This window comes from Mustela erminea, chromosome 5 (genome assembly GCF_009829155.1).
Source record: "Mustela erminea isolate mMusErm1 chromosome 5, mMusErm1.Pri, whole genome shotgun sequence".
Taxonomy (NCBI): Eukaryota; Metazoa; Chordata; class Mammalia; order Carnivora; family Mustelidae; genus Mustela; species Mustela erminea.
The window spans coordinates 49,703,010-49,845,713 of NC_045618.1; the positions used below are offsets into that span (position 1 = coordinate 49,703,010).

General features: G+C 48.2%; 1 protein-coding gene and 2 long non-coding RNA genes across 7 annotated transcripts; 2 read left to right on the plus strand and 1 right to left on the minus strand.

The window, feature by feature from the left end:
• Positions 1 to 19,582: 19,582 nt before the first annotated feature.
• Positions 19,583 to 50,041, plus strand: NOX5 (NADPH oxidase 5). Of its 2 annotated transcripts, none has more exons than XM_032343017.1 (17): positions 19,583 to 19,917; positions 23,859 to 23,982; positions 25,765 to 25,915; positions 28,198 to 28,408; positions 29,256 to 29,490; positions 30,643 to 30,796; positions 31,030 to 31,208; positions 32,204 to 32,386; positions 33,232 to 33,364; positions 35,282 to 35,424; positions 37,268 to 37,459; positions 39,645 to 39,689; positions 40,007 to 40,131; positions 40,411 to 40,495; positions 41,194 to 41,293; positions 46,490 to 46,656; positions 47,654 to 50,041. In XM_032343017.1, the coding sequence occupies exons 2-17, from the start codon at positions 23,863 to 23,865 to the stop codon at positions 47,783 to 47,785; spliced, it is 2,355 nt and encodes a 784-aa protein (XP_032198908.1). In that variant the 5' UTR covers positions 19,583 to 19,917; positions 23,859 to 23,862; the 3' UTR covers positions 47,786 to 50,041. The 2 variants fall into 2 exon arrangements, with proteins under 2 accessions (XP_032198908.1, XP_032198909.1); XM_032343018.1 differs by having other exon boundaries at positions 19,585 to 19,917; positions 37,268 to 37,396.
• Positions 50,042 to 50,917: 876 nt separating this feature from the next.
• On the minus strand, positions 50,918 to 67,619 carry LOC116590764. The gene is made up of 3 exons (XR_004285731.1): positions 67,436 to 67,619; positions 53,528 to 53,592; positions 50,918 to 51,246 (listed from the first exon to the last, which is right to left on the minus strand). It is a non-coding gene; the product is annotated as an uncharacterized LOC116590764 (long non-coding RNA).
• Positions 67,620 to 74,522: 6,903 nt separating this feature from the next.
• Positions 74,523 to 80,238, plus strand: LOC116589916. Of its 4 annotated transcripts, XR_004285447.1 has the most exons (6): positions 74,556 to 74,743; positions 75,012 to 75,075; positions 76,849 to 76,941; positions 77,615 to 77,725; positions 78,203 to 78,271; positions 79,208 to 80,238. It is a non-coding gene; the product is annotated as an uncharacterized LOC116589916 (long non-coding RNA). The 4 variants fall into 4 exon arrangements; XR_004285446.1 differs by having other exon boundaries at positions 74,523 to 74,577; positions 78,203 to 80,238; XR_004285445.1 differs by having other exon boundaries at positions 78,203 to 80,238.
• The last annotated feature ends 62,466 nt before the right edge of the window (positions 80,239 to 142,704 follow it).

Consider the following 142,704-nt stretch of genomic DNA (forward strand, 5'->3'; position numbering starts at 1 on the left):
TGCTGCCCAGCCAGTCACCCACTGGGAGAAGAGGAAGGTGTTGGTTCCCAAGCAAGCCCAGCATTCTCGGCTTTAGCAGTGCTCCCAGAAGAGGTGAGGGTGTCAGCTGTGGCATGGGGACAGGGGCACAGAAATGTTGACAAGCAGTGTGCATGGAGCACCAACACCGTCCACTATAAGCCATTATCTCCTCAAATCCTAGCAAGCCCAGGGCTTGGTTGATAGAGACAATGGAAAGGCAACTTCATTTGGAGGCAAGTTGGGGCTTGGAGTCCAGAGACCGCAGCTTCACTGTTACATGGTTCTTCCACTTGGCCATGTACTTCCCATCCACAGAGTAAAACAGGCCTGCCTAACATATAGGACAAACTCTTTTGTTCTTCACATCAGAGACTTTCAGAAAGATCCTTTTTCAAGAAGTGCCACGACTTCCATTTTAATTTGGCTAGTGATTTCATCACACTCCTACTATATTCTGCTGGAAACGTGGGGGGTATCTGCCTGTGCGTTCTGCGGGTGAGAGGGTCGGGGGAGTGTGCGGGGAGATCAGTACTTAGGAGGAGACTCAGCTGACTGGTTCCGCAGGAGGAGCCTGGTCTGTCCGGACAGAACGGAGTGTGGGGCCTGGAAATGTGTGGGATGTAGATCATTCAGTCCACGACCTCATTTTACAGATGGGAAACTGAGGCCCAGAAACGTGAGACCCTTTGCTTCTTCTGCTTACATTTACTGAGCGAATACATCTCTGTGCCAGGACTTGAGCTAGAGCTAGGAAAAGAGGACAAGGGGACAGGAGACTCCAACCTTATCATTATCGCTTTTTTCCTTTAAATAATTCTAGATTCCTAGGAAGTTGCCAAAAGTCCCATGGATCCTTCACCCAGTTTTCCCCAGTAGTAACATCATAAGTAAAAGCACAGCGTAATATCAAAACCGAGAAGCTGTTATTGGCAAAACCCTACAAACATTGTCCAGATCTCACCTGTGTTAATGTGGACTATTCATCTGTGTGTGTGTATGTGTGTGTGTGTGTGTGTGTGTGTGTGTGTGTCTCTGTGTACTGTCATCACATGGATAGATTTGCTGGTCACCACAATCGAGGTGCAGAGCTTTTCCATCACCACAGAGGAGCTCCCTGGGCATCCCCTTCACTTTTGTGTCCTACCTACCATTCCTAACCCTTGGCCACTGCTAAACTGCTTTCTCTTTCAGACCTTTGTGGTGTGGGGGCAGCCCAGGTGGGCAGGAGATACAGATTACAAATCTTGGTAGTACGTGGACTATTATATACAAATATATGTAAATATAATTGCCTATATAAATACAGAAATGAAATGATACCATGACATATTTGGGGTATAGTTAATATAACATTTCTGGGGGTGTCTAAATCCAAGTAAATCCATTGGAATGGGACTGGAAATGGGATGCTTTCAGTCCTTTGAAGGAATGAGGTGGTGCACGCAGGCAACTCTGGGCTCCTTTGTCTTGTGTAAATACACAAGCAAAACCCCAGAATGCTCTCGGCCCTGGAAAGTGAGAACGGGGCTGAGGAGGGAGGGGGATTCCTTTTTCCCATCCACTCTCTTGGGCGGTTCTAGTTTTCACCATGCACATGTCCTGCTTTTTTTTTTTTTTTTTTTAAGATTTTATTTATTCATTTGAGAGAGAGACAGAGCACAGCAGGGGGAGGGGCAGGGGGAGAGGGAGAAGCAGCCTCCCTGCTGAGCCCGGAGCCTGACCCAGGAGGTTGGGGGGTGCTTGATCCCAGGACCCTGAGATCAGGACCTGAGCTGAAGGCAGACTCTTAACCATCTGAGCCACCCAGGCGTCCCCCCCTTTTTTTATATTAACATATAATGATGCCTTGCTTTTATCAAAAGGAATTAAATCCTGTTTGGATGCTCCTTAAACAAGGTCGAAGAGAAACTCTGTATCATCAGCTCCTTGCTTTCTCCTCTCCCCTGGGTTTTCCAAAGGTTCCCTCGGGAATTAGAAAGCTGAAAAGGGGGGTCTGCAGCCTTCAGTTGTCATGGCAGCGACGGCTTCTGGAGATAAAATATCCAGGCCTGGCCTTCTCAGCCCTGCACGCAAGGGGCTGGAACAGCCCCCACCCCGCCGGAACAGCAGCATCCTCGCACCAACCTGGGTCCCGAGGGTTTCCAAGATGCCTTTAGTAGTACTGGTATGTAAGCCAGTCAGCAGCGTTATTTCAGAAGGACGTTGTGTTCCGCACACAAGCGATTTGCAGTCTGAGACATGTTCTGCTGATGCTAAAAACACGTCTAGCTTCTGGCTTGGAGCACCAAGTCCCCCTTCTCCTCCCCTGCAGTAATCTGGTTTACCTGCCTCCATTGCTTTCTAAACACCAACCCTTTTCAGAGGCTGTCTTTGGGCAGCCCATTCTCTGCCCAGTTCTCAGCCCATTCTCACCCAGTGGGTGACGGGAGAGCACCCACTCAGCTTCCTTGCTCACACCCAGAAACAGGAAGGATTATTTATGGTTTCTAAGGACAGCCCTTGTTGACTGGAAGACGAAAATCAGACTGTCCTCCAAGGGAGTGGCTCCTAATGGCTTGTATTCTTTCCTGATGAAGTCAACAAAAACAAATGACATAAATGAATTTCTCAAAGAATTAATTGTGATACTGAATTCTCAGTAAGTTCTTCTACTTTAATTCAGGTTAAGTCCTGATAGAGTAAAAGGGCAGTGGGAATTGGAGGAGGAAAATAAATTAGCTTTCCTGAGGAGGAGTGGCATATTTCCTGAGGGGAGGGGAATATTTGTGGTGGCCCTCGAAGGCTGAAGAGGAGTTTACCAGGTTAAAGACAGGAGGAAGAGAGCTATTATATGCTTGGTGCTTACACCAAGGGCCTGACTCTCTCTAGAGATTTCCTGAATGATCTCATGTTGCCATGACCCCAACACTTCTGCATCCCCAGGATTTAAGAAGCAATTTCAGGGGAGCTCAGAGTATAAAGAAATGGAGAGAGGAGAGGCCTAAGACACATGTGGTCCACACGGAGCCTGTAATCCCAGATGCTCTCTTGTTCTCTTGTAGAACCAGGATTCTAGGCCCTATCCCCAGCCTAGAGGAAGGCTTGGCCATTGATGCTGTGATTCCTGCAGGTACAAATGAAACGGTTAAAGGAACACAAAGGAAGGGACAAAAAGAAGGACAAGGCAAGGTAGAGTGAGCAGGGGAAGTCAAGGTAAGCCTGTTTTGATGAAGATCTCAGGCCACGATTCACAGTGGGAACAAGGGACAGATCTTCTCCAAGGTCTAACATTTGAGCTCACATTTCCTTCCTCTGGGATTTCCAAAGCCCAATGGCTCTTAACAAAACCTCATTAACAAGAGAAGGCAAGAATAATATTTTTATTTCGTCCAACAAAAAGTCCGAGTTTATAGCTCCTAGACGTATTCCAAGAACCAATTCTTAGGAAACTGGATGAAGATATAAATCTTCACAGTTCCTGGATCAGCCCAAGATTCTTTTCCACATAAGTAAACTGCAAGGACTCCACCCTCCCTGCCTCTTTCCTCCCTTTCTCTGTGCTGAGCCGGGCCTTACTTTGGCATGCTACCTCCTCAGTGTAGAGGCTGCTGGAAAAAAAGCCATGTTAGGGGACCAGGGCTCTTGTCCCACCCCTGGAAACTTCCAAGTTACTCCTTCAGGAAGCTGCAACCAGTCCCAGGAGCTGGGCCTCAACTTCCCCATCTAGAAAGGAGAGGTTGTATTAGATCTTTCATAGAAAAAACAACTGTATACATATTTTTAGTGGAGTCAGCTAAAATATTACCCAAGGAACTAAAAATGAATTGTAAGGCTGTAGGCAGACATAATTTCTGTAAGTCTCTGTACTGCCCCAAGCTTAAAAGTGGAGAAAGAGCAGGGAGGAGGGGGGTGGACTTCTGCAGCGGGGTCCCCACAGCACCCCCTTCCCGCCCATCGTCGGCTTTCAGCAAAGGGAGTGTGCCTCACCCTGTCGCCTGTCTCCTGAACTGAACGGTGGCACCAGTCAGTGCCTCCAATGCTAAGGAGGCAAAAGAGGGGTGGGGGGTGAGGAGGGGGGGGTGGCCAAGGAGGAGAGGTCCTTGCCCGGCTTTGGAACCCTGCCCCACTCTCTCTGGAGGACAGACCCCTCCAGGAGGAGACATGAAGGAGGACAGCAGCCAGCATGTGTCCAGTGCGACTTGCCATGAGGAGGATTGCTGGTGTCCCCGGGGAGCCCAACAACCTCACGTGGGTAGGTCTGAGCAGCCCCTTTTTACACGTGAGGAAAACAAGGAACAGGAAAAGTGGCCCGAGGCACAAGAGGTGGACACCAAGCGTTGGTTTCATGGGTGGTGGTGATGAGGGAGCAGGAGGCTGGCTGAGGACAAAGCAAAAGCTGGCGCCTTGCACCCCCTCTTCACCCACTCCCCTCCATATGTGTAGCATTCCTCAGGCACCCCTGACTGCCATAAAACGATAAATGGTTAACTTTCAGGGATCGCAATCCTGCAGAACAGGAATCTCCCTTGCTCTACAGATGTCCTAGAGACCTAAACAGGGAGATTACCTTATCAATAGCACAAATTTCCAGAAGCAAATAACTCTTGGTTCCTGAAGCCCTAATGTCTCCCTCCTCACCATAAACTGGAGGAGGCTGAGGTAGAAGGGAATGTAAATGATAGCAGGATCATAATACCCCACCAAGAATCTCCCAACAATCTTTATGTTAATACCTGACCTAAGGACGACATTGATCAAGCCATAAGGGCAAGGACTCCCCCCCGCACCTTGTAGGCCCTCGCTAACATGTGAGAACTCTGTTGAAATCTCCCATCCCTTCACCACCTCCCCCAACCGTGGGGTATAAAACATGCCTACCCTCACAACCCGGGGCAGCAGCTCTTCCTGCCCATGGGTCCTGTCCCCGTGCTTTAATAAACCACCATTTTGCACCAACAATGTCTTAAGAATTCTTTCTTTAGTCGTCGGCTCCGAACCTCCTCACCCCACCGAACCTGACTTAGGTTCTGGGACTTCATCAGTGGGGTGAGCTGAAGCATGAGGACCGTTACCCCTGGGCTGGCAGTCCAAGTCACGTGCCCGCAGCCCTTTCTACTTCAAGAAGGCTAACTGCGGTTCTTTTTGACTGCAAATAATCAAAACGGCCTTCTGAATGACGAAAATGAACCAATGTCTGTTCTGGGTCAGGTATTTCATCTAATCCTCCCAAGCACATGGAAGGGTGGGCAGAGCAGACAGAGCCCCACTACTGAGAGCGCTGCTCAGAGAGGTCCCCGAGGCTTGCCCCGCAGAACATAAGCAGTTCCTGCAAGGGCTCCGTGTTGCAAGCAAACAAGGCAGGCTCAAGCTCTCCAGCCGAGGGGGCATCTCTGCCACAGAGGGAAGGGGCCTGGGCAGGGCTGGTGGGGCTCAGAGCATCCTGGTCTAGGCTTTGCTCCCTCAGAATGTCTGCCGCACAGGGTCTTATTGGGACCTCCTGTTTGTACAAGCATTTTGCAGTCGGAGATGTGTTCTGCTGATGCTAACTGTCCCCATGATCCCAGGGCTGCCTGTGAAAGCGGACACTCCCAGCAGGAGCCCTATCTGCTCTCCCTACATTTTCCTGAAGCCGTGGGACAGCACATCAAGGCCCAGCAGACTGACAGGGACCAGATCACACCCACCGGTGGAACCGCTGCAGGGATTCAAGAGGAGGAAGAGGCGCCCCAGCCTTCCAGGGCTGAAACCAGAGATAAGAATAGCAGATGAAAATGTAATAGCTTCTGAAATTTTATATATCAGTCAAAGTGATAACAGAACTTGCTGAAATGTTGTTAGTGACCTTAACAGCCCTGATTTCTTTGGAAAGTTCATTTCAGCTTTAGAGGGGCGTGGTTGGGGAGGATACACCAGATTTCTTGTTGTAGTAGAATTAAACCTACTTGCTTCAGCAGGCCAGGAGCTCCTGCATATATATATATATATATATATATATATATATATATATATATATTCCTCCTGGGGGCCTGACCCCCAGCTGGGCACCCCTGGGGTAAAAATATATATATCTTCCCTAGAAATGTGGGATCAGGACAAGCATGTTCTATGTGATCTCAACCTGAGGCCACAGATCCAGAGGCCCAGCCAAGGGCACGGGCAGGGTCCCTCCCTGTCCCTAGCCTGTGGCCTCCTTGTTTCTCCAGACTTCCTTGTCTTTCATGAGACATCCTATCCCTCCCATGTCCTATATATATAAATAATATATATATATATTATATAATATATATATATATATATTTTTTTTTACCCCCAGGGTTGCCCAGCTGGGGTCAGGCCCCCAGGAGGACAATTATCCTTAGCAAATAGCCTGAAAAACAAGTCCTTGCAATCCTGTCTCCCAGGTGTGAGTTGCATAACATGAACGAGGGCAACTTTTTTTGGCTTTGAAATATACACTCCTGTATGTACCCTTACATTATGCCCCAAGGTGGGGAGCACAGGAAAAAAGCCTCCATGGAGCACACGAGAGACTGAGTCCTGGAGAGGTGACTTTTCCAGGCCATGCGGTGAGTTAGCAGGCTGGACGGAGGTGGTGGAGCCCCTTCTCTTGACAGATGCCTGGAGCTGACTAAACCTCAAACCCTGCAGATCGTCCTTAGAACCGGAGTGGGGCGCTGTCCGTGGTTGACTGGAGCGGGGAGATGGCTCTGTGGGATGCTCGTGTAGCCAGGCCGCTTCAGTCATTCACTAAATATTGACCCAAGTGACCATCACAGCCCAGCTAACTGTTCAGGTTTTGAGATTCATTTGCTACTAAAACAGACATAAGTCCTCACCTTCCTGGAGCTCACATTCTAGTCCAGGGGGGAGGTAGACCAAAAAAGACAAAACCAAAAGCAAACGTCCTAAGGGAGCTCATCATATAGTGTATTGGAAGGTGATGCATGCTGTAGAAAGAAGAGAGTAGAACAGGGTAACGGGAATTAGTAGTTTGGGGTAAGGTGAGATCCATTTTTAAAAATAGGGTGCTCCGGGTAGACTTCTGTTGAGAAGGTGTGAGACAAACAAAAGCTTGAAGGATGTGAGGCAGTTAGCCAGGTAGAGATGTCTGGGAGAAGAGTATTGCAGAGGGAATAGTCAGTGCAAATGCCCTGGGACAGAAATGTGCCTGGCATGATCAAGAAATACTGAGGAGGTCAGTATGGCTGGGGCTGAGTGAGGGAGGAGGAGAGCCGGAGCTGAGGGCAGCCACGTCATGGGGCCATGTCATGAAAGGACTGTGGGGGCCATGTCCCTGGTAGTTATGCTAAGCAGGGTGAGGAACCATGTGGAGATTTTAAACAACGGAGTGACTTCATCTAACTTACATTTGAACAGAATCTCCAGGGCAGCTGAGTAGAAAACAGACTACAGGGGGTGAGGGTGGGACAGGAAGGTGAGTTGGGCTATCAGAGTAGTCCAGGTGAGTGGCAATGGTGGCTTTGGCTGCGGAGAGGCAATCAGATTCTGGATCAATTTCTAGTGTAGATGTAATAGGGATTTGCTGATGGGATGGATGTCAGGTAGGCAGGAAAGAAAGAAACAAGGCATCACTCCATTGTTTATAGTCTGAAAAGCTAGGTAAATGGAGGGGGGTCATTCACTGAGATGGGAACGCCAAGTGGCTCAGACTTAGGGATAGTTTGAGATGCATGTTGACATTTAAGTGGAGGTGTGAAGTAGGCAGTTGGATCTCCAAGCCCACAGTTCCAGGCGTGTCTCGAACTTGCCCACGCACTTGAAAACCATGGAGCTAGATAGACTTAACAGGAAGTTCATCTGTAGAGAAAAGAAAAGATGTCTGAGGACTGAGCCCAACTTTCAAAGGTCAGAACAGCACGGATCAATAAGGCAGGATCCTGAGAAGGAGACAATGAGTTAGAGAGGAGAGGAGGACAGGACAAGATCCTGGAAATCAAACGAAAACAGAGGTTCAAAAAGGAAGGAATGCCCTCAACTTCGATGCATGCTGCTGAAGACTGAGAATGACCCCTCTGTTTAACAGGTTATTGTTAATCTCAGTAAGAAAGGCTTCTTTGAGGGATAGAAGTCTGATCGGAGTGGGTTGCCCCACTCTACACTCCCCAGAAAGTGGAATGAGGAAGTGGAGACTGAATAGAGGGCACTCATTCTGGAAGTTTTGCTCTTAAGGAGAAATTGGGCAATCGCCTGAGGCCTCGAGTGGGTAAGGGGGTAGGGCTCCAGGCACAGGTGGCGGCCTGGCCGCCCAGAAGAGCAGAGGTAGGTGACCCACGGTCTTCTCCAGGGTTCGTCCACATCTTTGTGGATTTTTCTGACCTTTCCTGGCAGAGGAAAGTAGCCTCAGCATTGTCTCCATTCTCCAGCAAAAAGGGAAAATCCAGGGGCTACAACTCAGGAGTTAAAATCAGAGCCAAGAAACAATAAACAATCTGCTTATTGTGATAAGGGATAGAGTGAAAACATGTCATACCTTCGATTGAAAGAATGTAGAAAAAAAGGACTTTATTCCAAAAAAACCCAACCAGTTGGGAGCATGACTATATAAAAGAAGCCCAGTGTCCCCTCTATAGGAAAATACACCCAATTCATTCAAGAAGTGAGGGAAAGAGGAGTTCAGGATTTTCCTTCTGTGATGTTTTGCTTCTCCACTGATCAGGCAAAAGCAAATAAAAGCAGCAATTTTGCCTGATGGACAAGTATTTTGAAGAATAATCCCTATTACTCACAAGTGTTTGGTGCAAGAGGCATTTTCTGAAAACACAAGTGGGAGGGAACACTGCTTCAAGATTCGGGGAAAACAATTTGGCTTTATTAAAGGGCTTCAGAAAGTTTATATATTTTACCCCTAGCAACTCCTCTTTCGGGAATCGAAAGAAACCACTGGAGGTTTGGACAAAGATTGAATCACAAGATTTCTCAGGTACTTGTTTACAGTAATGGATTAAACATAGGAAAATCAAATGTCCAGACATAGTGCACGAATTTACAACATTTGGACACATTCATATTTAAAAATGTGAGAAATGCGTAGACTATGTTGGTAAGTGGAAAAAAGCCATAGAATTATTTCACGCGAGTGATTCCATGCTATCTTAGGGATTGTGCATTCACTCTCCAACTCTGTCTAGTTTAAAAATTATCCTATTGATTGAATTATTTTAAAATTATAAACACTATATTATTCTCAATATTTCTAACTGGGTTTTCTTTTCTTTTTTTTTTTTTAAGATTTTATTTATTTATTTGATAGAGATCACAAGTAAGCAGAGAGGCAGGCAGAGAGAGAGGGGGAACCAGGCTCCCTGCCGAGCAGAGAGCCCGATGCGGGGCTCGATCCCAGGACCGTGAGATCCTGACCCGAGCTGAAGGCAGAGGCTTTAACCCACTGAGCCACCCAGGCGCCCCATAACTGGGTTTTCTTCATACCAGCTGAAACTAGTTTCCTTTCTCCCCATTTTTATTCCTGAATTTCTTTTTTTTAAGTGGGTGTTTTTCTTTCTTTTCTCTCTTTAAAGACTCTACGTATGCTTACAGAATGGATTCTCCCTATTATTGGTTTGATTGGCTATCTTCTTAGCATTCATTGTTTTTGGACTTTGGGCATACCCACTTGCTGGCTCACCTTGAATGGTGTGTGTGTGTGTGTGTGTGTGTGTGTGTGTGTGTGTGTGTGTTCGTGCTCTTTCTCTAAAAGTTTGATCGTTGTTTCCATCCATGGAATTTGGGCTCCCAAATTCAGTTCTGGTCTTAGTGGCCTGGAGCTCCCATCCATCGAGATCTGAGGACAGAGGACATTGTGAGGGCAATCACCAAACAGCAGTTGGCCTGGTCCATGTCTAGGTGAGTCAACTCTTCTTTTTCTCCTAAGTACAAAATATGTCAGTCCAGGCAATGGCTGGTCACAGCTTTTTTCAGCCCTGTCCCATAATCAGGGCTCCCTCAGCCCAAGGCTCACGTCCTTTCCTAGGAGCACAGTTCTTAGAAGCCTCTGCACCAGGAGCTGAGCAGGACTAGAGTTTCCATTCAACAGCCTTGTGTGTTTCTGTTTCATCGCTGGTCAACAGAGATGTTTATCTTGTTTTATATAACAGCTGATATTTTAAATTTTTATCTTCATGTATTTACTTTTTAAAAAAATTTTATTTAAATTACAGTTAGTTAACACACAGTGCAATATTGGTTTCAGGAGTAAAATCCAGTGGTTCATCACTGACATACAACACCCAGTGCTCATCATTGCAAGTGCCCTCCTTAATGGCCATCACCCACCTAGCCAGTCCACCACCCACCTCCTTCTGTCAACCCTCAGTTTGTTCTCTACCATCAAGAGACTTTTACGGTTTGTTCCCCCCACTTTTTTCCCCTTCCCATTTGTTTATCTGTTTTGTTTCTTAAATTCTACACGTGAGTGAAATCATATGGTAATTTTCTTTCTCTGACTGACTTACTTGGCTTAGCATAGTACACTCTAGCTCCAACCACATCATTGCAAATGGCAAGATTTCATCCTCTTTAATGGCTGAGTAATATTCCATTGTATATATATATACGACCTCTTTTTTATCTATTCATCTCTTGTTGGATTTGAGCTCTTCCCATACTTTGGCTATTGTTGATAATGCTACTATAAACATTGGGGTGCATGTACCCCTTCAAATTTGTATTTTTGTCCTTTGGGTAAATAAATACCTACTAGTGCAATTGCTGGATTGTAGAGTAGTTCTATTTGTAACTTTTTGAGAAACCTCCATACTGTTTTCCACAGTGGCTGCCCCAGTTTGCATTCCCACCAACAGTGCATGGGATTCTCCTTCCTCTGCACCCTCACCAACACCTGTTGTTTCCTGTGTTGTCAAGTTTAGCCATTCTGACAGGTGTGCAGTGGTGTCTCATTAAGGTTTTGATTTGCATTTTCCTGATGTTAAGTGATGTTGAGCATCTTTTCATGTGTCTGTTGGCCATCTGGATGTCTTCTTTGGAAAAATGTCTATTCCTGTTTTCTGCCCATCTCTTAACTGGATTATTTGTCTTTTGAGTGTTGAGTAGGATAACTTCTTTTTTTTTTTTTTTAAAGATTTTATTTATTTATTTGCCAGAGAGAGAGAGAGAGAGAGAGAGAGAGCGCACAGGCAGGCAGAGTGGCAGCAGAGGCAGAGGGAGAAGCAGGCTCCCTGCCGAGCAAGGAGCCCAATGTGGGACTCGATCCCAGGACCCTGGGATCATGACCTGAGCCGAAGGCAGCCGCTTAACCAACTGAGCCACCCAGGCATCCCTAGGATAAGTTCTTTATAAATTTTGAATACCAATCCTTTATCAGCTATATCATTTGCAAATATCTTCTCCCATTCCATAGGCTGCCTTTTAGTTTTGTTGATTCTTTCCTTCACTTTGCAGAAGCTTTTTATCTTGACGAAGTCCCCATAGTTCATTTTGCTTTTGTTTCCCTTGCCTCCAGTGTTGTGTCCAGTAAGAAGATGCTGTGGCTGAAGTCAAAGAGGTTACTGCCTGTGTTCTCCTCTAGGATCCTTTTTTTTTTTTTTTTTAAGATTTTATTTATTTATTTGGCACAGAGAGAGATAGATCACAAGTAGGCAGAGCAGCACACAGTGGGGGTGAGGGGTGGGGGGTGGGAAGCAGACTCCCTGCTGAGCAGAGAGCCAGATTCAGTTCTCAATCCCAGGACCCTGAGATCATGACCTGAGCCAAAGGCAGAGGCTTAACCCACTGAGTCACCCAAGTGCCCCACTTCTCTAGGATCTTGATGGCTTCCTGTCTCACATTTAGGTCCTTCATGTATTTTGAATTTATTTATGTGTATGGTGTAAGAAAGTGGTCCAGTTTCATTCTTCTGCTTGTGGCTGTCCTGTTTTCCCAACACCATTTGTTGAAGAGACTGTCTTTTTTCCATTGGATATTCTTTCCTGCTTCATCAAAAATTACTTGACAATATACTTGTGGATCCATTTCTGGATTTCATTCTGTTCTACTGATCTATACGTCTGTTTTTGTGCCAATACCATACTGCCTTGATCACTACAGCTTTGTAATTTAGCTTGAAGTCCAGAAATGCGATGCCTCCAGCTTTGCTTTTCTTTTTCAGAATTACTTAGGCTATTCAGGATCTTTTGTAGTTCCATACAAATTTGAGGATTATTTTTTTTAGCTCTGTGAAAAATGCTATTGGTATTTTGGTAGGGATTACTTTAAATCTGCAGATTGCTTTGGGTTGTACAGACATTTTAACAATATTTATTCTTCCAATTCGTGAGCATAGAATGTCTTTCCATTTCTTTGTGTCCTCTTCAATTTCTTTCATCAGTGTTTTTTAGTTTTTAGAGTACAGACCTTTTACCTCTTTGGTTAGGTTTATTCCTAGGTATTTTATGGGTTTTGGTGCAATTGTAAATGAAATCGATTCCTTGATATCTTTTTTTGCTGCTTCCTGAGAATTTTGCTGAATTCATGTATCAGTGCTAACAATTTTTTGGTGGAGTCTTGTGGGTTTTCTATATATAATATCATGTTGTCTGCAAATAGTGAAAGTTTGACTTCTTCCTTGCTGATCTGGATGCCTTTTATTTTTTTCATTGCCTGACTGCTGAGGCTAGGACTTTCAGTACTATGTTAAATAACAGTAGTGAGAGTGGACATCCCTGTCTTGTTCCTGACCATTGGAGGAAAAGCTCTCAGTTTTTCCCCATTGAGGATGATATTAACTTGGGTCTTTTCAGGTGCCTGGGTGGCTCAGTCAATTAAGCATCTGCTTATTTTCATAATATTCTCTTATAATCGTTTTTATTTCTGTGGGTGTTGTGATTTCCCCTCTCTCATTTGTGATTTTATTTTTTGGGGCCCTTTCTCTTTTCTTTTTGGTAAGCCTAGCTAGGGGTTTATCAATCTTATTAATCCTTTCAAAGAACCAGCTCTTAATTTCATTGATCTGTTCTACTGTTTGTTTGTTTCTATATCATTTATTTCTGCTTTGATATTTATTATTTCCCTTCTTCTGCTGGCTTTAGGCTTTATTTGCTGTTCCTTTTCCAGCTCCCATAGGTGTAAGGTTAGTTTGTGTATTTGAGACTTTTCTTGCTTTTTGAGGTAGGCCTGTATTGCTATATACTTCCCTCTTAGGACTACCTTTGCTGCATCCTGAAGGCTCTGGACTGTCATGTTTTCACATTCATTTTCTCCCATGTAATTTTTTATTTCTTCTTTAATTTCTTGGTTAACCCAATCATTCTTTAGTAGGACATTCTTTAACCTCCATGGATTTGTGGTCTTTCCAATTTTTTTCTTGTGGTTAATTTCAAGTGTCATAGTATTGTGGTCAGAAATATGCATGATATGATCAGTCTTTTTGTACTTGTTGAGGCCTGGTTTGTGACCTAGTATGTGATCTATCCTGGAGAATGTTCCATGGGCACTCAAAAGAATGTATATTCTGCTTTACAATGAAATATTCGGAATATATCTGTTAAGTCCATCTGGTCCAGTGTGTCATTCAAAGCCATTGTTTCCTTGCTAATTTTCTGCTTAGATGATCAACCCATTGCTGTAAGTAGAGGTTAATGTCCCCTACTGTTATCATATTATCAATGAGTTTCTATATGTTTATTAATTGATTCATGTATTTCAGTGCTCCCAAGTTGGGGACATAAATATTTATAATTGTGAGATCTTCTTGATGGATAGACCCCTTAATTATGATATAATATCTTTCTGCCTCTCTTGTTACAGTCTTTGGTTTAAAATCTAATTTGCCTGATATAAGTATGGCTACTCTGGCTTTCTTTGGACATCCATTAGCATGATAGATGGTTATTCATCGCCTCACTTTAAATCTACAGGTGTTTTTAGGTCTAAAATGAGTCTCTGCAGGCATATAGATGGGTCTTGTTTGTTTGTTTGTTTGTTTTATCCATCTGACACCCTATGTTTTGTGATTGGAGCATTTAGTCCATTTACATTCAGAGTGATTAAGGAAAGATATGAATTGAGTGCCATTGTGTTATCTGTAGGGTTGGTATTTCTGGTGGTGTTCTCTGTTCCTTTCTAGTCTTTGTTGCTTTTGGCCTTTTTCCCCCACTCAGAGTCACCTTTAATATTTCTTGCAGGGCTGGTCTAGTGGTTATGAACACCTTTAATTTTTGTTTGTCTGGGAAACTCTTTATTTCTCCTTCTATTCTCAATGACAGTCTTGCTGAACGAAGTATTCTTGGCTGCATATTTTTCCCATTCAGCACATTGAATATACCAATATATACCAATATATACCAATATACCAAAACTCTTCCAGTTTGCCAAGATTCTGTGGACAGATCTTCTGTGAACCTGATCTGTCTTTCCTTATAGGTTAAGGACTTTTTTCCCTTGCTGCTTTCAGTATTCTTTCCTTGTCTTTGCATTTTGTGAATTTGGCTACAATATGTCTTGGTGATGGTTGGCTTTTGTTTAATTTAATGGGACTTCTCTGTGCTTCTTGGATTTCAATGCCTGTTTCCTTCCCCAAATTAGGGAAGTTTCTAGCTATAATTTGCTCAAATAAACCATCTGCCCCTTTTTCTCTCTCTTCATTTTCTGGGACTCCTACCATATGAATGTTAATATGCTTTAAGTAGTCACTGAGTCCCCTAAGTCTACATTCATAATCCAGTATTTTTCTTTCCCTCTTCTTCTCAGCTTTATCATTTTCCATAATTTTATCTTCTATATCAGTAATATGTTCCTCTGCTTCATCCATCCTCATTGTCATGGAATCCATCTGGATTTGCATCTCAGTTATAGCATTTTAAATTTTAGATCAACTAGATTGGATAGTGTCTTCTGTGCTTTTTTCAAGGCAAGCTAGTATCCTTATAATTGTTTTAAATTCTAATGGAGACATCTTACTTGTATCTGCATTGATTAAACCCCTAGCCATTACTTCTTCCTGTTCTTTCTTTTGGACTGAATTCCTCCATCTTGTCATTATGTCCAGGAGAAAGAAAGAAAGAAAAAAGAAAGGAAGGAAGGAAGGAATAAAGAAGGAAAGAGGAAGTAAATTGTGTATATGTTTTGGTCTGCTTGTTAAAAGAAGCTAGATCTGAAAAATAAAAAATTTAAAAAAATTTTTTAAATAAAAAAATATTCTTTTTTAAAAAGAAAGAAAGCTAGATCATAGGTGGTGTTTTAGTCTGCTTGCTAAAAAAAAAAAAGCTAGGTCCAAAAAATATAAAAAACAATACAAACAATAAAAAAATAAAATACAAACTAAATTAATTTAATTAAATTTAAAATAATAATAAAAATAAAAAGGAAGCCTGATCTTATTTCCTCTAGAGCTGAAGTTTTTTGTTTTTCTTTCTTCCCTTTTTTTTTTTTTTTTTTTTAGAGCTGAAGTTTTGTAGCTCTCTGCGTTTGGTAGACTTGGTGTGGACTAGGAGTTGTGCTGGTCTTCTGGGAGAGCCGCCTGTTACCCTGAAGGCCAGGTAGACTTGCACTAGTGGAGATGTGCCTGCAGGGTGCAGGAGGGCTTGGCTTGGTGTAAGTGGCTCCAGGCTCCACTGGGTGGTGCTGTGTTGTTCCCTGAATTCCATCAGTGCTGAGGGGCAGGATAAATGTGGTGGTGCCCAGACTCTCTTCTCCCAAAGTGAGGAGTTTACACCCACCACCCTTCTCAAGCACCCATAGAAGAGCACACAATCACGTCTTCTGTGTCACAAGCCTCCATCAGATCCCTGCTTTCACCCTGCCTGTGTCTGGGCTATCTGCCTGCCAGGTGGCCCTGCACTCCTGTGTTTTATCTCAGGTATGAGTGGGTTCCCAAACTCCAAATTTTAGAGATCCGTGCAAGCACCGATCCCTTGGGGGAGAATCTTGCTGCACTGCTTTGTCCAGAAATTGGCCTTGAGTTCTGTGCTAGTGAATGGGGCAGCTCAATGGCCCCACCAGGTCCCTCACCCATGGAGAGGTCATGCCCCCCTCTCCCAAATGAACTCCAAGCAGGGGAACTGCCTCTCTCCATGCAACCCAGAGGATCCTCAGACCACGCTCTCTACTCCCAAGTCTCCACCTTCCTTGCCCACCAGAGCACTGCCTTAAATTTTTAGAAGTATTTTCTCTCTCATTGTTTTGTGTATAGTACAGGTGAGGGGGTCCTCAAAGAGTGAACTTCAGGCCATCTTAACCAGAAACCCCAAACTGCAGCTTCTTACTTTTCTGACTCTGGTCTGTGAGTGTGAATGAAGTAATATTAGCATTCATACCCACCTTTTTCTGATTGTGAACTTTGGCCTCCCTACTCCACTTTCAATTTTCCCCAGGAATTTCTCCCAGTGGGCATTTGGTATCACATGTGCTCAGAGGCCAGCCTGCTCAAATCTAGCCACTGGAGATGTTTACCATGTGACAGCCATTTAAAGACACCTCCTCCCACTGCTCAGCAGCTGATGTCCTCCAAAAACTCAAGACCCCTGAGCCCAAACGGTATCAGAGCCACCTGAATTCTCTGCAAAAGTGGAGAGAACATCGCCTCTCTTTTCAGAGAGCTCCAACCAGAGTTCAAGGGTAGAGCTGTAGAACATTCCCATGATTTTCTCCTCTTTCCAGGTGCCATCCCAAGCGTGTCCTGCAAGGCTGTTGACCCAGAAAAGAGGCTAAGCTAAAATAAAGAGAAAAGCATTTATTCATGTTCTCAGAATTGTGATTCAGGGAAAACAGATATAGGCGGCAACCAAAATGGTGCCCTCCCAGGGAACAAAAGTCAAGGAATTTTAAAGACAAAAGGGAACACTTGCATATGTTGTTTCCAAAGAATTTTTATTGATTTTGGGGGCAGAAAATGGGCCTTGGTTGAGTATAATTGCTTGCTAAGGCTCTCACTCAGCAAAGTCTCTTACTGTAGCAAGTTGCAGGTGTTCAGGTGGACTCCTTAAAATATTTGTGGTTTGGTCAGGTTCAGAAGTTCATGGTTCTACCTGGTGAAATGTGCAGGATGCTCACCTCCTTCATGGCCTCCCAGCTCCATGGGAGGAGACAGAAGTGAAAGCCCTTGACATAACCGAAACCATTCCATTTCACCTTTCAAAAGGCAAACCAGCTCATGCAAACAGGTTCATCAGAAACTACTCCACTCCGAATCCCATGCTGGGTCACCTCCGGCATGTGCCTAGAAAGGAACATTTAATTATAGCAGAGATTTTATCTGTTGGGTGGGTTGCGGTGATTTTTAAAATCTTTTTTTGTGCTTTTATATGCTTTCTTATAATTAATGTTTTTAAGTTTTGCAGTCATACAAAAATGTTATTGGGGGAAAAGTCTATCCTTCCCAAATATTGGTTAGAAGAAAGGTATGCTCAAAAAATGAATATTCACAGTGTTTATCAATCTCCTTTTAAAAATGTGCATTTTTTTCCAGATACTAGGCGAAAAACTGGACTTTCATCTGTCAGAACATTGGCAAGTACCTCGTTGCTCTGTTGTTTGATATAGTAAATATAAACTCTGCAGTGTTACTGGGCTCCCCAGCAACCAGGACAGGGGCCTTGCTCCTTAGCTCGCTTCGTACAAGACCCTTTGTGATCTGACTCCTGCTCTCTGCTCCAGGCCTGCTTTCAAGCTTGTCCTTCCCCATGCCATTGTTTAGTTAGACCTGAACTGTTATAGCTTCCTGAACACAGAATGTATTCCCATCACCATGCCTTTGTGTTTGATCTTTGAGTTGCTCCGAATATGTCCTTTTGGCTTTCCGCCTGGCAAACTCCTATCCACACTCTGAAACCCATCTCAGATCAATCACTTCCACTGGGAAGCCCTCCTAATGCTCTCTTCTTAGCATTTCAGTCTCTGCCTTGATCATGCTGGGTTATTTCACCCATCTCTGTAGACTCAGACAGTGCATGGCACATGGTGTTTCATAAATACTTGTCGAATGGAGATAGGTTTGTTCATTCCACAAATGTGTATGGCGTGCCCACTGTGTACTCAGCACTGTGTTAATTTCCTTGGACTAAAAACAAATAACCAGAGACCTTGCCTTTTGGAGCTCACAGTCCAGTGGGATAGAAAGAGAATCATGCACAGATAATCACTATTACAATAGGGCACAGGCAATTCTACCTCACCTCTTCTTCTTCCTCCTCTTCCTTAACCAGTCACAACTTGAAAGTGTGATTCCTACTTACCACTTTGCTTATTTCTTCTGAAGAATTTTTCATTTCCTATATGTAGTTTCTGAAGCCACTTAATGGAAGTTTCTATTTCTCTCTTCCCTCTAGTATGAGGAACACTTATCTGATGGTCAAAGCAGCCCCCAAATTGCTGCTTCCCAAGCAAGTGAGCACCCCGTGACAGGAGGTGTGCAAGTCAAGATTACAGACCACCAGGTCTGGTTGGGGTAGGGCAAAGGAGAGACTTAAGCTATAAAAAAAGGTTGGTTGAATTCTATGATCTTGCAGGTCTGGAATTCTATGATCTTGCAGGTCTGGTTCTAAGGAAAACACGTCAACCCTAAACCAAGATCATGGGGCTGAATTTCTCAAATGCTATCATCACAGCACAGGCTCTGGGATTGTTACTCCCAAGAGAGACACAGAAGTTCTTCATCATCTTTGACACTGTGTTAAATCATCTGGACCAGGGAATGATGTCTTTTGCCAAGTCAGAATGGAGAATTTTCAGAGATCCCCAGATCACCCCAGTTCTGCAGATCATACATGGCCTTGGGACTAGCCCAGGAAGAACTGGCTGAACCTGTGGGCAGAGGAGCATGAGTGACTGCAAAACAGCATCAAGTGGACCCGTGATGACACTGGAGTCCAGACAGGACTGCATTCAAGGAGCCCTTTAAAGCATCCCACCAGCGGCCACATGATCAGAGAAATTTCTTCTGCCAACTTGTCTGCTTTAAGATAAAAACAAAACAGTTATCATTTCCCTCATTTTGGAAAGTAGCAAGAGACATCTTAAATCACCTGTTGAGGGTCCAAATCCCCACCAGACATCCAAGGTTATCTGCTCATGTCTTGCCAGACAGGACAAAATGTAAAAAGCACTTCAAATTTTAGTCACAGTGTGACCTTATCCAACTATTTGTATAATTTCTCTTAGATTTTTGGCCAGTAGGATTCTCCGACCTCCCTCCCTCCCTCCCCAGGTCCCTTGAACTGGGAACCTCTTCCCAGGACCGTTCCGATGTATTTTACCCAATTCATTGGGACTGAGCTTTGCTTCTGTGAGTTAAATGCACAGTCTCCAGAGTCCGTCCAACACGGCTGAACGCCTGCCCAGCCATCTGGACATGTCACTCACCTTTCAGAGTGCCACTCTCCCCTTTGGTGTAGTGACAGTAATAACCATACCAAACAGGGCCGTGTTTTGTATTTAATTGAACACTACGTGTAAAGTCCTTAGCACAACGCATGGTTCAGGGTAAGTGCTTCAACCTTTCTGTTGGTAATCTACATTATTGGGATTGATGAATTGCACTTGGCTCATTAAGGGCTGAGCAGAGCCTACTCTGACTTGATGGTGATTTTGGTTTTTTCCCCAGTGTATTTCTAGATTTCCTACCTGCTGGTCTCCTTGAAGGAGGGGAAATGGAAGCTATCCAGCCAGATGGAAGACTGCCAACATCTTTCCAGTGAAATGCTTGCCCCACCCTTGCACCAGGCTGTTTGTCGGGATTTCTCTGGACCAAGTCAGCCTCTGGCCAGTATGTGGATGCCTGAGGGGCAGTGGGTGTGAGCAGCTCTTTAGAAGAGTCAGGAAGAGGAGGAGCTGGGGAGAGGTCAACTGTGGGCTTCACCCACAAGCTGCTGTACAGACCATAGCCTCTTTGGGACCTGTGGTCTAGAAGATAGGAGAAAGGGTGAGCAGGCCAGAAGACCCAGCCTAGCCAGACTTTGAAAGCCACAGAGGGTGAGTGACTCTTTCTCTAGCTTTCCATGCCAGTGACAAGGGAAAGGCAAGGGTTCTTTGCCTTCAGTGGGGGAGCTACAGAGGATGACTGTCTGTCTGGGACAGAGGTCAGGAGACCTGAGCCTGCTCAGGTCTGCTCTTGCCTGGTTACCAGCAAGCTGTGCAATCTTGAGCATGTCACCAGACCTCTCTGGACCCGTTTTCACATCTGTAAGAGGAGGAATTGGCCTAGTCAGAGTAATGATATGTAGCATTTGTACAGTGCTTGTCAGTTGCACTTTCCCAAATAGCATCTCATTTGGTCATCATAGCAGCCCTTGCTGGAATGATGTTTGTCGCATGCTACAGATAAGCTCACCACAGGGCAGTGGGGCCAGTGATCAGGTAGGGCCGAGCAAACCTGTACTAAACTCCTGGTCTCCCGGGAAAATTCTGGCCTCTGCTGAGCACATTGCTCCCCTAGAGCTCTGAAATCTGAACATTCCTCGCTCCTCCTCGAGGACGTCTCTCTCCTTCGGTGCTACCTTCTTTTTCCCCTGCATCCCCTTCCTCCGTTCTTCCCACCAGCTGTACCAGCCTCTTCTCCACCAGCTTCCTAGAATTTCTTCTCCTTCTGCAGGCCTGAAACACTAACATTGCCAAGAAGAGGGACGTGCACACCAGCACACACGAGATAGCCCATCCCCACCCTCCCTGGGTTAGCACCTGCACACAGCCTCTTTCCCAGAGTTCTCTCTGCTTTGTGGAATGCCTTCCTGTGGGTCCCCAGGGGTAAAGTAAGTGGGGCTGCTGAACCTCCAGATGAGAGCCTGGACCTGCCGGCATGGGTCGCCAACATCCAGGGTTCTGGTTAAATGTGCTGATTCTGGGGCTTCACCCCAAAGTTGGTGAGCCAGAGTGGACACTGTAGCAAGCTCTTCCTGTCTCTGACAGGCAGATGTCATAACTCGGGCACCGCTAGTCTTCCAACTACTGCGTTTGGACAGCAGCGGGGGTTGGCAGATAATATTTAGAGTGAATTATCCTTGTGTATCTGGAAAAAGTCCTTCCTGATAAAGGTGGGTTATTATTTTTTGAAGGAAATTCCAGGATTTAACTTAGTTATGTTCTAGTTTGAGTGTTGCATCTCTACCAGTTACATATGTCTAGAATTTTCCTTTTCTTGTATGCTATCTACATCAGGATTGAGGAATGCTAGCTTTGTAAAATAAATTGGGAGTCTTACCATTATTATTACTTTTATTTTTTTTTTTGCCATCAGAGCTAGTTTGATATTGGACTTATTCTTTGAAGATTGGGTAGAACTCAGCTACAAAAACAAGCTGGGGCTGACACGGTCATAAGCGGTTGACATTCCACCGCCTTTCTTATTTCTGAAATGAATGTTAGTCCGTTTGCATTGTAATGTCTTCTTGAAATCAACTCATTTCCCTGAGTTCACCAAACGAGTACACTGGATACTGATGTGTCTGTAGTCTCTCCCTTTTTATTGCCTTTCTCAATATTAATGTTGTATTTTTCCCACTTGTTTTCTTTTTTTTTTTTTAATTTTATTTACTTATTTGACAGACAGAGATCACAAGTAGGCAGAGAGGCAGGCAGAGGGAGAGGGAGAAGCAGGCTCCCTACTGAGCAGAGCGCCTGATGCAGGGCTCAATCCTAGGACCCTGAGATCATGACCTGAGCTAAAGGCAGAGGCTTTAACCCACTGAGCCACCCAAGCACCCCCCCCAACTTGTTTTCTTTAATTGTGCTTTTCTACTTAGACTTTTTGAAGACCCAACTTCATTTTTACTGCACTGAAGCATTATTAATAAACAATAAACTGGACACTTAACATGAAGAATTTGATGAGTTTTTAACATATGGCTACATCTGCAAAACCATCATCATAATAAAAAATAAATGCATTGTTTTGATCATTTTTAGTTTTCTAGTTCCTGAATTTCAGATTTTCTATTTAATAGTCTATCCTTCTATTTGTGCATGTGGATACTATATTGTTTTTTTTCCTGGTTCCTTAAGTGGAAGTGAGCTTGTTTATTTTTAATTTTTATGTAGAGATAGTTAATTCTCATTATTCATGGCAATTATGTCCTCTAAATTCATTGCAAACAATGAATTAGGGAATTCTGGGCCATTGCTCCTTGGGAAAATGCAGGGTTAGATTCTTGCCAACATTTGGGCACAAAACTTTGGTTTTTTTAATCAAACAATCAGTATAAAATCTCGTTTTATGTGTGCTTCTGTTTAAAGACACCTTTAGGGGCACCTGGGAGCTCAGTTGGTTAAGCATCTGCCTTTGGCTCAGGTCATGATCCCAGAGTCCTGGGATCCAGCCTTACATCTGGCTACCCGGTCAGCAGGGGGTCTGCTTCTCCCTCTGACCCTCCCCCTCTCGTGCTCGCTCTCGCTCTCTCTCTCTCTTTCTCTCTGTCTTTCAAATAAATAAATAAAATCTTTTTTAAAAAGACTCCTTTAAAAATATAAATAGTTGATTTGTTAACATAGAACTCATGGTCAACAGTGCTAGGACTCATGTCTGAATAGAGTTTACCTAATACATGTATTTTTCCCCTTAAGGCATATCACAGCCTTTTTGTGCTTAGGAACCCTAACCAGCATCTCAACATCACTCTTGGGGCCATTTTAAACAGCAAAGTCACTGGCACAGCATAGGGACTATAATCAATAATATCGTAACAGTGTTGCCTGGTAACAGACAGTAGCTACACTTATCTTAAGCAAAACATAACTAGACATACACCTGAAACTGACGTAACATTGTGTGTCAACCACCCTTAAAAAACTTTTGTTAAGAATGAAAAAAAAAAAGAAAAAGAAAAAGAAAATCACCAACAAAAAGCACAAAAATTTAAAACTTGCAGCACTCACTAGATCATTCAAAGGACACTCGTTCTCAGTATGAGAGCTGAAATAGGAAGGCAGAGGGACCCTGTTTCAGCCTCAGCTGGGAACGTGTACATCAGGCAGCTGAAATTGATCACGACTTTGCTCATGCCTGCAATGTCTGGGAAAATGCTGCAAGTATCAGTTTGGGGGCTACTAATAAGTTTCAACAAACAGGTGAATTTACGAATATGGAATCTGCAAATAATGAGGATCGATTGTAGCTAAATCATTTAAGGTTACATTGAACTCACGGGATACAGACAAAGCCATTCTCTCAGAGAAAAGTTTATGGCAACAGAAGCTATAAATCCTCACAGCTTCATTTTTGGTTTGTTGGGTTCTGATAACACAGAAAGTGTCCTCATTTACCAGTAACCTTTGTTCAGGTCATTGTTTACTTAGCTCATCTGGGAGGCTGTCAGTTTGCTGATACCCTTAGAGCATCATACAATGTGCTCTGGACATTGAGGTCTGAGTCCTGGTGATGCTTGTACTAGAAGTGTTCAAGCAGAGGATGGGGCATGATGGAAAACATACTGGCCAATTTGAACTTTCTCTCTCTCTCATTGGCTGAGTAAATTTCTCTGAAAGACTCATCTGCTCTAAATCTATTTCCTCCCTATAAAACGTCACGATCCACCAAGCTGTGACAGAGACCAAATGAAGTTTGGAAAACAGTGAAGAGCTGTGTAAATGTGAGGCAGGAAATATTGTCATGTTAACATGATGTGTTAACATGAGTGTGCCACTCTCTGACCTCAAGCCCACAGCCTAGGCTCCATCTCACTGGGACCCTATCATTCCAGAACATAAAGAGACACAAGTCCAGGCTGGCTGATGCCAGATGGAAGAAAGAGACAGGGACTTAGAGAAGTAAAGAAGCAGTCTTGGGGAGGCTCCTTTCTCCTGGGCAAAGCGGGTCCAACCCATGGAAGGCCCAAGGACCTAGATAGAAGCAGGCACACGTCTTGGAACCACCAGAAGCCCTTGACACCCCAAACCCACAAACCTGTCTCCTCTTCTTCCAGCACCATGAGTACCGAGGAGGACACCAAATGGCTTCAGTGGGTGACGCACCAGTTTGAGACCATTGCGGGGGAAGACCGGGAAATCGATCTGCAAGAATTCAAAGCAGCCCTCAATGTGAAAGAGGCAAGTGTCCACTCCAGAAGTGGACCCTGTGCTCATAGCAGAGGAGCAGTCTGGTTCTCAGGGACACAGTACCTCGCAAGGAGGGAAAGATTGCCCCCTAGGCATCCTCAGGGCTTCTAGCCTCACCCCTAAGCAGGATCCAAGCATTTTAGTCTCTGCTCCTGATGCCCTCCCATCCCTCTGGTAGCCGTGCCTCCTGGGGGCTTCGAGACAACATATAAATTTGGGTGTCAGGAGCTCGCCAGATCTTAGGAAGTAGTTTTGGCCTCATGTTTTCCACCAGCTTCATGGGCAGAGTTGAGGCTATGGTGTCCATAAGCCTCCTTCCAAGAAATAAGATTCTCAATGATTTGTATCCATGAAACTCCCACCCCCTCCCCAAAACCTCTCTTATTTCATAGGTTCTCTGCCCATTCCTGGAGAAGCCTGCGTACCCCACAAACAGGGGAGACATCCATAGAGATACAGGGGGAGTGAGCCTGCAAATGTTAACTTCTCCCCACACGTTTCATGGGCTAGCATCTGGTGGTGGCCTGTGTCCTTGATAGGGGCGAGCCAATGAGCATCTGCATGTCTCTGTGTACCCCTCACTTGCTGGTAGCAGGGATACTGCTAAGAACTCTAAATGTCATGCCTCCTTCTGTAGTAAACATGGGGAGGGGAAAAAAGACATTCTGCCTAATAATACATTACACTCTTTTTTTTTTTTTTAAAGATTTTATTTATTTATTTATTTATTTGAGTGGGAGAGCACAAACAGGGGAGGGGGAGGGAGAAGCAAACTCCCCAGGACCCCAGGATTATGACCCCAGCCGAAGGCAGATGCTTAACTGACTGAGCCACCCAGGCGCCCCAATACATTACAAGGATGCTGGAGATTATCTTAAGCTAAAGACCACTTGGGATGGTAGAGACTGATAAAGGCATTAACCAGGGATCCAGGAAAGAAAGAGGAGAGCCCAGGCAGGGGTGACTGTCTACAACAGACTTCAGCCCCCACTTCCTGCTTATGAACCCTCATGGTTTCTTTAGGTCAAACACGAAGCCCTGCAGGCCCTCTCCCTGCCTCCAGGCAAGCCTCCCGCGGGGCGTACCTGGGGCACTGACCCCGCCTGTCTTAATTTCTGTGTTGGGTGTCTAACACCAGGCCTGGCAAGTGACGGCTGTGCAGGACATGATTGCTGAATGAATGAATGAATGAATGGGTGAATAACTGAATGCGTGAATAGAGTGAGTGAATAGGAGCTTAATAACGAGCCTTAAGTATAAGCTCAGGCAGCCTAAAGCAATAAGTATAGGGAACATCCAGGTGTTCAAGGGCCATCTACCCTCTAAACCCTCCTGGTTCACCCCAAGGGGGATGAGACAGGACCCTGGAGGAGCCTGCAGGGGGAGACCTCGGTCTGACCCTTTTTTTGCATGTTGATGGATCTGGACTGCAAGGCTGATGGGGGTGACGGGCACTAGGGGACAGAGAGCCTGTACAAATGACCAAGCGTGAGGGGCCAGCAGGGGGCTTGAGCCCCAGACACAAGCCCTTCCTCACTGCTGGGATCTGAACAGTGCTTCCACGGGTGTCTAAACTTGCTCTGCGCCAGTGGGAGGGGCCGTGGACACCGCCCCCTGGTGTGGTCAAGCGGGCCGTTCCCACCCCACGCGCAAGCACCGGGGACCCGCCTGAAGCCCACCACCCCACAACGCATGCGCGCAAAGCCCGCCGCACTTCAAAGCCGGGCCCCCTCGGCCACCCAGTGCCCATCTCCCGCCCTTCTCTGGCCACAGTCCTTCTTTGCCGAGAGGTTCTTCACTCTGTTTGACTCGGATGGAAGTGGCACCATCACCCTCCAGGAGCTGCTGGAGGCGCTGACCCTGCTCATCCACGGCAACCCCATGGACAAACTCAAATTCCTCTTCCAGGTGTACGACGTCGATGGTAAGGGCTCCGGAGGGGCGGGGATGGTCTCAGTGGGAGGAGCAAAGGGAATCCACCCCCTTCAGTGACTTTTCTCCAGCCCAGGCTGATGGTTCTCTCTCTCTGTGTGTCCATCCCCTACTCCTCCCAGCCTCAACCCCTTTCTCCGGCTGACCACTGCCTCGCTTCTTGGAGAGGTGGCAAGAAGGGGCCACTCTGGCCCAGGAGACAAATGTCCTTAATTCGATCACCAGAAGCCTGAACTTATTTTGAAAGTTTGAAAAAAGAAATTGCTTTATTACTTTTTCCTTATTATGATAAGTCCACTGTGAACATTTTAGATCTACAGTTCTTTTTTCTTTAAAGAAGAAAGCAAAAACCACCCATAACATTTTTCTGTACTGCTTTGTAATTGATCTCTCTGTCTCTCTCTACACACACCTCCCCCCCGCATATTTTTAATAGGATTACGCTCTACTGACTGCCTTTTCTTACTAAACAACATGCACATTTGTTCGTGTAAGACTATATTGCTTTCTAACATAATTTTTACTGTAGCAAAATATACCTAACATTAAATTTACCACTTTCACCAATTTTTTTAAAGCTTTAACCATTTTTTAAGTGTCAGTGTAACAGCGTTCAGTGCATTCACATTGTTGGGCAACCCACCACCATCCACCCACAGAACTTTTTCATCTTTCCAAACTGAAACTCTATTCCCACTCAGGTTTGGAGTCTCAGTACAATTAGCCACGGGGAGCCACTAAAGAGTGTTGAGCAGGGAAGTCCCTGGGCTGGATTTGCTAGTTAAACCTAGCTGCAGGCCTACTCCTGGGCATGGCCCTCTGGCCTATGGGGTTTCTTAACTCCCAGTCCCACCTGACTCAGTCTAGCCAGACCTCATTCCTGGAACCCATTCCCCAAATTGGCCCCCTTCCCCTAGTACATAGGGAGTTGACCACACCAAGTCTCCATGGGACAGTCCTCCTTGACTGCTTTCTGACCACCAAGCTTTGCTCACTCCTGAGAGGTTGATTTTTGATGGGAGAAGCAACACACTCACCTTTTCCTTGCAGACTTTTGGTTGGGGGTGGAGGGAGAGGCAGTACAGGGCAGGTGAAAAGCAGGAACTAGAGAGCATTCCCTTCCAGTGGCTTCTGTTTTCTCTGAGAGTCAGGCAGGGATTGGATGCACATGGAGGAGAGAAGTGATCCTGTAGGCAGTAGGAGAATGACCTTACCAGAGAATCAGGATAAGGTTTCTGGGCAAGTTGAAGGCCTTGCTGTGGCTGAGGATCAAAGCTTCCTGCTCTCTTGAGTGCTTTTCTCCAAGAATGTTCTATCAGCTGCCCTGGTGCAGGAAGGGAAAGGATAGGTGGCTAGATTCACTCAGGAATGGGATATGTTTAGGTCACTAGAATAGGACAGCGGGATGAGAAAGAGGAATGTGTGTATGAGAGTAATAAAGAAGGGGGACCCTGGATTTGAAACTAGCCAAGGAGTGAATAAAGTTGAATGGACCAGAGGGTGTGAAGGCACAGGGGAGGGACTCCGGATGCAGTTAGAGACCTGCGGCATAGTGGCTCTTGGCTAGCAAACCTGAAGTACGGGAGGCGTGCTGGAGAGCAATACATGAGACTGCACTGTCATGTGATTACAGACTTTGGCTTGGGCCTTTATGATGATTAAAATACCAATAAGACTTTCCATTTGTATGCAACTACCTTCTTCCAGACACTACAGTAAGTACTTTATAATGATCTGTTATCCTTGAACCAGTTCTGAGAGGGAAGGAATATTATCCCCATTCTAGTAAGTAAGGTTCACTACTCGAAAGGACTTAATAGCCCACCATCACAGTAAGGGGCAGAAACATGAAGCCACCTCATGTGTATGTGCATCCAAATCGGGCCAAGAATTCATTAATCATGGGCCCTGCTGTTCATGCGGAGTGGGAAAATACACAGAAAAAAAGGCTAAGCTCACTACTTAGAGAGGAGGCTGTAGATTCTGGAGAAAGGCATGCACTGAAGGTAAGATTCTCCATGCTTGGGGAGGAGTTTCTCTCCACGGAGCTGGGCAGTGGGGAGCCATGAAAGGTTTCTGAACTGAGGATGACATTATGTACTTTGATTGCCTGATCTACACCCAGAAAGGGACTTGGTTGGGAGAAAACTGGAGGTGGGCGAACAGGGAAAGCTCATCTCTCCATGCAATAGTTGGGCAGGCAGGGGGAATCTGCAGGTAGAGAGTAGGGTCCGGGGCAAGCTCCCACTCGGCTTCGATCCCCACTTGACACAGGCAGCGGGTCCATCGACGTGGACGAGCTGCGCACCGTGCTGCAGTCATGCATGCGCGAGAGCGCCATCTCGCTGCCGGACGAGAAGCTGGACCAGCTGACGCTGGCGCTCTTCGAGTCCGCCGACAAGGACTGCAACGGCGCCATCACCTTCGACGAGCTCCGGGACGAGCTGCAGCGCTTCCCCGGGGTCATGGAGAACCTGACCATCAGGTGCGGTGAGGCTAGATTCCAGGCGCGCAGAGAGGGGACCCTCGGTCCCGCCCCACCCAGTTTTTTATAGAGGACAAAGGCCTGTTCTGCTGGGGGCTCATATCGGGTCTCCGATTTACAGTGTCTTTTCAGAATCTTCACAGTATTAAGCCCCTGCAGTGGGCTGGGCATTTTTACAAATATGCCAGTGCGTTTTATAGTAATGGAAAGGAAATTAGCGAGCGCACCAGAACTGATTTCCAAAAGGAAATTAGTTACCTCACCTGAAGTAACTTACCGAGGATCACACCTATAATTAGCAGACATTTATTCAACTTGGTCAAGCAGGCACTGTTAATTTATACGTAATTTATGCCAGTAAACAAATGCATCAACTAGAGAAGTGCTAAGTAGGAAAGAGCTGCGGAGGAGAATAAAGTAGCCGGGGTGTTCCAGGCTCCAAAGAGTGCCACTTTTATGGTTCATTCTTTTTGTGTATTAGGTTACTTGTGGGTTATTTACCACAACATATCTCAGAATTTTCCATTCTTTTCGATTGCCTCCCCCCACCCACCCACAGTTGGTAGGTAAGTGAAGTAATAGAAGCAGACGTGATTGTGGCATCAGGCAGATGGGAGTTCCATCCCGGCTTTGCCTGCTGTGTGACTCTGAGCAAGTCGCTCGACCTCTCTGTGTCCTGGTATAAAGGGAAGCCGGCCGCTGGCCAGGAGGATCCAGAGAGTTGGTCGGTTACAGCGGACGTGGGGTCTTTAGGTTGCTGCTGGGGGGCTGCCCGCCACACCCTGTGAGGATTCCCCCTCCGCCCCACGCCGGGCTGGTCCCTCTGAGCAGAGCCCCTCTCTCGCAGCGCCGCCCACTGGCTGACGCCCCCAGCCGCCCAGCCGCGCCGGAGGCGTCCCCGCCTTCTGACCTCAGCCTACTGGCACAACCACCGCAGCCACCTGCTCTGCCTGACCGCCTACGCGGTCCTCCACGTGCTGCTCTTCGCGCTGGCGGCCAGCGCGCACCGGGCCCGCGGCCCCAGCGTCATGGTGGCCAAGGGCTGCGGCCAGTGCCTCAACTTCGACTGCAGCTTCATCGCGGTAGGACTGCGGGGGCACAATGCCCGGGGAAGCAGGGTGAAGGGGTGAGGTTGCTGGGGGATGCTGATATAAGTTCCTCATAGCCCAAGGAACCCACAGGTGGAGTCCTGGTGCCAGGGCAGGAGGGCTCCTCAGAAGTCAGCTGGATCAATCAATATTCATTGGACATTGGGACACAGAGAGGGGCAGTGACTTGTCCATAGTTACACAGCCTGTAAAACACAGCTAGCATTTTTGTGCACTTACCATGTACAGTCAGGGTGCTAGGCCCTCTCCTTTTGATGTTCACAACAACCTAAGTGGCCCCAGGGCAGGTGGACAGTAGACAGAGAACGAAAAACCCTTTCACTGACCCAATATCTGCTCATTTACTTATAATTACATGCATGCCCTATTATCATTAGCCAGTAAACTTACAGAACACGATAAAGCAAGAGTCATCTTAACGATCAGGAATGTACATCTTTAGTTCAGATACTCTTCTTAATAATGTCAGCATCTTAGGTGGGTTTTATTTTTATCCTTGTAACTGGCCACATACCAAGAGTTGGAGTCCCATGACTCATCTGCTTGGCCACTCACATTAGTAACACTGCTTTCAGTCAGTACCCTCTCCGCAGGGAATCTTGTCTTTCCTGTGAGAGGTAGTTTAACTTGGTTAAAACCAGACAACATCATCTGCAAGTCCCTATATCTGGGCATACATATATTGAAAGCAAATGAGCAGGAAAGGAACCCTGGTCTCAAGCCCCTTTGGAGAACCCGGTCTTCCTCCAGGACACCTTGAGAACTAGACATAACACGTGCCTGTCTGACACACAGACTAAATGAGGGCACCATGTCGACACGGGTATTAAATGTTAGCAAAAGCTTCTGTGCTTCTCGTGTGTTTAGGTGAAAGTAATAACAGCAGCCATTCTGTAACATTTGCTCTCCCTGCCCTGACTCCGGAGACCGGGCTTTGGACACCTCAGCTGCCGACCTAGGGGAGCAGCAAAGGCTTGGGGGCAGGGGAGATGGTGAAGGCCTTCCCCACCTCCCAGCCTGCTCAGGAGGCACAGCCAGCTCAGAGGAGATGGGGAGATGGCTGCTGGGGAAGGGAGAATGGGGCGGAGGGAGAGCCAGGCGGGCGCTCTCTGCTGCTCTGTCCAGGTGCTGATGCTGAGAAGGTGCCTGACGTGGCTGCGGGCTACCTGGCTGGCGCAGGTCCTGCCACTGGACCGAAACATCCAGTTCCACCAGCTCATGGGCTACGTGGTGGTTGTGCTCTCCCTGGTACACACTGTGGCCCACGTTGTGAACTTCGGTGAGTGGCCTGGGGCTGGGGGAGAGGATGTGGGTGGGCCTTTCTCCAGCCCCTAGCCCAGGACATGGGGCTCAGCCCCTGTGTGTCCTGCAGGCCCAGTGGGTGGGGAGGGGGTGTCCTGTACCAGCCAGTGGTCTGGCTGGAAGTCTCTACCCATGTGGGTGTCTGATGGGGGGGGGAGTCTCCAAAAAGAAAGGTGGAGAGGGAAGAGGTTGTCTTGTGATCATCTCCAGCGCTTCAGGCTCAGTCCGAGGACAGCCCCTTCCGGTTCTGGGAACTGCTGCTCACCACCAGGCCTGGCATCGGCTGGGTCTATGGCTCGGCCTCCCCGACTGGTGTGGCTCTGCTGCTGCTGCTGGTCCTCATGTTTGCCTGCTCCAGCTCCTGCATCCGGAGGAGTGGCCACTTTGAGGTGTCCAGCCCTTCCCCTTGGCTCTCCCCAGCTGGATCCCCTCTTCGTTCCATGCCGTGTCCCCTCGCATTGACTCCAGAGCCCAGGCAGTGCCCAGGCTGGTCTGCATATTATGTGCATGTGCTCTGGGGTCTGTCACTGGGCTGTAGTATATGTCTGCCAAGTGGAAGACTTTTGGCTCTGGAAGATTCTGCCTTTTTGCCAGCCTGCCCAAATTGGATTAGACCAGGCTCAGGGAGAGGAAGGAGCACAAGCTTGCTCAGCTTCCTCATCTATAAAGTGGACTTACCGTTCTCTACCTATGAAGTTATTTTAGGAATTAAGTGAGATGACATATGGGAAGCCCCTACTATTCACAGGGCACACAGATGCTCCCAACACGTTAGTTCCATTTTCATTCCCCTCTGGGTAGTGTCCTCAAGATGCAGGAGGTCACAGATTTGGTTTGGAGCCCCCTGGACTAATCTGCTCACATCAGATTGACACATACAGAGCCCCAGCAGCAATCCTTTGACGTGGGACTCCGCATCCTCATTTGGCCAATGAGGAGTCTGACACTCACACAAGGAATCTCACAGCCCACAATAGCAGGTGTTCAAACTCAGCGCTCCATTCTTCCTTCTCCACACCCAGGAAATTACTTTCTTTTCTTCCCCCTGAAAATGGGTCAATGTCATGGGGACATTGATGCTGATAAACGCTTTGAGGGCACTCCACTCTGGCTAGGCTATCGCTAGGCAGATGTTTCAGATGTTTGCTGCAAGCGCTAGGAGCCCTTATATTAAGATCCCTGGGCCAAGCCCCCAGAATAAAGAAACCCCAAAGCTTCCCATCCCCAGCCCCCTACACAGCCCTGTCTCCAGGACAGGGTATATTCAACCAAGGCTCTGGGTCTGCCCAGGCTTTGAGGTTGGCTCTGAGCTCTGGTGCTGTTGCACCCCAGCCAGGTCTCGAACTCTGGAAGCTTACCACCCCCTCCCTCCTCACCCTCACAGGTGTTCTACTGGACCCATCTGTCTTACTTCCCCATGTGGATTCTGCTCATTTTGCATGGGCCCAACTTCTGGAAGTGGCTGCTGGTCCCTGGCATCCTGTTCTTCCTGGAGAAGATCATTGGGCTAGCAATATCCCGCATGGGAGCCTTTTGCATCGTGGAAGTCAATCTCCTTCCCTCTAAGGTGCGAAGGGGAGTTGCAGGTGGAGGGCACAGCAGCTGGATACCCTGTTAGACTCACAAGGAGATAGGGACCAGCATAGCTACAGCCCCTGCCCAGCAGAGGAGACAAGCAAAGTCTGGGATCCAGTCTGGCCTTCAGGAGTGACACCTGAGGCAGAGGAATGACAGGTAGTCAGGACACTGCTCCAGACCAGCTCTGCCACATCGGGGTTCTGAGAGACGAGCAAGAGTATGCTGCACAGACATGGAAGGGTACTCCCGGAGAAGGAACAGCACCAGCAAAGGCACTGGGTTGTGGGTGGGTATACTGTCCTTGGGGACTGTGAGTAATGTAATTTGGCACAGCTGGAGCCAAGATGCCTGGAAGAAGAGGTGGGTGGGGCCTGATGGGCCATGAGGACCAGAGATCATACTTTCCCTGCTTCAGTGAATGCTCAGTGAGCCAAAGGTGTGGTCCAGGAGGGTGTCATTCTCCCAGAGGAGATGCCCATGAGTGGCTGGAATCCCAGCCAAATGCTACAGAAGTTCCTAGCAAACGGCTAGAGCTGTCAGGAGGTTACAGAGAAGGGGCCACTAAAAGCTGTGTTTATACCCTCAGAAGTGGGATCAAGCCATGAGCCTCACTTCAGACACATCTCAGCTCTCCCACTCTCTGATCACAGCCCGCCCCTCGCCTGGCAGAGGGGTGCAGGGTGAGCCCCACTCACAGGCATGGGAGGGTCTCATGTCCGGGTCTGCCTGGGTAGTGGTAGAGGAGGATGGCCCGGCTTTTGCCCTCTTGCCGGAGGGGGGGGGGCTGGCAACTTTGGACCCACACGGATCACCCTGACCTTCTTCTCTCCCCAGGTCACCCATCTCCTCATTGAGAGGCCCCCTCTCTTCCACTACAGGCCAGGCGACTACTTATACCTGAATGTCCCCAGCATCGCACGCTACGAGTGGCACCCTTTCACCATTAGCAGTGCTCCAGAGCAGAAAGGTATGGGGTTCTGCAGGGCAACAGGTGCAGGCTGGGAACCAGGAAAACGGGAGTGAACAAGACCAGAGACCCCCAGTCTCGCCTTCCAAAACCTCCCTCCAAAACCAGGAAGCAGATGCCCAAACACTTACTGACTGGGGAGGCCAGGGCTGGACCAGCTGCCGTAAAGATCACATGAGGGCTAGTCATCTTCCCCCATCCCTATGGAGCCTCAGGGCAGCAGAATCCCTCGAATCCTTCTTCCCCATCCCTGGACCACTCCCATTTCTCTCTGGCTCCCCAGCACCCACAGAACTGCTCAGCTCACCCTTCCTCCGCCCAGTGGACTTCTGGACCCCAGCCATGTGTGTGCCTGCTTCCAGCCTTGGGCTGTCATCAGAGCTAGCTCGTGGATCTCTGCCCTCTTCCTAGGCCAGAGATCGGCCTTTCTGCCTTAAGTGGCACCTCTGGCAGGGAACGCCTTGCATGACCTATGACAGCGAGACCCTTGCTCAACGCCATGAAGGGTAAAGAGTGCTGGTTGCCTGTTTTCTCTGGCCCATCCATATTAAAAGCTTTAGTTCTACTCAGGATGCCTCCCAGGGAAACCTAGTGCCCACAGTTCAGGGTGTAACCCCAGGTTAAGTGTTCCCCAGGTTAAGACTGCCCACCACCTGCCCTGAGTGGTGGCTCACATGTACCACGAGGCAGAGGTGGGGGTGCTGGCAGGAGAGGGAAGGTTGTTTTCTTCCAAGTTTTCTTTCCTGTTCTGTTTCTCAAGAAGATGCCTGCTCTCAGAAAAGTCAGACAGTATAGAAATATGTACAGAAGAAAATTTAAATTCCTCAAATAATTCCATCCAAAGAAAGCCATTGTCAGTCTTTTGGTGATCTGTCTTAATGTTTCTTTCTTTCTTTCTTTTTTTTTTTTTTTTAAGATTTTATTTATTTGAGAGAGAGAGCACAAGCAGGGGGAGAGTGGCAGGCAGAGGGAAAGGGAGAAGCAGGTTCTCTGCTGAGAAGGGAGCCTGATGCAGGGCTCCATCCCAGGAACCCAGTATCATGACTGAACCAAAGGCAAATGCTTAACCAACTGAGCCACCCAGGCGGCCCTGTATTACTATTTCTATGTGGCTCTATTGGTGCAGAGAGAATTTTACCTACATGGATCTCACTGTTCACACTTTTTGCAGTCCACTTTTTCTCCATGCACAGAATGTCTTTGAAGGTCTTTGCATATCTGTTCTTTTAAAACAAGAGCTTTCCTCTGCGGCTGCGTGGTATTCCAGTATACTGATACTAGTGTGATTACAAGGACTGTGTGCACTATATGGAGGCGTCATTGATGGGACCCCTTCTCCAAGGGCTTTCTTCAGGGTTTCAGCTTGGAATCTGCCATCTCCTGGGTCCCAAGTCACCTTGCTCTAATGTTGTGGATTCTCTCTTGTGCCCTTCAGCGGAGGAGAAGCTGCCCCACGCTGCCTTATACCAGTCATCCACTCTGCAGAGCACCTGAATAAGCCCCTGTTCCATCCCAGGCACTGGACACAATGAAAGCCATTGGTCCCACCACAGCCTGAACACCTCCAGTGTGCAGAGTCATTGATGGGTCCCTGGTTGAATATAGGAGGGAGTGGTCCTTGCCATGGGGAGACCCTGGACTGATAGAGGAGGCAGGGCCCGCACCTCCAGGGAGCTCCCCTGTCTTGGCAGAGGAAACTGAACCCTTGCTTTGTAGGCTTACATTGACTCCATGGATCTCACGCTGGGGAGATCAGATTTCCAAGTCCCGGGGCTGTGACTCTGGTTGGGACCCAAGGAAGGACATTCCGTCTGGGACTTGAGCACTTAATGCCCAGCTCCAGTCCCTGGGGTGGGACATGTCTGCTCCCTGCTGGAGGAGCCAGTGTTGAGCCCCCTTCCCTCCCCCCTTGCTCAGACACCATCTGGCTACATGTGCGGTCCGAAGGCCAGTGGACAAACAGGCTATATGAATCGTTCAAGATGTTGTGCCCCATGGACTGTGGCTCCGGACAGCTGTCAAGGAGTCTGAAGAGGAGAAGGAGCCAGAGGAGGCCCCAGGTAGGTGGCTTTGGGGGAGGAAGGGTCCACCATGGAGACAAACCCCACAGGGACCATGTTGCTATCTCCTTGGCTGGTGAGTATCCATTACTGGGCAGCTGCTGTATACACCCGCTGAACAGCCACACAGGGTGAACCAGCTGTGAACTAACTATGTGATCCAAGAGCCCGATGTCCTCCCCCAGGACCCCAGGTCCTCCCCAGGCCTCCTTCAGAAGCCGGGGGGCAATGGAAAGGGAGAGGAAATTGATACTAAGCTAGTAGATCAGAAAAACCTGCCTCCGTGTCTCTGCTCCAGCATGTTCTAACTGTACGGCCTTGCACACCCTTTGACCTCACCAAGCTTTATCGTATTCATCGTATTCAACTGGAGGAGGCCCCCATCCTTGGCCTCCTTGCTCAAACGATTCTTTTAAAGGACCGAGGATGGAATGGATGCAGGTAAAGTACTGAGCTGACCGGACAGCAGGGTCCCCATGGACCGCCCCCCCCCCCCATTGTCCCCGTCCGCAGCAGCAGTGGCGCCATTGTTATCTTCTGAGCCCTGATGAAACTCACAAAGCCGGCAAGTTGCCAGTGTCTGGAATGAATGCAGGCTCTGGGAGGTTTTGGAGGAATACAGCGAGATCACAGTAAAAAACAGACAAAGGAGGCTGAAGGTGTCTGGACACAAAGCTAGTAGACAATACCACTCAGCTGGGAGACGTGTTAATACGGGGAAACCCTGCCCAGGGTCAAAGGAAAAGAAGTCCCGGGCCTGGCTCAGCCCTGCCATGCCCTTGTGGAATTTGAAGTCCAAGTGAGAAAATGAAGCAGAATTCTGCCAGTCCAGACCAGAGGCAGGCATCCCTCCCGAAAGATGCAAAGCTTTGGGAAATGAAGGGGTAGGTGGAAACAAGCAGGATGTTCTCTGGACAGAGGAAGCTGGCTTTCCAAACCAGGTGACTCCTGCACCTCAGGAAACAGTGAATAGATTCATTAAAGGCTGTGTTTCTTTGGGACCTCAGGCACCACCACTGAAGAATAAATTGGCACAATCTTTCTGGCATGTGGTCTGGCCACATGTGTCAGCCTCTTAAATATGTGGACCCACTGGCCCCGCATTTCCATTTTTAGGACTAGTTAATTGGAGAGTTGCACAAGAAGTGCATTAATCACCGTTTTCATTCATTCATTGAGCAACTATTTATCGAGCACAGCACCTACGGTTTTCTGAGGACTGTTCTAAGGTGCTGAGGATCTGTCAGTAGGCAAAACTGACACAGTCTCTGCTTACCTTCTGGCAGGAGAGACAGACAATAAACAAACAAAATACATGCATAATGTGTCAAGTGAAACTAAATGCTATGAAGAAAAATAAATCGGGGGAGAGGGATAGAGACGGGAAAGGTGCTATTTTATACATGGTGGTTGTTAACAAAAATGAGAAAATAGGAATATTTGAAATGCCCAACAATAGGGGTGTAGCTAAATAAATTACTGGTTACCTTGTTCAGGGAATGGTATGTTCCTTAAAAAAGATTATGTAACTGCATATGCATTAGCATGGAAAACTAGTAAAGATGTACTAAGTGGAAAAGGCAGGTTAGAAAGTGGTATGTTTCATTTATGTAAGACTGTGTGCGTGCAACTGTGTGCGTGTGTGTGTGTGTGTGTGTGTGTTTAAATAAGTAAAAGTCTGGAAGGACCTAGAAAAATGTTTAGAGGAGCGCTATTCTGCTTTATTCAGGGTACATTTTTACTTTATTCTTGCACGTACTATAACATGGGAATCTCTACAAACTAGCATGTATTGATTTCATGTTTTAAATAACAAAGCAGTTTCCACTTTGAAACAAAACAGAGCTTGCCCAGCCAGCCCATGCATTCAGGAACCTCGGCACAGGGAACAGTGGCCTTCAGCAGGGACATCACCGTGGAGCTGACCTCCTACAGGCCCAAGGGAACTCCACAGCAGGGAGACCAAGGCGTGGTAGGCACGGGGACCGAGGAAGGGGCTCCAGCCCAGCGGGGAGCCCCAGCCCATCTGGGCCCAGTAAGGCTGCGGAAACTGGGGCTGGAAGCGGGAAGCTGGGGTGTTTTTCTCCCAGGGGTGGTGAGTCCTTGGAACTTGGGAGAGAGGTCCTTAAGGGCAAGCCACACACACGAAACGCACAGGACATGGTGTTCCCATAACCAGGCATTGGCGCACCCCCTTCAGAACTTTTGCCAGTCTCTCCCCACTGAGAATCTTTCCAACCTAGCATCTCTCTTTACTCCCCAACAACACTTTTGTTGGGTCCGTTATCAAAGGAACGAGACTGAGACAAGGTGAAAGTTATGCAAAGCCTTATTCTATGCCAAGCATTAGAAGTTAGACTGACCAGCCAGGGGAATGAGGCTGAGACAAAGGGAAAGTTAAGTAAAGCTTTATTCTATGCCAAGCATTAGAAGTCAGACTGACCGGCCAGGGCTGCCTCCAAAGAGAGCGACGCCCCTTGGTCTTACAGGCTAGTTTTTATAGGGCACAATCGCAGACATTTACATATGTGGCTTTGGCTGACTGGATGTCTCCTATCTGTGTGTTTTAGTAACGGTTACCTGGAACTGATAGTAGTAACTGCTGAGGTATTTATTAAACACACAAAATGGCTTTGTTTTAGGTATGTGTTTTAGCAACAGTTACCCGGAACCAGTATCAGTAACTGCTGAGGCATTTATTAAACAACAAAGTGGCTATCTAGGCAACATGGCAGCGAAATGGCTACCCAGGCAACAAAATGGCTATCTAGGCAACATGGAGTCACTCTGGCTAAGCAGGCCCCGCAGGCCCTAGGGCTTTAACAGGTTTTAACGTGGAATCGGCCCCAACAACTTTCAACTTCATTGTATCTAAAAGGCTGCTTGAGATGGCTGCTTTAATGGCAAACTAGTAGCATGTGCCATCATTGGAAGATAACTCTAGAAGTAAAAATCAATAAAAACCCATGTGACTCCATTCTTGTCCAATGTTCCTGCCTGGTCGTGCTCCGAGCCTGAAGCTGAGATCCACTCCTCCTCTTTCTCTCTTGGACTCTCTCTCATACTCTTTCTCACTTTGTAAAAAAAAAAAAGGTGGGACTGGTGAGTGTTGCATGTCAAAGATCACTAACCATGATGTAGGGTTTCTCCTTACAATCGGGAGTCTTGAAGGACAGTAGCATTTGTCCAGAGCACCTCTGACACCAGTAGTTCAAGTCTGACACTGTGGGGGATGCAGCATGCAGGGGACCCCCCACAAAGAAGCAATGTGCCGTCATGGGATGAGCCCTGGACAGTCAGTGGGAGACCCAGATCTACCCTGAGCTCTTTGGGAACTGCGGCAGGTCATCCCCATGCTCTGAGACCACGTTCCTCCTCAGTGAAATGAGGATTTTCTCTGGATGATTATTAAGGTTGCTCCTAACTCTGCCTTCCAGCACCAGACAAAGAACTATCCAGGCTCCTGAGGACTGTTTGGGGTGGGGGTGGGGGGGATCTGCTTGCTTCACCTTTGGGAAGGAAATCCCCTAACCTCCCAGATCCAGTCTGCTTTGTGCTCATGCCTGGAGCAGTCAGGCAGAGCAGACAGAGGAGGCCTGCTCCTTGCCCTCAGTGGCTCCCATCAGCAGGCCCAGGGTGGAGCTGAGAGCCAGGCCAGCCCAGGCTTTTCTGGCTGGTGCATCTGGATAGAGCTTCAAGGGGCAGCAGCTGCTTCAAGTGAACTGAACTCTGAAGGCTGCACAGGAACTTGCCTGCTGGGGAAGAGGAGAGGGTGTTCTAGGTCAAGGGAAGAGAATGTACAAAGCCAGCGGTGTATCAGAGACACGAAAGTTATAAGAGTGGCTGGAGACTGGGGGTGAGTGAGTGTTCTCTGGACACTCCCAAGGCTGCCTTGTATTGGACCACAAGAGCCCATCCTTAAGTTTTCAGGAGCTTTAAGAGCCAGTCATGAGACACAGTTATTACATTGGAAGCCACGATGGCAGCATTTATACCAGAAATCTCCAGACACTACCAATCAGTGATTTGGTGATGTTTTCTTTTTTGGAAGAGTCAGTTTACCAGCACATCACTGACATTCTCCCTTAGAAGAGCTCCCTGGAATGCCTAGGGCAGAAAAAAAAAATACAGTTCCCTTTCTGTAAAGTTGTTTAGACCAACAGGGGCTGGGTTGCCTCTGAGAATTGCCTGATCCGCCCACAGCTCTCTGCTCCCTGCAGGTCTCTGAGATGTCCTCTGAGAACCACCTGCTTTGTAACATCAAGGTAAGAGGGTCCAGTGGGTGGACGTGCCCCCTGCCGCAACCAGAGGAAAAGAAGCCCCAGGTACTCCAGTTCTCCAAGTCCCCAGGCATCCAGAGAAGGGGACCAAACCCATCCCTTCGCAGCTCTGCCTTCTCATATCCCTCACCAGCTCTGCCTTCTCACATCACAGGGCTCTCCCAGACTTGTGCTCTGAGCACTCCATTGGGGGCCACTTAGGCCCAGGTGACTGCCTGCATGTAACGGGGGGTGCTGAAGCCTTGGGTTCCAGCTCTCCAGGCACCCAGCCCTCTCGTTCTGAAACACCCTCCCGTTCACAGTGCTACATCAGCGGCCCCTACGGAACCCCCACCCGCAGGATCTTTGCCTCTGAGCACGCAGTACTCATCGGGGCGGGCATTGGCATCACCCCCTTTGCCTCTATCCTGCAGAGCATCATGTACCGGTGGGTGGACAGGCTGCCACCCCTGCCTGCCTCCTGGGGCAGCGTCCCAAGAAGCACCCCACTTCTTCCCTCCCCCTTGCTCCTCCCTTCTCTCCTTGCACCCTGTTTTCTCTTTCCTCCCCGGTCCCTCCTCTCTCTCTCTTTTGGCTCTCAATCCTCCCCTTCCTCATAGGGTGGGCCCTGCCACCTCACCCTTTTCCCCCATCCCCTGTACTGTTCTTTGGTCTGAGAAGTCTCATATCCGCCCCAAATCTAAAATCACTCATTGACTCTCCTCAGGCACCAGAAGAGGAAGCACATTTGCCCCAGCTGCCAGCACTTCTGGATGGATAGCATCCAGGATGAGGACATGAAGCTCCGCAAGGTAAGCACTGCCTCCTCCAGGCAGGCCTCTGGGCCCTCTCCCCTGGAAACCTCCCTGACCAGAGTGAGCTCTCCTGTGCAGATGCAGGGGAGAGACAGATGACTCTCCCTCCTGCTTGGAATGGCTGGTCCCTGTGCTTCCCTCAACACCCCATGTCCTCCTCGTGCCTCCCATGTGTCCAGGCCTCCACCTATCACCTCTGAGAGGCATTCTGGGCCCTGAAGGTAGAGTTCCCCTAAAGACCTTGGAACCTAAAAGTCAGGCAGCTGGGATCCAGTTATAACCTTGACGTGTGCTAGCCATCACCTGGTGGTGGTTTTAAAAATGAAAATGTTTGCCTTTTGAAAATGCATTATTTCCTATAGGTCACTTAAAAGAGCTTGTAGGGGGAAAATAAGTAATGTCCTTCTGCCTTCTTCCTAAGCTTAATATTTCAGCACACTGCTTGCTATTAACAAGAGGTTATTATAGAAAGCCCTGACCTGCCAGTCAGGGACTTGGGTCCTGATTCCATGCTGCTCTGTGACCTGGGCAAGGTTCCTACCCCTGCAAGCCTCCATTTTCCCCTCCATTAAATGGGGATGATAGTGTGTGCCCTGACCTCACGGAAGTGGTCATCTAGGCGCTGGGGATCACAGATGTGCGCATGCCCTGAATGAGGCAGGGCCAGCCCTGAACAGAAAGACCCCTCTCCCCAGGTGGACTTCATCTGGATCAACCGAGACCAGCGGTCTTTTGAGTGGTTTGTGAGCCTGCTGACCAAGTTGGAGATGGACCAGGCCGAGATGACCCAAGAGGGTAGGAGAGGGACAGGGCCTGAGGAGGATGGCAGCAGGGTGGGGGTTCGGGCTCAGGGTGGGGGTGGGGGTTTAAGACAGTGTTTAAATGTATTCTATTTCTATCAAAAATGTGGGGGAGAGAGGAATGGTTTTTCTTCCACCACTAAAATGTAACATTTACAAAACCAAAAAAAGAGGAGAAGAAGTTATTCATAATCCCATCTAGCTATGCAAACTATTCCAGGCATTTTAAAGGATCTCCTGATGTTTTTTTCTTATTTACATTTACAAAAATATATATCCTTTTTTTCTAATTTCCCTCTTTTGTGGTATTTCTTTTAATTCACAATGAGCACTTGAAAATTTATCTTTTTTTTTTTTTAAGATTTTATTTGACAGAGATCACAAGTAGGCAGAGAGGCAGGCAGAGAGAGAGGAGGAAGCAGGCTCCCTGCTGAGCAGAGAGCCCAATGTGGGGCTCGATCCCAGGACCCTGGGATCATGACCTGAGCCAAAGGCAGCTGCTGAACTGACTGAGCCACCCACGGGCCCCTCCCCAGGAATGTACATCAGATGACTCTTATTCACACGTTCTTTTTTTTTTTTTTAGCTTTTTTTAAGGGATAATTTACATATGATAACATTCACCAATTCAAGTTTACCGTAAATACAATGACATTACGACACATATGTACAACTGTGTAACCACCACCACATTCAAAACATGGAGCATTTCTATCCACACCCCCAAATTTTGCTCATCCTCCTTTGCATCAACGCCCTGTCCTCTTTTGCAGCGCCCTGCAACATCTGATCTGCTTTCAATCACTATAGTTTTGTCTTTTCTAGAATCTCCAGTAAGTGGAATCATATGACAGTCACAGTTTTCTAACTTCTTTCACTTAACATAATATCTTTGAGACTTACCCATGTTGCTGCAGGTATTAGAAAATAGTTAATTCCTTTGCTGTTTTGTGGATATACCACAATCTGCTTTGCCATTCACTTGTGAATAGATGTTATTTCCACTTTTATTTCCACTTTTTGGCCATTCAAAATAAAGCTGCTCTGCATATGTGCACATAAGTCTTTGTGTGGATGTATTTGCTGGGTAGTGTGGTATGTGTTGTTTAATTGTATAAGACGCTGCCAAACCAGTTTTCTAATTTCTGTGTTTCCATCAGTAGTGGATGCAAGTTCCAGTAGCTTTTCAACCTTGCCAACACTTGATCTCGGCAGTGTCTTTCATTTTAGCCATTCTAGTGGGTATGTAACAGTATCGCAGTGTGCTCTTAATTTGCATTTCCCTAACAACTAATGACAAAGATAGAAGTGCTCCCTCAGACTTCCCGCTCAGCATGGAGCCTGACGCAGGGCTCGATCTCACGACCCTGAGATCACAACCTGAGCTGAAACCAAGAGTCGGATGCTCAACTGACTGAGCCATGCAGGTGCCCCTCCAACATCAGTTTTTAATGTACATAATCTGCCAGTAGAGATGAACAGGTGAAGAGGCATAGGTAGTGATTAGGGCTGCATGCTTGGTATTTTTCCTAATGAGATGGCCACCCATAAGTGTAGAGAATGGTCTAAGGTACAGGTTAAACAGCTTAGCATGTACGAATTACTTTCCTGTTTGGTCCCTTCTTTCATACTTCATCATACTTGTGAATGTCCTCCTCCAGCCCCACAATCGTCCCTTCCCTGTCCCCGAGTGTTGCTGCCTATGCTTTGTGCTAAGCCAAGTCTTAGTCTGTACAATGGCGTGTTTCTCTGTGTTCGTCATAGTCTTCACAGGACATCTTCATGGAACACTGAGGTTTTGTTCTGTGTTTTAAAGTGAATCTGTCAGAATCGTTGTTGTGTTTTACTTACAGAATAATTAATATGAGGAGGGATATTTTTAGGTATGTTTCTAACTTTAGAGAATTGGCAGGGGGTGGGGTATTATGCTGGTTGAGTTCAGTGGAACCAGATCTTGTTTGGCTGTTTAATTATCCTAAGGCTGCCATGAATGAATTAAAATTCCATGATAAATAGTTTATAAGTTCAAGTAATCAAACGTGGTTTTTTTTAATAAGAAACATTCAAACAGATGTAGTTTAGAATAACAGACGTTCAAAGCCCTAAAGCGCAAGTCAACATGTCTGACACAGAATTGGTAAACTCTAGAATGTCGCAATGAAGCTCTTCGCCTTTTCTTGTAAATAACAATTTTAGCAAATATTTATAGAGCTTCAAATTCATTCTAAATGCTTTTATGTATATTAATTTATTAGAAACTCAATTTTATGAGGACTAGCTAGGGGGGAAGTTTATATTTCATTTAAATTTCCTGGTTACTGGTATATAAATATTTGCTATTTGCTTCTTCGTAATCTGTGTAAACAAAGGATAACAGCAAACCTGGTGCTTTGTAGTCTCAAAGTCACTTGAGTCAACAACTTTATTACTTCAAATTTCTTCCCGGGTTTTTCATTAACTACAACAGAAACCTGTGACTTCTGATTTCAACTCTAATTATTTACCAAGGTTTGAGTTCAAGAATCTGTGGCTTATTGCTTTTAATTTCTACAGCTTAAGCTTCAAATATTCTGTTTGAATTTGAATCTTTATTCTATCCCATAGTAACTCTCAAAACTTGGGGACATTATTTGACTGCTTTGCTTTGACTGACTAATGACTAATGTGGGGACATTATTTGACTGCTTTCATTTCCTCATGCGAAAAATATGAATGGAACTAGTACCCCCCTCACAGGGTTGTCATGAGGAGTCAACGAGATCATCTGTGCAGCACATGGAACTGGAGCTTAATAACTGCTCAGTAAAATGAGCAGCAGCAGAAGTAATTGTAATAGTAGCAGTAGTAGCAACAGTAGCAGTGGTAGCAATAGGAGTAGCAGTAGGAGTAGTAGCAATAGTAGCAGCAGCAATAGTAGTTGTAGCAGTAGCTGTAGTAGAGGTAGTAGCAATTGAAGTAGCAGCAGCTGTAGTAGTAATAGTAGTAGTGGCAGTACTAGCAATGGTAGTAGTAGCAATAGTAGTAGTGGCAGTACTAGCAATAATAGTAGCAGTAGTAATATAAGTAGTAATGGTAGTAGTAGCAGTAGTACCAATAGTAGTAGCAGTAGTGGCAATAGTAATAGCTGTAGTAGCTATAGTAGTAGTAGCTGTAGTAGTAATAGTCATAGTAGAGTAGCTATAGTAGAAATAGTAGCAATAGTAGCATTAGCAGCAGTAGTAGTAATAATTGTAGTAGCAATAGCTATAGTAACAATAGTAGCAGCAGCAGTTATAATGGTAGTTGTAGTAGCAGTAGTAGTAATGGTGGTAGTAGGTGTAGTAGCACTAGTCATAGTAGCAGTAGTCATAGTCATCAAAGTAGCTATAGTAGCAGTAGCATTAACATTAGTAGCAGCAGTAGTAATAGTAGCAGTAGCAGTAGTAGTAATTAAAATCGTAGTAGTGGTAGCTATAGTAGCAATGGTAGTAGTAGCAGTATTTAGTAGTAGTAGTATTGAAGTAGTAGTAGTATCAGCAGTATTTAATGTAGTAGTAGTAGTAGTAGTAGTAGTATTTAAGTAGTAGTGGTATTTAATGGCTCTACAATGAATGGTATGTCAGTGGTCCACCATGCTCCTGCTATTGGACAATGTATTTGTTCTGATTCTCCACTATCATATATAAAGCTGCAATTAATATATTTGTGTACATAGTTTATTTCCTTCTTTTGGATGATTCCTTTAAGAGAGTGTCCCAGAGATAGAATGACTATCTCAAACACAACAGTTCTGGCAGGGGTGGAAACCGTGTCGGGCCATTCTCCAGAGCTCCTTCTTCTCCCTCTTACCACAGGGTCGTTCTCCCTGGCCCCCTCTCCGGGGGTTAAGGACTCTAAGGGAGGGGAAGAAGGGTCAGGGCTCTCTCAAGTTAAGTGGTATGTGAAACGAAATTTATTCTCCCTCCTAGGGCCATTTGCATTTTAACAGTGACTGAGACCTCAAGCCAAAGGAAAAGGAAGCTAATGGCAACATATGAAACAATAGAGAGCCAGTCGGGATGGCAGGGATCCTTTAGTCCTGGGAGAGGAGAAAGATGGAGAGTGATCATCCACTCACAGCCCCAACGTCCCAGATCAGGCCCCATCATCTCTGGCTTGGACCAGTGCCCAAGTGGAGGATGGTATCGCCAGCCTCTTCTCTGTCGTGGCCCGCATGGAAAATGATACATTAGTCTGCCAGATCAGGGAAAATGGAGTAAACTGCCTGAGCACAGAGGTGCCTACCAGGGAGCTCAAATTGCCCTGCAAGCCGAAGGGATCAAGATCTTAGCAAACCCATCCCACTACAGGCGTCCCACTGTGTCCAGGCCTGTGTCCAGGCAGAGCCAGGCCAGCCTCTGCCCTGTCCCCCCTGCCCTCTGGCTGCCCTTCTGGGATGCTGTTCTCACCCTGCCACACCCGACTCTGATACCCGCTACCTGCCCCCCATTTGCCAGCTGGGCATTCAAGGCCCTTTCCCTGCCAGCCTCAGTGTGCGTCCGGTCTCCTCTCTCTAATCTCCTGTTGCTCCCGTTCAAGGCTCCTGTATTCTAGGTGGGCAGTCATGTCACTCCCCACGAACATCACATCTCTTCTAGCCTCTCACTCTTGGCTCATCTGCCCCCCTCCTCAGGATGCCCTCCTTTCCCGCATCCCACCCTAGCTTTGAATCGTGCCCCTCTTCCGAGACCTGTCCCAATCCCCACGGTCCCAGAACGCCCCTCGTCTGCTGCAGCCATTCTCTGTAGCTCGGTACCCTTTGCCACCTGACCCCTTCATTCAACCCTTGACCCTTTGGTCTCAGCTTTTCGGCCGTGCCTGGCCTGTGTCCCCAACCAAATGGAACAGACACCCTGAGGTGTGACAGGGCATGAGCTTCAGAACCCAAGGACTGCCATGCTCTCCTGGAATGGGTTTCATTCCACCTTCGAGTCCTGAGGTGGCCGTGGGGTGCAGGCCGGACTGTGGATACAGTCACACTGTGCGCCTGGCTCAGAGCAGGCCCCACTCCAGCAGTGGGCCAGCTTTCCTTCTAAAGCGCTGGTGGACCGAAGGCGTGAGCCTGGAGCTCTCATGGTCTCACTCCAAGCCCCAGGGCCAGGGGCTGACATCGTGCCTGGTCCCCATTATGGGCGTGAGCCCCTCAGTGCCGCCTTTGCTTCCCACCACCCAGACCCCTTCCTGGAGCTGCACATGTATATGACCTCTGCACTGGGCAAGAATGACATGAAGGCCATTGGCCTGCAGATGGCTCTCGACCTCCTGGCCAAGAAGGAGAAGAAGGACTCCATCACGGGCCTCCAGACACGCACCCAGCCTGGGCGGCCCGACTGGAACAAGGTAAAGGCCAGCGACAGCCCCACCGCCTGCAGGGACCACTGGGGCAGAGAGCCAAAGGCAGTCGCTGGGAGACTGAGGACGAGCAGCTAGGGACCAAGCATGAGGCCAGGGGCCAGGATCCAACCAGGATCACTGGCAGCATGACTGGATCTCTTTGTTCCATCATTGGACTCAGTTTCCCCATCTGTTCTGCGAAGAAGTTAGTCAGTTTGACCTCCTAGGCCTCCCCCAGCCCTGACTCCCTGGGAATTGGGGTCAGAAGTCCTGAGTAGACGGGATCTTGGGGAAGCACCAAGTCCAATCCTTCTCAGTACAAATGGAAATACTGAGGCCCAAAAGTTGGCAGTCTTTATTTTGTTTCTTAGATTGGTTTTTAGATTCTCTCCCCCGCTGAGTACTTGCCAGTCAGAGGACCATTTGTGTAAGGTATCAGAAGTTACTGCTTTTCAATCCATGGGCAATGATCATGCCCAGAGAGTGAGGGAAGAGGACACCACTGGTGCCTGGGCACCAAGGAGGGCTTTTGGCAATGGCCTCCGTAAGCAGAATTTGGGGTGGGAAAGGGTCTTCACTGAGGGAACGGCTGGAGTTTAGGAAAAGAGACATTTCAGTGGAGGCACGTGACCGAGGGAGGACTAGCAGGATGTCCGGACAGCCAGAGTTCAGTGTGCCCACGGGGCCCTGTCGCTGTCCCCCAACAGCACAGTCTCCCTGCAGATATGCTCCGGGAATGGAGGGCCTGGGTCTTCTGGTCCAGCCCCTTCCTGGGGTCTGGGTCAGGTTAGGGGTAGAGTAAGTGCCCCCCCCAAAAGAATGCATGTTGGACCCTGCACTCCGAAGCCACACAGCTGTACCTTGTAGTTCCTCATGGGGATGGAGGGACATCGCTGCCAACCCATTATGTTGTCATAATGTCACACCCAGCTGGGTGTGTCCCTGAGCGGGTCCGCAGGCTCACTCCCCTCCCTCTGCTCTCTCCTACCCCGTGTGGGCTCAGGTGTTCCAGAAGGTGGCTGCTGAGAAGAAGGGCAAGGTGCAGGTCTTCTTCTGTGGCTCCCCAGCCCTGGCCAAGGTGCTCAAGGGCCACTGTGAGCAGTTCAGCTTCAAATTCTTCCAGGAGAACTTTTAGCCTCATCTCTCCCAGTGCTGCCCAACCCACACTACCGGCCAGCTTCTCCATATGCTCCCATGCCCCACAGAGACCGGCCTCAGAGGACCCACCTTGTCCCACTCCACCCCCAGAGAAGGAACGGCCAGGGGCAGGTGGACTTCCTTCAATACCCCGGGAAAAGTGGGGTGCATTCTGGGTTTTGCTGAGAAACTGACCAGGCCAGAGGCCAGCGGCTCCAGAAGGAAGTGCAGAGGGGGCTTCCCAGGCCACTGCCCCTCCAAAAGTCCTCTGAGGGAGGCTTCCCCTACAACAGTGGTCCCACACCTGCTTAATCACCACAGTCATTCGGGATTTTATCCCGACATTTTCTTATGAAAATTTTCAAACATAAAGATAACTAAAAGAATTGTACAGTGGATGGTTACCCAGTTGCTGGATTCCTCTGTTAGCGTTTTGCTATATTTGCTTTTCTGCGTATTTTCCATCTATCCCTCTCTCTATCTATCAGTGCCCCTTGTTTTTCTGATGCATTTTAGAGCATGTTTGTCACTCCCTGCAGTGGAGAAGTTAGCTAAGAGGGTGTCCTGACTTAGGGCTGGGGTATGCATTGGGAATGCGCCAAAGTCATTTGGAAAGTTGGCAGAGCAGAGTCCGTTTAGCATAGGACTTCTCTGTCTCTCTGTCTGTCTGTCTCTCTCTCTGTTCACCTAGAATTTTGTATCACGCAGACAGTGGGAGCCGATAGAGGAACTTGAATACAGATTCTAAAATCCATTAAGGGTCCACATGTTTGACTTAGGATCACACGAGTCCTAAGGCTTTCTCGCCAGACATACCCCAGGTAGCCACTGGGGGGCGCTGCGGAACCAGAGATCTTGGAGGTTTTGCTTGCTGGGAGGGAGGGGTTCCTGAGCTGCAGTGAATCCAAGACCCGTCAGAGCAGACTGTGCCCCACCCTGAAGCCCTGGCTCTAGGCAACACCTCGAGGCCCAGACGTGGGTGGATCTGTGAAGTCAAGAGAATTCGTTTTCAAGATCGGAGTCCTCTAGCTGCCGTTCCCTAACAGCCCCTCACAGATGCACATACAGACCCTCTCCCTACCATACCCACCCCCCCATCCCTCCCCTTCTGGGGCTTTCCAAGTTTCCATCTGTAAGGTCAGCATAGGCCTGGCTGAGCATAGGTCCAGGCTCTGCCCTGGGGCTCTGCCACCTCTTATCATTGGAGGTGCAGGATCAAATGTGGGGTCTGTCCATCTGGATATTGCCTGGATGTCCAGATGGGGGCCCTGCCACCATCAGCAAGAGAAACAAATGCATCCGTATGGCTGACTGACTTTCCTCCTTAGACATTTGTGGGTCTAAGAGGGCTAAGGAGGGCACACAGAAAAGGAACAGAAGGAACACAGGCTAACTACAGATAAAAGGTGCATTATGTGAATGTGAGCTCCCCACACTGTCAGCTCCCCACAGCCAGGCCTGCAGCCCCAGAATCTAGCACATAGGGAGCGGCAGTAGGCCTACCCCGCATGTCAACTCCCACAAGGCACAGGTCCTACATAACTGGAATGATCCTTGGGAAGGAAAGGTCCTCTGCACATAGCCGTCATTTTAATCTGGGAAACCAAGGCGTGAACTCGAGCCCACTGAAGGAATCCCTTGGCCAGGCTCCACGAGGCTGCTCTGCTCTGAGGACAGCTCTGACAGAGGCAGCAGGTGCTCCTGAAACCCTGAGTCAGGCCCACCCAGACCAACAACACGCCAAGAGCCCACAAGCGTTTTCGGGTAGGGAGGGTGACAACCAGTGGCAATGGTGCGAGGTGTCACAGCCTGGCAGAGTCAAGATTAGGGAGGGATTAGAGACAAGACTGGCAGTGGGCGAACGAACGCCTTGGAGACGTGTGAAGAAAGGACCTTTGCTCTCTGAAATCAGGGCACTGGCTGCCAAGTTTGCCTCTGTCCCAGTCAGCTGTGTGACCTTGGGTCTGCCCTGGGACCTCTCTGAGCTGTCGCTTCCTCACCGGTAGGATGAACAGATTAAGGATGAATATTTTTAAGTGCTGGTATATGCGTAATCCTTTCTTAAGAAATACGCAAAAAATATGTTTCTCCTCTGTTTGCTTTGGGGAGTGGGAATGGAGGGACAGGGAAAGGGTATTGTTTGAGGGTGGTTTTATTTTGTTTTTCTTTTTATCTTCTACCCCTCTGTAAAGTTTGAAGTTTTTAATGATAAATGGCTGTAGATTTTATAGTTTTTTTTTTTAAATGATGTTAAGTAAAAGGAAAAAGAAAAAAACCTCACATAACCCAAAATAAGCAACACGTGTGTATAGAGCAAGGGAAAAATTGGTAGAAATACATTGGAAGACAGGAAACACACCAAATGTTCCCAGTGGTCAACGGTGGAGAAGATAAAGGAGGACTTTCACATGTTCCTCTTTTATTTTGCACATTCGTGTATTACCTTGTAATGTTTCACCTTATGGTATAGGAATTTTACCCCTGGCTCTTCAGGAATTGCTTGAATTTTTTCTCCTAATCTATGTCCTTAGGTTAAGGCCTATATAGTTTTGTGTTTGTTTGTTTTTTCGAGAATAAACAAAATAGATTTGAAGTTACCATTAAGATCCTGAATACTGGGGCGCCTGGGTGGCTCAGTGGGTTAAAGCCTCTGCTTTCGGCTCGGGTCATGATCCCAGGGTCCTGGAATCGAGCCCCACGTCGGGCTCTCTGCTCAGCAGGGAGCCTGCTTCCTCCTCTCTCTCTGCCTGCCTACTTGTGATCTCTGTCTGTCAAATAAATAAATAAAAATCTTTAAAAAAAAAAAAAAAGATCCTGAATACTGATGAGCTCCCAAATGAAAGTGTCTGGGACATGGCTGGGCAGCGGGACTGGCCTTTCCAGCTGGGGGCGATGCTGGGCCTCTGCTGAAAAGGGAGGTAGCTGTGTGCAGGGATTCAGTGTGCCAGCCCGGGGGCCCCAACCCGTCTAAGGAGTAAAGCTGGGCTGCACAGACTGCAGGGGCCCCAGGCATGCAGGAGAAGCTGCCTGCACGGGGCTGGGCACAGCAACAGCCCAGCCTCACAGGCCAGATGCTGGGGACTGGTGAGCTGGGGGCTGGGAGGCTGGGGGTCGGAGAGTCAGGGGGAGGGGGGCACTGTTTCTGCTAAACAAACACTCATCGTAACCAGCCTTCTGACAGATTGATGCATCTTTTTATGATCTGTCTTTACAATATGATGACTCTCTCCTTTTAAAAATAAGATTAATTCAGACAAGACATTTATTTTACGGGGAAATCCATCCCAGGGGGGAAAATACTCAAGCTGACTGGCGGAGATGGCTTGAAGGAGACTTGACTCTGCAGCTTCCAGCTTCCCAGCCCGAGCTGTGTGGAATCGGCCCCAAGTGGGCTCCCTGCTCCAGCCCACGGACCAAGGGGGTCATCTTGAATCATCCCACTTGGGTGAGTGTAGCCTGCTGGAGAAAACAAAATAAAGAAAAATACGTAGTGAGTTTCTGTGTGGCTGGCGAGAAAAGGGTACATTTTTTGCTAAAGAAGTTCTGAGATGCACGCAAATGTGGAGGGATCCGAGTTTTGTATATAAATGAAGCTGTCTTTAAATGCCCCTGACGAGCGTTCAGGAGACATGAATGATTTGTCTCTGTGTCTCTGGGACTGGAAAAACGCTATCACCTGGCAGGCTCTTGGCCATGTGTCATGAATGTTTCTGCTGCTATGGTCCCTGTTTCAGCTGGTGGCACGGCTAGGTAGCATTGCCTCTTCTATGACCCCCAGCCAATCACCAAGCCCAGTCCACAGGACATTCGATGGGTTTTTCACATCCATTCCCTTCCCCGCTGGCCCTGCCCAGGTTCAGTCCTCCAACAGCCTTTTGCCTAAACTCTTGCAGCAGCGTCCTGGCTGGTGTCCCTGCCTCCAGCCTCTCCCAGCCACTCCACCACCCCTCTCCCCCGCCCCCAACTGTTGCAGATCTAACCCCACATCTTTCTGTTGGATAACTGTCCTTTTGCGGTAATCCAAGCCCTGTAACAGGCACACAGGCTTCTCCCATAAGCTAGGCACTCGGTTAAGATCTGCAGCCCCGTTCTCATTGGCTCTTCCCTGCCTCTTGCGTCTTGCCAATGGCCATCTCTCTCTCTGCGCTCTGAAAATACCATGTAGCAGAACTCCTTCCAGACAGACCACCTTCACACCTTGGCCTCTGTAGACATGCAGAGCACCCTTCTCCACCTTCAGACTGAAGTTCCAGAACATTTCCTCACCAGCCCATCTGTGAAGCCGGCCTTGCCTGGTCCCTCTCGTCACAGAATGAACAGCCTCCTCTGTATGATGACTTGGGACCTACTTCTGCTCGGGCATCTTCTGCAGGTACTTACCTATTTACTAGCCTGGAGACCCCCTCGAGGGCAGGAACAGAGTCTGTCTGTCTGTCTTTTGGCACCTGGTACGTAGCAGGTGATCAGCGAAGGCGTTGGTAAGCTGACAGGACCCCCATCTCTCACACCCCCATCTCTCCTTCCTTTCCCTGCCCTTGTTCCCACTCCCCCTCGAGGCTGGGAAAACTCTGACATCCTTGCAGGCAGGCAGGATCTCTCCCATGAGTAGAGCCGGCCTCCCCCACCTCCCCTACCTGCCATGCTGGCTGTCCTCTTGTGGGCGGAGGTCAGGTGCAATAGAGACATCCTAGAGGCAGAGAGGCCCATGTGTCCAGCCCCTCCATGAGACAGGGAGGTGGGGCTCGTGGTCCCTGCACCTGTGACCCCTCCCTCCTCTTCTTCCTCTTTTCTTCCTGTAACTCAAAAGAGATGAATGACTTAGAAAGAGCAAATGAATCAGAAATAGGATGAGCAAAAAAAAAAAAAAAAGAGGGTAATTTTGCCAAGTTATTATTCAAAGGCGCTCTTGGGGACCCAGAACAGGAGCAGCCCCATCCATCACCCCGCAGAGCCAGAGCCACGCAGGCCAGTGGGAGGAGTGGCCTAGCTGTCTGCAGCAGGATCTGTGTGAGGGAGCAGGTGCCTGAGCGTGTGCAGCCAGGCCAGGAGCCTGGGGCCCTCTGCCAGCCATCACAGGGCGGAGGAAAGGAGGCCAGAGGGACACTGAAAGGGGTCAGCCAACCATAAGACCCAGGACAAGGTCCACTGGCCTGCTTTTCTCCGCAGAGACCCGAGCCCCGCAGGCTGCACTCTGGAGGCAGCTCTGGCAAAAGTACCCATAGGGCAGAGGGGACAGTTGGGGGATGGGGACAAGACTCTGGCCTGGGGCCTGCTCTTCTTGGTGTCTCCACCCAGGTCTTTGCTACCCTGGAGGGGGCAGCCACTGCCTCCTCCCACCAGAAGTGGGGGGGGGGCTACGACCCTCTTATCCCTGCATCCCAGGGCTAGGCCTGATGAATGCTCTTTGAGGGAGTGAATGGATGAATGAGAAAATTATTACAGCCCATTGTTTGCTTCTCTTTGTAATTCTTATTATTTTGCCATGATTTTTACCCATAGGTTATCTCTGCATATTAAACTGTCATTATGATCTACTTGGGGGCAAAACCTAAATCTGATTTCTCTCTATGCGAAAGTGCTGCACTTTGCTGGCCTTGGAAAATAAGCATGGATGGAAGGAGGGCGGGGGTGGGGGGTATGAGAGTCTCAGTCCGTGTCCCCAGGGAGGCTGCTGGCCCCCAGGCTCCATATCAGAGTGCATTTTGGTGCCATGAAGTAAACGAGTTTGTTGAATTCCTACCGTTCTGGGTGCTGGAGTTCAACCATGGTCAGAAGGGTCAGGGTCTCCGCTCTCAGTGTCCTCATCTGTAGAATGGGGACAAAATAATAATAGTACCTATTAGATACGACGATGGCAAGGATTCAAGGAGTTAATGTGAGCAAGGTGCTTTAAACCGTGCTTGGCATGTGGTTATGTTTCAATAAATGTTGGTTATTTCTGGCTTAATCTGTTGGGCAGCTATGACAAGATAGTGCAGATTGAATGGTTTATAAATGACACAACTTTTTGCTCACAGTTCTGGAGGCTGGGGGTCCAAGATCAGGGTGTCAGCATGGTTGGGCTCTGCTGGGGACCCCCTTCCGGGTTCTGCCTGCCATCAGGAGACACCTGTTGTCCCTTGTCTTTAGGTCCTTCATGACCAGCTGTATATGGAGGCCTAGTAAACACCCTCCCATCCCACAGAGGACCACCATGCTCCCAGGGGGACAGCAAACACCACCGCCCTACCCCACTTCCCCCACATCCCAGGGGAAGCCCTGGCCAGGCCGTGTGGACACAGCTGCGGCGCCCCTCCCTGCTTCCTGTCCCAAACCTGCTGGTCCTGGGCTGTAGGAGGCAGGACAAGATCAAATCATAGTTCCTCCAGCTCATTAGTGCTGCATTGTGGATTCCGGGAATAATGTATGTTCTTTTCTCCCCTGATTGCTTCTGAAATCTCCTGCCTGTTTATCAAATCTGAGCCACGCTGTACAGCCTCTGCTCCTTGGCTCTGTGCTCCTCTTCTCCAGAAGAGGAAAACGGCAAAATTCTCCCAGGGTTTTCAATTCAGAGTTAAGGACAAGAAGGCCAGTTTCCAATAGCCCGGCCCCCTGCCCCCAGGGGAGAAGGGAGATGGAGTGGGCTTTAGGGAGGTAGGAGGGCCTCAGAAAGAACCTGGCTCCCCTTACCTGGGCTGGACTGAGGCTAATGTCCCAGGAAGGAAAGCCCCTTCCTCGTGCCCTACTCCCCCCAACAAAACCCTGTGGAATCAGCTGAGGCCTACTAGTCTGCCATTTGAAAATCACTCATTCATTCATTCATTCATTTACGTCAGAAGCGTTTGTTGAATGGCTGCCTTGTGCCAGGTGCAGTGCCAGGTGACAAGGTGCCAGGTGACAAGGACAATGAAGCAGATGACAGCGGAGAGCCTCATGAAGTGTTATGATGGCCAAAGGAGGAGGGAACCCAGGTCAGGGTGGAGTGAAATGACCAACCTGGGGCTGGCCTGGGCTGGAGCATCCAGGATGGGTCACTCCCATGGCTGGAGCCTCACAGGGGTGGCTGGAAAGCTGGGCTCGGAGATACAGGGATGGTTGCCCTTCTCTCTCTCTCTCTCTCTCTCTCTCTCTCATCTCCATACATTCTAAGGGTATCTTCTTTTCCACGTGTTCTCTTTCTCTGTTATCTCCAGCACAGAGAGGACAAATTTCTTCCATATTGGCTCAAGATCCCACCAAAGCACAAAACTGTTAGTTTCTAGGGCTTCTTAAGGTGTAGGCCCAGAACTGTCTCAGAGCCCACCACATTTTATGGGTTAGAACAAATCACAGACCAGCCCAGATCAGCTGTGGAAGGAGGTCACCCAGAATGAGACCATAGGGAGGACCAATTCACTGGGGGACATCTGTGATACCCACCACCCCCTGACGTAATGTCCAGGAGTATTTTACAGGGGCGGGGGCGGGGGTCTGGTTTTCTGAAGTTCCAGGATTTCCACAAAGACTCAGTTCTTCATCCTCCACATTGTTCTCATCAACACACACACACACACACACACACACACAGAAACACTGCCACCCCAACCTGTAAAATTAATCAGCTCTCTAAGATGCTGAAGTACGTTATGTGTGTTATGAAGGAGAGATTAAACACCATCCTTTTTTAGCTGCCTATTTATAAGGTGTCTTAAATACATTATCTCATTCGATCCTGATTGCCGTTGCATTTTAGAGATGAAGAAACAGGCTAAGCAATCTGCCCACAATGGTGAACTAGGTCTGTCTAATCCCCAGGCCCTTCCATCATAGCCAAAGGAATGACTAGAGAATGAGGTAATGTTTCTAGTCTGAACAAACAAGGCCCTGAAAGGTAGAATTACCCAGGGTCCCACCACCAGGATCCCGATGCCCCCTAGAAGGGAACAGACATGAAAGAGAGTCCAGGGCCTTGCACAAAGCAGGTGTCAGGGAACTTGAGCCTGCCTCTCCTCCCCAAACCTGGTTTCACGCTCAGCTCACTGTTACCAGCCCCAAGAACGCAGCCTGTGCTGCGTGGTGGGCCTAACTGTGGGCATGGCCCGTTCTCTGTCTGACCGGGCGGGAAGCCGGAGGGCGAGCCGGAAGGGCTCAGTCCATCCCCATCCCACCTCGTCCTTCGCTGCTCACCTTCCCCAGCAGTCACTTGGCGCTTGGAGCAACCCATTCCTGGAAAGCAGAGGAGAGCAACAGATTGAGGCATTGGCTGTGTGCGGCCAAGTGATTTATTTTTAATGTGACTAAACAAGACACACACCTGCCTGTGGAAACGTAATCACATGGAATCATCAGGGACTCAGACAGCCGTTGAGGCCAGGAGAAGACAGGGAACAGGAGAGAGAGAAGAGGGGGGAGAAGACATAAGGGGGGAAGCAGAGAGGAGGCCGGGGGCCCACTCCCTAAAAGTTATGATTCCAACCACATCCGTGAAGCACCTCCAAGTGGGCCAAGGGCCCCCACTTAGCTTCGCTGGTACCTGAAATTTCACAGTTGGACTTTTCCTTCCCGTGGTCTAGTCAAACACAGTATGTCCCCCACTGAAGGGTCCGTGTGACAGCGGAAGGGTATAAAATGACACTAATCAATTTTATTTGGTGAGAAAGAATTTAGAAGATCTTTTACACAAGCAGGGTTCCCCGTGCCCCCCCCCCCGGGAAGATGGGTATTAAAGTCTATGGACTATATTAAAGTCTATGGACCAGAGAGGAAATGGGGGGTTAGCTCTGGAGACTTTTCTTTTATAACTTTCTTAATTATCCCAGCAGCCCATCCTGAGGCTCTGTGGTGTTCAGGAGCTATGGGTACAATCCAATACACATGTAACTTCATTCAGTCTTGGCAGTGGCCCTGGGAGTTGTCCCTGCTCTCCAGGTGAGGGCTGCGCAGCCCAGTCTGGACTGTTGTCTCTCTCAGCCCTCTGAAGTTGAGATCTGGACGCAACAGTTTCTCACCGGATTGCCAGTGGCTCCTGGTGGCCACTCAGGATGGTCATGTCGACAGACTCAAGTGGCAGAGATGGGACATGAATGTCCCATCTCCATTGTCTAACTCCATTTCTCTCTCCAAATATCTAACTCCATTTCTCTCTCACACAGAAATCTAAGCTGGTAAGAAGTCCTGGGAAGAAGGGTGGCTCCATGAGGTGGCCCAGGGATGGGGTCTTTCTGTGTATCTCCTGACCATCTCTTCACAGGGAAGGAAGGAAGTAGGCCAGCAGTTCCTGTAAGGGCATGACCCAGCTCCACACGATCCCTGTCATGGGCCAGCACTTAGGGACACGGCTCCACGTAGCTGCAAGGGATGCTGGGAAATACGTTCCCGAACCAAGCCAGCTCAGAGGAGGTCTGGTGAAGCTGAGAAAGACAATGGATAATAGGGGACGATAAAACAGTTTCTGGCACAAACAGGAATGATCAAAATTAAAAGGGCATACACCACTTGATCCTGTAATTGTAGTTCCAGAAATCTACTCTAAGGGTATAATTCACATAGATACGCAAAGATTATGTATAAGGGCAGTACTGATGGTTTTAAAATATGTTCACAAATCCTTTGCACTCCTGCCTCCAAAAATGCTGGATTTAGTGACTTGTTTCTGAGGAACAGAATGTGGCCCAAGTGACAAGTTGTGACGTGTGAGCTTAGGTTGTAAGAGGCATCGTTGCTTCTGCTTTGTTCCCTCTTGAATAACTCCTGCGGGGGGATTCCAGCCACCATGTGGTGAGGACACCCAGTCAGCCTTATGGAGAGGCCCACATGGGGAGAAACTGAGGCTCACCACCAATGGCCAACACCCACTAGCCAACCCTGTGAGTGAGTGTCCCCTCCAGCCCCAGTCAACACCCCGTGACTACAGCCTCAAGAAGAATCCTGAGCCAGAAGCCACTCAGCCAAGCTTCTCCCAGCTTCCTGACAGACAAGAACTGGGATAGATAATAAATATTCATTATGGTTTTAAGCCACCAAGTTTTGGGGTAATGTGCTAGGTAGCAATAAATAACTAATAAAGTAGTCGTCACTTCCTTATTTGTAATAGCAAAATCAAAATTAGAAATGCCAGAAATGTCAATAATGAGAGGTAATGAGAGGTTAAAAAACCATGAGAAATCCACAGATTGGAACAGGCAGCTGCTGGGATGAGATAGGGCTCATGTAGACTGGGGTGCTCTGTGATTGACAGCTCCCCAGACACCTTACATGAAAATAACAATTTGCAGAACACTTATGGTATGATCCCAATTATATTAAAAACAAACAAACAAACAACAAAAACAGAACAACCAGGGGTGCCTGGGGGGCCCAGCCGGTTAACATCTGCCTTTGGCTCAGGTCATGATCTGAGGGTCCTGAGATTGAGCCTTGCATCAGGCTCTCTGCTCGGTGGGGAGTCTGCTTCTTCCTTTCCCTCTCCCCACTCCCCCACTTGTGCTCTCTCGCTCACTCTCTTTCTTTCTCAAATAAAAAAATAAAATCTTAAAAAAATGATATGTACGTGTACACATAGACATAGATGTAATGAAGTCATATCTGTGTGAGCTCAGGCATGTGTATTCATATCTGTGTGATTGCAGGAACTTCCCCGAGGAACAGGGTTGAGATGCTGCATCCCAAACCCAAGCTGTGAGTCCGCCTGGGAGGAGGGAAGGGGAACGAGCAGGGGCGGGGGGCGACGAGGATGGGGGTATGCTGTGATATTGACGTTTTGCCAAGTGATCTCCATCATGTATTATTTCAGCATCTTCCATGAAAAAAAGTTTGTGTATTCCCTGGGTGATGCAACAAGGAAAATCATGACAAGAGACACAGAGTCAGGGAGAAGGAGGACTTGGAAGGAAGCAGACGAGAGGGAGAGGCGTTTCTCAGCTTGTGGGTCTTCACTACAGGCATCTGGGTCAGAAAGGGGAGGAAGCCTCCCTGTGTCCTTGCCCTCGCTGGGTGAAGGCTGCCAGCCGTGGTGCTCAGGGTGGTCTGGTGAGGAGGAAGAGGACAGGGACTACCTGATTTGGTCCCTCCTTTCCCCTTGTGGGCTTTGAGGTACGGAGGGCAGGCAGGGGTGGGGAGGGGGTCTACACCCAGAAGGGCAGGGCTCAGGCCATGTCAAGTGGCTGAGGGACATCAGGGGAGAAGGGGGAAAACGGGTGCCGTGGTGAGCCTGAAGCAGGGAGGGGTATGGGGCACTCTCGCTCCCCCGGGTATTCTGTTCTGCTTGCCCTACGGGGACAGTGGCTGCCCTGGTGTCCCCAGGCTCAGGAAGTCCATGAAGATTCTGCATGAAGTCCTAGGGAAGAATCAGTCCAGGCCTTGGGCACAAAACAGAGATGGGAGGAGGGGGCTCCGAGAGGCCCAAGACGATTTGCAGCCCTAGGAGGTCGTGGCTTCAGCGAACAAGGAAGCCAAGGAAGCTGGCTTCCAGCTCTGGGATCTGGGCTCTGGGTCACCGCCCTGGTCCAGCCCCCCAACCCAACAACCCGCCTAGGCCTCCACAGGAGAAGGGGCCTGGGGCACCTGGGCTTGACAGACAAACCCCTGTATTCTTCCTCGACCTCCCTGTAGGCTGGGTCCCCCATCCCGGCAGCCTCACTGAACCCTCTTCCCTGCACCCCTGAGATGAAACAAAGAGAAAGCTGGTTCTTTTCTACTCCCCCCTCTCCCGGAGAAACCCTTCCAGAGCTCCTGTTGGCCCTCAGGAGCTCACCATCAGAGCCCCATTAAAAACCCACAGAAGCCTGAAACATTACAACCCCCACAGAAGGAGGCCACCATGTCCACCTCCAGAATTGAAAGGAAAAAACAACACACAAATGACACTGTACAAAGACCTGATTTTCTTTTCCCATGAAATTATTTCCACAACAATGACATATTTCGCCCTTTCCCTTCAGCACACTCGCGTGGGCCCTGGACAAAACTGTGAATGACACAAGACCCATTGGAGTCTCTACCACCTCTCTCTGCCTTCTTGCTTCCTCTCCATTCCCTGCACCGCGCCCCCCGTACCCCCCTCCCCAGTCAGTTTCCAGTTCCTCAGAGGCTCATTCCCTGCCCCCTCACCTCCAGGCCTCCAGGCCTTTCTGGAGAAGTTCCCAGAGCCTGGCAGGCTCAGCCCCTCTGTCCACTTACCTAACTCGGACTCCACCTTCCCAGCCAGCCCACAATTCCACTCTTCCAGCAGCCTCTGGCCGTCTCCCCATTACCCCAGCTGCCCATCTGCAGATGGGGTCTCCAGGGTTCCTCACTCACTTACTGCCCTGGAGGGTCACACTTGGACCCGCATGTGCTTCCCCTCCCGAGACCACCGCCCCTCCCGCCCCCACAGTTCATATGTTGCAGCCCTAACCCTCTGGCTCTATTTGGAATAAGGAGGTAATAAGGTAAAATGAGACCACCAGGTGGGTTCCTGATCCAACAGGACTGGTGTCCTTCTAGGAAGAGTCTCTGGAGAGCTTTCTCTTTCTGACTGCCCCAAGGGAAGACCATAGGAGAACACAGAGAGAAGGTGGCCATTTTGTGCTCCCACAAATGCATCAATATCGGAAATCGTCCATTTGTTCATAGCAAAATTAAGAGTGCCCAATAAATATGCACAGTTCATCCCGGCCCACGCAATTAATTAATCACTCCTTCACATTATTCAGCTTGTCAGCCTGGATTGAGCTCCTCCTATGTGCCAGACAGGTAACGCTCAATACAAGTTCACTTCCTTTGTGGGAAAATGGACATGGTGTCCGCCTAACCAGGCGATAACCCTAAAGGAAACCAATTAACCTGCCCTTTCCCGGGGTGTCTGATGGAACTCTGCGTGCCCGTCAGAGCCACAGGAATATCACTAACAGGCAATGCCAGCAGGATTAGCTCTGCAAAGTGTTTAAAGTTTAGCAAGAATGCTTTCTGCAAATGTCAACACTCCAGCTTGTTCCCTGCAAACCAGCCTTCTAATCAGCAGGGCCGCCGTTTCCAGCTCATTGAGCAATGACATAAAGAAGTCCCGACACAATCAGTTCTCGAGAAGAAAAACACCAGAAGGGGGAGGGAGGGAGGAACAGTCAGAACTGCCTACTAAGTGCAAAAGACAGTACCCGCTGCCCCAGTTACGGGCCCCTCCGGTTCTCAGAGCAACGCCTACAGGGTCCCTGAGGCTCCAGATGTCACCCAGCTCCAACCAAGGCCGGGGGGGATCTGCCCTTGCATTTCGTGTCAGAGAGGGAGTGTCTACGGAGGCTAGTCACAGGAAAAGAGAATTGCGAGGTGCCTCTTGCCTGGATGTCCCGGCACCCCGATCTTCTCCTCTCCCTCTCCAATTCCCCTCAGAGGCCTGGTGTAGGGATGTAATGGTTTGGGAAATTTTGAGCTAAAAAAGGAAATAATTGGGACGCTTGGGCAGCTCAGTTGGTTAGGCAACTGCCTTTGGCTCCAGTCATGATCCTGGAGTCCCGGAATCGAGTCCCGCATTGGGATCCCTGCTCGGCAGGGAGTCTGCTTCTCTCTCTGACTCTCCCCCTTCTCATGCTCTCTCTCTCTCTCAATCTCTCTCTCTCAAATAAATAAATAAAATCTTTTTTAAAAAAAGGAAATAATTTCTTTCTTTCTTTCTTTCCTTCCTTCCTCCCTCCCTCCCTTCCTCTCTCTCTTTCTCTCTCTCTTTCCTTCTTTCTTTCTATCTTTAAGACTAGTTGGGATTTCAAAACAAAGTTACTAATGGAAATGATACACTGGGGACTTTCCAAGAAATTGCTAGTGGGGAGCAGCCTGTGCTCGGTGACTGTAGATGTGAAGACATTTAGCCTTGGACACAGGCGGGCAGCTGGGTCAAGGAACCTAATGCCTGCCTCCCGGGCAGCACAGGCAGTGGACAGCCCGAGGGCAGCAAGTTCCTGATTCTGATCTCCAACCATCCCCGAGACAGCCTGGTCCTCCGTTCTCCACCCTGGCAGCTCACTAGCATCCCAAGGTGAGCTTTCAAATAAATACAAAAGTCAGGACTCACCCAGAGAAAATCATAATCTTCAGGGGAAGGACCTGGGTGTCATACACTTCAACTCCCCCTGTGATTCTATCTTATAGCCAAAGTTCGAAACCTCTGCTACAGCCTAGGCATCCGGGGATCACAAGAAGCAACTGGAGCATTCCTCCCGAAAATTTTGCCAGGTCTCTCCCCTGGAGATCGCAAATCAGTGGGCCTGGCAATGGGCCCACGAATCTGTTTTTAATGAGCTTCCAGGCGTTCATTATGATAAGATAAGCTTGGGGAACCCCAAATGTAGCAAAATGCAGTACGCTCATATTATCATCATTATAATCACTTCTGACATATTATATTTTTATTTGCGTGTATGTTCCTGTTTCACATCCATCAGTAGGCTGTAAGCTCAGGGTGGGGGTAGAGGGCACTTTGCCTTATTTGCTGTGGTGTTTTCAGTTTGGAACAAAGTGCAGGCAAATCATTATGGGGACCCTAATGGATGTGTGTCGAATGAATGACTATGTTCTTCTGCACTTTGTCACTTCTACCTTGTGAACCAAGGCAAGGATAAGGTGGAAACGCTGAAAGAAAAAAGAATATACATATTTTCACTTTTATTTCACTTTCCTGTATAGATCTAGAGTCCTGGTGTTAGAACATAAAGATGTATTTTATATAGAATTTTATTTTCTTCATTCCATCATCAAGTTTTGGGTATTTGGAGATCTGAAGACCCCAAGAAAATCAGAAATGTTCAGGGGGAAGAAAAAAAAACTTTCTAAGGTTTTTAAGAGAAAATCCCCTATTCCTACCCATTTTTTTTTTCCCTGAAAATTTCTGGTTCACTGCTGAATTTATTTACTGTGTCACCACTGTTCCCAGTAAGTGCCACTGGGGAATTCAGGGAAAAATCACCCACGGGACTGCCCTCAAAGATGTCCCAGTTAGTGGGAAGCCAGCCCTGGAACTAGTCAGTTACAGTCCAGAGGGATAACATGTGACGTCAAATCTAAGATACTTTCTGTTGTAAGATGTGCCATTAATTTACGATCCCCCAGGAAAAATGCTGCCGATGAAACTGGGATGTGCCCTGCATGGTAAGACCTATGCTAGTTTCAGATGTGCATGGGTAGAGGGGAAAACGTGCATTTTAGAAGTGGTAAAATGTGTAAGTGTTGAAAGGTACATTCAGACCCAAAGGGTGTTGGGCAGAATAAGTTGGGCCAGGGGGAGGGGCAGTGATGCATGGGGAGGAAAAAGTGGGCGGGGGGGGGGGGGGGGGGAGTGGGGAAGGAGGGAGAATACAGGGCAGCCAGTGTGGAGAGGTCTGGAGCATGGCTAGGTTTAGGGATCCCCACTCCCGCCCGGGGCTGGGGGCACTGAAGGGCGAGGCGGGAGAGGGCAGCAAAGGTCAGGTCATGACTGCCACATAGGTGGGTGACCTTAGCCTCAGGTTACACATGTAGCATTCCCCGTCAAATTCAAAACTGCTCTGTGGGGCAATAAATTCTATAATTGCCCCATTACTAAACCATCTAGAGATAGTCACTCTTTATCCTACAGGCAAGGAGAGCCATTCAAGGGTTTTAAGGCATAAAAAGTAAATACCATAATCAGATTGGTGAATATGCCTGCCTGCTGGGTGCTTGTGGGGATTGCCTAATTAGAATGCTTTTTGAAGAGCTAATATGTTCATGCAAGCCAACATTTTATTTTATTTATTTTTAAATTTTAAAATTTCTTTTCAGTGTACCAGAATTCATTGTTTATGCACCACACCCAGTGCTCCATGCAATACGTGCCCTCCCTAATACCCACCACCAGGCTCACCCAACTTTTTTAAAAAAGATTTTTATTTATTTATATGACGGGGAGAGAGATCACAAGTAGGCAGAGAGGCAGGCAGAAGGGGAGGTGGGGGAGAAGGTTCCCTGCTGATCAGAGCCGAGGGATGCAGGGCTCTATTCCAGGACCCTGAGATCATGACTTGAGCCAAAGGCAGAGGCTCAACCCACTGAGCCACCCAGGCGCCCCACAAGTCAACATTTTAAAAGATAGCAAAGAGAAAACTCTTCTTTCCAGTTCTACCCTCCTCCCTTGGGGCAAAGAACATGATCAGTTTCCTCGGTGCCCTTTTAGAAGGATCTAATGCACCTGCAAACAGATAGTCTTCGTCCTTCAGGTCTAGTTTCCCCGCTGACCCTTTCTTTATTTCCCTGTAATCTGCAGACCTCCCCTCAGGTCTAGTTTCCCCGCTGACCCTTTCTTTATTTCCCTGTAATCTGCAGACCTCCCCTCAGGTCTAGTTTCCCCGCTGACCCTTTCTTTATTTCCCTGTAATCTGCAGACCTCCCCTCTTCCTCTTGCTGTCTCTCGCTGAGTTTTCAGCAGAATTTATTGTCCCTTTAACTCCTTCCGATTTTAGACTTTAAGAATGACGTTTGGGTGGCTGTCTTTTTTCTAAGCAATCTGACTCAGGATTCATTTCTTCCTACTGTTTCATGACCTCTCTCGTGATCTCTCCTGTCAGTACTTTCTTCATGGAGACAACTGCTTCACTCTGTTCTCTTACTTTCTGGTTAGATTGTTCATCTGCTCCATGGCAACATTCCTTGGTGTGTCTTCTTCACCGGCTGTGTGTTTCTTCTCCCCACCCCCACTGCCTTTATTTCTTGTCATTGCTTTGTGTAAATGGCTCATCATGGAAGCAGGTGTTTTTCCCCCCTTCCCTTGGGTCTCCTGCAGGAGAGCCACCAAGGTTGTCTACCAGGTGAGCTCAATTTTCCTGATGACCCGGGTCAATATAAGGGCTCTTAGCCTTGAATGCTCTTCACCATCGGTGAGGCTTTTCCCAGTGCCAAGCTTCTCCTCCCCTGTTGCCACAGAGACAGACTGCTTCTTACAAATACACTTAGTTCTAGTCTAGTGGGACCCACACCCACAAACTGCACACCTGCTTCCCACTGTTGCAAATGAAGGCTTTCTCTGTTGCTCCCCCACCTTCTGGATGAATGCTTTGCAAGCTATCCTGGAGACTCTACACCCCAGGGCCCCCAACTCCACTTCCTCCTACGAGCACCTCTGCAGAAGAGCCAGTGTTCTGGGGCACCTCCTTCACCCGTTTTGTCTTCACGTTGGCCCTGGCCTGTGGAACAGACTGGAAGCAGAAGGATCAGAGGCTGGTAGACCAGGTTGGTGATGGTTCCCACATCAGGGAGCTGGTGTTGGAGAGGAAGAGAACTGGATCTAATACAGACTTAGGAGTTAGTGTGGATGGCTCTTACTAGCTGATGGGACATTTGAGTGGGGGCGGGGGACATGGCTCAGGCAGAGAGGGATGATTTCAGGGCTGGCTGCCAGAAGCTGATAGAACATGACTTCCTTTTCCACAGCTTTTCTGCCCAGTTCTGGGCTGCATCTACTGGGGCAGGGAAGGCCATGGAGGAGTCCTAATGGGCCGGTGAGCAACCTGCCACTTCTCTGGAAGGTCCCCTGCAGATACCTGGATGAAACTCAGGTCTGCCAGAAATGTCTAAGACTCTAAGGAAGTCAGAAGCCAAGTTCCTTGTCCTCCCCCAATTCCTGTCCTACCAACAACATCTTCTTAATGATGAGACCTGAAAATGGGATTTACAAAACTAAAACATGTGGGCACAAAAGGCTCTGTAAAATTGTTGCTAATCCAGCGTTTCCTGCCAAGTCTTCGTGGCGGTGGATGGGCCACCTACTGGAGGTCATGTAGACCACCACCAACCTTCCGAAAGGCCTTCTAGAGTATCCAGCGTTGCACAAATGGAAGAGAGAACTTTGTCTTTCCCTAGGGATCCACAGAGAAAAAGAAAATAAAATCTACCTAGTCCCAGAGATGGTCAGAGCTCAAAATTAGGATTTGCTGGCTGCAGTCTTGTTCATTCCCATTCAGGAATACAGCTGCCTCCCTGTGTCCAAGATGAAATGTCATTGTGTCATTGCTTCTGCTCCCTGAGGACAGATTGATGGCTACTGACACAATCACCCAGGTAAGGTGCCTTTTGTATCTGGTTTTTGTTTTTTTGTCTTTGGTCTTTTATAATACTTTTACCTTGGCTCCTCCTAGAATATATTTCTTGACCCAGCTCACATGGTTCCAGCTGGTCTGGCCTCAATGCTTTAAGCACACAGCTTTGATATCCTAGAACAACATATCCAATTTAACGTAAGCTGTTCCCTATTAGTGATTTCTTTGGAAACTCTCCAGCAATTCCCCAGCTAGTTATTAGGGCTCTTAAGGATTTACTTTAGCAAGAATAATCCTGGGACGTTGACTTTCTAACCCTAAAAGTCCCAGGCTGTGTTCTGCAATGGAATGTTACACAATCATTTAAAATGGTGCTTATATAAGATAGGGTTTTTAGGGAATTTTTTAAAACTTGGGAGAATGTTTATCATATTGTGAAGGAAGCAGGATAGAAAATTGTATAATTTCAACTATGTTAAAAATATGTGTGTGATAGGCTGAAAAGAGGCTTTCACCCTAGCCCTCCCCACCACCTTATAACCACCCCAATTTCCTTTCCAAGCAATTAAAGCAATATGCTTTTTTTTGTCAAGTTAATGAAGGCTATCTTGTCATCTAACCTTGACAGAGAGGAGGTAAATGTTCTCTCAGGCTAATAAGGTCAGCGTGTTTGCTCACAGGAAATAGAGTTATGAGTAGAGTAATGGGAAGAATATTAATTTCTCATGTGTGTCAAATATTATTTGTATGGTTGTGGAATTTTTTTTCCTGGAAGAAAGTAGTGTTGGGGTAGTGAGATACCTTATATTGTAGATGCGCCGTTGGGCAAAGCAGCTAAGGTTTGGGTAAAAGACCCCTCCACCCCGTACCCTCCATCCCTGTGCTCCAGAACAGGCCTCCTGCAGGGACCTACTTGTCTTCTAGAGCAGGAACAGATGGAGGCACTAGAGACAAGCCAGTCAATCAGAGCCAGAGGATGGGAATGTGGGAGGCTCGAGAGTGGATTCAAGAGTTCCTTGTTTGTTTCAATAGTGAGGGGCTGAGTAGGAAGAGGTGAGAAGCCCGAGGGGCGACAGGAAGAGAGGAGAGGGGAGAAAGACATCCAAGCGGGACAGGGCATGAACAGCCTCCCCCAACTGGGGACACCTGGAGGGAGAAAGTTAATCTCCAGACAGCCACCTCCCCTGAAGACTCTAGAAAGAACCTTTCACAGGAATTGCAAATATATATGCCCAGCAAGGAGATTGGAAAGAAACAGCTAAAATGTTAACCATGGTTCCTTCCGGATATCTGGATTATGGGTATAAGATTTTGCGGCTTCTTTGTTTTTCTGAAATTGTCCATTTTTTTTTTTAAATAATAAGAGATATGTGCTATTTTTAAAATCAGGAGGGGAAACAAAATTCCATGACCATTTGTACAGGGAGGTCTCAAGTCCCCAGGTCTCAGAGGAGGCCCAGGCAGGTTTGGAGGAGTGGGAATGCAGCAGTGAGGGGTGTGTCAGGCTGGTAGCGACCCCTAGAGGCCAGTCAGGCCATTCCCCTGCCTCTGAGAGGAAGTTCCTGAACAAGACACAGTATTTGTGCTCCTTCCCAGGGCCAGAAACTGCCGCTTGCCCTCTTCACTCTCCACGGAGAGCCCCACAGCAGAACCCCAAAAGAATTTCAACTTCATACCAAGTATCCCTGTGGCTCTTGCGGTGGCCCCAGTGTTCTGCTGGAGAGAAAACAGGGCGCTGATGGCTGGATGGAAAGTAAGGAATGGTCTCCCGCCGCAGTCTTGGCTCCCAGGTGGCTCCTGGAAAATTCTGGGTTGGGCTCCTGGATGGCTCAGTTGGTTAACCAACTGCCGTCTGCTCAGGTCACGATCCTGCAGTCCCGGGATCAAGTCCCGCATTGGGCTCCCAGCTCCACGGGGAGTCTCTTTCTCCCTCTGACCTTCTCCCCTCTCATGCTCGCTCTCGCTCTCGTGCTCTCTCTCTCTCAAATAAATAAATAAGAGCTTTAAAAAAAAGAGTTTAAAAAACCCACAATGCCCTTATTAAAAAAAAAAAGAAAGAAAAAGAAGAAGAAGAAGAAAGAAAGAAAGAAAGAAAGAAAGAGAGAGAAAAGAAAAGAAAAGAAAATTCTAGGTCTCCAAGGGGGTGAGAAGTCAAGCTGAGCCCCAGGTGCAAAGGCACTCAGGGAAGAGGGAGGGAGCATCTGTGCAGGAGGCCTGCTGAGCTGAGAGAAGCAGCTCCCTCCCTCTCTTCCAGTTTCCCTTCCTTCCTCTTCTCTCTGATGGCAGGTGATGTCGGGCCAGGCATTTTGGGTACAAAGCAAGAGCTGAAGTCTTGGCCCTTGGTTTCCAGGTGTGGACAGCCTGACAAAGAAGTAAGACCTAGCTGCAAGCATTAATTTCCTAACACAAGAGCTTGATTTCCAGAAGTTGTCCCTGTTCCCCACTGGGGATGGGGGTGGAGGGACAGAAAACAATAAGAAATAAACATGCTCATGTGACAGCCCTTGAAGAACAGGGAGGTCACCTTTTAGGTGGGGTTGGAAGAAGAGGCCTGCAGTGAGACTCAGGTACCACTGTATATAGAAAGTTCCAGAATGCCAGAGATGAAGGAGGGGAGGCTTTGAGCATTGAAACAATGCTACGACCTCTTCCTCGCACCCCTCCTCCCTTTCTTCCCTGAATAACAGCCTGCCAAAAGATGTCAACGCCTTAATCCCTAGAATCTGGGACTATGTCCCTTTACATGGCACAGTGGTCTTTGCCAAAGTGAATAAAGATTTTGAGATGGAGAGAGGATCCTGGATTACTGGATGGGCCCAGTGTAATCACAGGGATCCTTATAAAAGGAAGCAGGAGGCTCAATAGAGAGAAAAGATGGAAAGGATGGAAATAGAGCCAGGGAGGACAGGAGATTCTATGCTGCTGGCTTTGGGGATGGACGAAGCAGCTGCAAATTAAGGTGGGTCTCAGGAGCTAGTAGAGTCAAGGAGGGGGTTCTCCCCCAGAGCCTCCAGGAGCCCCACTGACCCATATTAGACTGCCAACCTCAGAGTAAATTCAATTGGTTTTAAGCCACTAAATTTGTGGTAAGATCTTATGGCAGCCATAAAAACAAATACAGCACACACACCACCCCCCACGCCATCCCTGCTGCCTTCCCAGGTCCTTGCGAAGCAATCGTTTGAGCTATCTCTAGAAACAAATGCTAGCATTTATTTGAGATTATACAGTCAAAAATGCGGGGGGAAAGGTATTTGTAACACATAAAGTTGACCAAAAACTTATTTCTCTAAGTTCTAAGGGTTTGATAAGAAAAAAACCCTAAATCAGGTTTTCAAACAAATACTATGTGTTCAGGAAAAGAAAGGTGGGTGGCCTGGTACTAAAAGGGGGGGGGGGGGATTCTCTCAGATGTGTTACTGAGTGAAAAAGAAAAAGGGCAGAATATCTCGGGGTGGGATCACGGAACCCCATTCATGTCACACAGAAAACAGAGTCCTATTTGTATGTGTTCCTTTTTCCTGAAGGAATCACAAGAAAATGTTAACAAAGATGGCCTTTGGGACAGGGACAGAAGGGGGTGAACTTAATTTTAAAAATTTTCTAGTTGTTTGAGTTTTTTAAATTTATACCTCGATCCCCCCCCACTTTTATTGAGATATATTTGACAGATATATGTGTAAGGGTACACCATGATGATCTGATACATGTATATTTTGTGAAGTAATTACCTGATAAGTTTAGTTAATAGATTTTTTTTGAGAGAGAGAGAGGGAGACATGTGGAGAGGGGTGGCCTGAGGGAGAGAGATAGATAGATAGAGAGAGAGCTTAAGCAGGCCCCATGCCTCAGGCAGAGCCTAACATGGGGCTCAGTCTCATGATCTTGAGATCATGACCTGAACCAAAACTGAGTCAGACGCTCAACCAACTGAGCGACCCAGGTGCCCCTACAGAATTTTTTTTTTTAGTGTCAACAAACGCTAATCTGACCAGGAAGTTTAATGACTTACTTTTGGTTATCTTCTTGGAACCTCTCCATATTAAAAGAAAGAAAGAAAGAAAAGAAAAAAAGACAGAAAGAAGGTAAGAGAAAGAAAGTTCGTTCTAGGCAGCCTAATAGAAGGTGAGCCCCACACGGCGAAATCAGGCAATCTCTGATGGTACATGTATATTACTGTTTTGCAAACATGAAACACCAGGGCATTGTGTAAGTTTTCCAGGGCATTGTGTAAGTTTTCCAGGGCATTGTGTAAGTTTTCCTTCTGCTCGGAGCCAGAGCCAAAGGAAGTATGAGCACCCCTGGTCCCCTGTGTGGCTGACCTGGCCAGTTACAGAGACCCTGCCATCTAAACATGGCTGCGGAGGCAGCCTGGTGACTAGGTCTGTGGGAAGAACAGCATTGCCTGTGGGCCCTGATTTAGCCCCTTCTTCCCCCAACCCACCCCTTCAGCCTCTGACAAGTCTGAGGACTTCTCTGGGCCTTTGTCTTTTCATCTGTAAATGTGAGGAAGGTAAGGATGTTTGTTTTCAGGGTTACTCTGAGGTTTCAATAAGCTAATGCTTGGGAGGAATGGCCCAGGCAGGAGCACCCAAAACCAAGTGTTCTCCTTCCCCACCTTTCTCTTCAAGCCTGTCGGGCTGAAAGGGTCCTTTCCGGCAGGAGTGAGGTCAGAGCAAGTCCTTGTCTACAAAAGGACAGAGATCTCAGAGAGTAGACCAAAGTCACGAAGCCCCACATCTGTCTCCATATCTATGTATTTGCCCCCAGGGGTTGTCTCTGCCAAGTCACGGAAGGTTCACCTAATGTGTGAGCTTTTTACAGCCGCACAGGCCTGTTGGGCCTTCTCCCTGCTACACATTTTATCGTCACTGCCGTCGCTGAACTCCTGGGTGTCATTAGCGCACACGCCTAGGCCCCCGTGACCAGGGTGAGGGAAAACAAGCAAGCTCTGTTTCCAGAGCCCCTGTCTCGATGGGCTAGTTTTCTCCGGGGATTCAAACAAATGGAGCGATTCAACTTTGAGCCGCTCCTGGTGGTGCTGTGGGCTGACCGCCGCGGCAGCTTCAGAATTCTCTGTTCCACTGGCTGCCTCACACAGAAGGTTCTCTAGAGTCCCGCTGCCGGGAGGTGGGCAGCCCCCTGCCTGACAGGAGCTGCAAGGCCTGCACAGGTGGCCCAAGGCACCCCCTGCCTTCCCAGGCCTTCAGAGATGCCACCTCCTTCCCCCAGGAAGTATCCCACCTCTTGTCTCTCTCAGGCATTCGTTCATCCGTTCAATGCACACCGTTCCAGAGAGATCTTTAAGTCCCAGGCACTGACCCAGGGTCTGGTCAGGCAGCAGCGACAATGAGACAGACACTGCCCTCACGGCAAGGCCACTCTGGTGGCCACGGGAGCAGAGAGGAGGTTGCGAAGAACACAGGATGGGATCTTGGCTAAAATAGAAACCATCAGTCACCCCGTACTTGCTGAGTGCCTACCATGAATGGGCAGTGGGGCCAGGAGGAGGTAGAAGGATTACAGGACCATTTATCGTCAGGGCTTGGTTCCATCTGGGGGACAGGGGAGAAGAGGGGAAAAGGCCCACCGGGGTTTTAGCTCAGTGGTGGTGGTGGGAACACGGAGGGGAAGCAGTTTTTGGAGCGTGTGAATTGGGGATGGGGGTGAGAATGAGTTAGTTGTTAGATATGTGGGGTTTCAGGCCCAGAGGCACCTCGGAGGGCAAGGGGCCAGCAGGCAGTTGGACGTGTGACATCATGGCACAGGAGCGAGCCCTGGACAGGCAGTGTGGATGCAGGAGGCAACACAGGGGTGGGTGGGGGAGGCGCAGAGGGTGACCGCTCAGGCTAGAGAGGACCCAAGACAGCCCTCTGAGGACCTTGTGCTTCAAGGATGGGAAAAGAGGAGGAGCCCCAAAGTCTAGGAGGAGTGGTCCCACAGGGTAAGGGCACACAGAGAAACAATGCCATGGCATCCTGTGTCTGTACCCACTTTTTAAAAATTTTATTTATTAGAGGGGGCGCCTGGGTGGCTCAGTGGGTTAAGCCGCTGCCTTCGGCTCAGGTCATGATCTCAGGATCCTGGGATCGAGTCCCACATCGGGCTCTCTGCTCAGCAGGGAGCCTGCTTCCCTCTCTCTCTCTCTGCCTGCCTCTCTGTCTACTTGTGATCTCTCTCTGTCAAATAAATAAATAAAATCTTTAAAAAAAAATTTTATTTATTAGAGAGTGCACATGAGCAAGGGGAGAAGTAGAGGGAGAGGAACAAGCAGACTCTGCAAGGAGCATAGAGCCCGTCTCGGGGCTCGATCCCATGACCCTGAGATCATGACCTGAGCTGAAATCAAGAGTTGGTCATTGCCACTGTGCCATCCAGGTGCCTCCATACCCTACTTTTTGAGGGAAGTTTCCTTTAGGAAACTAGAATGCTAATTGTAGTCAGGGAAGCGATAAAGCAGGAGAGAAAACAAAACAATGGACGCTTGTAAAGAGATTGCAAGTGTGACTCAGTAGCTGACAATGGTTCAGGGACACCGAAGTGTCAGGGTTTCCAAAGTCCAAAGTCAAACTCTTCCTCTTTATTATTATTTTTATTTTTATTTTTTTTAGATTTTATGAGAGAAAGAGAGCTCACATGAGTTCGGGGAGGAGCAGAGGGAGAAACAGACTCCTATTGAATAGGGAGCTTGATGCGGGGCTCAATCATGATGTGAGCTGAAGTCAGATGCTCAACCAACTGAGCCACCCAGGCACCCCACCCTTCCCCATGTGTCATTCTTTCGTGTGGTTTGAGTGAGGTGGGCCAGTCCTTAGGTAGTTGTGTCCCTCAGCCCCCACTGGGCTTGGGTTAAAGACGGCCTTATAAGCTCTGAGGGCCAATGGGAAGCAAGGAGACATCAGTGTCAGTGAGGGTAGGAAAGGACATCTATTCTTAAAAAGAGGAATTCTTCTACCAGAAGAGAGCCTCCTCAATGCCCTCCCTCCTCCCCACCACTAAACACTTTGGAAAGAGTATTTAGGATGTGAAGTCAGGAACCAATGCTGCCATTCATAATTATAAGGGGAAAACCTGGGTGCCTGGAGATTGTTTAGATAGTGGGACAGAGAGCCCCCAGTTCTTAGATGACATTGTTTGAGCCACTAGATCAAGCTTCACCTGAAGCCAAACACCCTCTAGGCTTTTCGGTTAAGCAAGTCAATAACTTCCCTTTAGCAAGTCAATAACTTCCCTTTCCTGCTTAAACCCTTTTGACCAAAGGCTTTTTGTTTGGCTGCTTGCAGTGCAGAGTCCTCATTAATGCACAAGCTGAAGAGAAGGTCTCAGGTCAGTGGGTGGAACATGGGATGGGAGGGAAGGTGTCAGGACTTTGGAAACCCTGACACTTCGGTGTCCCTGAACCATTGTCAGCTACTGAGTCACACTTGCAATCTCTTTACAAGCTTCCATTGTTTTGTTTTCTCTCCTGCTTTATCGCTTCCCTGACTACAATTAGCATTCTAAAGTTGCTTACTCACTGAAATCGAGATGCTGCTGGAAAATAGGTTAGACTCCCTCTTTCCTTCTGTTACCCCTCAGGTGCCAAGGTCCCATCCTCATAAACCAGGGTCAAGGTTTCATGTAACAGCAGATCCTTGAGTCTCTCCCCACTCAGATCCACTTTCCACATGTGGCCCGGTGGGCTCTCAAAAATGCACATTCCTGCTTATAAAACACCAGGACTTCCCACCACCTGCAGAAGAAATCGCAAACCCCTTGGCATGGTGCTTGTGGTCATCTATGTCTTCTAGATCCTGGGTCACTTTGCTATATCTGATATTGTCCCACGAGCCCCAACACCAACGGTTTGTCATTGAATGATTTGAATGTGCCACGTCCCTCCATGCCTCTGGGCCCGTGTTCTGCTTTCTACTCCGCATGGAGAGGTCATCAATCATGACAGCTAATGTTCATAGGGCACTTTCCATGTAGCAGGCACTGCATGAAATGTGTGTATGGATTATCTCCTTTAATCCTTACAAATTCCCCATGAAGAGAGTCATCCCCCCCTCCTCCCACAGGGTTGCCTCCTGGTCGTGCCCCAGGTATGGGGAAAGATGCTGGGAAAGCAGATACGGATTCTGCCTTGAGGTCAGCACTGGAGTTAGACAAAAATACGATTGTTCTGAGACTTGGAATTTGAACATGAATTGGGGAGATCCAGGTGAAGAATGGGGGTGCATGTGGTCATGAGGGTGGGAACCCCATCTCAGCTGACACTGAGGCTCCTCCTCCCTCAAGCAAGGGTCTCCCGGGCCTGATGGGATATGGGCCTTTCAGGCTTGGTGCTCCAGCCTCTATTATGCTCCGCACATCACAGCTAATGGCAGTGCCCGGACTTCCTGGACCCCGAAGATGGGAAGTTCCATGATGTTCCTGCCAAGCAGCTGTGGGTATGAGGGATTATTTGCATCTCTTCTGGGGTTGGGAGCTTGTGTGATGAGTAGGCTGATCACTCCCCTCTAAGGTCTCCCAGAGCCACCCACCCCACCCCCCAAGCCTGACCCTTTTCAGAAGGTTGGGAGAAACTCCCAATTCTCTATTCCTGCTGTTTCCACCTCACCCCCTCCAAGCCCTCCCCATCTCAGACAAGGCAGCATAACTCCCCTGAAAACTGTTTTCACCAAACAAAAGCCAGGAAGGGGAGGGAAGACTCCTGGGTGCTTGGCAACAGCAGCCAGGGGCTGGCTCACCCAGCAACACAGAGGACTCTGGAACAGAACTCACAGACGCGGGGCTCCCTCCCCTGCTGGGAGAACATCTGCAGCAGGAGGAGAAAGTGAGCAAGTGAACACTGCCCCCCCACCTCCCCACACCCCCGTTGGTGATGACGGTCATCTGATTGAGGGCTGGCTCCAGTGTTCACTGCTTGAGCGTGAGCTACCCAAGGCAGGCTGCCTTCTTCACTTTGGCCCTCGCACAGGGCCTAGCACACAGTAGGGCTAGTAAGTGTTTGTGGGAGGGAAGGAGAGAGGAAAGAGAGGGATGAGGATGGAAGGGAAGGAGGGAGAGAGGCCCGGAGGGAGGAAGGAAGGAAGGAGAGAGGAAGGGAGGGAGGAAGGAGGAGGGGAGGGAAGAGGGAGGGAGGAAGGCAGACAAACGGGCCTAAGAGAGGTACTGGGCAGGATGAGCCTACAGGCTGCTAGTCGGCCTCTATCCCCGCCCCTTTTCTCAGAGCCCCGCCCACCAGCCCCTGGCTTCTCTGTCCTACAGCTGAACGGGAGAAGACTGCTGCCTGGTGGGGACACCTTGGTACACCGCCCTCCCGGCTTCTCTGGTAAGAAGCTGCGTGGCTTAGGGGGAAGCACACAGACTTCAGAGTCTGGCAGGGCTGGGTTAGTTACCAGGAATTCCAGCCTAGTGACCTTGGGCAAGTTACTTATCCTCAGCGGCCGCCGGGAGGCGCTCATTGTAACACAGGAACTGCTAGTAAGTTCACGTGCCTGGCAAATGGCAGGTGCTCCGGAAACGGTGCCATTACTGTTTACAGTGCATTTTAAACTTCGTTCATTCAGCCTACACTAATGAGCACCCCCAGGCCCTCCCCTCCCAGAGCTGCTTCTCAGAACGTCCCAAAGTCCCTTACATTCTGCTGGGCCAACAACAGAACACCTCCCGTGTTAAGCACTAGGGATCTGGGGATGAAGAAGCTAGAATCCTGTACAGTGAGGGGGTCACCTCTCTCCTCAAGACCTTCTGGCCCCCTGGTTTTTCCTTCTCATCTCTTTCTCTAATCCCCTTGGGCTCTAATGTCCCCTGGACTCAGTGACAATCTCTCTGGAAGGGGGCTCGTCTGGGAGCTCCTGCAGTCCCTTGCCACCCCCTCCTGACAGTGGGCGCTCATCACTCAGGGAGGCCAGAAAGGAGGGGAGAGGTCAAACTCTTTTCCTGGCTCCTCTCCCCTACAGTGAAAATTCCAGGCTCTTTGCTGCTGGTTGTTCCATGACACCTCTTTTGTATTTTAGCTTCTCCAGCTGAAAGACCAGTAGGAGGAAGGGAAATGCAGCCTCCTGAGGAGGCCTCCTTTTTGGAAGCGCTTCGCAGGCCCAGAGAGGGGAGAAAGAAATTGGGCACCACTCCAGTATTGCTGACACTGGGCCTCACCCCTCCTGCTCTCCCTCCTTCCCAGCACCCCATCCTCCCACCTCTCTCTTGGGAATATTTGAATCTCAAAAAAGAATGTGGGGATCTGACAGAGGACTTAGATACAGAATATATAAAGAGCTCCTTTATCTGTATATAGGCAAAAACAAAAAACCCAAAATCAGCAAATATATAAGCAAAAGACTTAGAGCAGCCACTTCACATAGGTGGGTGTCAAATGGCCAAGAAGCATGAAAAGAAGCTTGACCTTGTTAGCCATCAAGGAAACTGAAGTGAGAACTATATGCCACAGCAGAAATGAAAAAGACAGGAAATATCAAGTTTTGGTGAGGATGTGGAGTAGCGGGAGCCCTCGTAGACTGCTGGGGAAAGAGTAAGGCTGTATAGTCCCTTTGGAAAACAACTCAGAAGTGTCACTAAAGATGACCACGCTTATACCTACCCCTCGAAATCCTGAGCCTGGGTGTATACTTAACAGAAATTTGTTCATGAAACACAAAAAGTCAAAGACATTAATGTCCAACGTAGAGCTATTTGTAACCATGCAAGCTGGAAACTACCTAAACTACTCCGAGCAGTGAATGAATAAATACAGTATGGTAGTGTAGACACGGGGAATGGGGGCAGCAGGGAGAATGAACCAGCTACTGCCGCCTGCAGCACCACGAATCTCACACACATAACCGTGCGTGAAAGAAGCCAGCTACGTAAGCACACATGTGCCTTCACGTGATTCTGTTAATTTCATCTTCGAAACCAAACAAACCTGAAATCTACCTATGGTGTTAGAATCCTGGGCAGTGGTGGCCTTTGGGAAGGAGAGAGGCACAAAGGGACTCAGGCGGGGCTGGACAACAGGTAACAGGCTGTGTTCACTTCAGGTAAGGATTCGAGCTATACGCCATTCCCTGTGTTTTGCTCCTTTCTGTTTGCATGTGTTCCACAGAAAAGAAGGCTACCGGACAAAGAGGTGGGTGGGGGAAAGAAGAATGCAAAGGCAACACTGGGGCCAAAGGCTAAGCAGCAGACTCAGGTGGAAGTGAGTGGCAATGGCAGTGAGATCATCCCCCCTCCTCCCCACCCCTCAATCCATAGTAGTGGGAGGGAGGGCATGGGAGAGGAGGGCAAAGGGAGGAGTCACAGTGTGACTGACCTCTTAAGGAAGTGATAGAGCTTGAGCAGCCCCTCAGATTTGTCCTGCCTGGGGCTGCAATGGCCCAGGTCAGTCACCCCACTCTGGCAGGTCTGGCAAGGGGCATGTGGGTAGCCTCCACAGGCAGCCTGCCACTTGAGTAGAAACAATCTTATGGCCTGGAAAGGTTTTCCTGAGGCCCCTCAGCCCAGCACTCCTAGTCTGGTGAAATCCTCCCAGGGGCACTCAACCCTCACAGACCCGCATGTCATTGCAGCCTGTGCCTCACTCCACACAGATGGAGAGGCCTGGAGGCACCACAGTGCCTTTGCAGCATCCCTCCATACCTCAGCAAAATCCTGCCCTCAGCCTGGACGCCCTCACCTCAGCCTCCCTTGGTGAAATCCGGCTAGCCTTTATGACTCAGTCACCTCTTTCAGGAAGCCCTCCTTAATCCTGTGCCTTTCCTAGGAAGAGTGGCCCTTACTCTTCTGAGCCCTCTCCAAGCACCCTAGCACTCAGCCTTTTATAAAACTCTCATTGCACTATTTGTTTATGTGCCCGTGTCTGCAACTGGCAGGAGCCGATCTGATGGGGAGAGGCCTTATCGATCCACTGCACAAATGGACCCTACCATTTGTTGCATTCCTCAACGGTGCCTGCATTTACATAATTCTAACAACCCTGAGAGGTGAGAGTGGCTACCTTTTAAAACAGGAGGAGCCCATGCCCACCCACCATCACACAATCCTAAATTTCAGAGTAAGGACCCAGATGGGAGTCAGTGTGAAGCCTTGGAATCCTCTGGAAATGGTGTTTAGGGAGGGAAGGGAAGGAAGGGGAAGGGGAGTGAAGGGGAGTCGAGGGGAGGGGATAGAGGGAAAGAGGAGGACAGGAAGGAAAGAGGGAGGGCTCCTCTGCTCAGTCCCTACTGGCAGCCTCTTCCAACAAGCAAAGGCACCTAATGGGTGGGAGGGGCAGCTCTCTCCCTCCACCAGGCCTGCCTGGCACTCTGTTCCCAGAAGCTCCTCATCCTGGCCAGGGGAAAATGCAGTTGTCAAATCAAAGCCTTTCTGTAGAGGAAGGTCCCTGGGCCAGGGCTGGAGCAGGAGCAGGGTTAGCTCACAATTTTAATCCTGATGTTTGCCTTCTTTATTCCACCCCCCAGTGCTCCCTTTCAAGAACTGCCTCGGGGTTCATGTTGCAGCATCAGACAAGAATGGAAGTCACAGCTGGGGTTAGCAGTGGGAGCCTTTAAAGCATGAGTCCCCGGGGGCGCAGGGCATACAGAATCCTGCACTGAGCCCAGAGCACAACAAGGGGGCCTGGGCCTCATGCTTGGATGGGGAGCAGCAGACAGATGTGTGGGCCTCAGGTGCAGACACACAGAGATGGCCACGCAGATGTGCCTGAGAGCACACAGAAGCTCACACGCACTGGTCGTTTGCACACATGGCTCCGGCGTGCATCCAGAGAGCAGCCTCTCGTGCACATATGAGCAGGTGTGCACACACATGGCTGGCATGTCAACAGGCATGCCCAAACACACAAACACCCCAGAGACACACCCAGACATTTCTGGCAAAGAACATCCTTTTGTCCTCAGCTTCTTGCCACTGAGAGTCTACTGGTTCCATCTCTGAATGTCTCACCTGACTGTCCCTCTTCCCAACCTACCACAGCCCCTGTTCCCTTGAGCCCCCACTGGGCCACTGGACAACGGCAATGGTGTCCCCGCTGGGACCCCACCCCTCATCCTGGTGTACTCTTTGGTTCATTGGACACACAGGAGCAGGAGGCATCTGGGCAATCAGGCAGATCTGATGGCATCACTTCCCTGCTTTAAAACCCATCCGAGGCCTCCCCTTTCCCACCAGATGTAGCTCAGATCACCTGCATCACACATAAGGCCCTTGGCGATCTGGCTTCCACTCCAGGCGTGAGCTGGCATGGAGCGCCGTGCCCTGGGTGCCGCAGCTGTGGGACTCCCTCAGGAAGTTGCGCCGCATGCCTCACAGGGCTCACTTTTGCTCACACCCCGCGAGAAATGCCCTCTTCCCTACTGCCCTGGGTTCGGGTGCTACTTGGCCACCCTCCCAGGCCCAGGTCAGTCACATCTCTCCACTTCACCCTGACATTGAAGGCTCCGCTGTCCTGCCCCACTATTTCACAGGCCCTTCGTTGGCCTCTCCGGTGTCACTGTCCTCTGTGTGTGACAGCTTCTCCCACAGAACTCCAAGCGGGCTGGTACACAGACCCAAAGGTACTGGTGCTCAGCGAGTTTCTGGGTGTGAGTGAGTGAATGAATTTGGCCTGTGGGCCATCCAATCGCCCTGGGTGATCTGGCCTGGCTAGGTGAGCAAGCTCGGCATGTGCATGCGTGGTGACTTCTTGAGCTCCGCCCCACACCACTGAACGGGGGTGCTGAGGGCTCCCCACATTTGATGGTGCCGGCTCTCAGGATGTATGGAGAGAAGTAGGCTGAGTGGCTAACACGGGGTGGGCGCTCCATAAATAATAGCCAAGCTTGCTGTTGCCAATTTCTATTTTTATTTCCACCGAGGCCTTCCCATTACTGTTTTCTGATTGTCGTCCCCCTCACCACCCCTTCAGCTGAGTGCTGGGCTCCCAGAATGGACTCACTTGACAGTTCACCACAGGACGGGTGGACGATGTGGCTTCTTGGGATCTGTGTGCAGTCTGAGACTTCGGAGCCCTGTACTGTACTGCCTCCTCCCAGCCAGCCTCCCGGGAAACTGGAAGCAGAGAGCTGCCTGGGGTCCTGGTCCTCCTCCCACCCCCAAGCTGAGCACCTGCTCTGTTCCGAGTCCTGAGCCGAGCTGGGACCTGGGGGAGGGAAGTGGGGACAGCTGGGCCTTTTCACCCCCTAGCAGCTGCGGGCGTCCCCCAGGATGCTGCACATGTGGCTAGGGTTCCCATAGCAACCTGTGTGGGGACCTGACCTGATGTGGCCACTTCACTCCATCTCCTCCCGGACTTGCGAGAGAGGTCAGGGAGAGCCTGGAGGGATGAGGCTGCTGGGCACTTTGACAGGCACACACTCCCATCTGGTGAGGACCAGGCTCTTATTATCCTCATTCCACTGGCTAGGAAATTGAGGCCCAAAGACATGGGCTTCCAGCCCCAGTCCCTCCAGGCACAACCAAGAGCACTGGTCTGCAGCCATATCTGTTTGTACTGGGGCAGCTAGCGACGGTCAGCACCAGGCACAATCTCTGGCTGCATGCAACCCAAGCCAAGCCCCAGGGTCGTACAAGAACAGACGTACAAGGTCGTACGTACAAAAAGGACATACGGAAGGACGGTAGAACAGCTCCAGGAAGAAAGGACAGGTGAGACGCATGACTGGAAAGGACAGGGACAGGGCAGCTTCGAGGGTCTTGGAGCAGGAATGAATGGACAACGATCTCATCAGAGTCAATAAACTTCGGTTTTGAAGTCTTCCTGTCTCTCCATGTGGGGCTCAGGCTCAGGAGGGCCTGGGGCCAGTGCTACCTGTTGACTGGGGGTGAGCAGAGCTGTGGTTGACACTCCTACCAAGCCTGCATCTAATGGGGGAGGGAGTGGTCTCCAAAGAAAATTTGGGATGTTGTTTCTAGAAGAAAAGGGAATAAATGTTAGGCATGCCCAACCCGAGCTCTCCTGAGCACCGTGCTGCAATGGGTACATGAGGTGGGAGATTTTCTATGGGGAATGTGAAGGGAAATGTAGATGTACAGTGGGGGTGCTTCCTGGTAATGCGAGAGCCAGCAGTGGTGGGGAAATGGATACCCAGAAGAAAGAAGGGGTAAGGTGGTCACATGTCAATTTTCATGGAACAAAATGCACCCATGTTCATGCTGTTAACTGACCTTCCTTCTGCATCCCAACACAGACATAGATACACATACACAGACATATACACACATTTCTTTCCTTTTTAGATTTTTACCCAATACTTAATTCCCAGGATCACAGAGATTAGCCTTGGTTGGTAGAAAGAGCCCTGGTCACTTTCAAACATTCTCTAAGATTTACTTACTACATTCACTGTTTATTACCTGCCTTTCCTGTCCCCTCTAGAATGGAAGATCCAAGAGGGCAGAGATTCTCTCCTGCTTGTTCACAGCTGTATGACTCATGCCTAAGAGTGCCTGGCATGTAGTAGGTGCTCAATAGACATTTGCTGAATGAGTGAAGATGTACCAAGCACTCTGATAGGCATTTGGGATACAAGAGTGAACTAAAAGAAGGAGCCTGATCTCATGGAGCCATATAGCCTAGTGAGACAAAAACCACCACAAAAATATATAGCAAAAGAACAAAATGAAAATTATACAATTCAAAGAAAGTGATTTTTAAAAAAGAACTAAGATGGTGGGAAATTATTTAAGATATGGCAGTCACAGGACAGAAGTCCTCTCTTATGCAGCAGAGATTTAAACAAAGATCTAAAGGGTAGAAAGGGGCTGACCATGAAAAATGTGAAGGCAAATTCTTCCAAGAAGTGGAAAGAGCATGTGCAAAGGCCCTGAGGCTTTTGTCTGTTGGGGGAACTGGAATGACAAGATATAGCTACTGGCTAGAGCTCAGTAGCCAAGGACCAGAGGATACAGGTTGAGAATGGAGAGTGTATCAGCCCCCACCCCCACAACCCACAGGGCCTTGTAAGCCATGGGATGGGGACTGGATTGCATTCTGGGTAAAGTGGGAAGCTGTTAAAAGGTTTCGAACATTAGTGCTTGACCCCTTTCATGATTCAGCCTGATCACTCTGCTCTGGCTGCCAGGCAGAGAATGCACTAAATCAGGGCACAGTAGACCAGTCAGTAGGCAATTGTGGCAGTCCAGACAGAGCACGGGTGGCCAAAGTCAGGAGACAAGGGGACACCTTCAGGCTACCTCTCAGTTAAGTCAGGTGATACAGTCAGGTTGAATGATATCACCGTCTGAGGGCCATAAAGGTACCCCCCCCATCCCCAGTCTACTCCCAGTCCGTGGGTGATGGATGGACACACTGATGATCTGGCTGGGCCTTGCGCCTAAGTGACAGGTGACAGATGGGGTTGGAACAGAATGCTCTGAGCCATGTGGCCGAGGCACTGCTAAGAGGAGGACTTTGGAGCCAGGAGTTAATTTAAAGAAAGGAGTGGGGGAGCTCAATATCGCTTCCTCCACTGTTCAATTAGTGGAGAGGGCTGTAGGGAGCTGGAGTTTTAAAGATCCCCTTAATCATCTTCTGTCGGCCTGGCAGTGTGCGGGAGTGTGGCAGGGATAATTGTACCTACCCATTAACAAATGCAATTACGGCTCTGGGGCCTCCAGCACCCCCTTCCCCAATTAAACAGCCGATGAGGGGCCCATGGGGGAGGCCTTTGAGATGAATCACTTGACGCTGAAAACATGGAGGCCTGAAGTCTGGACAGAGAGGCGATTAGAGTCAATAAAATCATGATGGGAAAAGAGAGGCTCCTATCCACTCCCAGCCTGCTCCAGCCTGAGGCCCTCCGGGCAGCTGGAGAGCTATTCTTTAGGACAAATTGGAAGTTCTGCTTTACACATAGGAAAGCCAATACTTGGAACCTACTGACCAGTGCCTCCAGCCAGCTGCTTCCTCTCACAGAATGTCTAGATGCCTGTGAACTCCTTGGTAATTGCGGTAAGAAACAGGGCTGTCCGGTGTGCGGGTGGGGAGGGTATGAGGAGGGCGTGCTCCCATCCTGTGAAGGGGAGGGGTGGCAGGAAAGGAACCTCCTTCCTTGGACAGCTCCAGTAGGCCAGGCCTGCGCTCCCTCCTTCTCTAGGGGCCATATCCTTTCTTTGAATCCAAATCCCAACAGCTTCAGAGGAGGGACATGGTCTCCCTTCTAGAGGCTGGAATAGAAGCTTGGGGAATCCAAATGCTAGGGGGAGAGCTGGGATTCGAACACTGGCCTATCTGACTGTCAGGTCTTCCCTCACTTTGCTGTGCGGAGTGGACTCTTCGAGATCATCACTGTCAAGATCTTGCCCCCATGTCCCAGGGTGAGGGGTGGGCTCAGGGAAACATTTCAAATGTTATTCCCAACTCTCCCTCCTGTATCTGTATCTCGAAACTTCAGAAAGGAGCCACCGTGTTTCCCGACATGGCCTGAGGTGGGACTGACAGGTGGGTGAGTTCCGAGGTCCCGAGCACCAGGGTCCTCTCCCCTCCTACCCGCCCTGCCTCTCCTGGTCTCTTAATGTGTCTCATCTGTTACAAATGCTAGGAATCATTACGCATGCGCTGATTATCACTTTCACTTAGCATCCCCACAGAAGCTCCGGGGGCTAGAGTGCATAATTGGAGAGCCGCATAATTCATTTGCAAAGAGGAGACCCAGTTCCACCAGCACATCGCAGAGTGCACAGTCCCCGTGCAGAGGTCCCAACAAGGGCCAGGAGATCTGGCCACAACCTGACGCCTGCCCCGGGGACACAATCACCCCAGGCTAGACTTGAAGCTAACTCTGCTTCCCCGCCAAGGGAGCCCAGGGGCTGAGTCATGTTTCCTAGTCCCCAAGTCCCCCATCTTATTGCTCTGGGAACCCTGTTTTAGGTTTCTGGCTTGATTCTGTTTTGTTTGTTTGTTTGTTTGTTTTTGTTTTCCCTCTGTGGCTTCACTGAGGTGTTGGTTCAAGAGAGTGACAAAAGCTGTGGGTTAAAATTGTATTAACAGGGGAGGCACCTGCCAGTCACTCCTCCTTTCGAGGCCCTCCTGAACTAATACCATAACATGTGTCACTTCCTGTGGCCTAGATTTTTCCTGAGCTGGGAACTCTCCCACGTCTGCCTTATCCACTCCAGACCCTTTAAAAGCCCCAGTGAGATGGGGAGGCAGGGGAGCAAGGGATGAGCCGTGGTTGCTTGGCCTGGAGGAGAAACCCGAGGCCTGGCCTCAAAAGCACCCAGGGCCGACTTTGCTGCCTGACTTGTGCCATCCCCTCAACTCCCAGGACATGACTGGGAGTTGAGAATAAAGCAGTCGAGTTCTCTCTCCTCGCCTCACCCAACATTTACCAAATGTCTGCTGTGAGTCTGGCCCAGGTCCAGGGGCTGGGGACCAAGTGGTAAATAAACCTGTCCCCTGTCCATAGGAGAGACGCTCAGTAGAAGCAGGGGCAAAGACCTCCTTCTGGGAGCACGGAGGAGGGATCACTGATTCTGCTCGGGGAAGCAGGAATTGGCCTTCAGTCACAAGGCTGGCTGGAGCAAGGGAGGCACAGGCTTTCCAGGAAGAGGGTAAGCCTGAGCCAAGGCAAGAAAGGCACAACAGACATGGCAGGGGTGGTACCACCTGACCCCTGCTGTCTCCACAGCCCCTGAACCATCCGAGTGCCATAGAACCAGCCCCAAAGTGGAGGAAAGGCACAGGCCTCCCAGATGGCAGCCCCCGAGTTGGGTGGGAGCACCAAGGGGCTCAGGGGCACGCCCCCTCCTCCTGCTCCAGATAAGTTGGAATGGAGGCAGGGAGGCTGCAGACATCTGCTCTGGGGCCAGACTCCAGACTCAGGGAGACCCCTCGGCCCACATACCTTGCATGTCAACCTACCTAGGGAACAACCTGGCCACAATTTCCCTTCACGGAGTGAACACAGCATGCGCATACACCCCCACCCCACCCCCCGCCCTTCTGCCCAGGGCTGTGGTCCTGGCCGCCCCGGATCCCCTTACCACCATCCTGTCTCCCCTTCCATGAGCAGGTGCCCCTTCGCACCAAGCTGAGCATCACCCGATGCTCGATCAGGTGCCGGATGCCCAGCAGATGGCGGGAAGAGCGATGGCTCTGAGGGGGATGGGCCACAAGGTCACGGCTGACACATGAGGGCTGGACTGCAAGGCAGTGAAAGATTAATGGTTTCCTCCTTGTCTTGGTGCCCAGTCAGGGCCCTTTCCCGCCCAGCCGCCCATGCGTGGTTCAGTGTGGGGCTGAGCAGCTGCCTTCCTCAGGTTAGCCTCCCTGCACCCACCTGCACCTTTTCCTTCTCTGCCCTGGCTTTTCATTACCTTCTTCCCTCTTCCTTCCCCTCTGCTGGGTCTTCTCTTTCCTTTGCTCCCGGGTGGGAGATGGGGAGGACGGAGGTCAGGAGGCACATGGAGGACATGGGTGTGGGGAGAGACCACAGAGGCGCCCAGCATTTGGAAGCCAGCCTGACCTGCAGAGCCAAGCCAGGGTAAGCTCCTGTTAGATAAAAACGACTTCACAGAATGCCAGCCTCAGACAAGTTTACTCTGAGACCAAGATGTAATGAGACAAGGACATTTTGTTCAGACTTGGGCAAAACAGGATCACTCCTCCACCCACCAAGTCCGAGATAGCCCCTCTCTTGGCCACGAGGAGTGACTGCTACTCCTTTACCAGTTTCAGCTTAGTCTTTATTGCAGTCTTCCCTCCCCCTGGAAGAGATTTATGGAGCTACTCCTAGCACTGCCCCCACTTTCTGAAGCCATCCAATGTAGAGCAACCCCCACTTCCCAAGACCCTGCAAAGCCCAAGTGCATTCTCTTGTTTAACTGCAGATGTGATCCTGGTGGCCCTTTGGCTGAAGAACATTGGCAGAATTGGAGGTCCCACTGAGACTGAACTGACACCTTCACTGCCTTGGACCAGGGCCCTCACTCAATTCAGTAACAGTGCGCACATCGTTTAGTGGGTGGGCACTAGGTCCTGGCATTTTTTTTTTAAGCTCCCTAGGTGATTAGAATGTGCATCCTGGCTTTTGAGGGACGGGGTGACAAGCCATTTCAGGAGGTCACAGAGGGGTCGGAAGGGCAGCGCCTGTAAAGCAGTGACCTTGGTCCCTGTCTGTGGTATTCAGTTAGTGTGAACTGTCATTTCTTTTTTGCTGTGCCTTCTTCATTTTGCTGTCCCTATCAGTAAACATCGGTTGGATGAGCATCATTGTTGCAGATGGGAAGATGCGAATCACATGAAATATAATATATCTCAAATCATGATGCCATCTTTCTCCCCAAGACATCTTTCCCTTTGACTTGGTGGTCTCCCAGTCACCGAGGGTGGAGTCTGGAGTTGGAGGCTCAGACTGATCCCAATGCCCTGTCCCCGCTCTCCACACAGGCTCTCTTGGCACCCCTTCCCTTCTGATTTCCCTGACACCCCTGTTTCAGACCCCCCAAAGACCCCCATGGTGCCTTGGGCTCTCGGGCTTCCCTCTGGTTCTCTCTACGCAGTTCATAATGTCTATGACAGCTCTTTCTGGAACTTGGCCTGACCGTGACACCCTCAGCTCAGACACCCTGCACAGATCCTCACCTTCTCCTAATGAAATTATCTCAACATTCAAGGCCTTCCATAAGCCAGCCGCAGCTCACACACAGATCACGTGCAAGCGTTCTTCTCATTAGCCCCATGGACATTCTCCATGACTTCAAGTCACTGTGCTTTGCTTATGCTGATCCTGCTGCCTAGAACACCCTTCTCACCATTATAGCTATATAAATCCCACTTTTTCAAATTCCAGCTCAAAGGCTACTTCCTTCATCCCCACTCACCCCAGCCAAAAGAGACTCCTACCCCTTTTTATTCTCCTAAAACCATCTTCCCTTATGACTCTTTATCAAACCCTGATCTGAATTATGACCCTTTTTGTTCACCCTTCATCTGTTTGTCACAGGAAGCACTTTAGACAAGAGGGTAAGAACCCAGACTTTGCCATCAGGAAATCCTGGAATGACCATTCTGCTCCCTCCTACTGCTAGTTCGGTGACCTTGAGCAAGTTTCTTAACTCCTTTAAGCCTCAGTTTCCTCACATGCGTAACAGGGGGAACCTCACAGTATGGTAAAGATTAAATGAGATCGGTATCCATTTCGAATGCCTCACGTGGAACCTGGCGGAAACCATCATTATTATAATAACAATGTTAGAATTACTAGGACGAAATCCAGAGCAGGGTCTCACATCTCCTGTATGCACACAGGTTACCCAGGGCTCTTGCTATAATCCACCTGTGATTCAGGAGGTTTTGGTGGGGGGCGGGGGGTGGCGCCGAGCTTCTGCATTTCTAACGAGCTCCCAGGTGGTGTGGATTCCGCTGGTCCAGGGAGACACCTCGGGTAGTAAAGTCCTAGAGGGCGGGGCTTGTGTCTCATAAACAGTATCTCTTTCACAGAATCTAGCATGGTTTTCTACACAGAATAGGGGCACCATAATTTTTAAAAAATGAATATATCCTCATGGCGGTGTAGGAATGATATTGTACATAGCCTTCCTTACTCAGAAGATTACACACACACACCCCACACCAGCTAATCTAACCTTGTGTAGGACTGAGATTTCCCAGGGGCCCCACTGCTGTGTTTCAGAAATCAGTGCTCTGAGATGGAACCGGCTGTGCACTAACCTTATAGCCCTGATTAATTCCCTCCCTTTGTTTGCCTCATTATCGTGATTAGGTTCTGCCCGTAGCATAGCAACGGCTAATTGTAGGCTGGTTGCAGAGTGCATAATTCCCGCTATTAAAATTTTATCGAGGCTTAATTGTGCTCCTTTTTGCAGCAGCAAAGCTTCAAAGTTTCAGAAAAGAGGGGATGTGGTTAGTGGGAGCTGATGATTTTTTAATCTTAGCAAGCTCTGGAAAGCCCTGCTCTGCAATGTCATTGACCTTGAGATGGTTTCCCGTGGCCAGAAAGAAGCCCATCATTTATTTATTAACCCTCCAGAAGGTCTGCAAACAATCGCCTGTGGCCAGGCAGAAAGCATATTATGGGTCAAATGCCATTACAAAAAGCCCCAAAGGGCAAGCCCACCAAACAGTTTGGCAGTGTGGGCATCTGGGCAAGAGAGCCGCACTCTACAGCAGGAGAGGGGGCTGTGTGCAGACGGGGGCATCACTTGGCAGGTGCCCCGAACCACTCAGTGACCCTCCAAAACCAGTGGGCTTTGAAAGTGGTTTTCTAGGAACTGGGGTGCCAAATTGCGCCAACCTGTGCTTAGTGGTGGGTAGAAAGAAATGGACCCATCAGCAGGTACTTTCTCCAAATTTCGGAGTGTAAGTGATCACTGGCATCAGCCAGGGAGCCTGTTAGAGCAGCACGCGACCTACTGATTTGGAGTGGGGGCGGGGAGAGCTGGGAATCCACCTTCAGGTGGTACTGACGCTGACCTGCGGCCATGCAGGACTCTGGAAAATATCTAAAAAGTCAGCAGAACCAACTGTCCTTGGGGAAAGGTCCACTTACTCTGCTTGGCTCAAACTGGAACCATGAGGCCAACTGGGGGTGCTGCAGGGGGGGAATGGTTCGAATCAGTGATTCCCCAACTGCAGCATGCATCAGAATGACATGGAAGGCTTGTTAAAACATAGATTGCTCAGCCCTGCCCCCTCAGAGTGCCTGATCCATTAGGATCAGGGGTGAGGCTGGAGATTGCATTATTAAAAAGTTGTGAGAAGGGGCACCTGGGTGGCTCAGTGGTTTAAAGCCTCTGCCTTCCAGTCAGGTCATGACCTCAAGGTCCTAGGATCTAGCCCCACATCGGGCTCTCCGCTCAGCAGAGAGCCCTTCTGCCTGCCTCTCTGCCTACTTGTGATCTCTGTCAAATAAATAAAATCTTTAAAAAAAAAAAAAGAAAAAGCTGTGAGAAGGTAAGTCTGGGTGATGATCTTCCAAGGACCACACTTTGAGAACCACTGCCTTCAGTGATTCTCCAAATTTGGACCAAACATGTCTCTTTGAAAGAGACTTAGTTGTGTTTCTTGGTCCTCACATTATAGAATAATGCTTTGTATAGAGAGCCTGTCCTCGTGTTGTGGACATCTATCTGTAATCCAGAAACAGTAATATGGGTAATCAAGCTTTGACCAGAGACATTATGAAGGAGTGGAAGCCAGGGGTCCTGAATTTAAACACAACTGAAACCAGATGAATCCACTACCACTATTAAGTCAAGCATGGCTTTTAAAAGGAGGTGGGTTTTTTCTTTGTTTTGTTTTGTTTTGGCATTGCTTAAACAATAGGCAAGATGCTGTTTCATGGGCTGTCCTCAAGCTGGGAAAGCCTTCAGACAAACCACAACGATGGAATTACGGTGAGTGAGTGGAAATGAACAGTGAGCACATTTTATAGAGAGGAGATAAATTGGTTGGTGGGGGGAGGTATGAGGAAAGAGAGAAAATTCAGAATTAGTTTCAAGCAGGGGTGGCAATTCAAAAACCCTCAGAGGCCAGAGGGTTGAAAGCAATGGGTGAAGCAGCAAAGGCAAGTTAGAATCTGTGGTCCCAATGTGAGCGAGACCACTATGGAGTGTTAGGGACCCTGGTGTGCTGGAGAGCCTTGGTCCTTCTAAAAGGGAAGCGTCAAGGGCACTTGCCTCTTGTTGCCATGGAAGCGTGTGAACCCAGAAATTGCTTGCTCTTTCCAATTTTCAGGGGAAGCTGGGAATCTGAATTCTAAGATGAATTTTTTTTTTAATTGAAGTATAGTTGACCTATAATGTTCGTTTCAGGTTTACGACGTAGTGATCGAACACTTCTATACATCACAAAATGCTCACCACAGTGACTATAGTTACCATCTGTCATCTTATGATGTTATTTATACAATATTATTGTCTGTGTTTCCTGTGATGTACTTCTTATCCCTGTGACTCATTTGTCTTATAACTGGAAAATTTGTACCTCTTAAACCCCTTTACATAGTTTGCATGTCCCCCCGCCCCCCACCTCTCCCCTCTGACAACCACCAGGTTTTTCCTCTGTATATATTTGCTTTTTGGTATGTTGGAAATTTCCCTATATATTTTTTTTAAGATTTAGTATTTGAGGGGCAGCAGAGGAAGAGGGAGAGAAAGACTCTCCAGCAGACCCAGATGAGCATGGAGCCCATCTTGGGGCTTGATCCTATGACCCTGAGATCATGACTTGAGCAGAGATCAGTCAGATACTTAACCAACTGAGTCAGACATCCCTGAAATTTCCCCACTATCAGTGGGGCTATCAGTTTATAACCCTAAAGAGCTCAGGTCCTAATTCCTAGATTCTAAGTCACTGGGATGCTTCTGTAGGAACCTGGCACATTTTTTGCTTTTTTGGGGTGAGAGTTAGTTGTCAGGAGAGGAAAAGGAAAAGAGGTGGGAAGGAGATAAGGGTAGAATTATAAAAAGCACTAAAAAGAAGGAATCTACTATTTAGAGGGGACGTGGCAGTTAATATTATCTCGTGTTCTATGTAAAGAATATATTCCTTCTACAACATTCCTGGTGTGGTAGACTGTTAATTTGGTGGTGCTGTGACTGGTGGCACAGTGACTCTGGGCTTGGCCAGTGGGTCGTTAGCAAGCATGATGCAAGCAAAGCCTTGATAAATCCTTATACATTGGAATGTTCTCCTTGGGATCCAGCTGCTATATAGAAAGACATATGGAAAGACTAGTGAGAGAGAAAGGAGCCCCTGGCTTTTACCTGCGCCTGCCAAGATGCCAAGCACGTGAGTGAAGCCATCTTGGATTTTCTGATTATAACCACATGAGACCCCAAGAGAAGCCAGCTGAAGAATCATCCACCTCATTATTCTGTGAGAAAAAAATCAAATGGTGGTTGTTATAAGCCTCCAAGTTTTGTAGTACTTTGTTATACGGTGAAAATTAATGGAAGCACCTCGTAAGTAGTTGGTCTATGAATTAGATAGGATTCTGTGGTATAACAAAAAAATATATTTGGTCTTTTTCCCTGGTGCCTGGCACAGTTCCTAAAACCCTTGGGATCTCTTGAATGAGAACATGTTTTGTATGCTAATGAGATGACTGGTGGCTGCCCCCCACCCAGCCAGCTTCGAGCTGGTCCCAGAAAGACCAAAGCATGATGAGAGGGTTGGAACTTTGAGTCCCATCGCACCTCCAGGTGGGGGAGGGGACTGGAGATTGAGTTCAGTCATGAATGGTCATTCATTTCAATCATGTCTAGGATTGAAATCTCCATTAAAAACCTCTAAACAACAGGTTCAGGAGCTTCTGGGTTGAACGCATGGGTGTGCTGACAGGATTGTGCCTGGAAAGAGACTGGGAGTTCCCAACGCACCCCCAGACCTTACCCTATGTCTTTCTTCCATTTGGTGTTCCTGAGTTAAATACTTTTTTTTTTTTTTTTTTAGATTTTATTTGACAGAGAGCACAAGCAGGGGAAGCAGTAGGGAGAGGGAGAAGCAAGCTCCCCACTGAGCAGGGAGCCCAACCAGGGGCTGGATGCCAGGACCCCAAGATCTTGACCTGAGCCGAAGGCAGACACTCAACCAACTGAGCCACCCAGTTGCCCCCTGAGTTCTATTTTTTTTTTTTCTGAGTTCTATTTTTTAATAATAAACCAATAAACACAAGTAAAGTGCTTTCTTGAGTTCTATGAGCAGTTCTAGCAAATTGTCAGACCTGAGGAAGGGGTAGGGGAACCCCCCACATACAGCTGGTTGATGAGAAGTGTGGATGCTTCAGGACTCCTGGCCAGCATTTGAAGGGGAGGCAGTCTGGTGTGACAGAGCCTCGAACCTATGGTGTCTGCTGCTAATTCTAGATAGAGAGTGTCAGAATCGAATTGAGTTGTTGGACACCCAGTTGAGGATTTGAGAACTGTAGAGACCGTGGTTGGCTGGAAGGAACAGAACATCTGATAAACAGTGACTTAAATAAGAGGTTTATCATTCTGATGTAACAAGAAGTCAACCTCTGTTTCTTTTTTTTTTTTTTTTTAAGATTTTATTTATTTATTCATGAGAGAGAGAGGTGCACAAAGGGAGAGAAGCAGGAACTGATCCCAGGACCCTGGGATCATGACCTGAGCTGAAGGTAGATCCTTAATCAACTAAACCATCCAGGTGCCCATCAACCTTGGTTTCAATGATAAGGAAGGTTGCCCCCCGGGGGTGGGGGTAGGAAGGGACTAGGGAAATGTGACTAACGAGGCGCATTCACACCCTGAACAAAACTTTTTTTTTTTTTTTTAGATTTTATTTATTTATTTGACAGACAGAGATCACAAGTAGGCAGAGAGGCAGGCAGAGAGAGAGAGGAGGAAGCAGGCTCCCTGCTGAGCAGAGAGCCCGATGTGGGGCTCCATCCCAGGACCCTGGGATCATGACCTGGGCCGAAGGCAGAGGCTTTAACCCACTGAGCCACCCAGGTGCCCCCAAAACTGGGGTTTTAACCAGTAAGGAGGAATGGGTATATATTTTGCAGTGTTTGTCACAGGCAGCTTCTGCTAGAAAAAGAAAGAAACTTGTGTTGTTCTCACATTTTTCCCCCTCCACCAACCTTAGCCATAAAACTGCAGGCCCAGCAGCCCATAATACAGCCAGCGCCCATTTGCCCCATGCACAAGAAAGAAGCCTCTGACTCAATTTAAAGGCTCAGCATTTCGTATTTGTCTGTCTGCTTCTTTCAAGCTCAAGTCCTAAGAAGCTGATTGATCTTGAACTTAATTCAGCCCATTGATATCATCACTACTGATAAAAGGACTCAGGGCAATCCATGTGAAATCTGAAGCAATAGAGATGAGCAAACATTTTCAAGAGAGCCTACCTTCTGCGAACCATAGCAGACTTCCAGGGTGTTTGGCACAAAGGAAGAGGCCATGGAAGGAGCTAAAAATAAAGCCTGTCGTTCACAGGGTTAGCTTGTGGCCATTTCATGAGTGAGAAATGCCCTGATGGAAGTGAGGGAGAAGCAGTAAAAGAAGAGGAGATTGAAATTCACTCATTTTCGTTCTTTTTAGCAACTTCCTGGAGGGAGAGAATGGAGATGGATGGGATATAGCATCACAGAGCTGGGACTTGGCAATGAGCTTAGAAATAAATTACCCAACCTTTCACCCAATTGCAAATAATAATAGCTAACATTTATGGGGTGTTTACTACATGCCAAACATTATACAAAATAATTTATTTGCTCTCTTTAATTTTACCCTCACCATCTCTCTAAAAGGCAGCACGATTTTAATGTCTGTTTTTACAGGCATCGAGTTAACAAACTCGTTGAAGGCCACAGCAGCTAATGGTGGGACCCAAACTCCTGGTTAGGCACTGTCTTTCTATCCCATCCCCTGAGAAATCCTGCCTCCTTTCTTCCGGCTCCACACTCCCTGAGCCAACTCCTTCCTATTGAGAAGTGTTGATTGTTCAAAAAGTCATCCATATATGAAGGAGAGGTCTGCTTTTCTAGAACTCTCGTCATCTGGTCTACACACCGGAGTTAAAGCACAGGCCAACCTCCCTGCCCTGGGACAGTCCTTCCAATATCTCCACAATCCTGCCTCCTCTGAGCCCGAGCTTCCCCCTGGCTTAGTCTCCCAGCTAGAGTCCCCCCTTCGCCAAACGGGGCTAGTCATGAAAACAAAGAGACCAGGCCGACAGCAGTAAAATCTTGTGGTCTTCTCACTCTGTCATTTTCCCCTCCGCACGGACACATGGATAAAAATCCCCCCAACCACATTCCATAATAGAAGGCAACACATGGCCAGCCACGCCGTTGGCCACCATGGGAGGGCTGGTGGACGCTGTGGCAAACTGGCGAGCAGATGCTTGGTCTGAGGGAAGCAGACGCCGTTTGGCTCCAGCCAGGTGTTGTCACGAATGGATGGTGCCAGATCGTGGAAGCTTTCAAAAGCTGCTGGAAATCTGGGTTTCTGTTTGCAAATTTTTTATTTTTATCAGATCAGTTCGTGGGCTTCCTGATTCTGTTTTTGTGTTTTTACGGCGCTGTATAAGCCCAGCAGAGTGTGCCCGAGGGCTGGATCCAGTCCCTGGGCTGTTGTTTACAGCTACTGCCACTGTTGGCCAGCTAGACCCCAAGCCCCAGGGAAGTCTGGCCAGTCCCAAGGACGGGGGACCCTTACCTCTCTGATCTTAAACACCATGCTTCTAGGAATGCAGATTAAATTTGCACCAGCTTTCCCAGCAGCTGTGTAATATTATACTTTAAGTTCATAGGGAACTTATGGCCAAATGAGTAATTTCAAGCCTTCATGTAAAGTCTTGTCTAGCCTGAGCTCCCCAGCCATCTCATGCAGTATTTTGAACCTCACTGCATGACTTTGCATCTATCCTTGTCGGTCCCCATTCTGTCTTGGAGAGTCTCTCTCCTTCTTTCTAATCCACTTTCATGCACAGCTTTGAACAAGGTGACTTCCATGAAAGCACCCACTGGACCCAATACTCTGATGAACTCTGGACCAGTCCTGTGGGCATTGATGTTGGCTAAAATATGGAGCTCCAAGGCACCCCCAAATATCACCAATGCACTAATTACACTCCTTGGCTTTAGGCTGAAAGGAAAGAAGCCTGCATTCGGTACATACTATGAGCTCAAGCCTGCCAGCCTGCTCATCCCCATGTCCCTCGCACCGCAGAGACTCTTCCTGTAGCTGACATGTGACCATGTCACATGTCACATGACCATGACATTCTCCACCACTAAATCTGAAGTCTCAGCTCTGCATTGGAATTCTGAGATTGATTCTGTATGGAACAGTATATTCGAATCTGGTTCTCCATTTCATCTCTGGATGTACACCCACACCCAGTGCCTGTGCTCTGAGGCTGAACAACTGCTTGTCTAGGAGGACACACACTGTGCCAGGCACTGTCCTTGGCACTGCAGCACCCATTATCTCCATGGTGAATCCCCTTAACGTTCAGCACATTCTGGTCCACATTTTTGAATTGATTCTATTCGGTTACCAAGGGATTTGTATTACCCCTGTTCTTTCTGCCACGTTGTGAGTAATTGAGAGCAGGGCACTTCACTGCCCAGCAGCCTGCACAAAGCCTGCAGTAGGTGGCTCACCAGGTTCTCTCTTTTTGGGGGAGCTCTTCATGCCTCACTCATCTCATCTACAAAATGAGGTTGTTGCGAAGGATCTGTTAACAGATGTTAAGCGTCTGTAACTGGAGCTGGGCATGCAGTGGGCACTCACGAATGTTAATTCAAAGAAGTAGCAGTTGGAGAACTCCTTGTGGGCATCTCCTGGGCCAGCTCCCAGGAGCCAAAGAGGGGACACCCCTTCTCTAAGGAAAGGTCACTAATCCCTGACCATCCACAAGCTCAGCAGCAGACACTACAAGTGACTATTCTGGCAAAGGGGAAGATTTAATTCAAGCCATCCCCATGGCCCAGTGGGGTGACTGGGTGGCTCAGATGGTTAAGCATCTGCCTTCAGCTCAGGTCATGATCTCCAGTTCCTGGGATCAAGCACCACATCAGGCTCCCAGCTCAGCAGGGAGTCTGCCTCTCCCTCTGCTGTTCCCCCTGCTTGTGCTCTCACTGTCTCTCTCTCAAATGAATAAATAAAACCTTAAAAAAAAAAAAAAAAAGGGAGACCCAGGCCTGACTCTTACCTCTGTCAGTTACTTGCTATGTAATTTTGGGCCCAACGTCTGCCCTCTCTAGGCCCAGGTTCCCTATCAGCAAATGGGGGTACTAATATGTAGCTTATAGCACTATGGTGGTGTGGGGTCAAGTGAGATTTTTTTCAAAAGAGTTTGAGAGGGCAAGAGTGAGCACACAAGTTGGGGGAACGCCAGAAGCAGACTCCCCACTGATCACAGAGCCCCATACGGGTCTCCATCCCAGGACCCACAGATCATGACCTGAGCCAAAGTCAGACACTTAACCAACTGAGCCACCCAGGTGCCCCAAACGATTTAGAGTTAGATACTTGGCACATAGTAGGCGCTTAATACAGAGACAATGATGAAAATACTGAGCCATGCACTGTCATTGAACACTCCCAGGGAGCAAGAGCAGCCTTCCTATTTTCCTGCCAGATTTGCAAAATTTAAATTATGACCATATTGCTTGGTGGTTGTAAAAAAAAAAAAAATCAAACAATGTAGGCATTTATAAAATAGAAAGTTGGACTTCTCTATACTCCCATCCAATTCTCCAAAGAGAGCCAGCATTAACTGGTGTGTGCCCTTGCTGATGTTTTTCTTCACTATGCTGCACACACACACACACGCGCGCGCGCATGTTGTTTTTAAAGCAACATCAGGATCAAACCATACAGTCTCTTCTGCAACTCGCTTCTTTCTCTAAACAGAATTTCATGGCCGTTTTTCTAAGTCAGAGTATATAGAGCTAGTCCAGTGGTACAGGCTGAATTGTGTCCCCCAAAATGCATATTTTGAACCCTAACCCCCAGTACCTCAGAATATAATGTATCAGGAGATAAGACCTTTTTAAAAAGGTAATTAAGTTAAAATGGGTCATTAGGATGTGCCCCAATCCAATAGGACTGGTGTCCTTTTAAGCAGAGATGAGGACACAGAGACAGCAGACAAGCACACACAGAGAGGGATGAGCACAAGAGCACACAGCGAGCACAGGGAGGGCAGCTGCAAGCCAGGGGGAGAAGCTTTAGGAGAAATCTCGGGATGGACACCTTGATCTTGGACTTCTAGTCTCCAGAACTTGGAGAAAATCCTTTTCCGTTGTTTCGCCCTCCTCTCCTGCCCCTCGCCTGTCTGTGACATTTGTTATGGCAGCCTGAGCAAACTAATACATCCAGGCTTTCATAAGATACGTAGCATTCCGTTTTGTAGACATGATGAAAAAATGTGTTGATGGACCTTTAGGTTGTTTACAGTTTTATGGTGTTAGAGTGCTGCAGGCCACATCGTTTATAACATTCTTTGTGTACATACTTGAGGATATCTGTAGGCTCTGTTGCCATCTGAGGAAAGACCAGCTTGGAAGATATGCACACCTTAAACAATGCGTGAATTAGTTGTACCAGTTGAAACGCCAGCCGTGTAAGCAAAATCCTGCCTCCCTTTACCTCAAAAGCATAATTTCAAGGACGTACATTTTGGGGCCATCAAATATAACTACGCTGACAGTCAACAAAAAGATGAGACTCTTGACCTTGGCTTTTTTCGTCCTGCCCACTCCTGTCTATTCCGAAACCTTGGCGCCATCAACCACGGGCAGAAACACAAGTTTCCTGAGTAGAGAAAGTTCTCTGCAGACAGTAAAGTCTCTTCACGGCGAAAGTAAACTCAGTAAGAACACACGGCCGTGCTGCAAACAGAAGCATTGATTTTAATTTTTTAAGAGTATAAATAGATTTGAATCCCATGCAGTATATTGGATTTTGGGAGAAAATATTTCCTGACAACCTGCCAATGTATTTGTTTTCTCATCTTTTGACAAACAAGAACGGCAGTGGAGAGCTGCAGAAATGGACAGAGGTTGGCAATGCCACTCAGATGGGCAGTGCTATTTTGATCTGAGCTGATGCATCTGACTGGCCTTTGGTTTGAAAAGAAACATGAGGAATGGGAACAGTCTTCTGCGGTGGAGATGAACTCGGGGGTGCCATGGTCCGGGTCTTTCCTGGTCAATGCAAGGGAATTTCCCCAAACCGCCAAGGGGCTTTTCCTTCCCTCTTCTTGCTCTTACTCTTTTATATATATGGGTGTCCAGAAGAACAGATCATTAAAGGAAGTCTATGAAAACAGGAGCCAGGACTGATCAGCCAATTGGAGGACTTGTGCAGGAAGAGTGGTCAGGTCACATGGGGACCTGGGTGCTGCTTAGAGGGCCCCCACCCGCGGGCTGAGTGGGAGCAGAAACATCAAATTCTTGTCTGGCTGCAGCCAAGCATTGGTCCTGGGCACAGATCCTCTTCTCTCTTCCTGCTGTCTCACTGCTGAGACAATGTCATCCAGCTTTATGATTTTAAATACCATCTGCCTGCTGACAATTCACAGATTTCTGTCCCGAGCCTAGAACGTTCTCTCTCATCCTGGCATTTATAGCCATCTGCCTATCTGACATCTCTTCTTGGGCTCCAACACTCATCTCCAGCTTGTTACGTTCAAGATCGAACTTCTGATCTAACGCTCTCCCCAGTCTGATCCACCTGCCACCTTCCCGGTCTCAGCGGTGGCCACTCCGGCCTTCCAGTTGCTCAGTCAAAACCCACGCAGTCACTAGTGACTCCTCATCCTCTTACTCCTCCTGCGGGCCCTATCTTCAAAATATATCAAGAACCGTTTTAATACCTTCACTGCTATCAGCGTAGCCCTGAACCACTGTAGTGAGTTAAATTATGCTCCCCTGGGAATGTGTCCTCGTGTGGAAAAAGGGTCTCTGTAGACATAATTAAGAATCTTGAGTTGAGATCCACCTGCACTCAGGGTGGGCCCTAGATCTGTCGCAGTTGTCCTTGTAAGAGAGAGGCAGAGAGAGAGATCAGAGACACAGGGACACCGGGAGAAGAGAAGGCCACGAGGAGATGGAAGTGGAGATCAGAGTTTTGCAGTCCCCATCCAGGAAATGCCTGGACCACCAGGCAGATAAAAGAAGCAAGGAAGAATTCTCTTCTGGAGCCCTCAGAGGGAGCATTGCTCCGCCGATGCCTAGATTTGGGACTTCTGGACACCAGATGTGTTACTGAATAAATTTGTGTCCATTTCAGTCTACCTAGTTTTTGTTAATTTGGTAAGGAAGGCCTAGAAAGTGGTAATAGTTACCATCATCTAGCACCTGGATGGTTGTAAGAGCCTCTAATCTTGTTTCTGTCTTTCTCCTCCATAGTCCTTCCTCAACACAGAAATCAGAACAATCCTTTTAAATCGTAAGTCAGATTTCCCCACTCTATTCAAAACTTCCCGTGGCTCCAATTTAACTCAAAATAGAAGTTAATTTTTTAAAAATATTTTATTTCTTTGATAGAGAGACAGCAAGCAAGAGAACACAAGCAGGGAGAATGGGAGAGGGAGAACAAGGTTTCCCACAGAGGAGGGAGCCTGATGTGGGACTTGATCCCAGGGCAGACACTTAACTGATTGAGCCACCCAGGTGTGCCTGTTCACATCTCTCAAAATTCAAAAAGCACAAGAAAATTTGCAGCAAGGTCTTCCTCCAACCCATGTGCATCCAGATAGTCTATCCTTCTGGACTTTATCTACATATTCCCTCCCTCTGATTTTTTAAAAAAGATTTAATTTATTTATTTGACAGAGAGATCACAAGTAGGCAGAGAGGTCATCAGGGAGCGGATGGGAAGCAGGCTCCCTGCTGAGCAGAAAGCTTGAGTCGGGGCTTGATCCCGGGACCCTGAGACCACGACCCTGTCGAAAGGCAGAGGCTGAACCCACTGAGCCACCCAGGTGCCCCTCTGATTTTTAATTAAGTCTGAAACTCAAAGGTATTTCACACCAACGCATAAGAGCTTATTCCTTATTACAGTGGCATAGCATTTCCTGGTGTGTAGAAACCTTAAAATGACTTAAGTAGCACTCAATTAATAGACATTTAGTTTGTGTGGAAGTGCCTAGTTGGCTCAGTCTGTTGGGCGTCTGCCTTCAGCTCAGGTCATGATCTCAGGGTAGTGGGATCCAGTATCACGTCGGGCTCCCTGCTCAGCGGGGAGTCTGCTTCTCCCTCTGCCTCTCCCCCTGCTTGTGCTCTCTCTCTTTCATTCATTCTCTCTCATAAATAAATAAACAAACAAACAAATAAAATCTTTAAATAAAAGAAGACATGTAGTTTGTTTGCCTTTTCTTGACATTTCAGACAATGGCAGAACATTGTCTATAAATTCTTTCCACACTTGTGAGTTTATCACTGCACAGGAGTACATTTTTGAAATAACCAAAGTTTGACAATCAAATTTTTAATACACGAATGTTGGGCGGGATCCTATGTTTATAAGGTTGGAGTGCTCCCCATGCCTGGAGCTGTGCTCCACTTCTTGCCGGCTTCCGGTCTCACCCTCCCGCGGTCTAGTGGCCTCATTCCGGGTGGGGCTGGAGGTCAGAGCCAGCTGGGTCATAGCGCAGTTCACTGCATGATTTCTGGGCACTTGGCATTTTGCAAAGTACTCACTGGATCCCACTTAATGCTATGTCAGGGAGGGATTAGGATTCCTATTTACAGTTGAAAACACTGAGGCTCAGAGCAGCTGTGTCATTTGCTCACCCAGGGTTCCACAGTCAATGAGAACCAAAAGCAAGTTTCCTCTCCAGGCCTGTTTCCAAAAATCGGACCTGTAATCCCTGCATGCTTAACCTCTCTGGGCCTCTCTTTTCTCAATTGTAACACAGAAATGACAGCAGTGGTTATTCAATAAAGTCATGTTGAGGGTGGGAGAGGGTGTTTTGCCGGTGGTTGTTTTCTTTTTTTTTTAAGCAATAGGTTTCAGTTAACTAGATGAGACAGATTTGCAACATAGTCTGCATCAAAGCAAAATAAACCATCTCCAGCAAAAGACAGGGAAACTGGCAGGAAGGAAAAAAGCATACATGGTGGGGGGTGGGGGGATGATTCTCTTAAAAAAAACAAAAAACCAACAACCAAGCATTATTATAAAAGACTTTATTATAAAAGAGGCAGCAAGGGCTAGAGTGGATCAGAAACAGTGAGGAAATGAGTTCGCAGTGAGTCTCAGCGAATGTTTAGGGACGAACAGTGGTTCTCAAAGCGTCATCAAGGATCACCCACATCACCATGACTTTGGGTGCTGATTGGCAGCACGCAGTTCCCATGGTCTCTTTCAATTTCCTTAGGAGTGGAGACTGCGTGGAGCTACTTGGGCTCTAGCATGAACCTCTGTCACCTTTCCTCCTCACACCCCACACACAAATCACCTTTTCCTCCTCACTAGCATAGCCAGGGATCTAGCCAAAAGAGATTCCTAGATTGCAAACACAGAAATCCTTGTGTTTCTGGTTTCTTTTTACTGGGAAGGAAAAAAGTGACCAATGACCCACAAATGTGTCAGGCTGGGCCTGGTGTCTCACATAGATGCAGGGATCCAGCCAGTCCGGCGGTGATGGTCACCCCAATGCCCCTGGACCCCCAGGTTCTCACTAATCCAGATCCCCTGAATCTTGGGTCTAGTTCCATTAACCCAATACCTTTTACAAGCTAAGTAGGTGGATAAAGTTTAAGTAAACAATATTCACGAATGTTACAATCATGTGTGCTGTTTTCTATCACTAAATGATCCTGGTACACAGACATTATTTCCTTAAATAATCAATCACTGTCAACAAATTAGAGGATGCAGAGAATGAAATTAACAAAATGAGCTATGGATATAAAATTCACTTGAAATGCAATTTAGTGATAACATTAGCTTGCAATTAGTCTGCCCAACTGTTTGAACATCTTCCTTTTGTACAAATTAAAAAAAAATAATAAATGTAATTAACCTTTTTACTCTTTAATTGCTGTTGGGTGCCAAACATTATTATTACATGGCTCCTGTTATCTGGGAGTGAAATAATTAAATGATGACTTGGCATGAGAGCATCAGGGCAGTGCTGGGGGCTGTTTCTGGAGCTTCTACTTATGACTGAGGGCAGAGGGTGCAAGGGTCCAGCAGGAGGGTGATGGGAGTGCATCTGCTCCGGGGCTTCCCCAGAGCACCTGAAACTGTGGCATTGTCTGTGGATTCTCGGAGAAAGCCTCTCAGGAGCTGTCTCACTCCAGATTCTTCATTCTCTGTTTCACACACAGAGGTCTGCATTCTGGTTTCCTGCCAGAGTCCCCTGGAAACTCAGCTCGTTGCCCCCACATCTTATTTCTTTCCGGGGTTCTAGGACACCTTTTATCCAACCTCTCCAGCTGGAGAATTGGAGTCCCCTCGGACTCCTGCCTCCCTTCGGCTCCCACGGGCAATAATTCTCATCACCCTGCCCTGCGTTTTTCCAGTGGTACCTGCCTCTCTCTCTCTCTCTCTCTCTCTCTGTGTGTGTGTGTGCTGGTTGGGTCCTCATCTCCACTCAACTTCTTATACCCCTGCATTGCTACATCCTTGCCTCTACCCCACAATCCACCTTGTACACTTTAGCCCAGCTTTAACAGACCTCTCCCAGACTCAAGACCCTGCCATGGCTCCCCTCTGCCCACACAATCCAGCCCAAGCCTCCTGGCCGCCTGTCCTGGCCATCTTTCACTGCCATCCCTGGCCTGATGGGCACAGTCTCACTCACTTCCCCTGCCTCTGCTCCCTCCCCAGACCCAAGCTGCCCTTCAAAAACTGGCCTCCTGGGGGCGCCTGGCTGGCTCAGTCCATTGAACATTTGACTCTTATCTCAGTTCGGGTCTTGATCTCAGGATGGAAGAGTTCACACCCCACAGATAGATGGATAGATAGATAGATACTGGCCTTCTGCCTCCCTCCAAACATGCCTTATAATTTCCTGCCCTCACACCTTTGCTCATGCTAGCTGTTCCATCTGGGGGAAAAAAGAAAAAAAAAAAAAAAAAAAGAACAACAAAAAGCCCTTTCCACTTGTCTCCTAGTCAAATCTTTCTTGCCAAGGCAGCCTAAACCCCACACTTGCTGTTCAGTCTTCCCTGCTGCACCCCAGACTCTGGAGATCTGTCTCCATCAAACGGCTCACATACCTGTTGTCTGGAACATTCCTTCTGGTCCTTAATAACATGCTTCATGATTTTTGCTTCATGATTTTTGCTCCATGCTCTTGGCTGAATAGTACATTTTTTGAAAGCAGGGAAATGCCTTGTGGTCCCCACTTTTTGCAGACCAGCTTGATTAATGGGTGAAGATGTTTCTAAGGCTCTCATCTTCCCTTCACAAGAGGCTGCAGAAAAAAAAGCCACATCCAGATATTCGGAAAACTCTTTTTTTTTAGCAGCCTAGGAGCAGAATTCTCCAGGAATCTGTGGAAAATCTTCATGAATTCCTGGGATTCTCCAAGAATCCTGAAGGGGCTGGCAAGATGCTGACCTGCTCAGGTCTGAGGGTAGGTCAGCTCTGAGCTATAGCTCCCATCTCATCCCTTCAGAAAGACAAACCATTTTTCTCTTGGCTGCCTACCATTCATCGAGCTGCCATTTTCTGCCAGGAGCTGTCTTAGGGGTTCTACGTATTTGATCTCATGTAATTCCCACAGCAACCCTGCAAAGAAAGGTTGTTCCCATTTTACAGAAGGGAAGTCTGAGGCTGGGAAAAGTTAGCCATCACAGCTGGTAAGCAGAGGCAGGTCAGAAAGCAAACTGAGTCCAAAACCCCCTTCCAACCACCACCCAGACCCAGCAGTTCTGAAACCCCATCTCCTCTAAGAAGCTCCCCCACCAAGCTGCACAGATCATGAGCTTGCCTCAGTTATCTCTCACTTTTTCTTTACATCTTGTTTAAAATGAAGGCATCAGGTGCCTCTCCTGATGTAGGCGATTATGATACATGGATTTGGTGATCATCATGCCTCATTCCCCATGAGGCGACCCAGCATCTGGGCTGGAACCGCGTTGTCTGCCTCCAAGGGCACAAGACACGAAATGACAGTCTGTGTGGATTTTCTGTGGCCACTGAAACTACCTTTTCCTCCCGTCCACTTACTCTTTGGACTATTCTTTGAGATAACGCCAGCAAGGCAGGCTCTCCCCAAGCCCGTTTTCGGACTGAAGTTTTTGACTTAACATATGCTGCGTGTCTCAGTAAAGGACTTTATTTTCCCTGTGCCTCTTTCCCCCTCCATAAAATGAAGACAACATTCCCTACTTCACTACTTGGGATGTAAATGAAATAAAGTATGTTAAACACCCAGCGTGGTGTCTCATCTAGTGAGGGCTTCCTGCAAAGTATGACTTCTTTCAGATACATAACCCAGGGCACAACTGTGGGAGGGAGAGTCGAGTCTGAATAATGACCAAATCCCAGGCAGTGCTGGCCAGACCTCTAGGGAGCAGGACCCAGGCCCCTACCTCAGCCTTTAGTCTGGGCTCCCTAGGCTCCCACCCTTGCCTGACCCTCCCCAGCCCTTCATCTACCCCCAGCCTCGCCAAGCCCTTCCTGGGGAGGCAGGGAGAGAAATAGGGGGAGGAAGACAAGAATAGGCTCCCACCAGCAGCTCCAAGGACACAGAGCCCTCCCAAGCCAGGGAATGCCCCTATGCCATTCCCCGGCTCATCCTTCACGTGGATTTTCTTACTCGAATGCAAACAACTTTGTGCTGTGCAGGGACACAGAGCAGTTAATCAGAGGAGTGGTGGGGCCAAGGAGCTTTTTAAAAGTTGGAGGTGGGATTTTACACCTGTCCTCATGGAAACGATCAGATAGAAGGCTTGCTGGAAGAAGGAGCCTTCCACTGACTCTGGTTTTGCAATTTTATCTGACTTCCTTCATCCCCCATAAATTTTAGGTCCAAGTTCTCTTTCTCATGTCAGTGACTCCTTTATACCCAATAGACAGCATGGAATTTGGATTCAAATCCTGCTTCTTCCACTTATTGGCTGGGTGGGCTCCCTAGAACATTTCCTCATTTCTAAAACGAGAAGAATCATAATGCTTCTGTCTTGAATTTGGTGTGAGGCTGAAAGGGACATGGTTTGGTCTGGAGCTGCATTTAGTAAGAGCTCAGAAACGGCCATTGTGGTTGTCAACATCCTTTGACCAAAAAGTTTCTCCCAACTCTTCCTGAGATGCTCCGAGTCCCCTGCTCGGAGGCAAGCATTTCTTCTGCATCAGCCACAGTTCAGAACAGCAGACCCAGAGACCTGACGCTGTAACTGTGTGTGCATGGTGAGAGAGATAAAGACGAGGACGGATCAGGAGTTCGAATCTCGCTGTACACATCTATCCAGCCGTTCCCTCCTCACAAACACTGTTCTCTTCAGAAGTTTGAGACTCTGACTAGAAACAGTCAGGGAAGCATAACGGATGTTTCCAGGCCTTTCTTTGCAACAGCTCTGCTTAAAACTCCAGAATCAGCAGGAGCCCACTCTAGTTTTCCTCCATCCCTGGCTCATCCACCGGGAAACAGGAACATAGAGTGTAAGAGCTTGCTGAGCTTTCTCTGGGAGTGCCCCAGAACTATCTAGAACAGTGACATCGACCTCTGCCACATGTTGCATCAACTAGGAAGTCCCCGGCCCAGAATTCCAATTGACCAGCAGGACAGAGGGAATTTTGGAAGGTCTCCAGGCAATTCCACTGTGCCACCAAGGTGAAAACCCCCAGAATAGGAGGCCCCCAAGCCTCCTAAGTGGGACTACCTGTCTTAACCCAGGTCACCTGGGACTCAGCCAACCCTTAACAGGGGCTCAAGAGACTGGCTCATCCAGTCACTTGTTCAAGCATTATTCTTCCAATGATGTGGCCAAGGCCCTCCACCTGCCCTTCTGGGTAAGGCTCCCTCCTCTAACAACCCCAGGCTCTGTACTTAACCCTTTGGGGCATGTTTTCCTCTGTGCATCATTTTCTTCTCCACACCTGGGAACTCCTCGAGGGTAAAGACTGGGTCTTCCTTTCTTACCCCTCAAGTGCCTGATGTGTTAAAGGGAGGGGCTACATGAATGCATGTGCCTGAATGGTGAGCCGTTGGAGTCTGCGCTCAGAAGGGAGGCCGCGGAACCAAGAGCGTGGGGTCTGGAGAAGGAAGGTTTCTGCTCAGATCCCAGCTCTGCTACTTAGTGGCTGTGCTGCCTGAACCCCACTTTCCTTCTATGAGAAACGAGGATAACAAAGCTCTGATCTTGTTATTGCAAGGATGTAAATGATATAAGCCATTTAATAATGCACTTTGCCCAGTGCCTGGAACTAGTAAGCGCCCAATAAATGTTAGGCTCTTACTAGAATGGGCGGGGGCCAGTAGTTGAGCCTTCATGGGCCTTCAGACTCTGTCCTCACTCCCTGAGGCCTCTTGAACCTGGGTTTCCCGCCCTTGTTCCTGGGATGCGTGAGCAGGAATCTCCCTGCGTCTTCCACCTGTCAGGAGGGAGGCAGCTTCCTGGCCCTCAGTGGCCACCCCCCCAAACCCCCCCAAGGTGTGCAGTTGCTTTGCTATTTAACCCCACCCCCTTTATGTAGATTGCAAGGCAGGAGGGGGCAGCTGCTATGACTGGCCTCATCTGCCCCAAGGCTATCAGCCCCCTGACAGATTCACCCGGAGGACAAACAGGGCTCCTGCTCAGGAAAGGTCACAGGCAGCCCCAGGAGCAGCTCCAGCAGCTGCCATCCAGGTTTTTCCACCTGTGGTCCCCGTGTGCTGGGGCTGGGCTGGGGCTGGGCTGGGGCCAGGGACCAGGCACTGAGGTTCCTTTCCCTGAAGGTCTGATCGAGTTACAGAGCACATTCTCTGGCTCCACCTTGAAGAACATCAAGCCTGCCTGCTTGGTATGATTCCAGGGTTGCTGGAAAAAAATCCCTCAAGCCTCAGATATTTTCCTACTCTAAGGCTGAAACTCCACCACGAGACACCCAAAGCTTATGATCTGGAGCAGCAGTTCTCAAAACACGGTTGATTCTTAGGCGCCTCCCCAGACCTCCTGAATCAGGATCTGGAGGAAAGAGTATCTGGATTTAACTGGCCCTGTTGGCGATTCTGATGCCCTGGTAACTGCACGGAAGGGAAGATGTTATCCGAAAGGGTAAGACGCATGCGTGTGATAGTTCTGACGTATGGCTCAGCTTAGCTCGGTGGGCTGGGAGGAGGTTGGGACAGGGACAGGGACAGGGAGTGGGGAGGAAAGGTCCTGACTGGCTAGTGCAGCCAGACAAACCTGGGACAGACTCCTAGGTCAGCCTTCCAGTGGTGTGGCCCCGGGCAAATAACTTAGTCTCGTCACCTCTTGTCTGTCCACCCACCTTATACAGAAGAAGTCTGGGTCCAGTGCCCTGGCAGGGAAGATAAGATCTGTGAGTACCATAGGCATGGACCAGATAAGGAAGATGCTGGAAGAGGTTGGGAGGCCAAGACAGAGGAGAGGAGCAGAACCGAGAAGAAGGAGCAATCCTCAAACTCCACTCTTCTGCTTGCGTCTGCCTGGTCAAGGTCCAGCATTCCCCCCATCCTTCCCAGTTGCAGGGTGGGGCTGACTCTGCTTAATCGCCCCCACTCCTCGCTCATGTCATTTGAACCTCTTTCCGGGGCAGGATTTACAGGGCCAAAGGCTTCCTCCAGGGAGATGACTGGAAATACAGAAGTGGTGAGCTTTCCTGGAGTTAGGAATAGGGCCAGCAGTTGGTGCAGAAGCTGCCCAGGAGATCTGCCTCTTGCCCAGCCTGGGCCAGAGTCTGCCCAGGAGCCAAAGACAAGCAGTTGAGAGCCTCCCGCAAGAGACAGAGGCGGCCCTGGAGAAGGAGATCCGCGGCCCCACAGCGGCCCGCTTCCCTTTCTCGTAAGGCCTTTGATAAGCGAGCCCATGAAGGTCTCAGTCTCACTAGGCAGGCTCACACAATGTGGTTCTGGGATAATGATACCCTGATTTTCCTAGCTCCCCACTGCCAAGAATCCCAGAGTCAATGTTTCATCATTAATGTAAGGATTTATCCCTATGAGAATTCACATCTCCATGAAGCTATGTTCTGGGCTTGGGCTACTCAGTCTGAATTCAAACCCCAGCTCTACCACTGGTGAGTTTTGACATACTGGGTTAAATATCCACCTCTTCAAGCCGCCCTTTCTGCCTTTGTGAAATAGCAACAGTGATTATTTACATGTACAGTGATGATATATATGTAATATATATAAATTATATATATACCTATTAGTTCGGGGGTTAAAAATATGCAGTGCTGTTTGGATCTTTATGAATACATTTCCTTAAAGCTCCAGAAAGAATGGAGGACAAGGACTGCAGGGAACGGCTGAGATCAGGATGGCTAGCAGCTGTCCAGCGGGATGCTAACGTGGGTGGTCCAGCAGGTGCCACCGGAAAAGCGCACTGTCAGGGTTGGGAAGGATTCCAAGGGCAACTCCAGCCTTGATGGAGTCCATGACGGAGTGGAAATGTCTGTTCCGACCTGAGCAGGGGGCCTGGGAGCAGGTGCAACTCACATTTGTCATCTCTGCTCTCATTGCCTCCCCTCCCCCGCCCAAGGCCAAAGACAAACTATGACTCCAGTAATTACCTGAAGTAGAATTGTAAAGGCCATTCCCTGAGAACTTCAAAGGCTCATATGGAAAGAGTGACTTAGCCTCTTAATTGAACACTGTCTCCCCGGGTCACTTTGCAACGCAGCAGCCGCTGTCCCCAGTCACAGGGCACCTCCTGTTGATCTCCATGATAGGCATCCTTGATGTGGACCCTCAGGGAGAGAAAGAGAGGAGTCTGTCTCTGCAGTGGCCCTAGCCAGGTGTTTGGTGCACCGCACAGATCCCTAAGCCGGTTTCATTGTGGTGGGGGTGGGGTGGGAATTGGCGGGGGAGGTGTACTAGGAGCTTGGGGAGGACCCAGAGGAACCCAGCACCCGAGGGGAAGCTGGACTCCAGCTTCTTGGCTACTTGGGGGGATCAACTCTGGCTTCTGCCTGTTTCCCAGCTGGAGGCCTGTGAGGCCCATGGGTGTGTACATTATTAATCAGCTCAATCCTTTCTTCTTCCTAATAATCTCCTCTTTCTCCACATCATGAAAAAACTTTGAAAAGCAGGCAACTGTGTCTCTGTGCGGAGTGCTGAATGTGAGACCATAGGGTTAACTAACTAGGATTTAAATAAAAACTTGAAATGAACAAAAATAGAATAAAATAATTTTTAAAGGCTAAATAAGTAAATAAATAAAACATATTAATACTTATTAAAAAAAATAATGCGAGGCAGCAGGACTGGCCCATTGGTCCTGCGACCCACGGGACTCTCATGGGCCATGGAAAGGGTTTTAGTTTGTTATAGGAAAAAAAAAAATGAACATTATAATAGTGAATATAGAATAATGAATGCAGCTGGGATTTTTTTATTTCAGATCAATGCAGTCATAAAATACCATTTTTCAATATTATTTTATGGTGGAAGGGGTCCATGAAGGCAAAAATGTCCAGGGCCCAGGGAAACCATAACAGGGCCCTGAGCATGGGAAATGGAAGAGATCTGAAAGAGAAGTAGAGACAAAGCCATGGTCCGTCCTCAGACCATGTCCCTCGGTCTGTCCCTGTTGACCCTGGGAACCTGAGCAAGTACTTCATTTTCTGGTTCAGTGTCCAGCAAGTGCAGGAGGGAGAAGCCAGGGCTTCCTTCCTCCCTGTCTCTGGACCCATCTCTAAGGAGCTGTGAGCCATATGGATATGTGAAAACATGCACTAGGTATGTAGCAGGTCAGAGTGCTTGTTCCCCAGACTGAAGGGGGAGACGCGCATGCTCCATGATTGGACGGCTCCGGAGGACAGGTGAATTTCTCCAGGACCCCCTAACATCCACCAGGCAGTCGCCATCTGTCCCTTTCCTGGGCAAAAATAAGTTAGAAAGAGACTGGATGCATTACCTGGACCTTTGATGGGTTGTGGGGGTTCCAGGGAAAGAGTGGCCTTCAGAGAACCACACATCTCCCGCCAGAGAGCTGACCTGGCTTCTAGAATAACCCAGAGGAGCAGGGAGAAGGAGCTGGAGGAGAGAGGGCCTCCCAGGTGTGAGAAGTGTGGCCAATCTGTAGACCTGGGAGGGGGGTGTCCCGCTCTCTGGGGTTCCTAAGCAAAGATCTGAAGCCCCCACAAATGGGGTGGGCTTTTTAAAAATAGGCTATGAGAGGGGTAGGGGAGAGGAAAAGGGGAGTGTTTGATGAGGATTTGCTGTTCTGGGGTATGATACAACTGTTCCTTCTCTGCAAGGAGTGCCCATCAAGTCAGCATTACTCTCCCCCGCTCTGGAGTTGAGCTGAATATTTTGGTGATACCACTAAGTGCCAAATAAATCCAGTGTGTGTGCTGATAAGCCATCTGCCTCCCTGCCTTCTTGTTCTTCCCTCCTGGGTCTCCTCTATTTCCCTTTTCCTTTCTTCTCCCCTCCCCACTTCCCCTTTTTTCCCCTCCCCACTGGCCCCTGCCCCGTCCCTCCTCCCTTTTTCCTCCACTTCCCCTTCCAGAAAAAGGGAAACATGCCCATCAGAAGTCTCCCACCCGCATGGACCCCAAGCAGGAGATCTGGAAGTTTCCCTGAGAGCAGCAGCACCCACCTTCCTCCTGGTGAGTGGAGCTCTAAATGGCTCAGTCTGACGAGAAAAGGAAGCTAACCCAAGTTTAGCCCGTGTCATTACTAATTTAAATGTCATTTCTTTCCTTTTTCTCAAGCACCTTGGAAAAAATGGACTAGGGTAGGGAAATGGAAGCAGGGTTTTCTGAGTTCAGACAGCCGGACCTCAGCCTGCCCGCCAGCCAGGCCAGGTCTGCAGTCTGGGGGGCCCAGCAAAGACAGAGCCTTCACCTTCAGGGGCAAACCAAGACCAAAGCCAGGCCTCCAAAAGGAAACCCTTTCACAGGTTACTCTGCCCACCCTCTGGGGAGAGAAAAAGATGGGGAGCTTAGAGACCTGGGAAGTTCAGGCTCTCCCAGGGGCTGTTTGAGGTGGGGGTGGGGAGACGCTGGGCTAGTAGGGGGGCGGGTAGGAATGCTAGCCTAGGGCCTTCACCTCAGAGCCCTCCCCACACTGGGCTTTTCCCTCACCGTTTCTGAGCCATTATAATTAAGGATCAAAGAAACGTAAGTTCACATTATTAAAGGCCATTTCAAAAACATACCAGATGGGGCACCTTGGTGGCTCAGTCATTAAGCAGCTGCCTTCAGCTCAGGTCATGATCCCAGGGTCCTGGGATTGAGCCCTGCATCAGGCTCCCTGTGCATCAGGCTTACTGTGCATCAGGCTCCCTGTTCAGCAGGAAGCCTGCTTCTCCCTCTCCCACTCACCTTACTTGTGTTCCTTCTCTTGCTCTGTCTCTCTCTATCAAATAAAGAAATAAAATCTTAAAAAAAAAAAAATACCAGATGGGCAAAATAGTAAAAGTTTTTAAAGACCTTGTCTACTGAACAGGCTTTCTCAAACCCTACTGGAAAGAATCATAGAAGCTTTCTAGAGACACAATTTGAAAATACGTAACCCAAAATAGAGTCTTTAACCTGGAGGTTCCACTTCTAAGAATTTATCCTAGGAAAATCATGGATGTCATAAAGAATTACTCACATAGGTATCCATTGCAATATTTATTATAGTAGTGAATAGTTTGAGGCTTAGAAGCACAAGTAGCTAAATTGTGGTACATTTATTCCATGAAATTCTGAATAGCCATTAATAAATGATTATAGACATGGGTATACTCTCATGGAAATGTTCATGGTAAACTGTTTAAATGAAAAAGTTGTTTTCTGAACAACATGTATATTATAATCCTAACTTTTAAAGGAAAAAAAAAATTTATAAGTGTATCAGTTATCTATTGCTGTGTAACAAATTACCCCCCAGAACTTCATGCCTTAAAACCACAAATGTTTATTATCTCACAGTTTCTGTGAACTGGAAATTCAGAAGTGGCTTCTGGCTCATGGCCTCTCATGAGGTTATAGTCAAAATGCCAGAGGTGGCTAGCGTCACCCGTAGTGTGACGCTGACGTGCTTCCTGGGCCATTAGCAGGAGGCCTCCCTTCTCCCTACATGCGCCTCGCCACAGGACGGCTTGAGTGTCCTCACGATGTGGCAGTTGGCTTCCCCCAGAGCAAAAGGTCTTGGAGAACAGGACAAAGATCACAATGTTTTTCATGACCTGAAGTCACACATTATCACCTCTGCAGCATTCCTTTGATTCTGCAAATCTGCCCTATTCCATGTGGGAGGGGACTACACTGTCTGCAGAGTCCTAGGATGCAGGGATGGCTGGGGGTCATCTTGGTGGCTGTCGACCACGATGTACCACACTGAGGATACATACATGAAAGAGACAAGGCGTCTGTTCTCCCGGAGATCACATTCTGGGAGCGGTGGGGGTCCTTAAACAATGACCAGCGAATGAAGGGACACATAGGGGAGCTGGTGTCAGAGAAGTAGGCAGGGCAAACCAAGAAGACCCTTGTAGGCAATGGAAGGGGTTTGGGTGTTATTCCAAGTGCAATACAAGTCTCCTGGAGGGTTTTCAGCAGAGCAATGCCATGAGCTGATTCATATTTTTACAGGACCCCTCTGGCTATGAGGGAATGGACCCAGGGGCAAGAGTGGGAGCAGAGAGACCCAGGAGGTGTTTGGAAGGGTACTGCTATGATTGTTTGGATGATGGCACAAGGGACACCCTGTGCCCTCAGAGGGCTGAGGGGATCAGGGAGAGTTGGGGAGTGGGACTGGGAGGGGTTAGGGGTAGAGTCCTGGAGATGAAGCCAGCTTTGAGTGTGTCCGTGGGGGAGGGAATCAGAAAAGGAGCAGGGGCAGGAGGGAAGTGGCGACAGTTGCGGATTGAATTGTTACCCCCAGAGGTTGTGGCAAGTCGTAACCCCTGGTACTTGTGCCTGTGACCTTCTCTGGAAATAGGGTTTTTGCAGATGTAATTAAGATGTAACTTAATATACAGTGTTACTGGAGTAAAGTGGGCTCTTAATCCAAAAGGACTGAGTGTCCTTAGAAGAGAGAAGAGACTAAGACACGCAGGAGAAATGGCACAGGAGGGCAGTGGTAGAAATTGAAGAGATGCAGCTGCGAAGGAGAAACGGGAATGATTGCCAGCCGCACCCGGAAACTAGGAGGAGCCCAAAGCCATGGGCTGCAGAGGGAATATGACCAACACCTTGATTCAGGGTTTCTAGGCTCCAGAAATTTGAGACAACACATTTCCATTGTTTTAAGACTCCCGGTGTAAGGTACTTTGTTACAACAGCCCTAGGAAACTAATATAGTGGTCAAAGAGAGGATATTTATTTTATTTTATTTTTTAAAGATTTCATTTTAAAGCAATCTCTACTCCTAACATGGAGCTCAAACCTACAACCCCTGAGATCAAGAGTTTTGCGTGCTCTAATGACTCAGCCAGCCAGGTAGGTGCCCCAAGGAGGAGATATATTTTTTTAAAGATTTATTTATTTAGTTATTTATTTTAGAAATGGGGCAGTGGCAGAGGGAGAGGAAGATGGAATCCTCAAACAGACTTCCCACTGAACATGGAGGCTAATGCGATGTGGGGCTTGATCTCACAACACTGAGATCTGAAATCAACCTGAATCTGAATCTGAATCAACCTCAATCTGAAATCGACCTGAGCTGAAATCAAGAGTCGGACCCCCAACTGACTGAGGTCCCCAGGTCCCCCCACCCCCTGTGCCCAAGGAGGGGATTTTTAAACAGAAGAATATTAGAGCAAGTTTGTGCGTCACTAGGAATGACCCAGGGTATGAGACCCTGAGAAGGCAAGGGAGCTGGGGTAAGGGTGATGGGGTAGCTGGGAGGAGAGAGGAGACGGCATCCAGTGCCATTGGTTTCCGATACACACAAATCCTCTTCCATCATCCTGGGTGGAAAAGCCAGTCCACGTACAGATGGAGGTAAGTGCCGAGCCTGGTGGCCAGAAGTTAAGAGGGTTTCTATTCTCTCAAAGAAATGTGAGGCGAGACATGTGGGGATATAAATAAATATAGCAGGATTTCATTTGGATAGAAAAAAGTTTGGAGGAATATATCTCAGCAACCCAATAGTGGGTATGATTAAAATGACATTCGGGGTGACTTTTCTTCTTTCTTCTTTTTCCAATGCATAATGCCTGATTTTCTGCCAATGAGCCTAGATTAAATAGCCAAAAAAAAAAAAAAAAATCGTTTTTTGATTTGAAAAAGAAAAAAAAAAGTGTATGTCTGGTGCTGAGCCTCGGCATCAGCCAGCTGTTAATGGTGCACAATGGAGATAGGAGAAGGAGTGCCAGGGGGAGGCTGTGGGGCTTTGGGGGTGAGAAGAAATGGTTGGAATCAAGGGGAAGCCCCCGGCACAATTAGCTTCAAACAACAAGCATTAGGCTTTGGATAAACACCAGGAACGAAAACATCACCATTAGGCAACAGTTTCTGTGCTGAGGGACCTACAGAGCCTGGAGGGATCAGGGAGACAGCCCAGTTCCCTCCTTGAAGGATGCTGCTCTTGTTCCTGGAGGCTCTGGACAGGCACACATCTGTCAAGGACCTCCTCTCTGACAGAGAACAGTGTGTTTTCTGAGTTCTATGGGAAGAGACCCACAGGCCCATGGAAGCACCATAAAGACATAGAATTTTAGAGCTGGAAGGGACACTTGTGGGTCTTGAGATTTGCAAGGTGGGGAACTTGAACAACCTCCCTCAGAACTAGGCAGAACCCAGGACCCTGTGTTATTAAAAAGCCCCCAGGTCATTCTGTAAGCCAGTGGGGGTTGGGAACCCCTGCTCCTATCTGTCTGTCATGTGGCTGGGGAGCAGATGTGGTCTGAGACGGGGCACTGCCCCTGTCCCTCCTGCATCAGAGTCTTTCCACCACTTGGCACCACCCCTTTTCCTCCCACCCTTCCTCCCCAGCATCTCACCTGGTCTTTTCTGCTCCTTCAGGTCCCGCTCATCCTCCGGGGCCCGGCTGGTCACCCCTCCGTCACCAACATTCTAGGACAACTGACCTCCCCCTCCCTGAGCTTCCGTAGCCTGGACGTGTGCCAGGCAGAATCCACCCAGGGATGACAGCTTTGGGGATTTCGGTCTTTTCTCCACAATGGAATGTGCCCACCCCATGAAGACAAGAATTATTTTTCTTTCCCTCCCCCACCCCTTTGTCTGGCAGAGGGTTGGGCACATGGTAAGGGGCTGGGGGGCTGAGGGAACAGAATAGTGGACTAGCCCCCAGGAGACCACACCCTCTGTGTGATAGCCAGTCAGTCCCTCCAGCTCTGTGCCTAGCTTTCAGTAACAGAAAACACACCAAGTGAATGATGTCAGTTTGCCAACCCAGAATTTTCTCTAAGCAGTGGAACCCATTTGTGCAATAGGAGTCAGCACCCTCATGCATAAAGCAAATGACAGAGAGGGGCTGCGGCCGAAGCAGAGGTGGGACGTTCTGTCTCCCCCTTCTTGCCAGGTGCATGATTGGAAACCCCGTTCAAGAACTCCTGGCTGACCCCTTACACTGCTAACGCCCCACATGCCAAGTGTTTCCTAAATGCTCGTGATAGGCCGGCCAATCTGTTTGATTTCTGCCAGCCCTTTCCTGCTGCCACGTCAAAATATTCCATTCCATGGCCTTCCGCCTGGCAGAGTCTGGACATTCCATTCCATTCTGTGCCTTGCACACAAGACTGCCCAGCAGGGCAGCTAGAGTGCTGTGGCCCTGTCCCTCGTGGGGAGGGAGGCCTCAGCGTCTGGGCACGGCTGATAAGTTCTCATCATATTTAACATGAGACTCAAGGCTCCCTGGGGAGGAAGAAGCTGCCTGGAGATCCCCTCCCTTGTAAGCTAAGCGATGAGTGGCTGCTTTTCTCTAAGCTCTTCGGATGAAAACTGTCAAGGGAGATTTCTTAGCTGAAATCTTACACTTTCCAAAGCTGTGGCCCAGACGCTCCCACACTCTCCCCGCAACTCTGACACCCTTTCTTCCCAGCGAGGATCTTACTTGCCTGTCATGGGCCGTCAGGGAAATCTCCTCCCACTGGGAGCCTTGACACCCTCCTCTGCACAACGGGACCTCAGGGCCGTACTTGCCAGGTTGTTGTTCAACCGGTGCACATAAGTAGAGGTATTTCAGTTGTTAGAATGGTCAGCTGCATCCATCTTAAGCCTCTGGATCTCCATCAATCTCTAACCTTCTAGCCACCTGCGTCTGGGCGCCCCAGACCTCTGCAGACTGGGCAGCCTGAAGGTCATGTCCCATCCAGTGGGAGCCCTGCAGACATGCTTCCAGAGCCGTGGCTGGTCCATTCTTGCAGGTTGGTGCCAGGTCTTTCTGGGTGTTAAGTCTTTTAGCATTACCCTGGGCTGTGGGGATATACCATAATGTATGCCCGGCACATGGCACATTCATTCCTGGGACACCAGAGAAATGGTAATTTTTATAATCCTCAGACTTCGCGGCGCTGAACCTCCCAAGTTCGTTCACCTCAGCGAAAGCCTAGGCAAAATGTATCCTCTTTCCCGTGCTCACATCGCCCGTTGTTTCCTCGGTAGAGAACTGAGACGTTGAGTTTGGTGCTTTGGTAATGTATTGCTTTTTTTAAAAAAAAAAGCATGTATTGCTTTTTAAATATTTTTAGGTTGCCACCTGGTTTTAGGACTGTTTCCTTTGTGGGTTGATTTCAGATCAGATAAGGTAAAAAGAGGTGAACCCGTCTTGGAAGAGTAAAGGGGTACAGGAGGGTCTGTTCCTCGCCTTCGGTCTACACTGGCACCTGCCCAGGGCTGGAGCACCCCTCAAGCTATATTCAGCCACTGAAGTTGTTGGCCTGCTTCACAGACACCAACCCTAAGGACTGGAAGAGCCAATCTGACTCACGGAGCCTTGTGGTTGAGCACACGCTTGGTGGTGCTCTATCATGTATTTCTTGGTGCTGGCTGAATGGTGGTCCCCAGAAGTTTATTGTATGACTCCACCTGTTAGATTATCAACCCCACTGGGGCAGGACCTTTGTCTTTCTCATTCACTGATGTATTCCAGGGCCAACAGGAAGGCCAGGCACGTGGTGGGTACTCGATAAATATGTTTTGCTTAAATGAAGTTGGTTCAGTACTTTCTATCCTAGCAGAAAAGGGGAAAGGCACAATGCAGAATGCACTTCTTCCCTTATAGGTGTGTAAACTAGAAGCAGCAAACATTGTATCCACTCCTGTCCCAACAGCCAGATTAATCACATAGTCATCCTTTGTGACTACAAAGGAGACTGGGAAGTGTAGTCTTTATTCTGGGTATTCTATGACCAACCACATTCAGCCAATCTTGTACTAAAGGAAGAAGGAAAGAATGGTTTTTGGAAGAAAAGCTAGAAGTCTCTACTCAAAATGATGGCTGAATAGAGGTTTGCATTTCTAATGAGCCCCTTCTAATGATTCCAGTGTAGGGGGACAGGAGCCCTGAAAAGAAAACCACGTCAATTTCATGAGGCGTCCAAGACAAGACTCAGAGACAGGATATACTGTTCAGTAAACGTCCCATGTTCCAGGTGCGAAAAATGAGACCAAGAGAGGTGAGGTGATGAAGTGACGAAGTGACTTGCCCACGGACGCCTAACAAGAGAAAAGCCTAGCGTGGCTTGTTCCCAATAGAGCCTTCCTCCCATGTTGCCACACCCATCTCCTAAAAGGGGGAACCTGTGACAAGGGCAATGCTTTAAGCCAGGATTCTCAATGGAAGAACTTGCAGCATCAGCGATATCCAGGAACTTGTTAGAAAGGCAAGTTAGCAGTCCGCACTCCAGGCCAGGGTGGAGCCCAGTACTCTGGCTTTTAACAGTCCTCCAAGAGATGCTGAAGCAGGCTGAGGCTTACTTTAGATAGGGGAATGATCTCTACCTGGGCAGTTTGCAGAACTCAGGACAGTTTTAGGGATGTCTTTCCTGAGCTTCCTCAAATAGCCTGTCCTGCTCTGAGAGACCACTTGGGGGCCCAGCAAGAAGAGCACTGAGGCCTCAGGGAGGTGCTTCTGTTGGGTGGGGTGGCTTCTGAGGACCCTGGGAGGCCCACAGCTCAGGCCCAGCAACTGGCGGTGGTTCAGGCAGGCATTCTGGCCAGGGACCAGCCAGCATCTAGATTTTGTCTTTCTGCAACCCAGACCCACACCCCCTCTGACCCTAGTGGTAGCCTGGTGTGTCCGAAGATGTGGGCTTCATTTTCTCCCAGTTTCTACAAACCGACTCCTTTTCTCTCCTTGCATAGTCTGACAATTTTTGCAGCACCTTTTTGTTTTCTGTTTCTTTTCCTCTTGGTCTTTTAAAAAATGTATCTGAAGGAGAGAAACCACCACTCTGTCCTTCTTCACAAATATTAGCAGACTAGAAATTAGACATCCAGGGAGAAGGGGGCTTCTTAGCAATTCTGATCTTTGGAATTTCCTCTACCTTTCCAACTGCAGGAAGCCCTCAACTGGCTGTAATCCCAAAGAACATTCCTCTAAGCTCCAGGAACCACCTGCCATTTTTCTCCCTTTGCCTTGGCCCTGTCACTAACTCATTGCATGACATTGGACCCCTCACCTAGTCCCACTAATTCTTAGTTTCCCAATTGTTAAAGAGGGGACATTGGGACAGCAGACCACAAAGGGGCCACCACTTACCTGCCACCTGGTGACAGCATACCTACATTATAGATAAATTACCCAGGAAAAATGTAATATCCTGACAAATGTAATATCCACAAATACAAGTGAAGAACCCCCAATTTAAAGAAAACAGAATTCTTAAGAAGGTTTGACTAGCCTTTAATTTGTCCCTGTCCTAATGATTTTAGGAAACCAGGTGAAAAAAGAGTTCCTTCCAAGAAGAGGCAGGGGAAACTCTCAAGTGCTAAATGCTTAGTTCGCCGTGATCCTATTCGTCCGTCCACTGGTCCATTCATTTATTTTATACCTCCTCTTTTTCCAGACATTATTCGAGGCAGATGTAACAAAGCTAAAAGCTATTACTTTGTTCCCATAGGACATAAAACAGCTTCTTTTTTTTTTTTTTAAGATTTTATTTATTTATTTGACAGACAGATCACAAGTGGGCAAAGGCGGGGAGGGGGGAGGGTTTGCAGGAAGCAGGCTCCCAGCTGAGTGAGAGAGAGCCGGATGTGGGGCTCAATCCCAGGACCCTGGGATCATGAACTGAGCAAAAGGCAGAGGCTTTAATCCACTGAGCCACCCAGGCGCCCCGACATACAACAGCTTTTACTGTGTTGAATGAGAGAAAAAGGTGCAGGCGGGAAAAGAGGAGGAAGGAGAAGCTAGGATAACTGACAAGTAACTAAGAGGAAAAGAAGAAAAAACCCTCCTCATCCAGTAAAGTCCCATTTACTGGGCAAGTCACCCTTTCTATTTTCCTTTGGCTCTGTTCTGAAAGGCCTCTGCTGAGCAGCATCGATTGGGGAACTGGGCCACGGTCCCCCTGCCAAGCAGAATTCATCAAAGCTGCTTTGGTACTCACGGAGCTGGCTTTCTGGCCCTAATGGAGCGGATCCCAGCAGGATCCCAGCAGGATCCCAGCAAGATCTTTGCAGGAGCAGTTCAGGCCTAAGTATGCCCCTAGGAGAGGGGGAACTGAAGTCAGATCAAAGAAACCAGGGCGGAGTTGAGATTCACTTCCTCTGGATGCCCCAAGCCTGGGCCTCAGCACCTCTGCCCTTAGAGCCAGCCCCAGGACCTTGAGCCTGGTTCACTAGAAGGGCTGTCAGTCAGCCAGCCAATCAACTGACCGACCAATAGGTCTGTCTTTACTGAGCGTTTCTCAAGGTGACCTGGGGAATGCAACTGCAGGTGCTTGACTACTGCCTTGGGGGCTTTGCTAGAAACTGTCATATACTTTAAAGAGTAGCCACTTTTGAAAGCTGACCACTGGTTGTAAACATTGAAGGAAGGAAGGAGGGGCAGTGTGTGACTGTTCACAGAGACTGACCTTGTTAGGAGAGCTGGCTGGTGGTAGGAAGTTATACTCAAGGGTCCTGAAATAAAAATTGTGGAAAGCAAGCTCTTCTTCTTCAAGAGAAACAGAAGGAGACCAGTAGGGCAAGCGGTGCCTAGGGGTGGACACTGGGAGGGGCAGAATTGGTGGGCTCTGGTGTTTCAGAGGACGGAAAGCCCACTCTCAGCAGGGGCCCCCAGGGACCATGAAGAGGAGAGGCGGCGTGGAAAAAGGGTGGAAGTGACCTACACAAGGGCCATACTGAAAGTTATCAAGCAGGTTTGGGGTGCAGAGTCGGGACCCAGTCTGACGAGGGCCAAGCCTGCTCCGCCTTTTGGAACTGGGAAAAGTAAGGATGCTGGCCATGGGTATGGAACGGCATTAGCTCACATTTCTAGGGTGCTTAGCATGTACGTAGAGCACACTTATTCACTGGTGAATTCTCACAATCCTGTAAGGTAGCTACCATTTTCAGATGGGGAAACTGGCATCCAGAAAGGTTAACCAGCCCAAGATCACCTGCCAAGTAAATAGTAGGGCTGAAATGTGAACCCAGCATCCTGGCTCCCAGCCCCTGAGTTCTTAGCCCCTGTGTGATGCTGCTTCCATCCAGATAACAGAGAAAGGGAGTCAGGGTGGGAGGAAGAGGAAGCTTCCAGGCAATGGATAATGCATCCTAGGGATCCCGAGAGAAGGCCAGCTGCAGAGGGAGGGGTGCCTGAAAAGCCTTTCCGGGCTACTGATCCCACTCTCTCTTGGGGCAGGAGGGGGAGCCCCTGGAAGGTGACCAATTGGTTTGGTTTGTTTCTGAACAGGTCTCTAGGACAAGGATGTGTGTGTGTGTGTGTGTGTGTGTGTGTGTGCGCGCGCGCCCACGCGCGTGCACACACATGTGAGCGCACACACATGAATATAAAGAAGATGGAGGATATGGTAGAGGACAGATACAGATGGATGGATATATAGGTAGTCAGCAGCATACGAACCCCCACTCTTGGCTAATACAAAGGCAGAAGTCGTTATGCTGAGCCGATCAATGACCGGTCAGAGCATTCTTTTCATCCACAAAAAAATCAATTAGTCTGAACCAACAAGGAGGAGCAACAGGACAGCCCAAGTGATGAAACCTACCTCTGTGATGAAAGCTTTTACTTTAGGGTTATTAATTTAACTTTTAAAACAACCCCATGAAGTAGGTATATATATTCCTATTAGGTCCCTGTTCACAGACTGACATATTTCCCACAGACAAAAGCCTCTTGGGTAAGACATGCATTCAGTGGAAAGAGGCCTGGGCCAAGGCTCAGGACACAGGGCTCATGGATCCCTCCTTGCTGCTCACACATAGGTGATGTTGGGTCTTGGTCTTCTCATCTGTTCAATGCAAATAGGGGTTGAAGTACATTATTGCTACCGCTTCTCTGTGCTAAGGCTCTATGATTCTTGTCTCTGCTCCCAGAGCCTCATCTTCCCACTTGGCTTCCTGGGCACAGGTTGCCGGTGTAGCTTCTGCCCCAAGACTTTTGTCTCCTGGCAGGTGCGGGCTGGTGGCTTCTACCCCATCCTGGGGCCTTCAGCGAGCCTCCATCATTGTGTGCCTGCTTCTTGGCATGAGGCTAGGGACGAAGGTGGCACCTTGTGGGCCCTGGCCAAAAGGCAGGGCTCTTTTCTATCCAACAGAGGAAGGGGAAGGAGCATAAGTGGCAGATGGCAAGCAGGGCTCCCCTGTGCCCAGACCCAGGGCGGCTGGCATCTGCCACTCTCACTCCGGCTGTGGTCTTCCTTGGCTGGCGACACTCCTCCTGCAGCCCAGGCAGTCAGTCAAACACCCTGGAGAGACAAAGAGCACCAAGGCTGAGTTTTATACTTTTCATCACTTTTGGTTTCCAAGTTGGTGTTTTCATTTAGTTGAATGAGGACATTCAGATTTTCGTCTGTTCCTGGTGCTCTTTGGCTCTGGGTCAGGATCCAAGAGGCTCACTGGCCCTCTGCCCTGCTCCCAGGTGTCACAGGCCTGTGCTGCAGGGCAGCGTCCACTCTGGGAACTTACCACAATGATGTGGGTATTGAGAGAGCCACGCGCCTAGACTCTGGACTCGGTTCTGCCTTCTCCTGCCCCTCTCAGAGTTCAGAATGTGGAATGGGATTGGGATGGAGTTGATGATTGCTGGGGTTCATTCTAGCTCTCAGATATCACAGCCCACAGGCCAAATCCAGCCAGCTGACTGTCTTTGTAAATAAAGTTTTATTGGAACACAGCCGTGCCCATTTGTGGTAGCTGCTTTCATGCTACAGTTGAATAGTTACAACAGAGCCCCTATGTGGTCCACAAAGCCTAAAATATTTACTACTTGGAACTCTACAGAAAAAAATCTGCAAGCCTTGCCCTCCATAGTAATTGTCACTGTCATGGGGGTTAGTAGGTTGGAAAGGCATGCTGCTCTCCTCTTAGCTGAGGCTTTGTGATAATAATCCAGGTATCTTATAGACAGAGGTGTTCCAGAGCTCTGAACTGTTCAGATTTTAGTATACAAATACAGAATATGTAGTGTGTTATATAGGATCCCCCTCCCCTCCAAGTAGTCGGGGTGGCACGCCATAATCAAAGACGTTAATTTTTTGTGTTGTGAAATAGATACGTGGGATAAATAAGACCATTAATTCAGGCCAGGTTCTATCACCAACTATGTCAGGTCAGATCAGATGTGGCTGCCAAATGAGTTACAAAAATTGCTTTTTGTTCTCAGGACGTTAAGGATCTCAGAGTCAGCACTAAGGAACTGTCTTCTAATGGTGAGACTTTACTGGGCACCTGGGGGTGGGTGGGCAGGAGGGGGGCCAGAACCATAGTCCTAGAAGGGAATATGATTATCGTGTTTGATGAGATTAAGAAACAGGCTCAGAAAAGGCACACGGCCAAAGTTACCCAGCTAGTGAAGGATCGAGCCCAGATCCAAGCCCAAATTTGTCTTCAAGTTCCAATCCCAGCCTCCTCTAAGAGCTGGATTTAATTCCCACCCCCTCCCCAGCTTTCATGAGGACTTCCTTGAAAATGCAGCCTTACATTTACTTCTAATTTAAATTTTTTTTCTTTTGTTTTCTTGCTTGCTTGCTTGCTTTCTCTCTTTCTTCTTCCTTTTTTTTTTTTTTTTTTTTTTTTTAATGCCTCAAAATCCAGCACTTAATTCTATGCTACGTGGTGTTGCTGTGCCTGGGTGGTATTCCCATCTCTTGCAGGCAGGGTCTATGAATTCTGTCCTTTCGTATCTTCTCCACAGAGATCAGCACCAGACTCAGTGCTCAGTACAGTTGTTGCTGGGAGAAAGTAGCACTCCACTTTTGCTCTCAGAGGGGCGCGGAATGAGGGAAGTATGAGCTGCTTGGGGAAGGGTGGACACAGGAGCGTACTCTACTTGCCTCTCATGAAATCTTAACACCCCTCAATTGGAGTGGCTAGATTTGGAGGTCACTAATGTGGAACGGAAGTCCACGTGTGTCATAGTTTGTTAAACTGTGACATGTCACGGGGAAGCTGTGTGCATAGAATCCAGCTACTGCATGCAGACACCTCAGAGGTCAAGGGCAGCCAGCGGTGGAAGGTGATTGCCCTCCCGCGGCTGACGTCAGCAAAGAGTCCAAAGACAGAGTTTGCATTTAGGAAAAGCATTTGGGTACATCTGGCTGAGGGCTCCTGTGGAGAGTGCACATAAGTATGTGAGTTTTGAAACAATTAGGAGTCTGATAATCTATCACCTGTAAAGACGCATTTGGGGGTGACTAACCCTTTCTCTGCAACTATGAAGTCTAAGCTTTTGTGAGGAGGGGGACCTGGGCGACATCCCCACAGCCTGTTAGTATCAGCCATTGTCATGGCCATGGTGAATTCCCGAAATGTCTGCTTGTGTATGGTGCTTGGTTAAAACTCCATCCAAGATAAGACCCGAGTCCTCAGCACCACTCTCAATAGTCTTGTGTTCCCTCTCATTTCAGCCTTCCTCTAGGACACCATGCGGAGGAGTAGACAAAGCACCACTGCCGGGATCTGGCAAACCGGAGGGGTAGATCCTGATTTTGCCACTTTAGTAACTCTCTGGATATAATCAAGTTCCTCGCCTTCCCTGAGTTTTAGATTTTCATCTGTAGAAGGGATTATTAGTATCTCTTTCCCAGAGTTGTTGTAAGTTATAATGAGATATCCACGATCCAATATTTGTATAAGCAACTCTCCAGTCCCTCTGCTTCCTACTATTCTCTACTCTCCTAGAGGCAAACAGTAACCTTGACCAGAGAGGTCACAGATGTGGCACACATGGTACCCATGACCTTCTAACACGTGTGGCAGGCATCAGGAGTTAGTGACCACCCCGTGTGCGGGCCTGCTAAGCTTACATAAGGCCCTAGAACCTTCAACCCAGGATGCACAAAGTATCTGTACCATTTTGTAGACCACTTATTTGGTTCATCCCTTGATAGTAGTGGAGTCCTAATTTGGTGGACTGTTGGGAGGTCCACTGGGAGTTTATTTACATCAGCGACAAAGGAGCCCCTTAGGAGAGAATTGATCCTAACAGAAGAGAGAAGGGAGTCACAGAAGTTAGATTTAAGGATAATGGCCCAACATGTGGGGGGAGTGGGGATGTGGATTCTGCCACTCCGAATGTCCTCTACCCAGCCCCACTGGACTGATGTCTGAGCCCTTTTCTGTAGGAAGGCTAATATATATATATATATATATATATAGAGAGAGAGAGAGAGAGAGAGAGAGAAGCTTCACAATCATGGTGATGGGTCCTAATGGTCTAAGATGGCTACCACTCTGGGGGCGACAACTGCTGCCCAGGTGGGAAGAGATACTGTCTCCCAGCTGGCCACCTATGCTGGATGCTGGGTGTGGATAGGTATTGGGCGCAAGTGGCTTTGGCACAAGTATGAGAGTACCGGCAGCAGGGACCTTTGTGGGGCCCCTAGCGCACCAGGCTTTGGCAGGCACAGCCCATGGCTGCTGTATGTACCATCGGTGGTAACCAAAGCCCTCAGTTCAGCAAGGCAGAACAGACAAGCAGCCTGCTGTCAGGTGCCCTGAGGCCCCCCTACACACAATGTGTCACCTACTGGGAACCTCTGAACTACATGGAAGGAATGTTGAGGTGCACAGAAAGGGTAAGAGGCACCAGATGAATATTTTTAAAATGGCATTCCTTGAGATGCCCTCCAATGCAGCCCCTGGGGACCTAGGAAACCACAGAGTTGGTGTATGATCTTGAATCATTATGCATCTTATTTTATTTTTTCGAGACGTGTTCTTTACAGTAGCCTCTGGTAGAGACCCTAAAAGCAGGAGCTAGATTTTCTGCCTCATGCTGTCTTAGGTAGTCTCTAGACAAGCTGGAGTGACAGTAGGCCCTCAAGAAAGGCTGGTCAAAGGGATGAATAAAGGAATAATGGAACGGATGGATGGATAGATGGAGGGATGGAGGGAGGGATGGATGGATGGACAGTTGGGCAGACGGATGGACAGACGGACAGAGGGATGGATGGATAGAGGGCCACTGCTGGCTGCCAGGATTGAGGCTCCCCTCTTACCAAGCTTTACTTGCATTTTGTTTTGCTCCTCACTCCCCTCTCTACCTTCCTCCAAAACGTTCCTTGCTTCCATTTTCAGCACTTTCCTGTTGGTCTCCACTATGAGCTTACTTGTCATCCTTTCACCCTCCTGAGAGCAGAACGGAAGGCCAGGTCAATTTTCCATTAATTAATTAATTAATTAATTAAGTCAATAACTGTTTATTGAGCTCCAGCTGTTCCTCCTTCCATTCACGCAGGCACTTGACAAGATGTTTATTGAGCACTGGTGGCGCGTCTGTAGTGGTGCCAGGAGTGAGCCGACGGGGAAGCAGAAAGATCTAAGTAAGACCCTGCTCTCTGGGGGCTGACAGTTTGCAAGGCCAGACTGACAGGGACCAGAAACCATGGAGCTCTGCAGAGTCTGGTCAGTTGCCTTGCATTCAGGGTGTGGAGGGCAGACCTCTGGCCGCGCTGCTTTGTCTCTTGCCCTTTTGCTAATTGCCCGCCATGGCCCCATAATTGATGCGGCAGGTGCAGAGGCATCCAGGCCCTCTCTCCTCCTGACCTCCTTTCCCCCTGCTGCTCTCATCATGCAGCGGATCATCTCTGGTCCCTCCTGCTGCTTCTCTGATTTGAATCTTCAGAGCTCCTATTTAGAATCCTTGGCTCGCCTCCCTGAAGCTGGTCCCTAGGCGTGCGCCCACACCTCCAGCAGCAGCCTGCCCTTTCTCTGTGTCATGGCACTCCTGTGCAGCCCCAGTGTGGCAGACTCGGGTGGGGAGCTCAAGCTGACCCACTTGGTCTGGACTGCTGGAGTTAGTGAGCTCGGGATAATCCTGATGCATCTTTGGAGCTGCAGTCTGTTCGCTATTGAGATTATAGCTCTGATGTTCCTTTCCAGGATTTTCTTTGGGGTAAGTAGTTCCAGTTTCTCACCTTCTCCAAATTCAAATATGGCCTCTCATGATCCTCCCAAACTTTCTCTGGACAGACTCTAGCTTTCCCATAGACTTCTCAAAATGTGCCTTTTTTCCCAAAGCTGCCTGCTACAAAGAGGTCTGCCCAGCCGTTGAGGTCGGCTGGGCTCCTGCCTTATCTCAAATGACCACGACACACCTACTCAGACACCTTAAGTTCACATTAACCACGTTTTTGTGTACTATTACCTCTTACTGAATTTATGGCCAACTAAAACTACCAAATCATCTAGGCACACAAAATACAAGATAGGGTGGTATGTGAATGTTACAATAAACCACAAGGATTATCAAGTAGTCCAAACCACTAATTTTACAGGAAACTGATGCCCAGAGAGGTCAAGGGACTCCCAGCTTGTGTAGAGTCAGGGCAGAGTGAGGGGAGCCCCCCCCTCCTGATCTGCTACTCTTTCTACTGTAACAGACTGACTCCTGATCGGCTGTCATTTGGGCATCTTCGGTTTTTTTATTTTTTTTAATTTTTAATTTTTTAATTAACATATAATGTATTATTAGCCCCAGGGGTACAGGTCTGTGCATTGCCAGGTTTACATACTTCACAGCACTCACCATAGCACATACCCTCCCCAATGTCCATAACCCAACCACCCTCTCCCTACCCCATCCCCCAGCAACCCTCAGTTTGTTTGTGAGTTTGAGTCTCTTATGGTTTGTCTCTCTCCCGATCCCATCTTGTTTCATTTATTCCTTTTCTACCCCCAAAGCCCCCACGTTGCCTCTCAACTTCCTCATATCAGGGAGATCATATGATGATTGTCTTTCTCTGATTGACTTATTTCACTCAGCATAACACCCTCTAGTTCCATCCATGTCATCGCAAATGGCAAGATTCCATTTCTTTTGATGGCTGCATAGTATTCCATTGTAATATATATCCCACATCTTCTTTATCCATTCATCTGTTGATGGACATCTAGGTTCTTTCCAGAGTTTGGCTATTGTGGACGTTGCTGCTATAAGCATTCGGGTGCACGTGCCTGTTTGGATCACTACATTTGTAAATACCCAGTAGTGCAATTGCTGGGTCATAGGGTAGCTTTATTTTCAACTTTTTGGGGAACCTCCATGCTGTTTTCCAGAGTGGTTGCACCAGCTTGCATTCCCACCAGCAGTGTAGGAGGGTTCCCCTTTCTCTGCATCCTTGCCAGGCATCTGTCATTTCCTGACTTGTTAATTTTAGCCATTCTGACTGGTGTGAGGTGGTATCTCATTGTGGTTCTGATTTGTCTTTCCCTGCGGCATCTTCTGCTTTTGAGTTAGTTTTTCTCATTCGGTATTTTGTGCTATTGGGTTTTCAAACTCCATGCCTGACCCTGGTGTGCTCACTTCGGCAGCACATATACCATGCCTGACCCTGGCTTCCGTTCTTATGGATTTCGTCTTGTTCATTTCATTCAATCTGTCTCGATCTTTTCCAGCCATGTTTTAGAGATGCTTTGCTGGGGCAGGTCCTCCCAACCTTGCATGGGCACTTCCTCTAGCCCTGGATGCTGTTCATCTGTGCCTTTGCCAGCTGCTTTCACTCTTAGCTTGGCAGAGAACACACCCTGCCTGAAGCCACACTCTCCATGAGCTTCCTTCTGCCCTCACCCATCTGCTTGGCTGTTGTCGTCCCAGTAAGCAGCTCTCCTTCCATCCGCCTCTCCTGCTGTGTATTAGGAGTCCCACAATGCCATTTCATTTTAGAATCTTCTCCAAGGATGGAACTTAGGGGGAAATAAGAAAAACAGGGTTTTGTTTTATTTTGTGTAACGGCCTTTTCTGAGAGTCTATATGTTGTAGTAAGAAAGATCCCTAGACCAGGCATGAGCCAGACACTGGTTCTTCTCTATCCCTTTATTTCTCTCTCCTCAGTTTTCCTATCTATATAATGGGAGACTATGGAAACTCCGTGCCAGCACCTATGCCGGGGACCTTTACAGTGTGTTTTTTTTTTCAGTTCTTTGTCACCACTAGCCTGCACAGCAGAGGACATCCCCATCCCAAAGGAGAGGAAACTGAGGCCAGAGAAGTTAATTTACCAAGGCTCATCCGGTTAGTGAATGGCAGTATTTCCTCACCCACTACTCTCCCTTGCTGAGTAACTGTACAAACCAGATAATTTGGTAATGAGTGAAAAGCCACCTTACAAAGTATAAAACCCTCTGTAAATATAAGGGAGTATTGTTAAAATACTGAGACGCCCCCTTGCTCTCTCCCCTTCTCCTTTTCTGTCACCTCCCTAAAGAGTAAGCAGCTGCCTTTGGTCCAGATCTATCAAAGAAATGTCACAAAACCATTTTTCAAAATGTCAAATGCCTGCGCGCTTTAGCCCAAAATAATTAAGCCCTTTTATTTTCACCGAGTCGCAAAGCAGAACCCTGGGAGCTTCCAGAATGTGCCCTTTCTCCGCCATCCTGAACTAATGGAAATCACGACTGAAGGCTGAGCTTGCAGGGATGCCCACAAGAGCCCTTTGGTGTCACAGAGGCCAGGCCTAACCTTGGCGGGTCTCCAACAGTGACCACAGAGTGCTAAATAATAACAAGGTTGAATTATTGATCCGGGGGCTGGTGACTCATGATGGCACAGACCACTTCTGGCAGAGCGCCAGTGTCTCAAGGTCCCAAGGTCCGAGGGGATTGGATGCCAGAGGCAAGAGTGCACTCCTGGTCTCTAGATCACCATCCCCACTTCATCCCCCCAGAATCATCCTGCTCTCTACCTCATGCACAGCCTAGTGCCTGGAGGGGCAACTAACATTTCGGTGATGTTATTGGGCGTTTACGCTGAGCTAGGTGTTTATGCATACACTTTCCCAGCTCATTGCCACAGCAACGCTCACTGTCTCTATTTTTCCTGATTAAGAAATTGAGACTCATGCTTCGGGTTATGAACTTGGCAAGGGCTAGAGCCAGAATGAGAGCCCAGGTCTGACTTATTTCTAGGATACCGTGTGGGCTTTCTCTTAGAATTCCTCTTCCCTGACAATTAGTTTTTCAAAGCCCAATTTAAGAAGTTTAGGGGGTGCCCGGTGCAGTCTGGGGAGTGCAGTGGACTCTCAGGCTGGCGTTTAAGACCTTCCATGTTCTGGTCTCATTCTAACTGCTTCTTGCTACAGACACAAGGCTTTCCACCATTAGAATCACTTAGAAGCTTTAAAAGACAGATTCTGGGATCCCATCCCTAGTTTACTGTAATCATATTTGGTGCTGGGATCCAGGAATCTGTCTCTAAACCTCCCAGGTGATGATGATGACCAGTTTGTTTGGAAACTGTGGTCTTACACAAACCGTCCCTTTAGTGCTTTTCTCAATTACCACCTTAATCCTGTTACTGCGATGTGGCTCATCATCATAGACTTCACTCAGATGGGCTCTTCTCTGTTTCTGCCCATCATTCCTGTAACTCAGCTCACATTCTGTCACCTCTCTGAGGACCTTGACTACCAGTTTCCAGGAATGGCCCACTCACCTGTATTCCATGAATATCTCTGACCTTCAACTGTTATATATATTAGTTAAAATGTACATTTTAAAACTGTAACAGAGACCCAGAATAAGATTTTTCCCTCATTTAACACTCAGAAATATATATATATATATCTGCCTTTCTTTTTTCTTTTTCTTTTCTTTCTTTTTTTTTTTTTAGATTTTATTTATTTATTTGACAGAGACAGAGAGGTCACAAGTAGGCGGAGAGACAGGCAGAGAGAGAGGGGGAAGCAGGCTACCTGCCGAGCAGAGAGCTCAATGCGGGGCTCAATCCCAGGACCCCGAGATCATGACCTGAGCTGAAGGCAGAGGCTTAACCCACTGAGCCACCCAGGAACCCCTACATCTGTTTTTCTTAACAGTGCAAGGAGAATTGGTCCTGTGCTGGCCCCAGGGCACCATGGACACAGGCTCCTGCTATCTTTGCCCTCATCTCTAGAATAGTGTCTTCTTTCAAGTGGGCCCAAATGGCTCATCACTGTGCCTCTATCCCTACCAGTGGGAAAAGGGAAAATGAGTTAAAAGAGCAATGAGCTAGGGGTTGCCCAGAACAATTCTTATCATGTCCGACTGTCAGATCTCAATCACTTGGCCACACACAGCTGCAACAAAGCTCAAGACATTGAACTTTACTCTGTCACTGTATATCCAGTTAAAATTGAGAGTTCTGTTAATGGCCTGACTGAACCCTGGGAATCGATTTTGGGGGACAACCCAGCAGGTTTGTAATTCCCTTTGCTTCTGTGATCCCAGCTGAACTGTGAGCTCTGGGAGAACTGGACCCCTGACTTATACCTGTTTGTGATCCTTCCAGGTGCCTAACATATAGTGCTAGATGAATGCCTCTGGTTGGCAAGATAGACTGGCGGATTGACAAAGTTCTGGGGTAGAAGTCACATTTTTATTCTAGTCTTTGTTCTCCACATTTTAAGGAAAGTTTCTTAACCTCTCTGCTTCATAGAATCATTAAATTTAGTTGGAAAGCCCTTCCGATATTATCTAGCCCAACCCTCTTATTTTTGAGATGAGGAAGCTAAAAACCAACAAAAGAAGGTAGCAACTTGTCCAGGGCACAAAACATCAGAGCCAGAGAAGAGCCAGAGCCCAGGTCTCCAGGCCACCAACCCAGACACAGTGCTAGGGAATCTCATATCCAGGAAATGGGTACAAGGAACAATGGACCTCTATGCCATTTTCCAACTCAGAAACTCTGATGCACCTGCATGGTCCTTTCCTACCCCTCAACCAAACTGTAAATATAAATGTGGCCTTGACTGAGCCTCTGCCTCCTGCTGAATTTTGCTCTGTGATCAGCAGCCTAGGTGGGTCATTCGAGAGGCAAAAACGTTCAAAATTTGGTGTTCCAAGGCCATCTAAGAAGCTGAACTAGTTGGGGAAAGCAAGGGAGAGAGACTTGAATGACCTGATGACCTGGTCACAAGCAGCAAAGTTCCCTGAAAGATTCTTCTGAAAGGACCCTATTCTAGGTGCTTGGGAATGGCTTTGGAATCCAGGTCACACACAGTTAAATAGCACTGGAGGAGGGTGTATGCAACATGAAACAGAAGAAATGTCACCAAGCAAACTGGCCATAATAATAATAACAGCTTCCATTTATTGCTCAGCTGCGATGTGTGCCCCACTCTGTGATAGGTATTTATTTTATAGGCTTGATCTCATTAAATTCTCACGACAAGCTTCTGGGATTACTGAAGGTCATAGAGCTGGTAAGTGGTGATTAATAGTCGCAGGAGTGGTGTGAAGACAATAAATTATGGGGCAGTTCAGGAGAGAAGCCTGGGGACAGAGTGGTCCAGGAGGGCTGGGTGGGGGAGGAGAGAATTCAGCTAGATCCTGAGGGTGGGTGGGATGTGTGGAGGGGGAGACAAGGGGAATGGGAGTGCGGGTGGCAAAGGCAATGTACCAGTGTATGCACAGGGAACACTGAGTAAACAGATTTGCAGGAAAGGTGTGGGAGTGAGTAAACACAAAGACAAACAACCAAATTAGGAATTAGGGAGCTGGGGACGAATGGGGGTGGATGATGCCTGCAGTGAGCCATCCTTGGAGGAGGGATTAAAAAAACCAGGCCAAGGGCCCAGAGCTCATACATGGCCCACTGCAGAAGAAACGAGAACGTGGAGTGACAGAACACGAGAGAGGCAGCTTTTGTCCAGGGCCTTGGGAAAAACTATATATCTTTTCATTCTGGAATCTCACTTCTAGAGAAAATTTCAGAAACGCCGTGAAAGCCAGAAACAACCAGATGTCCAAGAATAGGGGGACTCGTTGAATGCATTTCAGTATGGACATAGAACTAAATGTTAAGTTGCTTCTACAAAACAAACTTTCAAAGAATGAGAGCACGTAATGTCAAGTAAAGAAGCAGAATGCCAGTCAATAGTACAGAAGTTCTTAATTTTAAAATTATATCTATTCAGATGACATAAAATCAAGTATGTATACATACATGTGTGCATGTGTGTTGTGTACACATACTCCCACAAGAGAAAATACTGAAAGGAAAGACACCCAGCATATCTACCGTGATTAGCACTGCAGTGTGGGGATGGCGGGATATAATTTTTTCTTTAGACTTTTCCATATTTACCAGGTTTTATTCAGTGCACATGCACTTTCATAGTAATAAAAATGCTCATTTTTAATCTTTTTAAAACTTCAAATCCCCACACTCTGCCATGAAACCCTATAATAAACATCTTGCTTTGCCTTTAGAGATAATTCATTATCTCATCCTCATGTATGCAGACACTAATGTTCCAACCAAATGATTGTTTAGTGATTACCGCACCCATAGATTTTTTTTCTGAAGGTTCATTTAAACCTGATACTCCCAGGTCCCCACGGAGAGCTCCCAGCTCTGTGGATCCGAAAGACTAAAGTCTCCCATTAATGTTCTCTGTAGCCATTTAGATAAATCGTCTTCCCCAGAGCCATAAATCCTAAATGAACGACACCCTTATTTCAGGCGACAAGCACCAAAGCCTCTTTCAAACTCAGTGATTTATGAATCTGTGGCTTTTAGAATGTCAAGGGTCCTTCATCAATACCCATAGGGCCTTTCCAGGTAGAGGAACGGATCACATCAGATGGAAAGACATTACTGTATTCAGGTCAATAGTTTTCACCTTTATCCTTCCTGCTTGGTTTGGTTTGGGGGTTTATTAATTTTTTTCCCTTCCATTGAAATAGTTGAGGTATTAGCTGAGCAAGAGAGGCAGTGCATTAAATGTAACTTGATCAGAATCCCAGCCTGCCTTTGCCCTCCCTGCTTGAGGGGCAGCGTAAAGGTTAATAACTGAGAGGCGCCCCTCCCGCCCCCCGCCACTCAACTACAGTGCGGCACCACATCACCTAGTAACAATTAGGAGCTCTCCGTGAATGCCAACGATGGGTGATCAAACAGCTTCACCCCAACCAGGCGGACCTCTGCATTAGCTCAGCTCTCCATTCATCACTGAGCTGACAGCCTGCAGAACTCGATGTGGAGCGTGCAGCTCGGTCCTTCTGTTTCACCCAATGAAATGATCTACGCTCCTAGGACTGAGTGGGAGAGAAGCAGGGGAGGGAACGAGGGAAATGAAATAGGCTTGTCTCTGGCATGCTTGGGCAACAGCTCCAAGAGTCTGCTTGAGACTTGAAAAGAAATATCGCACAATGATCTTGCTTGTCTCTGCTTGCCACTTTCTGGCTCTCAGGCAAGGATGTTCCTACCTTAAAGAGTTCTCTTTTTGGAGGCGGCATGACAAATTGGAGCAAGCACGGAGCTAGCTGTGTGATTTCGGACAAGTCACTCTGGGCCTGTGTGTTTTTTCATCTGTAAGAGGAATGGGTTGGATAAGAATAGTGGTTTTCAAACTGGGTTCCTCAAGGTCTTACTGTGCCCTGGTGGGGTTGCAGAACCTGCAGGAGTGGGGATGGGCTGGGGTAGCCTGTGCCAGGCATGACCACTTCGTGTAAGCTTACTGAATTATATCCACAGGCTACTTAAAAATGTGCAAGGAATGGTCTTACATACTAATCTGATTTGATCTTCACAACTTTGTGAGGTAGTCAGGACAGATATTAACCTTCTATTCCGGTGACTGTTGTTATGGGACAAACCATCCCAAAACTTGGTAACATAAGACAACCACTATATTACGTTCACGACCTCTTTGGGTGAGGATTTCAGACAGGCACAATGAGAAATGCTTTTCTCTGCTCTGTGATGTCTGGGACCTCAGCTAGAAAGACTTATAGGCTGGGGATAGCTCAATGGCCAAGGGTTAGACTCAGCTAGAGGTGTCTTCTCTCACGTCTGTCTATTGACCGAGCACCTACATGTGGCGTTTCTCTGTGGTTTTGGTCACATGGGCTAGTTTCAGCTTCCTCACACAATGGCAGCTGAGTTCAAAGAGGCGGTGTCCCCAGAACAAGGCAGAATCGCATGGTGTCTAAGATAATCTTGACTCAGAAGTCACAAAGTGTTGCTTCTACTGTGCTCTACTGGGTGAGGCAGTCCCCAGGTTTCAACCACGATCAAGGAAGAGGACACGATGGGATAGAAAGAGCAGTAATGGGGCGCCTGCATGGCTCAGTTGGTTAAGCATCTGACTCTTGATTTCAGCTCAGGTCGTGATCTCAGGGTCGTGAGATTGAGCCCCGAGACAGTCTCCACGCTTAGCGGGGAGTCTGCTTGAGATTCCTGCTCTCCCTCTGCCCCTGCCCCTGCTCTTTCTCGATCATGCATGCTCTCTCTTTCTTAGATAAATACAATCTTTTTTTTTTTCCTCTTTTTTTTAAGGGGCAATAATATTGTGGCCATCTTTGGAAAATACAGTCTGCCAGGCCTTCTTCATTTGAAAGGTGAAGAGACCAAGAACTGGTATGTATCCCCTAAGGGCAGATCTTACTGAACCAATTCCTTCAGATCTGTGGTCCTTCCACTTTACCATGCTGCTTTGGCTCAGGGTTTTATCTTTCTGAATTAGCTGGTCATTCATTTAACGAATAGACTGATTCAAACATGAATCCTCATCTTAGTAGTATGTGACCAGCCTAGGAGAACAGTGTCTTCTGGTGGATGAAACATTTGGTCTCATCTGTTCTCAGAAAACTGGAATGGAAAATGTATATAAATCCCATTAATGTTAAGGTAAAAGGCTAGGCTCCTGGCCAGCATCTGAAACATAATCAGTACTTAGTAAAGGATTGTTTTGTTGTGTTTTAATGAATCAACATTTGATTTTAAATCCTTTCCAAAGTCAAGGCCATATGAATACTACTTTAAGGTGCCTTTGATGCTTTTGCTGTTCCTACTTGGGAGTTTACTTTTCTCTTTTATCCATTCTCACAGCACCTAAGTGTATTTACTTCCAATTTACCAATGAAAGAAAAATGAGGTCTGAGAGACCAAGAGAAAGCCAAGGAGAGGGGATGGAGCCTGAGAAAAGAACTAGTCGTTGGGGGAAATTGTGAAATCAACATTTTGTATTGATCCAACCAGCCATCTACTGGGAAGTGACAATGCCTGGTCCCATGTTCAACACAGAAGCCAGAGAGAAGTCTGTGATGGTTCCTGCCATTGAGGGCTTCACAGCCCAAAGCAGAAGCTCTCTAAAACAACCAGTGCTGAAACAGAGTCTGAACAAAGGGCTAATGGAACATAGAGGAAGCAGCAACAGGCACTGCCTGGGAGACTGGAAGGCTTCATGGGGGAGAAAACATGGAACCTGGCTTTGGTGGGAAAGGCAAGAGCTGTCCAGGCAGAGATTGTGGGGTGGCAACAGTTCTGAGCATGGGAGATACACATAGGAGCACAGAGACATAACAAGACATGATGTGTCTTGAAAAAAAGTAGGCATCTGGTCAGTGTTGGGGAATAGATGTGAAAGATGGCCAGACAAGCAGGGAAGGAGGCTAGTGAAGTGAGTTGAAGTCACAGTGTAAAGGAGAATCATTGGCATCCCTTGCTATCCACCTTCCTGTGAGCTTCTCCTTCCTCACCCTGCTCTCTGCTTCTCCATGATTAAAATCTGCTCTGGGAAGTACCTGCTGTCAGTCATATACACTATAGTATAAATGAGATTATCTGTAGCCTGGAAGCCAGTGTAGTGTGCTCTTTCTTGGAGAGTTTTTTTGGGGTTTGTTTGTTTGTTTTTGGGGTGTGTGTGTGTGTGTGTGTGTGTGTTTTAGAAATTTTATTTCAGCATATAAAACAGAAGGTTATTATGTCTCTCTAGGCTGTTGTGGAGATCCTTCCTATGGTCAATGACATCCTGGCCCACAGTGAGAGTCTTACGAAGAAACATCTACCATTCTTCACCAGAGTCAGAGTCCTGGGCTGAAATTACCATTTGCCCAATTCAGTGTGCCTGTATAGTCCCTGGTCCCTTTGAGCTCCCTTGGTATCTGGATGAGAGCTTAATTATCCCAAGAGCTGCCAATCATTTCTCCCAATAAAATACAGTATGCCCTGTAATGATCAACCTGTAGAGCTCTTACCTTTCACATATGACAAGCCAAACTCCCAGGCATGGGGCAGAATGTAAATGTTAACAATCTCATAGCTCATTGCCTATAAAAACTCTTTTATGGTGTCTAAGTAACAGGAGATTGTCCAGTGCCTGCAGCTAGAGTGGTAATTCCACCTCTTACCAGCTGAATGAGATGAGTGCTGATTCTCTACGTGAGAGCATGTAGGTTACAGTGATGTTCAGGGAAAGCCAGGTTTTACCAACGTGCTGACACCACAGTGTTGCCAGGGAGGAATGAGCATGTTTCCTTGGGTGATGGCTTTTCTTTCCTTGTTGATTGTTGATTGAGGTCAGGTTCTGCCTGACCTGCTGGCTCATTGGCACCCCTTCTTATCTCCCACTTGTTACCATCCTTGAAGTCTACCTGGCCTGGTATTAGCAGGCAGTTGACTTCTCTCATTAAGCTCTATTCTTGCTGTTCTTCCTCAGGTTACTCTTCTAACCCCTCCTTCCTATCATCTCTCTCTGCCTGACCCCACAAGTGGTCTCACTCTTTTCTCACTTCCTGAACTCGGGTTTCCTGATCTCCCACAGTGCTGATTGCTTTTTCTCCATGCTCTGCTGCCCTCTGACTTATTGCCAAGGCCACTATGTGTCTTCACTAAGTACAGGTCTACCCCAATCCCCCCCAAATAGTATTACCCCAGAAGACTGTCACTGCTGGGGCTACTGTTTCTGGACCAGGGCAGATCTTCTTGCCTTGTTCTCTTCATCCAAGCCTCTGCCTTGTGCTGCGGTCCCAATCTGGTCTATGTCTTATCCGTGCTCGAACCCCTCCCCTGCCCAATTCCTTTTGAAATGTTTCACTCCATTCCTTTGGAATTATGGCCCCATCCTGCCCTCCCTATGCTGACTGTGCCCCAGAGGCTGAAGTTCAAGGGGGAACCCTAGTCTTAGGATCCCAAGACGTTCTCTTGTTATGCTCACCAAATATTGGGCTATGGCTGCTAATATCACCTTGAAGACCTTAATCTGGAATCAGACCCTTTTCCTGTCTCTCTTATTTCTGGTCACTTCACTTTATTCCCTGCATAGACCTTATGCGGCCATCTGCTGCTGGATCTGCCCAGAAACCTGCCCTATCATCAGTCAATGCTAGGGTGGCCCAACTGCTGTGACAAACAACCCCAAATCTCGGTTGCTTAACACATAACAGATTTATTTCTCACTCACATCAATTCAAGTGTTGACAGTCTACCACATGGTGGCTCAGGGCCACCACTCCCATCCAGTGCCCCTCCATCTTCTCAGCCCTTGGAATCCTTAACTGGTTCCTCTTGATCCAGCCAGCCAGTAAATAGAAGGAGGTAGAGATAACAAAGGATATTTCAGGATGTTTTAGGACCTGGACAAAAGATGGTGTTCATTGCTTCTGCCCTTATACTGGCCAGAGCTAAATCCTAGGAAGTCCTCCTGGGTGCCAGGAGAAAATGGATTCCTTTGGTGTACAAGTGGCATTGTATCAGCTTACACAGTGGGGACCTCTGTTTCTGAAGGGCTGTCTCCTCCCAATCCAGCCCACCTTGCCTGCTTCAGCTTATCATTCTGTCCAAAGCCTAGAAAGGACTAGACTTCTAAGAAGACGTCTCAGAGGTGATAGAAGATGTGGATCAGGGTTTATGCCTTCCTACTCCATGAGCAGAAGGTGGATCCCAGCAGGTGAGTCCCTCTACGGAGAACCTCAGGCCCTATATCATCTCACAAATCGGGCTCTTTCTGACAAGTGTCAGCCTTTCATTTCTTTCAAGAAATAGTCTCTTTTCCCTCCTGGGGACTTGTTCAGAGAAGAGATACTCAAGTGATAGGTGCTTCGCAAATATCTAGATGGGGGTGGGATGGCATGAAGGATAATTTAGACAAAACAATGTAGATTGCCATGGAAACAATCTTTAGAACACACTGGGGAGAAGGAATCATTGTTAACGTGGTTCATTTTTGCAGAGATATCCAATCACCAAATTCAATTCTGGGCCTTTGTGATAGAAAAACAGCTATTTTGAGTTACTGCCTAGGCATTTTGCAGTATGACAATTCTGCTCACACCAAGAGTCTGGATATTTCGATAACCTGAGCTTTGGATTCCTCCCCCAAGTTTTCTTGGCAGATTCCTACCCTCCTGCTTTGCTTTTCCTGAGGCACCTTTTAAAATAACTACTTAAGGGGCCCCTGGGTGGCTCAGTCAGTTAAGCATCCGACTCCTGATTGTGGCTCAGGTCATCATTTCAAGATTATGAGATCAAGCCCCATGTCAGGCCCCAAGCTCAGCCAGCAGTCTGCTTAAGGATTCTCTCTCTGTCTCTGCCCTCCCTGCTGCTCTCTTTCTCTCTCAAAATTAATAAATAATATCTTTTTTTTTTTTTTTTTTTTACAAGAGAGGGAACACAGCAGAGGAGTGGGAGAGGGAGAAGCAGGCTTCCCTCTGAGCAGGGACCCCGATGTGGGACTCGATCCCAGGACCCTGGGATCATGACCTGAGCTGAAGGCAGACACTTAATTACTGAGCCACCCAGGCCCCCCAATAAATAATATCTTTAAAAATTTTTTTTAAGTAATAAAATAAAATAACCACTTAAGAGCTGAGCCTGTGAAAGTTAGTGACCTTTGCCCCAACTACCTTATACGTGTAATAGGTGCTTGCTACCTTGCTCTCTTATTTCCTGCTCACTCTTGACCTGGAACCCAGGTCTGCCCTTCCCCCAGCTCATTGCCCACCCCCAACCCTCATTCTGGGATCTGGATGTAATAAATCTTGTGACTCTACTTCCTTCATGTGAGTATATCTTTGACTGTACTGTCAATGATCCTATAGGTTTCACTTCCCCAGAGTGGGAGCTTGGATGCTGAAGGAGCTACCTGCTGACTCCATGTGGGTGGCTGGTACACCCTCATTTGGTGGCTCATAGCTACAGAGGTAATTCAATATCCTATCTCCCGGCTTCCCGACACAATCTTTCATTCAAGCTACCTTCAAGATGCTGGGTTGTTATAACCACAGAGCACATGCTGGTTTGCAGGGAACCTTTTCTTACCCATCTAATAATCTTTAATGAAGATAATGCTTTAATTAAGGTAACTTACTGTTTCCCTGTTGGTTAACTTGAAATCAGTGAAAGGTCAAGTTTCCATTAACACAGTGCATTTACTAGGCTATACCAGAAGGATTATTATTCTGACAGCCGAGGCTTATAAGAATATCAGAAAAATACATATTTAGTTGAAATGCGAAAAAGGAAAATGAGAGGCTCATCTTTTATATTGCATGGAAAGGAGAAAAGAAACCATCCTTAATTACCGAGAAACAGTTTTTCTCTTTTCTGCCCCAACATATGTGAAAAAGTCTATAGATGTGGATAATTCTTGGTCAGTAATAATGATTCAATGTCAAATACCTAAACAAAACCTCTAGGGGTTACGAACGAACAGATGCTACTAAAGAAATGTCAGAAGAAGGGCCATGGCTTTTGCAAGGGAGCCCTCAGAGACGTCGGGTCATCACAGTGCAGATGCTGGGCCTCCACCTGGCAGGTGTGTAAATGTGGTTTCTGGCAAGGTTATCTGCTTGCTTCTTTCACGAGGCTCTATCCCTACCCATTCCCCAGTCTCCCGGGCTTCCTGGGGAAAGCTGGATGTCCTCCTCATTGGAAGGGAAAGCCATAGTCTAAGCTTGTGACCCCAGGAACCAGCTGGATCACGAGTCATGCTTCATGCTTGCTCTGGACTTTCGGAGAATGGATTTCTGCTCTCTTGTCTCCTTTCCTTGTCCCTGGTCTTCCCAGTGCATGAAATGTGTGGCCAATCTACTTGCCTGCTTGCCTTGATAGAATTATGATACTTCTTTCTTCCTTCCTTTCATTTCTTCCTACAAACATGTGTTAAGAACGTACTGTGTACGAGGCAGTCCCTCTGGTCTCTCCAGTGTTTCTTTGTGTATCTCTCTTCCCTCTCTGGGACTTTTCTGCTTCCCACTTTCCTTTCTCCTGTCCTCTACCTCTCTTTGACCTCAAAACCTACTCTGGGGGAAGTTCATCTATCAGCTGTGTGTACCTTAGTGGCTGTGTTTCTCCTCCTGGAGGAATTAGCCTTTGACATTTGATCTTTCATTGTTGTAGCAAATGGTTCCCTGTTCATGAAATTTTCAACATCAATTTGCAAGCAGGGGAGATATTTGCAAAATAGAGGACCTTCACAAAACCTTAGAGTCCCACCATCTGGTGACCACCCACTTGGAATATGCATGAGGTTGGCCCTTTCCTTGACTCCTTTTTGTGATCAAATCAGAGACCAGAATTGACTGATCTTAGAAAAACATGCTAACATTGCTTTTCGGATAAAGCTTCAGATCCTTTCCACAGCACCTAAGACCCTGCATGGTGTAGCCTCCTACTTAACTTTTTATTTACACCTTGCAGGAAAGCCTGGAATTTGTTCAGATGTTTGGTAGAAATAAGTGTTCTACTTGTCAACCCCTTCCGCCATGCTAACTCCTCCTCCTGCGGCAGGTGTCATTTTAAATGTTGCTTCTTCCAGGAAACCTTCTGTGACTTCTAGGAACCTAAGGAGACTGGGATTAGTTTCCCTGATACATGATTTCACAACACCCAGTAATTGTCTAGCACCTATCACGATCATCTTTAGTTGTTTCATGGAAGCCTACCTCACTGACTGGTCTTCACATCTCACTTATCTATTATTCTGCACCCAGCGTCAGGCAGAGTGCTGGGCTCATAGTAAATATCTGGAATGTATGCGTGACCAAACACACTCTGTCTCTAAGTAAACCTTCATCCAGAGTTCCCTTACTATTTACTAATTTAAAAAAACCAAAAAACTGATTAGTTCTGCTCTGCTGGGTGGTCACTTACTATTGAGGTCATTTCATCTCAGGCAGACTCTGTACTTGGATTCTGCTCTCACTGTCTCATACCTGGGCTTTGTCCACTGGGGTCCAACCTGTGAGATCCTTCTGGGTTAATCTTCCTCAAACACCGGTTTGACCAGATCACTCTGCTGCTAAAAACTTCTGATGTGGAGTTGGCTACAGAAGAAAGCTCAGCCTCAGCCTGGCCTTGAAGCCTGTCTGTAATCTGACTCTGACCTATATTTCTGTGTTTGCTTACTTTGTAAAGGGAATTGTTTGTTCCATCAAACATTTTCACACACTGACCCTAAGCTTTCATTGATAGTATGTGCTCTGTCCAGAAGCTCTCCCTCTTATTCTGTTATCAAACTTCTATCCATCCTGAGAGTACAGCTCATATCCCACTTGCTCTGTATTGTGGTCCTAGTCACCTGTATTAGGACTCTTTCAGTTGCAAATAGTGAGGCAGACCCCAAACTGGCTTAAGTAAAAAAAACATTATTAGTTCATGTCATCCACAAGTCCATGATAGACTTTAGGTAAAACATTGTTAGTAATCTTTGTCTCTTCCGATTCTGCTGATGATTCTTCTTTTTTTTTTTTTCCTCTCTTTTTTTTTCCCAAGCAGGCTCCATGCTCAGTGTAGAGCCCAGTATGGGGCTTGAACTCACAACCCTGAGATCAAGACCTAAACTGAGACCAAGAATTGGATGCTTAGGTGACTGAGCCGCCAGGCGCCTCTCTGCGGATTGTTCTAATCTACCGATTTCACTCTGTTAGAACAGGTGACATTAAGGTCCATGTGGTAGCCTCAGATACTCAGGGCTTACATCCTACCAACTTGACAACCTCAGGGAAGACAAACTTACCTTTCTTAAAAGTTCTCACTGAAGTCCCAGAGAAGGGAGGGTCACAAGTCCATCCTAAACCTACTGCTATGTTTATGATTAAACAAATCTGGGTCATGGGTCCATTCCTGGGACCCATGGGTGGGGTCAGCCTCACAGACCTTCATGCACGGAGAGTGACAACTGGGTGGCTCCCCAAAGGAAAATTGAGATACCATCACCACAAGAAGGAGGAATCAGTGCTGGGAGGCAAAAGACAGCCTAAATCCATTCTATCCTTCCAAATACGAGTGGTCTATCCTGGTTCCAAATTCTGTTGCTCTTTTTGTCTCCCCTACTCCTGTATTTGTTTCCCTAGGTCACTAGACGGCTGCCACAATCACAGACACCACAAAGTAATGCCAGAATTCCAAGCAGAAGGGCAAGGGGAGCAGGTGGAAAGACGACTTTTCCAGGGAAAAGAAAGCTTCCTTAGAGGCCATCCAAGATATTCGGATCACTTGGCAAGGAGGCAGGGAAAATGAGTATCTGGCAGAGAGGAACAGAATAGCTGAGATTGGATTAGTTTGGATGAGAGATTTGTTACTGGGACTGAGCACATCTCTGAACAAAAGCAGGGTTTTGTTAGAAGGAAGGAAGGGGTGAGGTCCTTGCCCTTGGCTGGGTCACCAAGAGTGGCTGCCTAGGATACTTTTTTTTTTTTTTAAGATTTTATTTATTTATTTGACAGGCAGAGATCACAAATAGGCAGAAAGGCAGGCAGAGAGAGAGGGGGGAAGCAGGCTCCCTGCTGAGCAGGGAGCCCGATGGTGTGGGGCTCAATGTGGGGCTGGATCGCAGGACCCTGAGGTCATGACCTGAGCCAAAGACAGAGGCTTAATCCACTGAGCCACCCAGGTGCCCCTGCCTAGGATACTTTTTAATCAACTTATCTGCCAGCGATTGGGAACTCACTACATGCAAGACGCTGTATATTTCTGATTCTCTTCTAGTCCATTTGACTTTTTCTTTTTAATGCCGGGAACTGTGGCTTATACTTTGCATCTTTACATTGCCTTGCACTTAGTAGCTGTTCAATAAGTATTGGCTGAGTTTTAAAATTTGATGATGAGGGGTTGAGAGAA

What these genes read in the sequence shown, in the direction of transcription:
- NOX5 (XM_032343017.1), top strand. Translation starts at nt 23,863, where the DNA reads ATGAGTACCGAGGAGGACACCAAATGGCTTCAGTGGGTGACGCACCAG. An exon ending in GGCCCACGTTGTGAACTTCG is followed by an intron (nt 30,797 to 31,029) that starts GTGAGTGGCCTG and finishes GATCATCTCCAG; the next exon opens with CGCTTCAGGCTCAGTCCGAG. An exon ending in AGGACATGAAGCTCCGCAAG is followed by an intron (nt 40,496 to 41,193) that starts GTAAGCACTGCC and finishes CCCTCTCCCCAG; the next exon opens with GTGGACTTCATCTGGATCAA.